Source organism: Cuculus canorus, chromosome 1, assembly GCF_017976375.1.
Source record: "Cuculus canorus isolate bCucCan1 chromosome 1, bCucCan1.pri, whole genome shotgun sequence".
Taxonomy (NCBI): domain Eukaryota; kingdom Metazoa; phylum Chordata; class Aves; order Cuculiformes; family Cuculidae; genus Cuculus; species Cuculus canorus.
The window spans coordinates 30746402-30876775 of record NC_071401.1 but is presented as its reverse complement, the minus strand read 5'-3'; the positions used below and the strand labels follow the sequence as shown (position 1 = coordinate 30876775).

Below are 130374 nucleotides of genomic sequence, written 5' to 3'. Positions count from 1 at the left end.
CAGGCATATTTTTCCATTTTTTCCAGGTATTTTTTTCTTATTTTCCCACAAATCAGTGAGATTCAGCCCAGCAGTCAAGGTCAAGATGAAAGGCAGAAGGACAGTGAGGACAGTAACACTAAGGCCTCTTTCTTTTCCCCAGCACACACGTTTATGCAGCAGCCGATCACAGCTGAAATAAAAGTCAGCCTCTCATGAACCCTGATTCTTCAGAGACATTGGCGAAATACCGTCAAAAGATATCACAAGAACTAAAACACTTAATGCTGCTAACGACCCCGGACTTGACAGAGATACCAGGGCACAGGATACAATTCCCTCTCCCTCATCCTCCTCAGGCAGTAAATTACTCATTGCTGTCTTTGTGTATGCCAGAGGAGCTTGCCTTTTGTCTCCTCCTCCCCTGCTATCCTTTCCTTTGCTCCAGATAGCAGTGTCTTTTTTCAGATGATCTAGCTGCTTATGTAATCTAATTAAATTTCTGAGTCGTTTTCTGCTGGTTTTCCCTTTCAAGACTACTGCTGCTCTTTCAGCACCTGAAAAAGGGGCTCCTGCCCAAAAGCTTATCTATTTTTTCTCAGTGGCAGCTGGCCTGATAAAAGATACCGCCTCCTTTTACAAACCACAGTGGAAAAAGAGCAACTTACATCTTTAGCAGTGGATTGAATGACGGGGAATATTTGGCTCCTTCTCCATAGTGTAATATGCAGCTAAAAACATCCAGTTAGTAGGTGTGCTTCAATTTGGTTTTATTTTGAAGAGAGTGACATCCTCATGGACTGATGGAAGTCCTGTGTTTTTATAGATGAGGCTTTTAACATAGTTTGAGGAGGCTTTTGTAGGCAGGTGCCTGCAGAGTCTCACAAGAAGCCTTTCTCATGCTAGTCGTGAATTATTGCGGTGTTACTCACTTCCATCTAATACTAGCATCTGGATATGACTGTGCTCAACTAATTATTTGTGTCTTGGATTAAAATGGCAAGTGACAACTGACACTTTGCCATTCTTTCTCTAAGTAAACAGTACATTTTCAGTCCATCATGGCAACTCCGACTGATCTCTATCAAAAGGGAGGAGAACCTGCCTGCAGCTAAGTCTTCTGCCAGGTAGACTCATTGGAAATAAATGAGAGGTGAGGCTGGAGGAAGAGAGGTGAGGCTGGGCTGTGGCGTAAGGGATGGCACGAATGTGCTCTTCTAACCTTTGTAAAGGGCTGTGAAAGTCTGTGATATTTTACATAATTTGCTGAATTTCCTAAAAATATATGTATCTTCTGGTAGAGGGAAACTGCAAAATTGGAGACAAAACTACTGAGCAAGACCTGGCACTACAGAAAGTCCTGGCAGAGCAGTCTGTGCCCAGTGCCCCCTTACCCAGTGTGTCTCCTGGCATGAAGGCTCCTGCACTGAGAGAGAGGATGAATGACAAGCCTGTGATCCACTTGTGTCTTCCCAAACCTGTCTGGAATTTAGGACTGAAACAGGAACTGTGACTCTGTAGACCCTCGAGTCACCAACCCAGATGGAAACTGTAGCTCTAACTGCTTTTGTTCTTTCCCCAGAGAGTTTCATAGAATCATAGAACCGTTTGAGTTGGAAGAGACCTTAAAGATCTTCTAGTGCCAAACCCCCTGTGATGGGCAGGGACACCTCCCACCAGACGAGGCTGCCCAAGGCCCCATCAACCTGGGCTTGAACACCTCCAGGGATGGGGTATCCACAATTTCCCTGGGCAACCTCTTTCAGAGCCTCACCACCCTCATCATGAAGAATTTCTTCCTAGCGTCTAACCTAAATCTTCCACCTTCCAATATAAAGCCATTCCCCCTCATCCTATCCCTATGTGTCCTTGTTAAAAATCCCTCCCCAGCTTTCCTGTAGGCCCCTTTCAGGTACTGAAAGGTTGCTATAAGGTCTCGCAGGAGCCTTCTCTTCTCCAGGCAGAACAACTCCAGCTCTCTCAGCCTGTCCTCATAGCAGAAGTGCTCCAGCCCTTGGATCATCTTCATGGCCCTCCTTTGGACTCATTCTAGAACTGGACACAGTAGTCCAGGTGCGGTCTCACAAGAGTGGAGTAGAGGGGTACAATCACCTCCTTTGACCTGCTGGCCACAGTTTCAGGGCAATAAAGAGTTGATCTTTAGGTACTAAGCCTTTTTACTTTTTTTGGGAGTTGACCTCAGAAAACCAGGCCATCAGCTTGACATTTTCAGGTGTTTTTATGCTATCTGACTCAGCCAGCCTTGCAGTCTCTGGCAATGTTTGGAGACTTTTGGATCTCAAGCCAAAATTTAGATCTAAGTTGTCAGTCTACTAAGCTAGAATTCTAGATCCTGAGACTGGCACTCGAAAGAGTTGAGCTTTGATCATCAATGCATCTTATTGAGTCTGATCTACTCACACATAACAGAAGATATCAGACTACATTAGATGCTTGAAGATACCCCAGAAAAAAGGCATCACTTTTTAGAATGCAATAACTTCTTCAGTTTAGCATCAATCCTTCCTGCACTCAGAAGAAATGTAGATGTTGTTGCCCTGCTGTTTACAGTATTCACAATTCTTCTTTTGCAGCTGAGTCCCTGAAAATCCTCTGCATCTTCCTTGGCTGTAGACCCACAGCTCTGTTCCCCTTGCTGTCTGGCTGCACTTCTCCAAACAGACAGAGAGGTCACTGCACAGCAACAAAAAGCATTTGTATCAGTGACACCAGTTCAGCCCGCCTTAGCCCCTGTTAGTGGAGATGTGTGAGGGTGCCCGGCTGCACTGCAACTAGCGGCTTTTCAGGAAAAACAGGACTGGAATTGCCAAGACAAGAACTTTGGACCAAGGTGCTGCACAAAGCCACAGCCACATTTTAGACTTAGTGACCTTACAAACATCTGTTTGACTAAAAGAAGTACGCTAGAAAGGCCTGGTCCTGTCTTGGGTCAGCTGCCATTCAGTGTTTTACCGATGTGCTGAACACTGGAGTTGAGGATGCATTCATTAAAGCTGCAGACAACATTAACTTGGGAAGGACCGTGAGTGCTTTGGAGATTGAGGTTAGAATTAAAAAATTATCTTAGTACATTGGGCAAAAGGGCTGAATCATTAAAAGGCACTGGGACAAACCCAATGGGTCAATGAGTCAAATTTACTAAAGGAGAATCCATCCACAGCTTTTAAACACAAAGATGCAACACAAGGTTCAGGGAAGCCCAGAGCCATGCGCTGCTAGAAGCTGGGGGGATGAGGGTAGTGGGGGTGGGGAGTGCTGCCTTACACTGCCCTTGGTCCTTAGCCCTTCCCTGAGTTTCTGCTGCTGGCAAATACCAGGGAATGCTGAGCAGATGCTGCACTAGAAGGATCCCAATTTGACTGTGTGTGGCTACTCTGATATCATGCTCTTGAGCACAAATCAGAAATGATCAGCTACAGACACAGGACAAAGAACTGGGCAGCAGTTCTGCAGGGAAGATCTCAGGTACTGGTGGATCCAAAGCTAAACTAGAATAATCTGTCTTGACTCTTTTAAGAAAAGCCTACACCATACTGGAATATAGACGTGGCAATGTTATATTTAAGATACTTTTACTGTCTTAAAGATGTGAGGGGCTGAGCTCTGTTCAGTGCTGCTAAGAGCTCTCCTGGAGCACTGAACACCAGCTTTGGCAATGGGCCTTGAAAAAAGGTATACACTAACTGGCAAGGGTTTAGAAGAGTGGTGGGAATGAGTAGAGGTCTAAAAAACATCCTCCAAGTAGACACAGAAATAATGATTTTGTTCCACCCAGAAAAGAAGGCTAGACATCACTAGACCTTTTTAGTTTCTTTCAGAGAAGAGAAGTAGTCTGTCTTCCATGTCTGCTTTGGCAAAGAAGACTGAGAATTGGTTTATTTTGCTGCAAGAGGGTTTTAGATTAGGGGTTTGAAATGGTTTCCAGTAGGGTCAGTAGAGAAGCAAGGAATAGGCCAGCTCCCTAGTTCTCTGTGCCTGCATTTTTTTGAGAATAGGCTAGAAACCTGCTCAGGGGAGATCAGAAAGCATGTTAGGTCCACCTCGAATGACACAGATAATAGCTGATCCCGCTCCACAACAGAGGGACAAACTGTCTCTGGGTACTTTCTAGCATATTCTGTGGCACTCAGTCATTCTTAGATGAACTTTGTGCTGTTATTTACACCTGTTCAGACTGGTTACACAATTAGGATAAAAATAATATCCTTTTATCCCTGTTCAGAATGGACAAGAGGTTTTGGAAAAGGGTTGTTGTCAGAGAGGAATGTGTTTGTTGTCCTGTATGGCAAGATGGGTCTGTATGGAAATTCCATGTGTGCAGAGGGAGAAACATTCAGGTTCTGCAGCGCTGAGACTTTAATCCTGCTGTGAGTCCCTACTTTATTCCTATTTAAATGCAACATGCTACAGTCCTTTGACTCAGATCAGAGATATGCTGCAGAAAGGGCTCCTTCCATGCCAAACCTAAGGGAGAGGTGAGAAGAGTTTTAACAACTTGTGCTTGTTGTGACTGTACTTTGCTTAATCCACAGGCAGTGAGCCTGGATCTCTCTGCAGCTATATCGGCTCTGACGGCAGAGTGGAAGATTTATAAATTCATCCACAAAAAAATGCATGCCTGGCTGGTTCAATTGCTTTTGCAAAGAATGAGGGTGGAATTTATCCTATTTTAGCTCCGCAGGAGAAAGGGTTCACCATTAGAACCCTTTGTTAAGTGGGCTGAATCTGACTTCTCATGGAGCAGCAGGGTTTGTGGCGTAAGGTGGAGGAAGTTGGGAGGACAGATGGTGATGAGTCAGGCAGGGGCAGTGTCCTCCCCAGCAAGAGCACAGTCCACAGTGCCCTAGAAGACCAGTGGAGTTGGACCAATGTCCTTAGTCAAGCCAGGGCTGGGATGAGCAAGACACAGGGCTAGGCTCAGCATGGCTGTCACCTAACACAAATGGGGAGCAAGGTAAGGGATGGCCTGAGCACAAATACGGCTGCTGAGCTGTGGGGAGAGAGGGTCCACTTTCACATCTCCATCCTGCACCACAGCTTCATTTACTGCAACTTGAGCCAAGGTTACAACTCCTATCTGCAGACACCCCTCTAAAGTTTAACATCTTTTTTTCTAAGGTGAACTAACCTCTCTGCTTGGTTTTTCTTCCCAAAGAGGTTACGGAAACTGCATCCTCAGTTAACTTAGTGATTCCCATAAGAATACTCAAAGAAGACTTTCCCCCACTAGACCTCTGTGTTTGCCCCCCAGACAGAAGCCTTTCTGCGTGTTTGGGTGCTGTTGACATATGAGATGCTCCACTAGATGGCAGATGGATGGAAGCAGGGCTCTACTCATCTTGGTAGGAGGCCAGAGCTTTTTCCACCGGTGTTGGTGTCATTCCCATATAACCTGAAATGCCCCAGGATCAGAAAAAGAATCACTTGAGCTTGGGCCTGTAACTGATGCAATCTGTGTGGGCTCCTGGCCAGTTGGACGCTACACAATTTTATCCAGATAATTAGCATCTCTATGTGATGAGCTTGGATCTATGGAGTTTTTAACCATTAGAGGGGCTAATCCTGCTCTGCTAAAATCACTCAGTTGCCATTTTTCAAAATAGCATTTCCTTCATGAATGTTTTGAAGTCTGAAATTGAGTTCTGCCATTTTAATCCATTGCTGTGTGCTTTTTAGTTCATTGTTATGCAGTGTGAGCTCTCATTCTTGTCAACAGAGAAATAATCATCAGAGCACGCAGCATGTTAATGGTGTTATTCCTACAATTCTGGCACTGGATTTGCCAGCAGGTAGTAAATAAGGATTGTGCTCACTTACATTTATAAAGCAAACTTTGCTGCAGATGCTAAAGGATAATGGCAGAAATAAAGGTGGCATTATAAGGAAATGGGTAAATCAAACTCTGAGCTTCCCAGTTGTGCAAAACATCGCTTTAAAATACTGTAGGGGAAAGTAGTCAACAGGACTAAAAGACTGCATTTTGGAAGGCAGCTTCATAAACAGCAGTTCTGTAATTTGAGTTCATAATCCTTGTCAGCCGCAAATACAAACCTGCTATTATTTTCAAAGATCTCAAGACAGATCTGTTATTTATTATTTTCTGATAAGGATTTTGTGTCTACTACATTCCTCCCTTCTCTGAAAATAAAAAAGACACCTGAGCGACAAAGAATATGCTGAGGGGTTAGGAGGTATTGCCCACCTTCTGAGTGATTCTGAATTACTCTGGTTTATATTGTGTTAGAAAGGTATGGCAGTACTGTAGAAGCCACCATGAAATGAGGAATTTTAATGGAAGGATGGTAGAAGAAGCTCTTTGCAAATTGGCCCTCACAAATGTGCTCTGAGAAAATAAGGTTTGATCTGTTTATCTATCTGTGAAATGGCTGATAATCTTAGGTAGTTTTAGATTAGGGTAGGAAAGGACTTTGAGAGGTCAATCAGCCAGTCTTCTTGCATCACAGGGATTAGTTAGACATGAACCACTCTGGGGACATGTTTGTCTACCTTGTTTTTCAGATCTCCTGATGATGGAGATTTCCATCCTCCTCTGCAGAACAAATATTTACTGAAAAAGGGGCTGGGGGCTCTGTCCTCCCATTCCCCTCTAAGTGTTGTAAATATAAGGTAGATGGTAACCTGTACTAAAGTGGATTTAGGGGTCTGTCTGATGCTCAGACCCCTACGGAGCTCAGCCTGCCTCATTCTACGTTGACACCTGGCTGCACAAATCCATATTTATCTGAAAAATTGCTGTATTAGTTGTCAGTGCTTTCACACAGTATGAACTAGGGTGTCCCTCACTGCCTGGTTCCTGCACTGGGCCAGTGGGCACATGGAAGTCTGCCTACAGGGCAGTGACACTGTAGGTAGAGAGGTGAAATGGGGGAACCAGTCCATCTCTGGTCTTTCTACCACGAAGTTTTACATATAAAAAACAGTTTAGCTAATAAACACAATTCAGAAGAGAGTTGCCTGAAGTGATAATAAAACTTCTGTGAAAGCATAAAAGCAGTCCTCAGTGCTGATCAGAAGGCTAAACTGTTAACAAAATTTTAAGAAAGAAATAGAGTAAAACCAGAAATCTCTGCCATGTATGTCTGTATACACACACACAGAGTAAATATTTATAAATAGGCATACACATTTTATATATAGCTACTGTATACCCAAATGTAAAATGCCAAGCACAGTTCTGACCTCCCGGTGTCAAAAGATAAAAGTAGTAAGAGTACCAAGAAGGGAGGCAAGGAGCAAAATAATCAACTAGAAAAGGACACACCAGCTTTAAAAAAGACATATCTGGGGGGACAGGTATCAGGGCCATCTGTGACGTTAACAGCGGCACTGAGAAAGTTAAAAAAGGTCACTTATTCACTGCCTCTGAGTATACAGGAACTATGGGAACATCAAGAAAATTATGAGGTAACCTGTTCAAAAGAGACAAAAGAAGGCTCTTTGTAACACCCCATGTATAGTTATAGAATCATAGAATGGCTTGGGTTGGAAGGGACCTTTTATACTGTGGAACTTACAGCTCGAGGATGCTGTGGATGCCAAAAGTTTAGATTATTGCAAAAGCAATTAGAAAGAGCCATGGAAAACTGGCTCAGGAAGAAACCCTTCCTCCAAGGCGACAGGAAATGTTACTTTGAAATGTTACACTGAAATGTTACCTTCCTCTGCATAAGTCTGTAGATTTTGTGGAATAAATGGTTTGGAAGAGATCTCCTGTATCCTTGAATTGCCTTTATTAACTCATTAATCACGTGCAGACTCGGGGAGGGACATTTCTAGGACAGAAGAGGGAGCAAGAAGGTTGCAAGGAGGCTAGAGAATCACCTCTGGTTATTTCTCTGTCCTGAAACAACCCTTGGCAAGCTGTGGGGCCATGCTGAGGTGAGGGAGGACTCCTGCCCCCTCTGTCTTACCAGCTCCCAGCTACGCTAATTGCATTAGCTGCCCTCCTGAGGATTTTTCCTGGACTAATTTTGCTGTCTCATAGTTCTGACCTGGTTTTGACATTTGAAAGAGCAAGTAAATCCCTCATGTGTCAGATGGTTTGGCTGCCATCAGCTTCCTTACTGTTTAATGGCTGTGCCCAAACACCCAGCTGAGGTGGTGTTGAATATCCCTGAGTAAGCGAAGGATTACGGAGGTACTGCCAGGTCAGGTTGCTTTGTTTCAGCCATGCCAAGAAATCACATACACTCTCTGCAGTCTTTTGGGCAGCCACAGGCCCCTCCACCTGTCTCGTTTTTGGGTTGTTCTGTAATGTGGCCTAACCCTCTACTTCTTTACCCGTGGCTCACCAAGCATTAAATGGCAGTAAATTTCCCATCTGGGACATCCTGACACATCTGCACACCTTGACCCACAAATATTTCACATGTGCGCAAGCAAGCAAAGTGTGCTGTGAGGTAGAAGAGACATATACGCACATCCAGAGTTGGGCATACATATTTCTCTGTTGTAAATGAAAACCACTGCGGCCACAATGCACACAGTGTTTACACTGGTTAAACTGGTTTTTACAGCTGCTCTTCTCTGCAACTGCATTGAGTGCATAACCCTCCTGTCTCAGATTCTCCATGCATGAAATGAGGCTGGTAATGTTTATCCACCTACTGTGAGGGTTGATAGAACAAATCATTATGACTCTAAGGGGATAGGAAATCAAGAAGAACTCCCATTGAAATAATTAATACATACAGGAGTGAGTGAACGCAGATAAAAGAAGGCGGCTCCGGGGCATACGCTCTTATAGCACACAGCATATGATTCTCCACTGAGAACAGCATGAATATGGAAACTATGCAACAGACACACTATGCTGAACATCATACATATGTAAATTATTCTGCTTGTCTTTTTTTTGGTGCATTTCCTCATCATTCACAAATGGTTTTGTGCTGAATATCTGAGAGAGAAGCTGAGGAGTTGGTTTTGGTTCCAGTGGGTGTTGCAGACACACAGTGAGAGCATGCAGGGTACAGCATTCTCGTGCTGCCCAGAGCTGTGGTTGGCCCCTAAATACCAGGACAGAAATTGGCCTCTGCTTTCAAACTTCTCTGTGGCAAGGCAAAGGAGGCAAGACCTAGCCAGGCACTTAAGAGCAATGCTGTAGAAATGTGGACAGTTTTTCTTTCTCTCTGTTAATCTGGGTTTATTATCTACTGCTTTGGATGTCTCTGCCAGCAGCCAGTGCTATTAAAAGACTTGGCTTTTATCCCAAGGCTGCACTCACATGCTTCATATAAGAAATACAGACAGGAAAAAAAGCAAATTTTCCATTGTTTCATTGAGCAGTTCTACCGCTGCTGAAGACAAAAGGCATTGTTTCAGTTTCTGCATGCAGTCCTGACTTACGAGCAAGCTGCTTCCCTGGGAGTCAGCTTTGCCAGAGGAACAACCTGGCTGCTTGTAGGTGCAGTGTCTCTGTACTAGTTGGAGTTTCACCCAAGCAGACAGAGACTCGGGAAATCAGTTTTTACTTGAAATTTTTTTTTTTTCATTTTATTAGGATTTCACTTGAAAAGTGCAAACACAAAAGCTGGATCTTCTGATTGTTGTGGCCCACTGAAAATTAAGGGCCAGGAAAATTCTTCTTCATAATTTTCTTGATTTTTTGCGATATTCTTCATTCCTGAAAACAGCCATGACAGATGGTAACTATATTGAGCAAGTGTGTTTAGTCGTTAATAGGTTCTCTTTTGATTTAATGCAGTTGTGACAGATGATTACATTTTTCCATAGGCAGGGAAACAAAACTATGGAAATGATGGATATTCAAGAAGGATAGTGAGCACCTGAGATCCTGCTATCACAAAATATTTCAGTGGTGCTGATGTAGGAGTCTGGTCTTCAGAGAGCTGCACAGTTTGCTTTCAGTGTGGCATTTGGTCTTACATAATGTTAACCCTGAAAGAGAAGTATGGAGAAAGGAGGAGTTTTGCACTGAGAGTTGGGAAATCCCATGTCCCAGGCCTGCTGGAGAAGTGCCACTTTCTAGGGACTTCACAGCTAAGCTTATAAACCTATATTTAGGAATCAAAGTAATTTTATTCTGATCCTCAGAGGAGGTAGAAGCTTCCTCTGATGCTCTTGACCATCAATCTGGGCTTCCATCTTTTGGTTTCGATCCCTTTATTCATAACATATACCTCTGGGCAGTAATGCTGACCACACAGAAGTACCCCGAAGACGCATTACTAACAGCCTAGAGGTGCAGCATATGAGATGAGAGCCCTTAAAAGCATCAACAGAGAAAGAGGAGTAGTACAAAGCATGTAAGAATTGAACCCTCTCACTCAAGCCAAGTTGCAGAGAGGTGAACAGCAGCAGGCACTGCTCCAGGCTCTTATCTGTGCAATTCCAATCATAATCAGAATGTCTAAGTCCTTTATCTGCCCTTTTACAACATGAACATGAAAGACCTACTAGCTTAAAAACTGTAGCTAGGAGTAGCTATGCATTTACCAGGAAGCAAAATGGGAGGAAAGACAGATTTGTGCTATCCCCCCAATACTTCAAGAATACAGTATCATCCATGTATCTGTCTCAAAGAATTAAAAATGATATTATTGTGCATACAACATTAACTACTGTTAGCTAATAAATTTTTTTATATGAAAAACACGAAAGCTACAGACTGCATATACTCCACATGTGGACTTCCATATGCAATTCAAGAACTGGTGATCAGATAACTTTAGTTTTTTAATGCAAATGTACTGCAAAATGCAGTAGAAATCTGAGAGGTACAGGCTGTTGAATATCTGTGTTCAGGTTTTGTCTGGTGTGTGATACCGTAGTAACATTAAGATGGCTGTAGTTGTTACATTTTTTAATAATGTAGTTGGCAAGACGAGATGTGATTTACAATGTGATGTTTTGTTTTCCATGCTCTGGCAAGTGACACCACGGCTTCATTTTGACTTCATTCAAACACAAATTCTCTTGTTAGCAGTATGTAGCATGAAGAAATGAAGCCAAACAATGAAGACTGCTAAATTTTAGGTACAATTCTTTCACGATTTCCCATTTGTTCTTCAACGCTTGCTCTGCAAGGAAGTGCGTTTGAGGATTTTAAAACTAAGAAAAATGATGTTCTGAATTACTACTGTGTATCAACACAGTTGGCATAATGTTTTAGCTGATGCACCATCATTATTGCCACTGTTATTACCAATTAACATGTTGAATGTCTTGAATGTCTTAAGGCACAGTAAGTTTGTATTCTGTACACAAGGTTTATGCTAACAAATGTTGGTGATTAATTTACAGTTGATGTAAAATACAGCACTGTATTACCAAAAATCATGATGCATTTGCCACAGGATTTCATGCATTCTCTACAAATTTATAAACAGCTTTAATTTGCAGTACTCTTCATAGTTTTCTTCTGATCACGCACACATTTTGTAGGTGCTGTGTTTTCTCTTTGTGGTGCTTGCAGACATGGATCCACTAATGCAATTACAGAAGTGGAAAGCAGAAAGCAGAAAGATTACTTTTTAAAACACCCATGCAGAGCGACCTCCCAGTAAGGTCATGCTGCTTGCACTGGCTCCTGTCTGTGGTCAGGAGAGGTCTCTGAGAGCCAGTTTTGGAACCTGGCACAAACTTGCTCTGTCACGCGCTACTCGGGAAAAGTTCAGACATTCAAATCTGGGCTCAAAACACAGGCAGTGAGAGCAGAGATGCAGTTCTGAGAGAGATTTGTTGTATATTTTTACCTGTCCCATAGAGCTTCAGTGCCCTTTTAAGAGCATGCCTTTTGAAGTTCATGTTTGGAAGCACCTCTTTAAGCACTAAGTAAGTTTGGGAGTGCAGTGGAGAGTATCTATATCTGCATATATGATGTTCAGTGTTGGCAAACATTTCTGTGTACATTTGAGAAGATTTTAAAATGGAGACATTCTGGAGCCAAGATAAACTCATGCATTCGTTCAAATAAAACCAGCCACTCTCTATCATCAACAGTTCAAAGCGACTACTGTTACACCTTGCCACCATTGACTCCTCACTCCAGTGGCTGCAGTCAACTGCAATCAAAAGAGCGAAGCCTTTATGAGCTCAGAGCAATGTTTGAACATACATCTCTGCATTTACAGTGCAGTATTTAACGTCAGTGTCATGGCATGTCTTTAGGTTTAATGTACGCTGAAGAGGATCATCTTGTCTATAAATTCAGCTGCACTTTTGCAGCAGCCTCTTCAGTGCTAGTACATGTGAAATATTTTAACACTACTGCGTCTAGCCTAATATTCGAAGATGTGAGGTTAGACCTTGCATTTAGGACAAGTAGTTGTTAGTATCCTGACAAAAATCTGGGGGACTTATTTTACTCTTTATTTTCATTCAAGACCTTTTTTCTCATTTTTGCCCGAGAACTTTACAAAATAACAATCGGCCTCCCACAAGTGCTCTCCAATATAAACAAAGCTCTGCCTTTCCAAGTGTTTTCACAGTACTATCCTCCCAAGGTTAAAAAAGATCAGCTAAAACTTGGAGTCAAACATAGGTCCATTTAATGAGCCTATCATTCATTAACATTTACATTGCCAGTTGTTTCAGTGCATTTGAAGTAAATAAAAGAGGGAAAATACAGGAGAAAGAAGTGAATGTCAATGAGAAGCTCTAGGACCTAATCCTATCAATACTGGTCAGCAAATGACAAATACCTCCAAACCTGGCAAATGAAACCCAGGCTTGCTGAAACTATTGGGACAGAACACTGGCTGAGAGGAAAAAATGCTGTGCCTTGTCTGAGCAGTTGTTTTCCAGAGAACAGATGTATTTTGCAGTGGATTTTGAAAAATCAAGAAGAAAAAAAGCTGTTCAGCTGAGCTTTCTGGGTAAACTGATTTTGACCAAGAATGTTATTTATGAAAATACAAAAATGCTTTCATTCTTTCTAATGCAAAACAGAAAAAAAAGAAATAAAAAAAAAGCTGTGGCATAGAGAGAATGGCTTTGATCTGATTTCTGATGGTATGAGAAGGGCTGCACTTGAGACAGCATGCCAAGTATTCTGCTCTTAATGCTGTCTTCCTGCAACACATAAAGGAAGATCTGAAGGTCTCCCTGCTGCTACAGCTCTGTCAGTTACTGCCGTTGGTAGGGGATCACAGCACAGAGCAGAGCTAATGCAGAGGCTACATAAGCTTCAGCTTCAGAGGGGGCTGGAGAACAAGTCTTATGAGGAGCGGCTGAGGGAACTGGGGTTGTTTAGCCTGGAGAAGAGGAGGCTGAGGAGAGACCTTATTGCTCTCTACAACTACCTGAAAGGAGGTTGTGGAGAGGTGGGATCTGGCCTCTTCTCCCAAGTGACAGGGAACAGGACAAGAGGGAATGGCCTCAAGCTCCACCAGGGGACGTTCAGCATGGACATCAGGACAAAAATTTACACGGAAAGGGTCATTGGGCACTGGCAGAGGCTGCCCAGGGAGGTGGTTGAGTCACCTTCCCTGGAGGTGTTTAAGGGATGGGTGGAAGAGGTGCTGAGGGGCATGGTTTAGGGAGTGTTAGGAATTGTTGGACTTGATGATCCAGTGGGTCCTTTCAAACCTAGTGATTCTATGATTCTATGATTCAGCAAATTCCTAGAACTATTTCTGGGCAGGCATCCAGAAACCAGTGTCTGGCTAAGCTGGGAGGGCTTTTCAGACACAGCTAATCTGATACCAGACAACTTTGAATTTAGATGTGTTAACATTTAGATTGAGAAGACTGACACCTAGCTCTGTCTTAATACGGTCAGAGGAGAGGGTAGCTCAGTTTGGGAGCTGCATCCTTCTGCAGTGGTGGCGCAGGCAGTAGTTAAATGAAGATGTTTTTTGCTGATTAGAGACTTGCTGAGCTAATTGAATAACCTCTTTTCAGATGAACCCAATGGAGCTTCAGGAGCCTGCACCTCAACGTGATTTTTCCCCACCTAGTCTTCAACCACACCATCTAAATGCCTGTATGATGTTCCTGCCAGTATAGACAGAATAAGATCATCTATATTGTACATTTCATTGCTCACTCACACCTCTCCCACTCCTTTTAGAAGCTGTATGTTTATTGATCAAAAGCCATCTTCTGGTGTTCCCCTACCCCTGGAGCTGCTTCTGGTCTCCAGGGTTTTAGAAATACAGTGCATGCTGTTTATAATCCCCAAAATTCAGTGTTACAATGGAGCCTGCAGTGACAATCAAGATCAGAAAAAGTGCTGTCATCTGCATGTTACTGAGATGCATTTGAAAAAAAAAAGGTTGTATTGCCTCTATAGTTAACACATTTTCATACACATATGCTTACATCCATTATAGAAGCCTTTCAGGTAGGGACTATAGATTAAGATATAAAAATAAAAAAGTAACAAAAGTAGTGGATGTATGTCTTTTGGAACTATATAAAATCCAGGATGTCAACTACAAAAGCTGGGCTATTTTCCCATAAAATTTACAGATATTACAAACCCCAAAATTTTAACTCCATCCAGGGGGAGTTACATTACCTATTGCTAAGTCCTGCTGCTCTCCAGGCAGCCTGAAAGGATGGCTGTGCTGGTCTCCTGAGGTGTGACTGCATGGCGCTGTGGCCTTTCAAGGTCCTTCATGCCCTCCTCCAAGAAATTCAGCTCAGCCTCCAGCCACTTTCCTTGGAACAATCCGGCTCTCAGACTGCTGAAAGTGTCAAGTGAAGTAGCTTTCAGCAGCAGCACTTTCCTTTGGAACAAGCTACCTAAATGCCTAAATCCTCATGTCAACTACTACAGAACTGGCAGCCTGTCTGTTTTCAAAAGATGCCTTATTCTTTTCACTTACAAAAATCCCTTGTCGTTTCAGACAGTCTATCCCCAGTAAAAGCTTCTGCACAATTTATGCGTGCCTGTTCCCCTCATGTCTCTTGTCTCAGTCTTCATTTGCACTACCTTCTCTTGTTCATCTATGTAACTCTTAATTGTTTCTTCATCTCTCTTCATCTCCCTGCCTTCCTGCTGGCTTTGCATTCAAAATGAAAAGCAGTAAAATTCATAGGCTGGTTCTTCGATTTTACAGGACTGGATTCCCCATGGCCTTAGATCTGAAACAAGGCCAGCCCATCCTCTGCATGAATTAGCTAGACTCTGCATTTTTAGCTGTACTGTAGGAGCCCATCCAAAGTCCTTAGATGAGGTTTTACAAGCTGGCAGCCTGCAGGCAGCAAGATGACTGTGTCTTGTTTGCAGTTGCAGCCCTCTGACCTTGAAGAAGGTTGGAAAAAGTTGTTAGCACACTGTGTGAAGTCCGTTGGTTAATGCCACCTCCTGCTCACAGCCCAGACAGGGGCCAGAGGTATTAGGATGTGGTGTCAAAGGCAGGATGCATACTGCAATCCCTCAAATGTTTTTACTGTGCCAGGTACTTGTGGCTAAGTCCTGTGAGAAGATGAGTCATTCTAATAGTTTGATGCTTTCAGAAAGGCTGAACTCACTGCAAGTCATGCACTCCTGCCACTTCTGTTACATTGGTGCTGGTGCCAATGTGAAGCCCATTCAGTTCCGTCAGCTGGCAAAAGACTAGGTTTTGATAGGTGCGTTCTGTAAGCTTAAGGAGTTGAATCTCCTTGTGAGTCAGATGAGAGCCATCACCGATGTGAGCAAAGCACCAGAACCGAGTCTAGGATCTAGGAGGGCAATGGAGCATGCTCCTTTGTGGGCAATGAGCTGCTACATCAGCACTGCCATGTTGCAGAACATCCCTACTGCAGCTGCAGGGCATATTGCTACACTCACTGGTGCTGCCATCTAAGGCACGAGTGCATCCAAAAGCAGCATCCACTGAACTCCATGCAGGGGAAGACTGTTACGGAAAACAGAAGGAGGTGTTTGAACACATCAGCTGTCATGTTTTCCCAGAATCCTAGTGTCATATCAATGCAATCTGTGCCTGTTCAGCCCTGAGACCACCACCACTTTCCCACTCTGTCAGGCTTTGTTACTGGAAGCGAGTGGAAATATGAGTTCCTACATGTGACTGCGGCTTTGCAGCATCAGCAAGAAACTGCACTTGAAAGCTCCTGAGTGACTTGCCCAAGACGTGTTTTTCATGACAGATTGACTACCATAAAGACAAAATCTTACAGCTGTTTTTCCCTGCTCCGCAGAATAATCCATCGTGCTCAAGGTTAAGAGCAATCAGCTCATCTTTGCCAAACACAGTGTTAGTTCTGGGATCCTGGTGTTGTCATGCTGTGAGTCAGCAGAAAGAAAGAAAGAAACCACTCCTTTGGAAAGCATCCTGTCTTTTCAAAACCTTTTATCTGAAAAAAAAAAAAAAAGAAAAATGATGTTACTCAAATGCTTCATTGTACAAAATTTTGTAAAGCACATTTTTTAATATAAGAAGAAGGAAATGGTATTCAAATACCGATAGGACAATCTGGGTTATCCAAAGCCAGGCTGTTGCAAACAGAAGAAAAGCAGATGAAAACTTGGGAAACAGGAAAGAGAATAGTGAGGCTTCTCTAGAATATAACAATACACAAAGTTTGAAATTTTCCTACATAGGCATTTCTGTGTTTTGCTCAATCTAAATCCTGTCCTGTGAAGGACACAGCTTGGGGTCACCTGCTGTTACATCTCACTCCATCAGCTTGTATGAGTCACATTTCTGCTATTGCAGAATTACTTCAACTGCAGCTCTGCTTTCAAAGCATTGTCAAGCACAAATATGTATTTCCCCAGGCAGATGCTTCCTACTATCCTTGGATATTGAGTACTGCCAAGGAAGGGATGTACTTAAAGTGGTAGAAAACACGCTGTATGTACCATGTTCTTTGGTGTCATACTGACCTCTTTGTCCTTCATTCAACATTGAATCATCTCCCATCATGGAAAAGGTCAGGTCCTATCTTACACCATGTGCTGCCTGGTTTTCAGTAGGGTGTAGAAACATGTTTGCTTTTCTTTATGTTACAGCTACTAGCATTCAAATTGGCATCATTTCTTCCAGCTGCTACTTGTTGAGCCGCAGTGCCATGTTGGACAAAAGCCTCTGTGAAGCAATTGTGACTGATCTTTATTTGGCAAGTGGTCAGAGGACAACAGCCTATTTCTCAGATCGCCTGTTGAGGTTAGAAAGTATTGCATAGCAGGGAAAAGCCTTCTGCAGTTCCTTCCTATTTGAGAATCTTGAACAGCTTTTCATTTGCTCTTTCAAATAAAATCAAATCCAACACCGTGACACACACAGGAATTATTATCTCTGTAGGAAGTCTCAGAAATGAAGAGAAAATCAATTTTCCAGGACCTGCTGGAAGATTGCAACACTTAGAGAAAATTTTGTCTGGATTACAGGTTCGCATTTACTAGAATTGCCTTGCTGGGAACTCATGCTGTATGCCTTTCTCGTCCACTCGAACCCCAGAACTGTCCTCAGTTCTTTCACCCTCCACACATTAAAAAAGCAAATAACGTGCTCCTTTTATATCCACAGAACTAGGTTATGATAAAGGCCTTCGGCTTTAGCCAGTGTCAGAAGCCGTATCTGCTTATCAAAAAATATTAACAAAAAGACAATGAAATAGCATTTACTGTTCTTCCAGCTTTTGCTTTCCTTTCTCCTTGAACTCTGCACAGCAGTCTGTTACTAAGTTAGATAAGAGGTGTTGTCATTGTATGACGTATGCTGCATGACACATGCTAGAAGCTGGAGCAGGAAATGTCACTGAATGACAGAAAAAAAAAGGGCTGGAAAGGTCCTTGAGAGTCCATCTCCGTGCTTGGGCTGGATCATCCAGACTGAAACTACTCCTGGGAAACAGCTGCTTAGTGGTTTTTAAAACCTTGTGATGACAAAGGCCTTGCAAGCTCCATAGTCAGTCTCAATGAGCACTGTCCATACCACTAGGAAGTCTGTTCTTATGTCCAACACAAGTGGTGGAGAACAGCTAATTCCTTTCCTCTGTATGGCCACTTTTCAGTACTCAAGATTATGTTATACTCAATCTTTTTGAAAATAAACAAGTCTACTTCTTTCAGTCTCCCTGCAGAACATGTTTTGCACCCCTAGTCTTAGTCTAACTCCTTTCTCTGGCCATTCTGAAACACATCACATGTAGATGGATGTCGTGCTCCAGCTGAGGCTTTGTACCTGACAAACACAATGGAAGGACTATTTAATATGTCTTATATTTTTACACACACTAATACCACATTGAGTGTTTATTTTTCCAACAAAGTCATCTGCTGTGTGACTGAGAGTCAGATTAACTCCTTCTCAGGAGGAAAGTGCAAACACCGAAGATAAGAAGGCTGTGCCAGCGAAGGGAGTGGTTGGCTTCATTTGCCAGACTTGCTTTCACCATGCAGCCAATGGGACATGAAAAGGCAAAGGAATTATGTGATTAATAAGTATGAAAGTTTCCAAGGGAAAAAGGAAACTCTTCAGTGGTTACAACTACTGACAAAACGATAAGGCAGTTTGAATAATGCCCCAAAACATCTGGGTCACTTCACTAACCATTCATTTAAGCAGCAGGACACTAGGCAAAACTGTCTTCAGCACTGGAGAGACCAGAAGAGAAATGATTTTTAACCATAGGTAGCAGTGGAAAGACTGAAACAAAAATCAATGCAGAAAAAGCAGGGTGCTCTGGTAGAATTGTTTGAGGGTGGCCCTCTTTCATTTAAAAAAAACAGAAAATGCATGTGGAAACTCAGGAGCAGTGAGGTTAGGGGTGTGGGAATCAATTAATGAAACCTTAGCCCTACACCGCCCAGCAGGAAAGAACTGGCTTTTGGACAAGACTGTGTAACCGGTAGCACACCTGTAGCACATGGACTGCTCAGAGACATGTGAAAAGAACCTGAGCACCAAAGTCAAATGCTGACATGGCACCGATGTCAGGCTCAAGGCAGCTGGCCAAAAGTAGTCTACTGGCTGTTGATAAAAGCATTACGTATCTTGCAGTATAAATCGGGTTGAAAAAGATACAAGAAAAGAGGTTATCCAGAGGACCCATCCAAAAAAAGTCATTAAAACTAACAAAATTTAGCTTGAATTCCTCTTTATTCAGAAGCACATGGTTGAGTGCTAGCAGGTACTTAAGAAATACAATTAGATGCAAGCTGTAATGTGTGAGCACGAACTGGTTTGCATCAAAGATAATAAAAACCAGCTGCCTGTGGAAGGAGCTGGCCAAATTCCAGGAACAATTTAAGGTCAAACTGGGACTAAAGTTCTTCCTAAAATGAGATAGAAATTTGAGAAGCTGGAAAACAGAAGTGGCTGTCCTGCAAAATCCCTCAGTGTTAAAATCAGCCCAAATGATCTCTGTGCAAAAATAAAGAGAGGAACTGCTCAAAGTTTACCCCAAATAAGATCCCCACACACACACTGTAGATATAAAACCTGGAAAGCATCAGTTACTAGGGGTTTCAGGAGGGGATGTGAACAAGAGTACCAGTCGGAGGTGTGAGGCTGTACTTACCTTCCGAGGGGCCCATCTGCAGAGACAACTGCAACACCACGATTGGAGTGTGAGGTCTGTGGGCTGCCCATTCCGTAACAACTGAAATGTAAAATTTCTAGGAGGTCTGCAATGGACTTGGATGGTTGTAGAGACCTGTTTTCACTGTCTCTGAAACATTTATAGCACACTGGGGTCCAGATTTTGGATTACTTATGTTTTATTGGCAGATTCATGTTAAGGCCATAGCTGGCTTCTTAATGAGAGCAGAATGGGAATTATTCCCTTCCTCCATCAGCCGGTAAGCTTAAAGTTTCTCAGCTGCCAGCCTGGCCCTGAGATTAGAGCAAGGGTGGCAATGCTGTAGGATGATTTGACCTTTCAGGGATAAGGCCACTTGCGAGGCAGCGGAGTGACAGCGGCAGCAGGGCTGCGCCGCCGGCAAATCCTACAAGCACACAGGGTTAGGTCCTGTCAGCATGGCTGGCAGAGTGCTTCTTCAATCAGAAATGGAAAGCACTGAGTTGCCAGAACAGGGTGCCTTTAGGGGCAGAGAAAAAGCTTATTTCAACTATCTCACAGCAAGCCCTGGCTTCTGAACCAACAGAACAGACTAGTTCTGGTTCTCTTCCAGGCTTTGTGGACTAGTCACAGCCGCTTACATAGCGCCCTGTTGGATAGCACCTGTGTTCCTTCTCTGGCTGGGCAGTGTTACGGTAGCCACAGCTGATGTACAGATTCCTGTACAGAGCACAGGAATCCTTCTGGGAGGGTGTTGGATATGCATTTACAAACCAATGTAAAGCTTACAGAGTGCATAATTTCAGCACTGACAATACAAAGAAACATAGTTAGAATCACACAAAACTGCATAACAAAAATTAAAAAGTCACCTGTGAAACTATTTTGCTGTATAAAAATATCCAACGAGGCATTTTAAAGAGCGAGGTAGCTATTTAAACCCACCCTGCCCCTTTAATTTCCTCCACAGAGCCGGTATACGGCTTCTGTATCAATTTAAGGAAGTTAAACCCAGATACTGTCTTTGTGTCGCTAGGCAGCAGAGGCAGCCATGCAACTGCATATGCAGGGATAAAATCAATGTCATTATGATTGGAGAAGAGGAGGCTCTGGAGAGACCTTTTAGCAGCCTTTTGGTACCTTAAGGGTGCCTACAAGAAAGTTGGGGAGGGACTTTTTACAAGGGCATCGTAGTGACAGGACGAGGGGGAATGGCTTTAAATTGGAAGGGGGAAGATTCAGATTAGACACTCGGAAGAAATTCTTCATGATGAGGGTGGTAGGCACTGGCACAGGTTGTCCAGGGAAGTTGTGGATACCACCTCCCTGGAAGTGTTCAAGGCCAAGCTGGATGGGGCCTTGGGCAGCCTGGTCTGGTGGGAGGTTGGAGCTGGATGATCTTTAAGGTCCCTTCTAACCCAAACCATTCTATGATTCCATGGTTCTATGATTCTACTTAAACTCACCCTGCCTCTTTCTGTTCCTCCACAGGAACAACTCCTGTAACAATTTAAGGAAGTTAAACCCAGATACTGCTGTTGTGTCGCCAGGCAGCAGAGGCGACTGTGCAACTGCATACCGAGGGACAGAAATCAATGTTGTTATGGTTAATGATGATGAGAAGCCCCGAGGGGTGACCTGTTCATCAACCAAGGAGCACTGAAATACCTGACATACCAGTGCCAGTCTCCTGGGGCAGGATTGCTACTGCGAAATATTAATAGCGCCCTGCCCTGCTAGTCAGAAGTTTCCCAAGGGAGACTTCTGACTAGAAGGACAAGGTGGTTAATTTTTTCCCTGGTTTATTACATGACCAATCAATAACCCCTACACCCCCCCCCCCCCCGCCTCAAATCAAACCAAACCCACCCTCAAGGCCGTGGCTCAGCAGGCCCTTAAAATCATAGGATCGCTTGTTTGGAAAAGACCTTTGAGATAGTACCTGTCTACTACTAAACCGTACCCCTGAGCACCTCATCTACCTATCTTTGAAGTACCTCCAGGGATGGTGACTCAACCACCTTCCTGGGCAGCTGTTCCAGTGCCCGATGACCCCTTCTGTGAAGAAATTTTTCCTAATGTCCAATCTAAACCTCCACTGGTACAGCTTGAGGCCATTCCCTCTCTTCCTATCACCTGTTACTTGGGAGAAGAGACCAACACCCACCCTGCCCATGGCAAGGGGGTTGGAACTAATGATCTTTAAGGTCTCTTCCAACCCAAACCACTCTATGATTCTATGCTACAACCTCCTTTCAGGTACACAGTGATAAGGTCTCCCCCTCAGCCTCCTCTTCTCCAGGCTACACAACCCCAGTTCCCTCAGCCTCTCCTCGTAAGACTTGTGCTCCAGCCCTTTCACCAGACTCATTTCCCTTCTCTGGACAAGCTCCAGGACCCCAATGTCTTTCTTGTACCGAGGGGCCCAAAACTGAACACAGTATTTGAGGTCTGGTCTTAGCAATGCAGAGCACAGGGGGAGAATCCCTTCCCTAGTCCTGCTGGCCACGCCGTTTCTGATACAAGCCAAGATGCCATTGCCCTTTTCGGCCACCTGGGCACACTGCTGGCTCATGTTCAGTCGGCTGTCACCCAACACCCCCAGGTCCTTCTCCTCCAGGCAGCTTTCCAGCCAAACTTCCCCAAGCCTGTAGCGCTGCATGCGGTTGTTGTGTCCCACGAGCAGGACCTTGTTGAATCTCGTCCTATTGCTCGTAGCCCACCGATCCAGCCTGTCCAGATCCCTCTGTAGACCCTCCCTACCCTCAAAGAGACCAACGCCCCCTCCCGTTCACCCTTCCCACACAGACAACGCCCCACACAGACAACGCCCCACACTCCCACCCCAGTCCCCGCCTCCTCAGGCGGCCCCGCCCTTTCCCCGCCCTTTCTTTTCCCGTCCCCGCTGACTGGCGCACGAGGCCCCGCCCCTCCCGCCCCATCAACGGCCGCCAGCGCTGAGAGGCGGGGCGCGACCCGAAGCCCCGCCCCCCTCCGCCCGCGCGCGAGCGCGCGCCCCCGCCCGGGATATATAGGGTGGTGTGGCCCCCGGGGAAACAGGGTGGCGGAGCGTGGGAGAGACACGAGGCGGCTGCAGCAGCGTCGGTGGTGAGTGGAGGAGAGGGTGGGAGGTCCTCTGTTGGCCGGCAGAGGCGGTGGAGGGGCTGGGTGCAAAGATGTGAGCTTCACCGCTGTCCCTGATGCACATCAGGGGGTTCCTGAGCTTTGCCCTCCACAGCTCTTCCCCTCGCGAGCTGCATCCTTTTGATATGCAGAGTAGTTTTTATTGCAAAAAGGGGAATAGTTTGATTTAAGCTAGAGTTTTCATCTAAGTAATTGGATTTTTTTGGAAGTTGGACAGAATGTCCTGTTGATTTTTTTTTTTTAATAGCATTTTTTTTTAATAGTGTCTTCCCAGGTACTGTTAAACTCTTTGTTCTCTTGGAAATAATCATAGCATAGTTCGGGTTGGAAGGGACCATAAAGATCATCTATTTCCAACCCCCGTGCTGTGGGTAGGAACATCTCCCACTAGATCAGGCTCCTCGAGGTCCCAACCAACCTAGCCCTGAACACCTCCAGGGATGGGACATCCACAACTTCCCTGGGCAACCTGTGCCAGTGCCTTGTCACCCTCATTGTGAAGAATATCTTCCTGATGTTGTATATAAGTCTTCCCTCTTCCAGTTTAAAGCCACCCCCCTTGTCCTATTGCTACAAACCTTTGTAAGAAGTCCCTCCCCAGCGTTCTTGTAGGCCTGCTTCAGGTATTGGAAGGTTGCTATAAGGTCTTCTCAGAGCCTTCTCTCCTCGATACTGAACAACCCCAATTCCCTCAGTCTGTCTTCATAGTGGAGGTGATCCAGCCCTCTGATGATCTTTGTGGCCCTTCTCTGGACCCCTTCCAACAGTTCCATATCCTTCTTATGTAGGGAATTCCAGAACTGGACACCTCCCACTAGATCAGGCTGTGCAAGGCCCCATCCAACCTGGCCTTGAACGCCTCCAAGGATGGGGCATCCACAGCTTCCCTGGGCAACCTGTGCCAGTGCCTCACCACTCTCATAGAGAAGGAATAATGTCTTGTGTGAAGTATGATCTGTGCTGAACATGTCTCTCATTCTCTAATTGCTTCTGTTTGCAGTGTTTTTCTATCTCAAATGCAAGGTTAAGCAGGGAGCTGGAGCAAACTCCTAATTAGCCAGAGATTTGACTGCTGTGGAGTTCACAATAGCATTAAAACTAGTCCTTGAAAAGTAATAGAATATGCAGAAGATTTCTTGCAGAATTTATACACGTTCATGTCAGTGGGAGATATATTCTGTAACTGCCTCTTGTCTCGTTGCACATGGTTGACGAAGATAACATCCTCGTGTTGCCCAGGCCTGCATTAAAAGGATACTTGCTTCTAAAACTCCAAACACCAGCATTTTTGGTATCTTTTCTCTTCCTTGTTTCCCCCTGCCCCTGATGCTCGCCACGGTAAGGTAGAGCCTGTGCTTCACTTTGTAGGTGGACTGTGCCAAAAGGGAGTGGGTTAGTGCTGTTGTTATTGCCCTTTAACAGGTGTTTGTGTCCTTATTGGTCCAGCTGTTTAAATAGACTGGCACTGCTGCTCCGGGAGGAGTTGGCCGAGGGGGCAGGGGGGGGCTTTCACTGGCTCCTATGCTTTGTGGGGCAGCTGGTATTTTGCGATAGCTGTGAACTTTAGGTCTGATTTTTAACTTCTTTTTGATGATGCTCCCACCTGGAGTACTGTGTCCAGTTCTGGAATCCCCAGCATAAGAAAGAGATGGAACTGTTGGAAAGTATCCAGAGGAGGGCCACAAAGGTCATCGGAGGGTTGGAGCACCTCTGCTACGAGTACAGGGTGAAAGAGATGGGGTTGTTCACTCTGGAGGAGAGAAGTCTCTGAGGAGACCTTCTAGCAGCCTTCCAGTACCTGAAGGGAGAAAAGGAAAGTTGGGGAGGTACTCCTTAGAAAGGCATGTAGTGATAGGACAAGGGAGAATAGCTTTAAATTGGAGGGGGAAGACTTAGATTAGACATTAGGAAGAAATTCTTCACGGTGAGGGTGGTGAGGGTCTGGAAGAGGTTGCCCAAGGAAGTTGTGGATGCCCCCTCCTGAAAAGCGTTCAAGGCCAGGTTGGATAGAGCCTTTACCAGCCTGGTTTTGTGGGACGTATCACTGCCCATGGCAGGGGAGTTGGACTAGGTGATCTTTAAGGTCCCTTCCAACCCAAACCATTGATTATGTGCTTCACTGCTTGAATAGGCAGTCTGAGCTGAGTGTCTGCAGTGTAATCCATGCAGGTAGAAAGTATTGCTTGGATAACTAGCTTATATGTGCATGCTTATGTTGCAGGTAATAACTTTAGCCCTAAAATCTCACATAGCATAAGCCTTCTGTAATGGTCAAGGGTCAAATCCATTTTAAGTAGTTAAAACTACTGCAAGCTGCAATATGCTGTGTGCCTAGTATGCTAGCAATGTTGTTAACCAATAAAGAATTTGGTATTGCTCAGCATGTGTTCTCTAACAGGGAAATAACAAAATATTTCTTCTAAGTGATGTATCCTTTTATGGAACCTGGACTTCTGATTTTATTTTAGTCATACTGACAGTTAAAAGCAGTAAAACTTCCTTCTGACTTTTGCAAAGTGTGTGGGTGAATCGCAGTATTCATTTACCCATTTAATTCATTATCATCTCAGTCATCTTGCATTGTTGTTCACCAATTATGAGTATTTTTGATAAGAATGATGTCTTTCTAGTAAAATTGGAGACATTAATTTATTCTATAATAAAGCCTGGACTCCACTTTAAAGTAGCTTGCCAGCTGAATTGACAGTGGAGTTCTTTTAAGGATATGCTTATTTTTATTGGTGTTGGAAAGAATTGGAGTGGGAAGCAAAACAAGAACTCTGAAAATGAGTCAACTGAAGCAAAAGGGCAAAATTGCTTGCTTGTGTGTTCTTTGGATTTTTTTTTTTTCTTGAGATAAGCTATGACACTCAGCTTTGATTTATTTTTTTTGTCTTTTGCTGCAAGTATGGGAACCTAGAAGGAAGGATACAAGGTAGAAATAAGTGGAAAGACTCAGATGGTTAATTTGACCTAAATAACTGGCAAGGAGACTAGTAAGCCTTCCAGAGGCACAAATCTTGATGGTGCAGTGTAAGGTCACCTTGGGATATATCATGGGAACAGTCTACTATAAAATTTCTGCTTTAGGGTATCCTAGTTATATAAAAACTTCAGCTAATATTAATCAGTGAGGAAACTGGAAACCGTATTTGGCTGTGCTTGCATCCTTCTGCCTTGCATCAGTGCCTCAGAATTACATAGAAAAAATGAGTAGCCTTTATTGCTTCAGCAGAGTGAAATACAAAAAACCCAAAAGTACAGATTTATTCTAGTTTTATCAATATGATGGTGTTTGATGGATGAAATTTTGTTTTAATGTTTTAAAGGGAAAAGTTATCTATTTTCTGTTTTGACAAGTTTCTCAAAAGTGAAGAATGTGTGTGGCTGCTGGTGCGGAAACAGAGCTTGACTCTGTCTCAATTAATTGTTTGCCATTAATCATGGCAGGATGGGAATGTGAGGAACTTGGAACTGGAAGTGGTGTCCCTCTGGCACAGTGCATAGCCATGTGGCTATGCTGCTTTCATATTGAAAAGCTGGCATAGTCTGTGCCTGCTGCTCCTGATCTTTACACAGCACCCTTTTTGGTAGTATAGTGGGTGCCCTTGCTTCCCTTTTCTTTGGTGGCATTTTGTTGTTTGTTTTGTGCATATAGTGTTCTTTGCAGTGGTCTAAAAAGCAAGATGGGTTTCTGTGGATGTGGTGGTCGCATACTTGAAGTTGTGTGCTTTGAGCTCCTAGGGTTTTTTACTGCATTGAGAATCAAGAGACTGAAGGCCCAGGTAACTCTTTATGAAGTAAAGATGATGAAAGGAAAACTAAGGTTGCAGTAACTACTTGGACGTTCTCAGTGACTGGAATGTCTGCTAAAGTCATTAGCACCCTGGATTACTGGCACTCGTAGAGGAAGTCACTGAAGAAGGTTGGCCTTTACAAAAGACAATGCTATGCAACTGGTTGTGTTATTTTCAAGCTGGGCAGAACAGGTCAATAAACAAAGTAACAGGGAATATAAGTGCCAAGTGAGATAATTTTGTGGAATAATTGTACTTTAAACTATTTGGCAAGAGATAACTGTAGGATCCAATGTTGAGGAGGATATTACAGAAAACAGGGAATGAAAAGTACATTATGAGGAAGGGGGAAAAAAATGAGCTATACTTGTAGCTCATTGTAAAATGAGCTTGGTTTGGGGAAGGACAGTCTTGTATTGGCTGGACTAGTCTGGTTTTGCAGTTTTTATCTTTGCTAAGATAACTGGATTACTTTGGCATCTTGCAAAGCCTATACCGTAGTTAATAATGATTTGTAGTCACTGTCAGATTCAGTTAATTGACTTACAAGTTCGAGCTGCCTTTTTCACTGTAAAAGGCCTTATGCACCTGGTTATACTATTTTCATGTAGCATTCACAAGAATGAATAATCTCAACATTGACAACAGAAAAAGGCCTTAATGGAAGCAAAATGTTGTTTGCACCCTTGTTTTCTGGAAAGGGTACCAGTTTATGTGAACGTTGAAACCAGGAGAAAAGGAACAGAAGTTCGGTTATGGCTATCTAAAGTTAAATTTGGTTGCAGGATATAGTCAAACTAAATCAGCTTGGTAAGAACCATTGGACACTATTCACTTCAGTGCTCCTTAAGGTCATGCCTGGGAGGCAACCTAGTTAACCTTTTGTGGTGAGGATAGAGATGGCCCAAATTCATAGCAGACATTGATTTGAACCCAGATGGCTTTGTGCAGTATTACTGACTTTCTTCTGACTGTGGAAGGTATTATGTTGTTATCCTCAATATCTTTGGAAGGCTCATCTGAAATGGACAAGGCACAAAGTTTTAATAAATGTTCGCATCAGTGACTTTATAACTGATGTACTTATAGAAGCATTAAATTGTCTTATTTCACAGAAGGAAGAATCAATAATGTCAGCCCTAAACTGGAAGCCCTTTATCTATGGAGGTTTAGCATCGATCACTGCAGAATGTGGTAAGCTTTTCTTTTAACTGTTCATGTGACTTCCTTTACTCAGATAATACCTTTTAAAATGAGCTTGGTTCCATGCTACCAGTAACACAGTAGTATGTGGTCGTCTACAGCCTAGGAGTTTTTTTTCTTTGATGCTGACTGAAGAGTTGCTCAGAACTTCATTATAATTTCAAACCACTTCTGTCTGCAAACTCTTATCCCATGTGACTTGTTTTTATACAATCTTTGCCTTTGCATTTTATTTGGTGTGTTGATCTGTTCTTAGATAGTAGTCATAAGAATACGCAGCGTGTTGGTTTTTTTTTGCTTGTGTAGACAAGTTAAGCTCTGAACATGGGAAGTTTTTCTCTTAGTTCTTCTGAGTAGCTATGTTGCAGTTTAAATTTGCTTTTCCTGAATATGAGTGGCTGATTAGATTTGAACACAAATTCAGTTGGTGTGCAACATGGAGTAACTGCTATAGTGAGGCAGTGCATCTGATGTTTTAGTGCCTCCTCTAAGAACAAATCAAAAATACCAACGTCCTTTTAAAGTCTTATCTGAAATGCCTGTACATGAGAATAAAGGAAATCTGGATTTTCATAGTAGCAGAACATAGGCTGGCATGTGGTGGGCATGCATGTGAAGTCTGTCTAAAAGTATATGTAAAACTACACTTAAAACTGCTCTTATTTTCCTTTTCTACCTCCTCTTGCAAGTCTTGTTTAAACTTGAGTTTGAAACCTCTTATTTGACTTGACTGGATGTGGCCAATAATGCCAAAAGCCTTGTGGGGAATATAAGCAACTCATAGAAGTCCTGCTTGTCCAGTAGACCTTGTTAGAACGTATGTAGTTAATCTTGAATCCTGTTAGTGTTTAGGTGAGCATTGAATGTTGAGGTGATCCTTTTCCTTAAGATGAGCCCTGGAGAAGTATGCTTTCTGAACCCTTTCATAAAGGGGGCATGGAGAGTATGAATTTGGCATGGCAGCAGGCTGCAGGAAGAAAGCAATAACAGAAATGGTTACTGCTGCTGTTACTTTTCAGATTGTAGGCCAGAATCTGTATAGCTGGTCCTACAGAATTTCTTTGCCTTCGTGAAATATTCTACCAACATCTTTGAAGAACACATATGCAAAGTCTGTACTTGGTTGTGATTGCAGAGTCCTGTTCAGTGTGGCTGTTTACAACCAAGCAATATAATGTCTGAAAACATAGTGAATCCAAAATGTAAACATAGTAAGTAGGCAGGGCCTCTGACAAGCTTTTAGAATAAAGTGACATAAAATTAACTACTTCCTTAAAAGAAAGTCTTGGTAAGAGACCTTTTTTCCTATGGGAGTATTTTTCTATATTTTGGTACATAATTTACTGTTTCTTATTGTGTTCTTTGTCTTTTGGTCAGGTAAGCACTTGATTAATTTTCTATCTGAATTTTCTTTAAGGTACTTTCCCTATTGATCTGACCAAAACACGTCTCCAGGTTCAAGGTCAAGTTAATGATGCCAGATATAAAGAGATCCGCTACCGTGGAATGGTGCATGCACTAGTTAGAATATGCAGAGAAGAAGGATTGAAAGCCTTATACTCTGGGTAAAATTAACTGTCTTGCAATAATGGTTTATGAACAGTATGTTTAAGTGTAAGCCCATAGTGTGTAAGTTTTTGGTTTTTAGTATTACAAGGTATTTCCTTAATCTGGAAGTTGAAAGCCCAGTCTTAGACTGCTTCAGTCTTTGCAGTCTGCAATAACAGTTCACGTGTTAAAAAAAGCCTACTTGGAAAAAAGCTCAGCATAAAGTTTTTTTTTCTATAAAATGTTGTTGTTTGTTCCATCTCGGGGGAGTGAGGGGAGGGCAGAAATAGATTAACCTTCGTGTGTAAGTGGGCATGATTTTATTTAAAACGTGCAAGATGGTGGGGGAAAGACGTAAGCTGCAGGTCACTTACATGCCAGTTTCTTTATAGATCACAAATTGAGGCATGCTCTATTAGTCATCTTTCCACAGCTCATTCATGTTCTTGCAGGCGTTAGTTAAACAACCAAACACACAACTCAAACCTTGTTTTCTTTATAGTGAGTTTAAGTTGTTGATTTAAATGAACAGATTTTTCTATGTAGATATCTTGTGTTCAGTCTCTGCTGCTCTGAAAAGTATCTACTAATCAGTCTTTCAATATTGACCATAATCACTGCCTATTTTTACAGGATTGCACCGGCAATGCTACGGCAGGCTTCATATGGAACTATAAAAATAGGCACTTACCAGAGTTTAAAGAGAGTGTTTGTTGAGCATCCAGAAGGTGAGTGGGTTTTTACAATTCAATTGAACTGATTTGCTTGAAACTGGCTGGCTGTTTCCATTTGGAATCTTACTGCAGCAGTTTGAACAAGCTTATTAGGTAGATGTTGTATACTAATTACAATTAAGTGACTCAGCAAGGAAAACTTGTCAGAGCAGTGAGTAGTTTTTAAGGCTTTTTTTTTCTCCTGTGATGGGCATTCTCTGGTAAAAGGAGGCTGGTATAGTCCTGCCCTGCTGCATTTTAAGCTTTGTAAATCTGCAGCTAAACTTTTTCTTTGTTTGTGGAATAGATGAAACCCTGATGATAAATGTTCTATGTGGCATTCTTTCTGGAGTAATCTCATCATCTATTGCCAACCCTACAGATGTTTTAAAGGTAATTATGTGTTATGTGGAGTTTGTCCTTAGTGTTTGTCCTCTCAGTGAGTAAGTGCTGAATCTCCTGAGGAATGTAGGATTTGTTTTGTAACCCATTTATTCTCATCTCTTGCCTTTTTAAAAATTGGTAACATCTGGAATTAAGGGCACAAAAGTAGGCTTGTCCCCATGTGCTGGAATACAAGCTAGTGGGGAAGAAGACCACTGACTAAACCGGGAAGCTTTAGCTGGAACTTGGGAAAACAGAAGAGTTTATGGCCTTTGGGAGAAGAGGCAGGGAAATCAGGAGGACTACAAATGTGATGTGGGGTTATGCAGGGAGAAAATTAGAAGGGCCAAAGTCCAACTAGAACTTAATCTGGCTACTCGGGTAAAGGCCGATTAAAAAACCATTTCTATAAATATATTGGCAGCAAAAGGAAGGTTAAGGAGAATCTCTCGCCTTTAGTGGATGCTGAGGGAAATGTATTGACAAAGGGTGAGGGAAAGGCTGATGTACTTAATGCCTTCTTCACCTCAGTCTATAATAGTCAGACTAGTTGTCCTCTGGGTACCCAGCCCCCTGAGATGGAAGACAGGGACTGGGAGCGGAGTGGAGCCCCGTTATCTGAGAGGAGATGGTTAGCGACCTGCTATGCTATTTAGACATGCACAAGTCTATGGGGCCAGTTGAGATCCACCTGAGAGTACTGAAGGAACTGGATGAAGTGCTCACCAAGCTACTTTCCATTATCAGCAGTGGGGGAGGTCCTGCTTGACTGGAGATTAGCGAATGTGATGCCTATCTACAAGAAGGGCTGGAAGGAGGGTCCAGGTACTGGACCTTGGTGCTGGGGAAGATTATGGAACAGATAATCTTGAGCGCCATCAACTGGCACTTCAGGATAACCAGGAGATCAGGCTCAGTCAGTATGAGTTAATGGAAGGCAGGTTTTGCCCGACTATCCTGATCTCCTTCTTTGACAAGGTGACTCATGTAGTGGATGAGGGAAAGCTTTTACTTTAGTAAAGCCTTTGACACTATTTCCCACTGCATTCTACTAGAGAAGGTGGTGACTCATGGCTTAGGTGTACTTTTTGCTGGGTAAAAACTGTCTGGGTGACTAGGCCCAAAGAACTGTGGTGGATGAAGTTAAATCTAGCTGTTGGTTGGTCACAAGCGGTATTCCTCAGGGCTTAGTCTTAGGGTTAGTCTTGTTTGATATCTTTATTAATGATCTGCATGAAGGGATCAAGTGGTCTCTAAGCTTGCTGGTGACATCTAGTTGAGCAGGAGTGTAGATCTGCTAAAGTGGAGGAAGTCCCTGCAGAGGCATCTGGACAGGCTGGATCGATAGGCTGATGCCAACGTTATAGGGGTTCAACAACGCTGAGTGCTGGGTCCTGCACTTTGGTCACAACAACCCCATGCAATGCTACAGCCTTTAAGAGTGGCTGGAGAGCCATGTAGTGGAAAAGAACTTGGAGGTGCTGGATGACAGCTGGCTTAATGTGAGCCAGCAGAGTGTCTGGGTGGCCAAGGCGGCCAGCAGCATGCTGGCTTGTATCAGAAATGGTGTGGCCAACAGGAGCAAGGAAGTCATCGCCCTCCTGTACTCTGCGCTGGTGAGGCCACACTCTGAATCCTGTGTTCAGTTTTGTACCCCATACTGCAAAGAAGATATTGGGATGCTGGAGTGCACACAAAAGGCAATGAAGCTGGTGAAGAGTCTGGAACACAAATCTTATGAGGGATGGCTGAGGGAACTGAGGGTGTTTAATTTGGAGAAAAGGAGACTGAGGGGAGGAGACCTTATTGCCCTCTGCAAGTACCTGAAAGGAGGTTGTAGGAAGGTGGGTGTTGGTTTCTTCTCCCAGGAAACAAGTGATGGGAGGAGAAGAAATGACCTCAGGCTGAGCCAGGGGAGGTTTAGGTTGGAGGTTAGGGAAAAATTCTTCACTAGAAGGGTTACTGGGCACCGGGACAGGCTGCCCAGGGAGATGGTTTATTTCTCCATCCCTAGAGGTATTTAAAAGATGGGTAGATGTGATGCTTAAGAAAATGGTTCAGTGGTGGACTTGGCAGTGTTAGGTTTGTGGCTGGACTCAATGATCTTAAAGGTCGCTTCAAACCTGAATGTTTCTGGATTTCTGATTTTATGAATTCTTGGAACCTCCTTCTGATCCATACTAATTATTTGGAAATATGTACCTGGAAACTGTTGGATGGGGAGGTAACTGGACCCATATAGCTTTTCCTGGGGATGGGGAGGGAATAAGATGGCTTGTTTTTAACTTTAATGCTGTAGTGTTTGTGTGGAAGCTGTGCTGCAAATTTCATCTCTACTTCTTGGTAACACTATTACACTATGATGTTTCTAGAGCTCAAAAAGGGGTAAGATCAATTCAGAGGCAAGAATTTCAATCAGCGCTAGTTGTACAGTATGATTCCTTACTGCTGTAGAGGCTGCAATCCAGTGTTTCAGCATCAGTCACTGAAAGTGAATTGGTGAAAAAAATTGCCTCTAAATCTGTTAGGATAATGATAGTCAATGACCTCTTTTTCCAGTTACCATTAAGGATTAATGGTACTTATTTTACAAACTTGTAGCATGTGACTTCTATGTCTGCCTCTAATGAAAAACTTTAAAAGACTTCATGGTTTTGTAAAGCTACTAAAAACTTAATCCCTCAGAGGGCTAGTGAGATTATGTAGAGGCATTTAAAACATGAGCTTTATTTCAAGTGTGACTTCAGTTAGTTATTTCCCAAAATTATGTCCATGTACCAACTTGCTTGTCACCAAACTTGTATTTGGTAGTTACCATGGCAGGTTCCCAAGGATGTTCTTGGAAATCCACAAGTTTGAAGACCATGATTCTCACTTAGCTGAAACCTTAATCTCTTTAACCTTTCATTTTAACATGTTCCTGTGAGAACACCATAAAGGCCATCCTACAGAACCCATCTGTCAGTCTCATCTAAATGGAGTCACATACAAGTACAGAAATAGAAGTGATTTAATGCATTTCAGAACTACACCACATACTTGTTCAAAATTAGCAGCTGCATTCGGATAGCTAAGGCACTTCAAAAGATTGCATCATGGTTATAATAATGTCAGCTATTAATTTGTAGTTAAAGAGAAGTTGACTTTACTACTTGAAAGACCGTTACTTAGTGTCAATAAAACTGTGTTAAACTGTTATTGGCTGTATGTTTGAAAACTATTTTCCAATTTTATCTTCAAATGAACCTCAGATCAGAATGCAAGCACAAGGTAGTGTGATTCAAGGAGGAATGATGGGCAACTTCTTACAGATCTACCAAAATGAAGGCACTAAAGGATTATGGAAGGCAAGTTTTTCAACTGTATCCTACACTTTAAGTACACTTCTTGCTCAATTGTATTTCATGTACTTCTACAGTATTCTTAGCTAAAATATGGAGAAGTCAGTAGCTAATATGTAATTTGTCGTGACTGCTTCACTGCTGGTGTCTTGGTGCATTGACAAAGGGCTACAGTCAGTCTTGTGTTCAAAGATTTGCCACTTCTGTGAAGGGGGGACAAATGGAGGCTTAAATTCATGTGATGGCTCCAGGATTAGTTCCACAACTCCTTGAGTTGCTTCTCTATCCGTGTGCTTGTCTTCAAAACATACACTAAAGAATATTTAAAAGTAAAGGTGCTAATGAATGTCCCCTCTAGCTCATCAGTTCTTGTACTCTGTCTTGTAAATTGTCTGTTATGTCAATTATGCTTGGTAACTGAATAATGACTTATGACCAAGAATGGACAATAGTTATGAAACAGCTGGAAAAAATGTTTTTCTGTTAGTGTGCTTTTCTTGGCAAAGCTTCTTGAGCTCTGCTTTCTTGCTTCATCTTCCTTACCTTGTCGGTTTTTCAGTTAACAGCAAGGGGAGCTGGTATCACCTGGTTACTGAGGTCTTAATTCTTAGATGGGTCAAGCTGATGATAAGCAGAGGTGGAGAGGCAAAAATATACCGAAGTTGGCTTTTATTGTGGGAAAGTTCATTTGAATATGCATTTTTGCAGCACGTGCATCTAAGACTTTTACTCATTAGCTATATTTGAATTAACAATGTTCTTAACATGTTTGTGGCATGTTGCTTTGTTCCAATTGCTAGGCTTTTCTGATGGTGCACAAAGGTTTAATCTTAAACTTCAGCAATGTCTATTCTTTTGCCAGGGAGTATCATTGACAGCACAAAGAGCTGCTGTTGTTGTTGGAGTGGAACTGCCAGTGTACGACCTTACCAAGAAGCACATAATTATGTCTGGACTTATGGGAGATACAGTATATACTCACTTCCTGTAAGTTTTGTATAACTGTTTGCGTAGATCATGGCTGGTTAGTTCTCGTTACAGAGGATTAATCTTTTGATTTTTGTCATTGGTCTAGATGTAAATATACTTCTGATGTTTTTATAGTTTTTAATGCAACAGCATCTCCAGTGGTAGCACATAGCATCCAAGCTCATTTTACCTAGTATTTGAATTTAATTTTCTTTTGATTATGGAACTTTGTTTTGTGGATGGTCTGAATAATTCAGCTTTGCAAATTGAGGTTAGAGTAAAATTCCAGTAAAATATTTGCTATTCTCAGAGGAACAAACATCTGTTCAAATATACCGAAACTGTACATAAGGACTGTATAGCAAATCTTCAAAATGCTCTGAAGGCCAGCCACATCCTGGACTGCACTAAAAACTGCGGTCAGCAGGTTGAGGGAGGTGATTCTCCCCTTCTATTCTGCTCTTGTGAGACCACACCTGGAGTATTGTGTCCAGTTTTGGAATTTCCAGCATAAGAAGGATATGGAACTGTTGGAATGGGTACAGAGGAGGGCCACATACATCATCAGAGGGCTGGAGCACCTCCCATATGAGGACAGGCTGAGAGAATTGAGGTTGTCAGCCTGGAGAAGAGAAGGCTCTGAGGAGACCTTGTTGCAACCTTCCAGTACCTGAAGGGGGCTTAAAGGAAAGCTGGGGAAGGGACTGTTTGCAAAGGTTTATAGTGATAGGATGAGTGGGAATGGCTTTAAACTGGAAGGGGGAAGATTTATATAAAACATTAGGAAGAAATTCTTCATGATGAGTGTGGTGAGGCACTGGCACAGGTTGCCCAGGGAAGTTGAGGATGCTCCATCCCTGGAGGTGTTCAGGGCCAGATTGGACAAGATCTTGAGGTGCCTGGTCTAGTGGGAGGTGTCCCTGCCCATGGCAAGGGGGATTGGAACTGGATGATCTGATGTAATTTTTAACTAAAAGCATTAAGCACTCATTGTTACTGCATGTGTGTTCTGGGGATGGGGAATTCTTGTGCATCTTTCAATGTGTTAAGTCAAATTTCATTAAACCTTTCTTTTATTAGCTCAAGTTTTACCTGTGGGTTGGCTGGAGCCCTTGCATCCAACCCAATTGATGTTGTGCGAACACGCATGATGAATCAGAAAAGCCAGCAATATGGAGGACACTCGAACTACAAGGGTACTTTGGATTGCTTGTTACAAGTAAGTAATTCGTGTCAACATAAGTAGAAACTGGTGCAGGCAATGACTTTGGTGTAGAAGTTGAAATTGTCCCAGGTTTCACTAGAAATTAATCCAAGTAACTGGGATATGCTTTTCGCCGCTGTGCTCAAAAGGACTGCAAATAATGCACTTGGTATGAAAATTATCTCCTGTCTTGACAGAAAGGCAGGAAGGAAGTTAATATCAACTGCAGGCACTTGCTTCCTTTTGGTGATTGGAAGGGGAGACTAAGTGTATCAACAGCACTGACTCTTACTTAACTTCCTACCAATAGCCTAGCGTTGTATAAAGTTATAATTTCAAAGGTCATTTCTTGAACAATGTCATCTGGGGCAGATGGTTTTCTCTGCTGCTTAGTGCATAATGGAAAACCTAGTACAGCTGAAGGCAATGTCAGTCTCTGATTTTCACCGTTTTGGCTTGGTTTCTTCAATTGCTGAATTTGAGTATGAGGTGGGAGCATGATGGTCTTCTACAGAGAAGAGTAGATAAGAAGCCATTGGTATCTGAACCGTGGACTGGACAGTTGAGTCTGTATCAGTCCAAGTCACTGTACAGTGTATGCTTCAGGCATTACTAATATTAGCTCTGTCTAGTGAAACGATTCCTTGTCCCACCCTATAACTGACTTAAGTCGAGATTACAACACTAAGCCATCCCCTTCAGTAGTACAGAATCTTGTAAGCCGGGATGCTGTCTAGACTTCTCGCTAATGAAGAATTACATAAGTGTGTGTTCTTGCTGTGTTTTTTTTTTTTCTCCAGACATGGAAGAATGAAGGCTTTTTTGCTTTATATAAAGGATTTTGGCCAAACTGGTTAAGACTTGGTCCTTGGAATATCATTGTATCCTTTCAAAGGTGTGCAAAACTAAGGTAGCCATACAGCAGTAAGTATTAACAGACAGTTTCAGAATGCTCTTTGTGGAAACTCAGCATAAATATTCCTCTTCAATGAATAGAACACCATGCAGTTGACTTTTCTTAGTCAGCTGGCTGTTGTCAGATTCGGTTATAGTCAGTAAAGTGTTATACAGAGTCTGTCTTAGAATGCAGTCTTGTAAAATACTATTCTGTTCCTTCTTCAGTATCATACCTGTCCTCTTTCTTAGTTTGAGAAGATTGACAGGATGAGCTAGGAACGGAGGCAGTTTCTAGAACTGGGGAAACTGTTGGCAGTTAGCCATGAAATCTTTTTGTTTATCCTAGTCTCACACAACTTTGTTTTTGTCTCAAGAGGCAACTGATCAGAGCCCTGGGAAGCAGATTGGTAGTAATGTTTTTTTTCACCTTGAGGAAACCTACTTTAGGCTGTCAAAGCTAAGTGAGTAAAGACTCCTGAGGGATTTTGTAGTAGTCTCCTGCTTCCACAGTCCTGTGTTTAAGATTCTGAGGAATAAGGGTGGGAAAATAATTGGCATCTCTGGTCCTGAAGAGGGTTTCATTGTTCTGCCTAGGGCTGCATAACAAAAAATAGCCAGCCAGCAATATTGCATAGGAGGGAATAGAGTGGAACAAAATGTCATATAGGTGCAGCTGCCCTTCTAGTAGTGAAGTGACCATTTTACACTGAATGGGATATAGTTTTCCTTAATTGCCTACTCCAGTTCTTCCTGACGTATGAACAGCTGAAGAAATTAGACTTCTGACATGATGAACTGTCTACTGAATTCTGTAATGTACTGTTTGAGCTTAGAGCAGCTTGTAAGTTATCTTGAGTATTTGTTCTTTATTGTTTGAGGTGCTGGCCCAAGGAAGAGGTCATAACAAGACTGTTGGGAATGAGAACTGGGAAGTGATTTCAAAGCAGACTGGCTCCTATACAATGGCTTGCTCGTGCAGTTTTGTGGAAGATGTGCACTATTTCCTAGATTGAAACAAATATGGGGGAACACCTTCTGTCACTGTTTTAAGTGGTCTTGAATGTGAGGATATGTAAAGCAATTTTATGCTTTTGGGACTTGGATGCAAAGGTGTAAGAAGTAAAGAATCTTTCTCTAAAGGAAGATGGGTAGAAAGAAAGAGCTGGGCTTTTCCTGTTTTAAAAAGTGTACAAAATTTGACTGCAGTAGTTTGTTTCTAACTGGAAGTGTCACAAGACCTCTTTGCAGGCATTCAATTCAGCAAAATACCTTCTGCAATATGAAATAGACTGCTGCTTTTAGAGATTTCCTGTGCTCTGAGTCCTTAGATGTCTGCATAACTTGCAGGAATAATCCAGCTTTCATATGACAGTGTGGTTGCTACAATTAGCAGTTTTGTGTAGCCTGAAGAAAGCTTCATTTTTCCCCAGTGTAACATTCTTGGTTTTCAGCATGAGTGATTCTTCAACGTATTCATATGTAAATTACAATTGGGAATGAAGTTCAAATGAGTCCACGCTCATCTGCCTGTCCTGCAGAGAAACTTCTGATGCTTCTTCCATTCTTGGGAAGAACTATTTGTAATGGTGACTGGCTGTTATGCAAATTTTACACTGAGCAGTTCAGGCTGTGTCGTGTGGGTGCCTGTCTAAAGAGACCCAAGCCCTCCGAAGGCAATTCTGCTGTGAAGGCTGTTCTCCTTGTCAGAGGACAAACCCAGAGCTACTGAGCACTTTTGTACAGCAAAGAGGCCCACACTGCTGTTATGTATAGAAATCAACCACAACTTCCTTAAAGCATTACTTTTGGGGTTAAAATATATCAAAACCTCAGGGCCATAGTAGCTTGTGTCCAAGCTCTTAAAAATGTTGCTGTTAATTCCAATAAGGGAAACATGTGAGATGTGAGTCATACTGTGCTCCTGTGCTCAGGGTAGCAAAGCAGGATGCATAGCCTTGGGTTTCTGTGGCGTTGTGTTAATCTCTCAAACACCTTTGATTAATCATACATTCCACTTAAACTTCACTGACTTCAAAATTACTATAATCACTTAATTACTGTTTTTTTTTTTTGAATTCAGAAATGGATTTTCAAATGCACAAGGCACTTTCCTAACGCACAATGTTTTTTTCTATGTCTATATGGATATGCTTATGTGCTGTTTTTCCTTACAGCTGTTTCTATGCTTTAATAGAAATGTTTGTAAATATTTTTGTACACAATGTAAACTATGCATATGTTTAAAGTTTTTTAAAGCTTATTAAAAGTTTAAAACCTCTCTAATGACTCTGAAGGATTTTGTTTCCTATTCTAACTGCAGCCTTGTTAAAAGTCCTTAGTTAAGCATAAGTATCCAGGCACAGGCTAGCTAAAAGTTCTTCTATCATTATTCAAGTTAGTCCCACATTTTAGTTCTAAAATTGCAATCTATACATAATCATAGACTTGAAATAGTTTAGGTTGGAAGGGACCTTAAAGATTGTCCAGTTTGAACCCCCCCTGTGCTGGGCAGGGACACCTCCCACTACATCAGGCTGCCCAAGGCCTCATCCAACCTGGCTGTGAACACCTCCAGGGATGGGGCAGCCACACCTTCCCTGGGCAACCTGTGCCAGTGCCTCACCACCCTCGTGAAGAAATTCCTTCTTATGTCTAGTCTAAATCTGTCCCTCTCCAGTTTATACCCATTGTTCCTAGTCCTATTATTACAAGCCTTTAACAGTCTCTCCCCAGCTTTCTTGTAGTCCCTTCATGTACTGGAAGGTCACTATAAGCTGTCCCTGGAGCCTTCTCCAGGCTGAAGAACCCCTACTCTCTCGGCTCTCCACAACTACCTGAAAGGAGGTTGTAGAGAGGAGGGTGCTGGCCTCTTCTCCCAAGTGACAGGGGACAGGACAAGAGGGAATGGCCTCAAGCTCCACCAGGGGAGGTTCAGGCTGCACATCAGGGAAAAAAAGAATTCACAGAAAGTGTTATCAGGCACTGGCAGAGGCTGCCCCGGGAGGTGGTTGAGTCACCATCCCTGGGTGTTTAAAAGAGAGGTAGATGAGGTGGTCAGGCATATGGTTTAGTGGTAGATAGGAATGGTTGGACTGGATAATCCAAGAGATCTTTTTCAACCTGGCGATTCTATGATTCCTTCCTTCACCTTCTTGCCCCCTGGATGCTGCTGGCTCACGTTCTGCCGTGGTCACCCAACCCCCAGGTCCTTCTCCGGGCAGCTTTCCAGCCACTCTAAGGGTCGTTCATTATCTCAGTCGTTCCTCCCGCTTTACCACGTTGCAGCTGACGTTCCATCTCACCATTTACAAACCACCACCTCATAACCAACCCTTTCTCTTCCCGCTCCCCCCGCGGGATCCCGTCGGTGTGGCCGCCGCAGCTCGCTCCTCCCGGCCGCCAGGGGGCGCCCTCCCACCCTGCTCAGCGCCCTCGCCGCCCACTTCCGTCTCCGCGGCAACGCCACTGCCACGCGACGGGCGCCCCCCGGAAGCGCCACTGCCACGCGACGCGCGTCCCTCCCGGAAGCGCCGCCGCTCGCGGTCGTTCCGCCTCAGCATGGCCGAGCCGCCGGCGCCGCCCGCCGAGCTCCGCGATCGCCTCAGCCTGTGGGACCGCCGCCAGCAGCCCGCCGCGCCTCTCAGCGACCGACAGACCGACTCGGTGCTGGAGCTGAAGGCGGCGGCCGAGAACCTGCCGGTGCCGCCCGAGGTGAGGCCCAGGAGAGGCGCCGCGATGCCAGGGTGACAGGCGGGCCGGGGCCTGCGGGGCTAGGGGAACTCATGGCAGGCGTTGGAACCTGGGGGGTCTTTAAGGACCTTTTCGTCTCGTTCTGTGATTGGAGAGCCACCCAGTGGAAAAGGACCTGGGGGTGCTGTGTGGCAGCCGGCTGAGAGTAAGCCTGGGTGGCCAAAAAGGCATTCTGGCTTGTGTCAGTAACAGTGTGGCCAGCAGGAGTCGGGGGGGGACGACATCCCCCTGTACTCGGCACTGGTGAGGCCGCACCCCAAATCCTGTGTTCAGTTTTGGGCCCCTCACTTCAAGATAGACATTGAGGTGCTGGAGCGTGTCCAGAGAAGGGCAACGAAACTGGTGAAGGCGCTAGAAAACAAGTCTTATGAGACATGACTGTGGAAACTGGAGTTGTTTAGTCTAGAGAAAAGAAGGCTGAGGGGAGATCTTAGAACTCTCCAAAACTACCAGAAAAGAGGTTGTAGTGAGGAGGGTGTTGGTATCTTCTCCCAAGTAGCAAGAGATAGGACAAGAGGAAATGGCCTCAAGTTGAGCCAGGAGAGGTTTAGATTTGATATCAGGAAATATTACGTTACCAAAAGGGCTGTCGAGTGCTGGAACAGGCTGCCCAGGGAAGTGGTTCAGTCCCCATTCCTGGAGGTATTTAAAAGACGTGTAGATGTGGCACTTAGGGATGTAATTTAGTGGTGGATTTGGCAGTGTTAGGTTTGTGGTTGGTCTTGACCATCTTAACATCTTTTTCCACCTACACGGTTCTGTGATCCTGTGATTCTGATTCCTGAGGTGCCTCCTGCCATCGAGCTGCATCCTTGCCCTGTCTTGCAGGTGATGGTGGTAGCTTTCCTCTTAAAATCCATAGGGCTTTCCCTGCCTGCCCTTACTACTTCCCTGCCTTCATCAAAGTTTGTCCTTCTAAAACTGAGAGCTTTAATCCTGGAGTTATGTGGGTTTGGTCCTCTTAGGTTGATCCTGATCAATTCGTAGCTGCTGGCACCAGTGTTCTTTCCTGGTGCCACTTCCAGAGGCTTCAGTGAGCCATAGAAAACCAGAAATAGTGGTTAGTGATTTGTTGGTACTATGGAAGACGTGGTCAAGATGAATATTTGTGAATGCTTCCTTGTCTACAAAGGGAAGGGGAACAAAATGTTTGCGTTCCTTAACTGCACTTTTTGTGAGAGGTTTTATATTTGAACAGAATCATGGCACAAGATATAATGCCGTAAAATCAACAACGCTGGTGCTCAGCAAGTGTCTGAAAGGTTGAAATAACAAAGGGGAGGGGGCAAAGCAGTCCCTTCTTGAAATGCACCTATTTAATTTCATACTTCCTGGTTTCTTTTTTGTGTAACCTGTATGCAGCTGTTCTAAAGTAAATACTGGCAGGCATCCAAAGTGATTGTAGAAGGATATGCTGCTGTCAGAGGGTGTTCTTAAGGGTCTAAAACAGTGTTGCAACAAGACAGGTGCTGTATTTGCTAGTCAGGAGGATGGAGATGCCAAGACATTGAGGGCGTCAGCTCATCTTGTTTCCTGCTGAAGTGGATTGGGACAAGAACTCCTCATGGGTTCTGAAAAAACAGGCTCTGGTGGACTGATCTTTTCCTCAGCAGTCATGAGAGAAACCCTGGCTCCCCAGCCAGGGTCCTGCCTGTTTTGGAGGACAGGGAACAGAGATACATGGAATTTGAACAAATAGGTCAATCTATGTTTTCTCGTATATCTAAAATAATGACGGTTCTTTCTTTGTCAGACTAATATTACCAGACATTGAACATTCACTAAGTGAGTAATTTTCTAGAGGGATACCATTTTTTTAAGTAGCTTTTTCTAGTTTTATGTTACTGATGTTCTTCGGAATAGAAAACATACTGTACCTGTCAAATGAATTAAAAATGGTATTATGCTAATGAAGAGTGTGTGTGTATATATATATATATATATATGGCCTCCTATATTCATTTTCTTGAATGACTTTCCATACAATCTAATTAATAGTCCCTAATCATATTTAAATACAATTTCTCTCAAGTTACTTTTTTCCATACTTTTTCTTGCTTAAAAAAATAATTGTGGCTGATAATTCCCATTCAGCAGAAACGATCCCTTGTCTTCTAAAGAAGCCTTTTTTTTTTTAGCTTGACTTCTTCATTTAAAAGGATTTGAATATGAAGCACTGTTTCCTGCATAAAATCTGGCAGTGTTAAGTCTTGAATTTTCTCTAAATATCTGGCAAAAAAAATCTGGCAATTCCTGTGTGGTGGTGTTGCCATGTGGAGTAGACAGTAGTGGCATTTATTTCCACTATTGAGTGTGTTCTGAATTCTTATGTTCAGTGATAACTTTTCTAGTGCATTTCTCTTGGTGTAGAACAAGTTAAATTGGAAATTAAAGTATATCTCATCAGTATGTCAGGTACATTCAGTTTCTGTTCTTCCACGAATATGTACTTATATAAAATGCCATATATGATTTTCTGACTTTAACTAAAAAAAAAACCCAATTTTTCAGGTGTTTCTGAATATATAGATGTGGTAGTTCTTGTGTATTGTTATATTGCTGGATAAAATGTCCATTGCATTAGTTTCTTCAAAAGTAAGTGCTCGTAATTTTCTCATTGATGCCTTGGATTGTGTAATTGTACTTGAGCTGAATACACTTATTAAGTTCTCTAACTAAAGTTTTGTGGTTTTTTGTGAGCAGCTTCCAATTGAAGATTTATGCAGCCTAACATCCCAGTCACTAACTGTTACACTGACGGCTGCAGTGCCAGAGTCCACAGAGGATGTCCTCTTGAAAGGATTTGCTGTTCTGGGGATGGAGGATGAAAGAATTGAAACCGCGCAGCAGGTAAGTGTTGAATAACCTCCAGGTTGCGGGAATCTTCTTCAGAGAATTCTCTGAGTTTCTGTCTCTCTTGCCCAGCTTTTGGTGGGCTTGTTAATTTTTTTGGGTCTATTTTCAAGATGTTTGAAGAAAGTTTGGGGGAGGAAGTTGTTGAAGTTGTAGCTTTTAAGTGACAGATACTTCTTGCGTTTTGAGTGGAGTCTTCCATGAGAGTAAGGCTCTGTTTCACTGAGGTGGTGTTGCTTATAATATAGAAGAATGTTGTGCCTCCTCCTCCATTTTCTAACGTGACAGCCTTGTTCTTGTGCAAATAAAAATAGATGAAATTTGGTCTTCCCCATTTTAATTTAGTAGAGGAATAACATTAGAAGGAATCTGCAGTGAGGAATTTTAGTTTGTTTTCTTGATTAATAATTAAATTCTGAAACATCTCTAACAAAAGCTCATGTTCATTTCAAAGATATGATTTCTTTTTTTTTAATTGATTGCTTGTGGTATCTGTGTTGTTCACACCATAAAATCTCTTCTAGTTCTTCTCCTGGTTTGCTCAGGTACAAACACAGATGGATCAAGATGAAGGTGCCAAGTATAGGTACGTGTTCTTCCTCGGTTCTTTTCACTAGCAATTTAAACCTTGAGAGACTTCATCTTGTCCACACAATGTTAGTACGTGTTTGCATCCCACAGGTGGGGAATGTATTGGAACAGGTGAAGTTTTACAGGGCAGTGTGCCCAAGTCCCATCCTTCAGTGCTATTTCCCTTGTGGCAGAGCAGTTAAAAGGGATACAACTTTCCTTCTGAACTGCCCAGTATATTAAGATACATTGAAATTCATTTTGGCTTATAGGCAGGGCGGTAGACAAAGGCAGTCTAAGAGCTTTCATATGCCATTTCAACTGCCGTTGCTGTTGAAATACAGCCTCACCCTCAGAGGATGCCATAAGCATGTGTGGCTTGCAGTCATCTTTGCTATCACGGTTTGGTTTGTCAGTGACTGTGGCTGTGACTCTGTATCTGCATTCCCTGCATTCCTTGACACTCTGCTCAACTCCAGTTTTGAGACTTGGCATTCTCACCTATTTTTGTCTAACTGACTTTTCTGTCAGACTCAGAAGACCCCCTTCCCACTGACTCCTCAAGAGTCTGAAGTACAGCTGAATAGCTTAGCTTTAGGGAAACTGGCCCGTGTTTTGAAACTTTACGAATTTGCCCTTGGCCACAAAGAGATAGATACTGCTGTATTCCCATCTTCTGTTTTTCTCTGCCTTTATTTGGTCTGCCTCTTCCTCTCTTGCCTCTGACATGTAAGGATGGGATGGTTCTTAAAAGCAGAAGTTTAGGCATATCTCAGGCCCATGATCTAATGACCTAAAAAGAGTATCACCCTTGCACTTTGTCAGTTGACGTGTTCCTAATAGCGCACACGGCTACCGAGGTGTGCCATGGATGCAGAATGGCGTGTATGGTGGGTAATACGTAGTTGTTTGCAGGAGACCAGAAAAGCAGGTTCTTTGCCTGTTGTACGCTAAGGGGTTGCATATGACTACAGAGAACTGCAATTTTACTTGCTGCTATGGATGTGGTAGAGTTCAGAAGTTTTAGCTGGCATCCAGGAATAATTAATGTTAAATGATGTTTTAGTACAGCTGAATGCTTGACATATATTTAGTGATCATTCAGAGTTTGTATCTGCAACGAGCATTAGACACACTTTGTGATTTTAGATAGTAAATCTATTTCATTTAAGCCTCTCTCAATCCTCACTGTAAGTTTTGAATCCTCTGGATAATTTCAGGTACTTTAGGAGAGTAAAAGTAGTTTCAAAATAGAAGCTGAAAATTGTATAGAAGAGACCCAAATTGACGCCCTTATTGGAAGCAAAGCAGATAGAATTTGGCTGCTAGCAGCAGCCTGTGGTAGTCACTATGTCTGTGTTACCCGTTTAGACAGTGTTTGTGTGCTCTAAATGAGCTGTGGTGCATGTTGCTGCTGTTCCTTGCTTTAAGGAACATTCAGAAAATGGAATTACTGCTATTCCAAACACTATAGCTCTGTTATTTCTGCTTACTGTGTACTTTTAAGTGATGCAAGTGGTCTTTTATTGCTAGAGAAGGAGAGGTAGTCGTAATGTCCCTGCAGGCAGCTGAACTTGCAAATACAGAAAGCGAAATTTTACTTCTATTATCTGTCAATTCTCTTTTTTCTAGACAGATGAGGGATTACTTGTCTGGGTTTCAGGAACAGTGTGATGCTATCTTGAACGATGTGAATAGTGCCCTTCAGCACCTGGAGTCACTGCAAAAACAGTATCTTTTTGTGTCCACAAAGACAGGAACGCTGCATGAGGCCTGTGAACAACTTTTGAAAGAGCAGGTAATCTTTGATAGAAAGATTACTGGAAACTTCTCAGGTACCATAAACAAAAGTTTCTTTCTTAGACTGGGAAAACTTGTGAGCGGTGGTGACAATTCCCCCATTTGCTTGGGACCTCATTCTTGATGTGTTTCACCTATGGCCAGCATGTCAGCCTCTGTGCAGTAAAATGTTCATTCTGTGTTGGTATGCACTTTAATCAAGAAGGATGGCTAGCTGAGGGAATCTTTTGTAACTTATGCCTGACAGTGAAAACTTACATTGAGATTAATAATTCATATCACTTACAGAGCTATTTTGAGCTGGTTATTGCAAGAAAGATTTTTTTGAATTTGAAAGCTTATTTCCCAGATAATTTACTTTCTCCTCACGAACTGCTCCAATAGTGATCCCATAAACATGCCTTTTTAGTGTGACTTTGTAAGGGAGAACTTTTAAAGGCTCAAGTCCTGAAATACCTGATTTCTACAGTTCTGTTTAATACAAATAGCTGTGTTATCATCAGTATACAGTAGAAGCTGTGGAATGCTGAGAAACCTGTAGATTATATGTTTTTAAATACACTACTGGGAGTAATGTGTCTTTCTCTGGTAAGAGAGCGCACGCTGTATTCTTTATCTCTTGTTGTACTTATGTAGTTCTAAGTTATCTATATTGAGTTAGCACAGGTGTGTGCTGAGAGCTGAAAGGGAGCCTGAAATTATGTATTTATATATAAATATATATATTTATTTGCTAGATTGCTGATTTTCTTTTATTTATTGTTTTTCAATAGTCAGAACTTGTTGACCTGGCTGAAAACATACAGCAGAAACTTTCTTATTTTAATGAGCTGGAAAACATCAACACAGTAAGTATTTTTTCATTGTTAGTAGTCTTAGAAGATGGAACCGATGTACCAGTCATGTGAGCTTTGTCACCAACACTAACTTATTTGGGTTTCTTACAATGATGCTTTGTCTTGTTTTTCAAAGAAATTGAATTCCCCGACACTGTCTGTGAACAGTGAAGGATTCATTCCCATGCTCGCTAAGCTTGATGATTGTATTGCATATATTTCATCGCATGTAAGTAACTCTGTATTGCTTTTAGTTAAATTTTAATAGTTTTACAACTATGTATTCATACTGGTTTTGTGTGGGTTTTATTCCTGTAAAATGTTCTGTCTGGCAGATGCAGTAAGAAAGCAAAGATGACTGTATATAAACCTAAGAAATTTTAATGAAATGTATATAATATTCTGCTTAATTTTTATACAATGCTGCATTTAGTTTGTACAAACTAGCATTTCTAGCTAGTAAAAGAGTATATTGAGTTTTGATGAGTTTTCAACTCTCTTATTGTTTGTATTTAGAATAGATTATTTATTTCTTTCAGCCAAATTTTAAAGACTGTCCTGTATATTTGATGAAGTTTAAACAATGCCTTTCTAAAGCTATGCACCTTATCAAGACGTACACTGTGAATACCTTACAGAACCTCACAAGCCAGTTAATGAAAAGGGTAAGGTGAAACAGTAACTGGTAACTCAAGCTGTGCTGAAATGTCTGTTGTAACACTATACAATTTTCTGCTCTTTTTTTTTTTTAAATTCTTTTGAGGGTGGGAGGTGTCAGCAGTTTTGTGTGAAAGTAAGTCAGTCCTATACTACTGTGTTTGTTTAAATTGGTCAAGTTTCAGCTGAATCTGACAAGAGATCCTGATCCAAAAGATTTTTAAATAATAATTAAAAAATGCAAGAAGTTGAAGAAGATGAAGTAGGTGAATTGAGTAGGTGAACAGTAATCTGTGAAGGCCAGGAAGCATGCTTTCCTGACCCAGTTTGTGCGCTGTAGCTTGGATCAGCCGCAGCAGGCGCTGCTATCTGTGTTGCCAGATGGGGGGGGGTACACAAGAGAAATATGGGTAATGTGGGTGTCTGCTTTGGAGATGAGTTGTTAGAGACATAGAGGGTTTGCATGGAATACTTGAAGAATAACTGTAGGGACTGGGAATTGTAGGATGAAACCTGCTGAAGTGCAAAAACTCTTGAGTGTGTTGCTGTGGCTCTTCTAGTATTGTATTCCAGTAAGTATTTTTGGGTGCTCTTGGTCATCTAAATATTTATTTCTGATAAGTCTGAACTGCTTTGTGTAGCTGCAAAATAACCATGACAGGTTCCTACTGCTTTTGGCAATATTGTTTTGTTAGTTTTAAAATGTTCGTGATGTTAGACAGTCACATGGAATAGTTAAGTGCTTTACTCCTGCTCACTCTGTTGGAATTTAGGCGTTAAAGTGAGTAAGGAGGTTTTTTTTGTCTCATTAGAACATTAATAATCTTGCGCTGCAGTATTTTGGCAGAGGAGAAAAGAGAGAGGAGTATCTCTTTCTACCCACTTTCTTTCTTCCTTTCTTTCTCCAATCAATTGTTGCCTTGTGCTCAAACTTGGTGACATGAGGGATAACCAGTGAAATTGAAAGATACTGGAATTGAGAACTGATAGATGAAAAGAAAGGGGTTTTAGGCAACCATCATGGAAACTTGCTAAAGGATACTTCTGGAGTGAAGATCTGGGTTAAGAAGGGTTGAACATTTTTCACGTTTGGTACAAAATTACTTTTTGTTTAAAGAAGAAATCATAGTTTGGTTTGGTGCCAATGGATTGCCATGACCAAGCTGAATTCAAGCAGAGCTAAGCATAATAATAAGCATTCTGATAATAAGCATGTCTACAGAAAGGAGTGAAACCTCATTTCTGAATTTGAGTTGCTGTTTAGCAGTTTTAATTCAGGAGGGAAACCTCTTTTAGGAGTCAACTGACTTCCTCCTTCCTATCTACATGGGAGTTTTGTGAATGCTTTTACATATTTCTCTGAAACATCTGCTGTCTGCTTCTGCTAGAAGTGCAGTACTGAACCAGTGATCTTTAGTTGTGATCAAGTGTTGAGATTTCCTGTTGCAACACGAGATCTTATCAGGACTGGAAAGGGACTGATGGGTTCTAGATGGTATTTGTTACTCCTCACATATGAACCTTTGGGGACTTTGTGTTTGTAGAAGGATGATCAGGTTGCCCACAAGGATGGAAGCAGTAGATGGGAAAAGTGGAAGAGTTTTGGTGTCCCCACCATATATCAAGGGAAGGCCACCTGCTTCTCTCACTTAGTAGGGATAAGGGGAAGAAAGCCTGGCAGCTAAATTGGATCTCCGCTCTGCTTTGCAACTGCTAGGATTTGACTGAGATCAAGCTGTCTGCCCAGCTGAGGAGCCACCTGGGGACTGCCTCCAAACTTGACATTCCAGTTGAAGCTTGAATGTGAGCTGGAACTCAGCTTCTCCTCCCTGGGACTGGCAGGCCAAAGGGAAATTTTGTTTCACTTTAGTACTACAAATCAAAGAGCAATAGAAAATTTTTGTCTCTAATGGAGGATGCTGTAATTACTGAAAATGTTACTTTTGCTGTAGAGAGTGTTGGTTGAAACTTCTGTTATGGACTTGTTCTTCTATCTGACTTTATTTGAGTTCCAAAACAAGCATGCTTTTCTAGTTGGAAAGCAGAGAAGAGCTCTTCCACTGGCAGTATAAATGTAACTAACAGCCTGTTTTAGAGCCTAATTATTTCAGCCATTAAATACTAGAAGCCAAATATAGTTATTTTCCTTTTTAACCAATTACTCATCTCTTCTTTCAGGATCCTTCAGCTGTGCCAAATTCTGACAATGCCTTTACGCTGTTCTATGTAAAATTCAGAGCAGCTGCTCCCAAAGTCAGAGTAAGTAGACTGCTCACTAACTGTTTAAAAGAAAACTATAAAAATGAGGGTTCATTAGTAGTGTGAATGCAAGGATTGCATATTGTGCAAGCGTGAATGTCCAGAGATTGCGTATTGTGTCTGTGGAAAAATACTGCAAGCTATTTTAATTATTAGGAAAAGTAATTTACTCATAATACTTTTTTTCTTTTTATTGAGTAGACTCTTATTGAACAAGTGGAGCAAAGATCTGAAAAAATGCCAGAGTGAGTGTGTTTACATAATTTATTTTCAACAATTTTAAGTTTTGAAAATATTTACTCTTTTTTTTTAATACTTTTTATCACATTATTCATTTAAATGAAAGTTTTAAATTTTGAAATTGCGTACACCTAGAAGAGACTATTAGGTCGAATTTTATGTTTACCAGAAAATGAGCTTCAGGATGCAGTTACTGTTTTGATTTCTTGGCTAGGTATCAACAAGTTCTCAATGAAATCCATCAATGTTACCTTGACCAGAGGGAGCTCTTGCTTGGTCCAAGTATCGCTAGCACTGTTACAGAATTAACCAGTCAGAACAACAGAGACCACTGTGCTCTGGTAGGTAAAATAGTGATGTGTTGTGAGGTTTTTGTTATGTTTTAATCTCCCCTCTCCCAATTAAAACATACCTATTTCATTCAGTTGTTTACATGCAGAATTGTCACTTCTGTTTGTGGTTTTGAATAATTAAAATTTTATTCATGTTTTCAAGTAATGCATTTTTTTGTAGAAGATCCTTCTATAAAAACTCTGCTCTGCTACAAACCTCACAGAGGTGTATTTGCAAAAACATTATATGTGGTTACTTAAATTTCATCAGAAATTAAAGGGACAGAAGTTGCACAGTGAGGCTGTATTTCACTACTAACATCTTTTCAGTCCTTAGTTTTATTGTTGATCTTAATTTTGAAATTCACAAAGCTTCGATTTAATCTTAGCTGTAGTAATGATACAATATATAATATAATGGTATAATATATAATATTATCTGTAATACCTCCTGTGGTACTGATGCAAGGAAAGTAGTTGAGTAATCGAGTATTTGTATTTCTGTGAATACAGGTACGAAGTGGTTGTGCCTTTATGGTCCATGTATGCCAGGATGAACACCAGCTTTTCAATGAGTTCTTCACAAAACCAACACCGAAACTGGAGTAGGTGGTACATGCTGGTTTTGTTTTACTGCATGTTGTATTTACTATGCTCTGATACAGCAGACAGTGTTATGTGGCAAATAGAGTTGTATTGAAGTGCTGGTAAGAACTAGCAAGAAAAAACACGTTAATCACTTTATGTGTTGGAATTTGATGTTCTTTTGTTTGTGTGGGGTTTTTTTTGTTATCTTCAAGTGAAGCCAGTAGTTTACATTCTCCATAAATAATCTGAGTAATATAAATGCTCTGTAGATGGTCTGAAAGAGATAAAGACAAACAGTTGCTTTAGAAATAGCTGTAGAAATGCTACAGCTCTCAGCTGTTTTTGTACTGCCTCTATTCCAAGGATTTGTACAGTCGGTTGCAGAAGTACATTTCATTTACTTCAGTGTAAAATTAAGCTGATGAACTCCAGACTTTTTTTTTCCGTCAGGGATTTAGAGTTAGTTAGCTGCCCTTACTGTCAAGAAATATTTGCATGTGCCTGTATGTGGGCTGAACAGAAGACAGCGTATTGGACACCTGACAGAGCAGTGTCTATATCTGTTCTCCTACATCTAGAAGAGAGATAGGTGGTTATCTTCACATGGTAATTGCATGATAAAAATATTGTAAGTTTTATACAACAGACCAGTAATATTAGAGCACTTGAGTAGATTATTTCCCTTCTCGAGTTTGTTCGTATCTTTTTATAATGATGTTTAATCTTGAAATTTGTGCAGGTCATGTTTGTATTCCTATGAATGTAACCTGGACACTGGTTTTGAGTGTTGTACTGTCTTAGAATCAAGTGCAGCTTGAATTGAAAAAATTTAACCTGGAAAAAATACTCTCCATGACTTTCCTCGCCCTCTAGAGCTAAAGGGTAACCATAAATGTATAAAGCTTCACTAGAAATAAGCCGTAGTGCAGGACTAGTAGCAGTCTTTATCTTTTCTGAGAAACTGAAGTCTTGTGTAGGACATGCGCAGGATTTGAGGTGACCAACTTAATTAGCTTAAGAATCAGTTTAGCCATCTTAGTCCAGATCCTGAAGTAAACATCCCTAATTGAAATCAGTGTGCAATCTATCCAGATGGAAGTTTTGTCACTATTGCTCTTCACACCAAGAATGGGAACAGCCTTCTGATCATTTTTGAATCTTGATCGAAAGTAGTTACCTCTTTTGTAAGAACTTGCTTCCCTTTTTTGCCTATATCTAAATAAAATATTTTGAGGAAAGTGTTTCAAATATCTGCTGTGTTATTAGGTTTTTCTTAGCTGCATAATAACTAACAATTCAGAAAAAAATTGAAGCTGAGATGCTCTGAAGACATAATAGCTGTCTATGTACCAATAAAAGAGTTTCCCAAAAATCTAGCAAAGAGTAGAGATCTGAGGGTGAGTTTTGCATTAAAGACTGTTGAAACTTTCTCCTTTGTTTCTGCTTTTAACGTGGAGAGTTGCTGGTTTATCAGCTTTTAAAGCTATAGAGTACAACTGGAGAGAGATATTTAACATTTAATTAAATATTAAATTCTGTGAGCATTCTTTTGTGAGCATTTTTTGTCCACACTGAAAGGAACTGAAGTATCGTTCTCCTGTTGTCAGACATTGTTCATGAATTAGAAAAAGGGATACACTGCAATAAACTCAGCAGCCGCACTGCGCTGTAAATACTTGAATATTCTTAGTGTTTATATTCTGAGTCTAACTGGGAAATTACTTGATTTTTCAGCTACTGGCAACAGCATTGTTAATTAAAATGTGATTAGTAAAGGGAGCACAGAGAATGGCAGAAATATCTAGAAGGCATGCTGCTGGTATCTTAAGCAAGATATGCATCACTGTGATCAGGAAAGAAAAAAACAAACCAGAAGTGGGATTTATGGTGTTCTATGGTGCACTGATACTGTACCTTCAGTTGTATTTGCAAGTGTGCCCTGCAGTATTGGAATTTGCTGCCACGCTTCTCCTTCTGTGTTCCTCTTGGTGTGCTCCTGGTTCTAATGAACTATTGACTTCTTGGAACCAGATGAGTTTTTTCTCAAGGGGAATTCGGGGTATAATTTTGAGCTCAGCAGGAGCATTTCTTTACACAGAAGCAGGGTAAACCACTTTGTAGTATCTTCTCTTTGTGCCAGGTTGAGTTGTTGGTTGCTTTTTTTGTTTATTTTTTATTTTACAATTAATTTAAAACTGTACTATTATTTTAAGCAATTGGCATCCTATATCTCTTAAAAGACTTTGTGGAAAATCAGGGTTTCTGTTTTAAATGATATTTTCTTAAGTCTTCTATGATACCAGTGTTGCATCATTTTCTCACCCTCCTTTTAAAAATCTCTGCCATAAAATAATCTGTATTTGTAATAAAATTTTATTTTGGTATGGTGGCATCCTAGAAGCGTTTTACTTTTTTTTGCTTTTTCTTCATAGCGAACTCTTGGAGAAGTTGTGTCTATCATTGTATGATGTCCTGAGGCCAATGATCATCCATGTCATTCACTTAGAGACACTTTCTGAACTCTGCGGGATTCTCAAAAATGAGATGCTTGAAGATCATGTACAGAACAATGGTAACTTATAGATGGAATTTGATTGGTTTTAACTGTTTTCTTAATGGATAAAATTATTAAATTGCTAGGCAAAAAAAATCCTTAAATTTTTTTTTCTTTCTAATGAGTCTTAAACATGCCAAAGGTGAGGTAAGGTTAATTTTTTAAAAAAATGTAACTTTTCATTTATAATAGAAGGGTCTGTATTTGTGGGTTTGTGTATGTCTTCATTTAAATTAATATACTGGTGTTAGAGCTGTATTTTCACTAGATGGAACAGACGCAAGCAAGCATCCATCCATTGTGTTTATGTACACCAGGATTGATTCAAATGAATTTGTCTAATTAATTAATGGCTTTGCTTGGCAAAAATGTATCAATGCAATGCTAATGCATCGACTGTGTGGAGCTTTCTGCACACATGATGATAAAACAAAGGAACGCAAACCTGATTTTTTTCATTCTCCTTGGTATAGTGTTTCCCAGACAAAAAATTGCAACTTCAGCAGGGAAGTCATAAAATCTTAGAATCCCTAGGTTGGAAAAGACTTTTGAGATCATCAACTCAACTGGACATGTCCGCTACTGAAGTATATCCCTAACCACCTCATCTACCTGTCTTTTACACACCTCCAGGGATGGTGTCTCAACTACCTCTCAACCACTGGGCAGCCTGGTCCAGTGCTTGATAACCCTTTCTGTGAAAAAATTTTTCCTAATGTCCATAGCTGATAGAGATTTTTTGATTTTATAAGTGTTCAGAGTGCATAGTCACATAGAAGTGAGGTGACCATCAGAAAAAAATCTGGTATCTCATTTTCTTGGCAAAACCAATGTGTAATGGAGTCATTTCACGGTCTTAATTTTGCACCAAGCAAGAAACAGAAATCATGCTTGGTAGCTGACATATAACACAGCGTAGTTCTTTGTCTCTGGAACTGTACTAGTATCATGAAGAATTGCTCATTTTCCTGGAAGTAGAATTTTAACGCTGTTGGCAATGAGATAAAAATTGGTAACATAATCCTTCAGCTGTTCTTAAGAAGTTACTTTCTACTACTTAAACTCAGGCTGATATAATAGTTCTTAATTTTGACGTGAGCTGTTTTGGATCATCTGCTCTGGTGGGTAGGTAGGTGAATTAGCTTGTCAGCTCCCAGCAGTCACACTGCAGGCATCTGCTATGATAGAACCAAAGCACGTTGGTTTGATGTCCAAGCAGAAATGCCACTAGATGTGCCCAGATCTCAAATAATTAGAACGCTTAATTCTAACATGGTGTCTGATGTTATCAGTGTGAGATTGCATTTTCACAATCTAATGAAAATTTGGGGAGCTGAAGCAATTGCAGCGTGGCAGTAATTCCTTGTTTGTCACAAATTTGTCTTCATGCCACTGTTCCCAAAATAACATGACTTCATCTGCAGCAAGCCAGCTTCCTGATGTTTCTAAGTGCAGTACTTCAAACTTTTGTGTCTATAAGCTTGTTGTGTAATTAAATTAACAAATTTGTGCCTTTTTTTGCCTTTGGCAGCTGAACAACTGGGTGCATTTGCAGCTGGTGTCAAGCAGATGTTAGAAGATGTACAAGAGCGTCTTGTCTATAGGACACACATTTACATTCAGACTGATATCACAGGGTACAAGCCTGCTCCAGGTGATCTTGCATATCCTGACAAGTTGGAAATGATGGAGGTATAGCATCAGCTTTTTTATTGTTCTTGACTGAATTTATATGCAGCATATACAGTTGTGCATTATAGTGCCTTGCAGGTGGAGTTTTCCAGTTCTAGGGTGTGTTTAGTATTACTGACGCTATCAAATTGCCACCTGTTGATTAAATTATTACTCTAAACTAGATGTCAGAGAATGCTTTAGGTCTAACTCATTAAAACTGGCAATAATTCTCACGAGTTAACAGTTTATACTTTGAGTTTCTAAATTTTCTCTTTTAACAGTACATTTTTATTTACTTTTGTAACTAGTAGGTTTTACCTGGTGTATTTTCTAGTTGAGCTGGAGTTGATGAGAAACCTTAGACAGACACAGTTAGCTGCAAGTTTGTTTTTGGTACTATTGATCAAGTAGTGTTTGTTATGCGTGTTATGCGTGTGTGTATCAGTAAAAAGTTGACTAAGAATGTCAGTTCAGACATGGACTGGCAAGATCCAGATTTTATTGCTCTCTCTTGCTTTCCATCTGTCTAGCAGAGTAGCTGGTGATGCTTAGAAGATTGTAGGACTTTGCAGCTGACCAGTTGGTAGAGAAGCTGTTGTTTGTCAGAGCATTACTCATATAAAATGTAGCTTTTTAGCTCTCTCTCTTTATATATATATATATTTTGCTGTGGGCTAGAAAAAGTTAACAGTGTATAACGTTACATTATTGTGTTCAATTCTTGCTTGTAAATAGACAAACACTGAGAAATTTCTTAGTACTGAACTGTAATCTTGTTATAATCTTGTCTTTATACATAGCTAAAGCTTTTACTATGTTACAGATTAGGTTTTGGTGATTATAAGAGGCATACATAAATTTTTGAGAAGGATTTACAAATCCTGAAGCCATTGAGTTTGTAGGATACTTGCCCTTTTTACTGAAAATTTAAGGACTAATTAAGGACTTTTGAAGAAAAAGCAAAAATAGTAATTGAGAAGCTCACCAGATAAACTGTAGCTAAATGGGATCCCTCCTTTCAGAACAACTAGTGATCAGAAGTTTTATCAGTGTAACTGTTAGGAGTGCAGGTTTGTTTTTTTTCTGCTAAAATTTTGTGAATAGAACTCAGTGAAAAAAGTGATTGTGAGAACTTCTTAATATGAGCTGTAACTTGTGTAGGTAAGCAGTGGAAATACTTAGTCTACACAAGGCCTTGTTTTCTAACCAGGGTCCTATAGCTGTTCAGTTAGGAAGAAGAAGAAAGTGAGTTTTAGAGCTCATTCTAAATAGAGAAATTATGCTGCTCTTCCTGTGTCCTCATAAGACATGAATTTTGTCTGGTTTGAGATTAATTTGGCTACTTGATTGCTTTTAAAGCTCAAAACCTTGCTATTTAGAGAGACCTTATGTCTGAGTAAATGAATTATTAAAATGTTAAAAGCACAGGGCAGAAATATTTCTTCTGCTGTTCTGCTCAAATATTAATGCAGTTCTTTGCCCATTCTTACTGCTTCCTGTTTCTTTGGAGCAGACCAAGTAGCAAAAAAGGTTGGTGTGTGGAAATGTTGACTGGTGTTAGTGGAAAGCTTGTTGTTGACCTTACACAGAATAGTGGGTACTTTGGGGCCATCTGCACATGTCATGCATAGGAATAAAGCCATCACACAAATCTGTATGAAACCCAAGTGAGTGTTGAATTGATTTCCCCTATTTTGAGCTTCTCTTTCTGGAGGCTTCGCTGGTTATTATGTAGAGGTCAGTAAAAGCAGGCAAAATGGAAAGAAAAGTGCTTTACACAGATCCGTGTAATACTGGTGAATCTTAAGTTAATATTGAAATGTTTCTGCTACTGTTTTGGAATCAGCTGTCTTTATTTGTTTTAAGGTCTCTGAAACACTGTAGAGCTGTGTGTAACCAACTCCTTTTGTGATTTAGTGTACTTTTCTCTATCGTAATCAAAGCAGTGTAATGCTGCTTAAAGTAAGAAGAAAAAAATAAAATTTTGGGGCATATCTTTCTCTGCAGCAAATTGCACAGAGTTTAAAAGAGGAGCAGAAGAAGCTGCCATCTGAAGCTTCATTTTCAGATGTCCGGCTAGAAGATCCTGAGTCCTGCGGCTTAACTAAATCTGGTATGAAATATATCTCATGTTATCAAGCTAATGCATAAAGCTCACTGAGAGTGAGCATTAACTTGAACCATCAGTAAGAAATTTGCACGTGTCTTAAAGGGTTATTTCCTGAGAAATTCATAACAGAGTTTGAGAGGTGAACTTTATGTCAGGATTCTTAATAACTTTTTTGTTCTTGTTATTGCAAGAGAAACAACTTGATCTTGTTCTTTCGGTGGTATTTCTTTGTGCTTCCAGTGCAATCCATTATAGAATCATAGAATAGTTTGGATTGGAAGGGACCTTAAAGATCATCCAGTTCCAAACCCTCTGGCGTGGGCAGGGACACCTCCCACCAGACCAGGCTGCCCAAGGCCCTATCCAGCCTGGCCTTGGACACCTCCAGGGATGGGGCATCCACAACTTCCCTGGGCAACCTGTGCCAGAGCCTTACCACTCTCATGGTGAAGGAATTCTTCCTAATGTCTAGTCTAGATCTTCCCCTTTCTGGTTTATACCCATTGCCCCTAGTCCTATCACTACAAGCCATTTTGTAAAGTCCCTCCCCAGCTTTCTTGTAGCCCCTTCAGGTACTGTAAGGTCACTATATGATCTCCTCTGAGCCTTCTCTTCTCCAGGCTGAAGAAGCCCAACTCTCTCAGCCTGTCCTCGTATGGGAGGTGCTCCAACCCTCTGATCATCTTTGTAGCCCTCCTCTGGAACCGTTCCAACAGCTCCATGTCCTTCTTACGTTGAGGATTCCAGAACTGGACACAGTACTCCAGATGAGGTCTCACAAGAGAGGAACAGAGGGGCAGAATTGCCTCCCTCACCCTGCTGGCCATGCTTCTGTTGATGCAGCCCAGGATATGATCGGCCTTTCCATGTTGTAGCTGACAGCATCTCTTGTACTTCGTATAAACCAAGCTTCTATATTATCTACTGGAAAGTAGTCCTCCCATCAAGATGTATACTTAAGGATGCTTCTGTTTGTTAGCTGTGCTAAGATGAGAAGGGTAATTTGGTATGTCAGGAGTGTCTCTTAAACGAATGCTTTGAGCATCTAGGAGTGTCCCTGTGTGTGCCTTTACCTGTAAAGGTAACATCTTCCATTCAATGTGTTTCCACTTACTGAAACCAGTTAGTAATTTTAGCTCTTTACAATAATTTAGAACATAGCGACCCCAGTGTCTGTAAATTACAGTGAACTGGAAGCAAATTCCATGAAGTGTCTCTCTTTTGATGCCAGTCATTTGAGTGTTACAACCCTTTAAATTTTTGTCTTAAAAGCCATGAAGAATTTCTCTCTTTATTTTATCATTGTATAGAATAGGACAGTGTTATTTTTCCCAGCAGCAGTTTTCTCAGCTCTTTGTTAGTTGTTTTTTATATTCCTTTAGATTACCTCGTAGTTTCTTGCTTTTGGCTTGCACGGCCTGCAAAGGTCTTTCTGGCTGTTTCTAGCTGGACTCCACAAATCCCACTGGGAGTGCAGTTCATCTTGCTTCAAGCCAGGTGTGTGACATTTGCAAGTCCTCTAAATTCTGCCTGCATTTAGGAGATGGAAGTAACTGATATGATGTCATTTGAAGATAAGTGTCTGAGATAATTTGGATTATTTGCCCTTTGGAGGTGCCTCTCCCCCATTTCAGCACCTGCAGGAATAGCTGAAGCGAATAATAAATAGCCTGGGAACTCAAACTGACAACAGGCCTTCTAGTCCTTGTGACATAAAATTATTGTTGCAAAAGGTAAAAAGGTATTGCTGAGTTATTTTAAGACAATTTCTACACTGATCATATAAACACATCAGGTGTTCATTCCATTTCTTAAAAATGATTTTACTTTTTTTTAAATGGTTGCTAATTGGAATGAGAGTTCTGATGCTGTTGACTCAGCAGTTTCCCAGGGTTTAAGGACAAAATGAAAATAATACAAGACCTCTGCCTGTCAGGTGTAGTGAAAATCCATTTTGAGCATACAAAATTATTACAAAGGTTACCCAGGAGGAGCACTTTTTATGTCTATGAGCTCCTTATGACAAAATTGGTTTAGCATTTTTGCAGTTATTAATGTGATGCTTAAACCCTACGCTTTCTGCAGTTGTTTAATCTATATAGGATTATCCCCTGCAGAAAGAATACATGCAGAAGTAAAATTGTTGGAATGTTGGTAAAATTGATGGAATTTTGGTTTCTGAGCATCTTCTGTAGTTCCATGATCACTAGCCAATTTTTTTTTCTTTTTTCTTTTATGCTTTTTTTCCGATTAATTGTTTGATTGTTGCAGCTGTTGAGCTAAGTGTGGAGGGGGATGTCATTAGAGACCCGCCTGTAAAACCAACTCATTAAAAAATGCTGAGCTGGATTGTTCCTGAAAATGAATTCATGTCTTTCACAGACGTGCTCTATACACATCAGAAATCTAATACTGACCTGCTCAGAGGGGAAAAAAACAGCAACCTAACCTCTTTGGGTGCAATAAAACATGTCTTATTACTGTGGAGTCAGTATAAAGTGCTGTCAATACTGCAGTCCCCTTCAACTGATAGGACAGATAGGCAAGTTTTTCATTTGTACATTTTACTTTTAAACAGGTTCAGCAGAATCCCTTAATCCAAGGCACCAGCCCACGATTTCACCAGCAGATCTGCATGGAATGTGGTATCCTACCGTCAGAAGGACTCTAGTGTGTCTCTCCAAACTGTACAGATGTATAGATGTATGCAAAAGTTTCTTCATCTAATTTTTTAAAGTGAAGTTATGAAGCATGTAGCAACATATTTTTACATTTTAATGTAAATTAGGAATGGACAGTTACTGGCCTCTATTATCTCTCAATCTTTTTGCTGCTATCTTTACATACAACAAATGAACTGACAAATTTAGGTCATCATTTCCAAGACAATTGTTTTATTTGTAGAATTAGAAATAAGGCATTTATTTGTGCATCTGTTGCTTTTGCTGTTACAGAAATACTTCAGTGTCTGAAGCTCAAGATATTTATTGCACCAAAGCTGAGGAGTGAATAGGACAAGAAAGAATAGAAAGTTCTCTGTTGATTGTAGAGAGTGATCTTATTGCTGATATTACTGGGTGAATGTGTTCCCTGTTATGCGCTTTGCAGGGTATCAGGCAAGGTGATGTTTCTGGTCTTAAACATGGTGACTCTACTACTTCTGCATTTTGGAAATATTCCCAGATCTCCTTTTGTAGCACATCTTTTCGCTTTCCAAAATGTAGGTGATATTTCCAAAGTTTAAAACAGTAGGACTCTTTATGTTTAGCAGAAGCGAAAGCAGTATTTATTTCACAAGTATTTTGAGACTTGCCCTTTAGAGCCTGACTTTTGTCTGTCACCTAATAGCATAAAAAGCTTGTAAGTCTCTGAGAAACACAATGCAAGTGTTTTTGCTTTTCTGTATGTGTTGTATCTTTATTAGACATATTTAATGCATTTCAAAAACCTTTGATAGGCATTACGTGAAGCTGCTACCAAGATGCCATTTGTTTAAAAAGAGTCAGGAAAATATTAATACTTTATTACTTAATATATCAATCTCATTGAAGATAAATGAGTATTTGCCCTTCTTTTCAGTGAGACCTTTGGAGAAGGGGTCATTTTTGCATTGCTTGCAAGGTTCAGTTATGGTATTACGTGCACAGTGATTCATTGTTTTTTTCACTGAGGTATTCTAGCAGAACTGCCTTGCCTGCACCCTGTAGATAGAAGAAATGAATGAAGTGATGCTGGTGAGTCTTGGGGCAGTCAGGGCTGTTATGTACTGTGTTGGAGAGCTTGTGGAGGTGAGCTGTGCTCCTGCAGTGGCTCAGCCATATGATGTAGTTGCTGCAGCTCAATGACTTAGTCCATGTCAGCTGGACCATGGCAGCTGTCATGTTTGTTTACTTATCTGGTGCAAACGTGAGGTAATTTGAGTTTGCTTGAGGTTAAGATCACTCAAATGATCTTGTGTCTATTGCAAATATAAACTGCACAGATTGAGAGTTACCCTGACACATGAAGTGTCTAGTCAGGTTACCCGGTAAGCATCATTCATGCTGTTAGCTGTGAATCACGTGGTGTCACTGACCATGTTACTACCCTGGTGCAAATTCCAAGCCAGGTGAATGTGGCATTCTTGAGTGTGTACCTCTATCCAGTTTAAGTAAGTGCCGTAGCAAACTTATTTATAAGAATGCTCCATCCTGGTTTACTGCATTTAGATGACAGGTTTCTAGTGAACTACTCTAGGATTTTGTGTTTGTAAGCACTTCCTTCACAACCTACAGCTCTCAAATTCTGCTTAAGCTTTGCTAACACTTTTTTTTTGGTCTGATTTCCTCTTCTCTGCAGAGGGCAGTGTTTCAGGGATTATCGCAAGAGGCCTTATCTGCTTGCATCCACTCACTGCTGGGAGCTGCTGATTCCATCAGCAAAAACAAGGTCAGATTTCCCTCCCCATCCCCGTGTATACCTAAAGCCATGTTGCAGTTATTCATAGTTCTGTTGAAATCTTGGTGAAAATCATGTTGCTCTGCCCCCAGAGACCTAATGGATTTGGCAGCTTTTAGTTACGGTTAACGTATTGTAAAGCAAAGATAATGATTCACATGCTAGCCTGTCTGAAAAGGTGAAATACAAATTGTAGCAATCGTGTTTACTGGCCGCCCTAACCCACTTGACTGAATTCACGTGATATCTGAAGAAAAATTTCTGCTAGAATTCTCTGCTCCCTATATTGGTTTTCACTACCTGTTACTCTTTTTGCTTTTTCTCTGCCTCCATTGTTTGAATTTTCAAAAATCTTTCTAAGCGTTAAATTCACTAGGAAGATTTGTTAACTATTCGCTGCTCAGAATTGTATTATCAAAAGGTTTGATCCGATGTGTTGCTCAGAATTTATTGCAGTTTCATCAAGTCATTTTACCTTTAAGTATTACTTTGGGTAGTTGGACTCAACCTCCTTTCTTCCTACCACAGCTCCTTTAATAAAAATACTGTAGTAATTGGCTAGTTCCTAACAGCCAGAAAGTGTATCAAAGAAAAAAAAGAGGAAAATCTTAGTAGGCTGAAATTGTTGGATTAGTAAAAGCAGTAAATGTTTAGTAACGAAAAAAGCTTTACTTGCTGTTAGAAATGAAGAGCTGTTTTGAAGAATTTCTTTTGGATATTCTTTGAAAAATGTCTGTTAAATATGGTATCTTTAAAAGGAAATTCAAACCATGTTTCCTTCTATCAGCAGAAAACTATTCTGTATGTAATTGATTCAGAGTTCTACAGTTAAGGATCCATTCCAGCACTGTATATTGAGTCAGAATTGACTTGATGTATTGCAGAGAATTAAACTCATCCTGCAGTGAACCCTGGAAGGGTTGGCCCAGGACTAGGATCTGTATCGCTTTGTTATTGACATGTTAATTTAACATTATCTGGTGAAATCATGCATGCAAGAATAAAAAAGATAAAAACTCAGAAAACCCTTCCACCACTTATTTTTAGTAAGCATTTCTATTTGTTAAAACTGCAGATCTAAATCAAATTTCTGTTTTTTACTGTTTTACTTAACATTATATCAAGGCAAGTTCTCTTCCAGATTGCAAAAGCATATTAGAATTCTTGAGTCCTCCTCCATTTACCTCAATGAGCCATGAACTTCAAGGATAAAAAGCAGCATGCAGTATAAAGCACACAGCTAAAATAACAAGCGGTCTAAAACTGATCATCTCAGTGGTGTGAACTTGGCCTTGTTCTATTCTCTGTATCTTTGCTGTACTGTTTAGAAATTAACTGAGCTTTGTATTTAATGATGTGCGAAAAATGCCCGCTAAGACCTTTGCACAAGAGTACAATTAATCAAGGTTATTACAGAAACACGAACTGTTTGGCTTTTTTTTTTCAATCACCATAATGATTAAAAAAACTTCAGAACACTGTGTGTTTCAACTGTAAATGATGTGAATTACATGAAATAATTCATGGCCCTTATGAAGACTAAGTTTCTGTCTTTCAAATGATGGTTACCTGTACTTAATGTGGAGATTTATTAATATGGCTGTGTAGTCTGTTCTATTAAGAAATGTGAATAAACTCTGCTTCTGCAGAGCAGTGTGTTAGGAACAGTATGGAAGTGGGATTTGTGTATCCCAGAGTGTAGTTAATGGCACTACAGGCTAATGGAAAAAGCTTGTTAGTAAGATTATTAGTATTAATTTTGTCATAGGAAGTAACTAATAGAAGTAGAGGTGTTGAATCTTACTCTTAATTTAATTGATTTTTTTTTTTTTTCACATGTGATGCGTGTTCTTTCTCTTGTGCTGTAGACCCAAGTTGATGGACAGCTTTTCTTAATAAAACACCTTTTGATTCTTCGTGAACAAATTGCTCCTTTCCACACTGATTTCACCATTAAGGAAATTTCCCTGGACCTTAAGAAAACTAGAGGTACTAAACAGTTGCTGGCAACAGAATGGGGTGGAATTGTCCCCCCTGAGTGTGCTGAAGAAAGTTCTGGGTTTATTTTATGTTCACTTGCAATGACTTGTATGCTTGTGCTGATCTCTTGCTTTGTTCTTATCTTCTCTGAAAAAAAAATGAAACCGTTCTTTTATTAAGGGTAATTCAGCATGTATCTAACTTTCTTTGTTTTTGTATGAAATGCATTTGACTGCTTCTTCCTGCTGACCTAACTTATTTATCCACTCCTTTTGAAGAACAGCTATGTTATCTACATTTCTTTTTCACACAGGGGTCTTTCCCCTTCTCTGAGCCTCTAAAATAAGTTCTTTCATTACTACCATTTAGTAGGTGAACTTAAAAATACATAGTTGACTTGCCCAGAAGGAATTAAGATTTCCTACACCTTTCTGTGCAGTTTTGTTTAGGAAAGGGTTTCTTCTGTTGCAACTTTTATAAGCAATATTGTTGAATAGTTTTATGTAGCAACTATATCTGTTATACAAAGGGATAATAGAGAGTAGTGGCCCTGGTCATGATTTTTTAAATTGTATTATGGTTCCTTTGTAAAATGCAGAAGAAACCCTCTCAATATAAAAGTGAACAGTCATGTACTTGTTAAGGTTATAAAGATAATGGGAAAAATAATTGGAAGCATGTCAAGTTTCACATCTTCTCTATTCCAGAAGAGAAAGCCTGCCATCTAATGTACTGTTTCTTTCCTGCCACCTAATGTGCTGCTGTTTTAACTCTGAAGCAAACAGTTCTTACGCTAACAATTTCACCTGTTGCACTTGAACATCAATGAAACCTCCTGCCTGTTGAGTAGTTTCTAGTTGACTGGAGGTTAAAGGGCAAATACATCCTTTTGGTGTCTTGTCCTGGCTGACACACAAGTTTGTTCTCCGTCTTAATTCAATTGAATAAATTTTTGTGCCAGCCAGTGCTTTGCAGGTGGTAGCGGTAAGTAATTTTATTTATATTGGGGGTTGTTGTTGGTGTTTAAAAAATGTGCATTGTGCTTAATTCTTAATATGGTTTAGCATAGGCCAGTAGGGCTTTTATGTTTGAGATGAGTTGTAGAAGAAAAATAACATGGCTAATAGGAATTTTACTGTGTTCTGGCCAAGCTTTCTGCTTGAATATAGATTTAAGATTTAGCTTGGGCTATATAGATAAAGGAACACTGCTTAAGGTGAAAATCGTGCTTCTGGCAATTTTTTTTAAAGTACTATAATGCTAAGGTTCGTGTAACCGAAGTATACAGTGGGGAGAGGTGACGTTCACACTGACTAGCTCACAGGCTTCTAATCAAGATCTTGGGCTCTTTTTGGAATCAGCAAAGTTTCTGGGAAATAATTCAGAGCATGAAATGAGTCTTTCTCTGCAGTCTTCTTTAACCGTGTTGGAGTGCAGATTCTTAATTCAGGACCTCCATGCCTATGTATCTGGTATTACCTCTTTGTTTAATTCCTTTGACAGTGCTTCTTTAATCCTTATGTCTTGTTACCCTCCCATTGTTTTATACACCAAGAAGGGCACAGAATTACTTTTGAAATGGGAAAAAAAAAAAAGCGCAGATGGATGTGTGGGATGATAAATGAATGACATTTGGACAGTAAACTATACTGAAACCATACTGATAATTTTCTATCTCTCAATTTGAATACATTTCAGGTTGACAACATCCTGTTAACACTACAGGAATAATTTCAGTACCTTGTTATTAACAGACGTTGTTGCTTTTCCTGCTCGTGAATTCAGAGACTATAAACATGAATGTATATCAAACTTGATGTTTTATTGTCTAGTCCTAAATAAATAATGAAGCACAGAGGAAGAGAGTGCCGATTCTAAGTAATTCCATGCAACTGTACTTGGTTTTCCCAGGCAACACGGGCTAAGTCCTGCATATTCTTTCTTATCTGCTTAGCTGCATAGTAAAAGTCTTTCACTTGTAGATGCAATTACAGAAGGAAAAGAGCTCACACACTGTGCATGCTGGTAGCACTGCAGCTGGTGTCAGTCATTTGTTAGCTTCATGTTATCTGTTTAGACTGTGCAACTGTCAGGTTTACCATAGATCCAATTAAAAAATAGTGGATCAAGCTTTGTGTGCTTTTGTGCATGTGCACTTCGTCCATCCACACCTAGTGGTATTGGAATCTGTGTTATAGTCCTAATCATTCTAGGCCATTTATTTATGCATAATGAATGATTGAAGTTTTTAATTCCTGGAGCTGAATCCCATTGACTTACAGCTTGAGTGACTTTCTGATCCACAGATGCAGCATTTAAAATCCTGAATCCTAAGGCAGTTTCAAGATTTTTTAGACTAAACAGCAACAACGCCTTGATACAATTCTTACTGGAGGTAATACGGAGTCTTACTGCATTAAGAAAAACTGCATCATTTAAGCGGGTGGTGATCTCTGGCAAATAAAAAGGAGAGAATTGTTGTCTTCTGTTCAAGGGTACTCCAGAAATCAGAGAACATTATATCGACTCTAAGAAAGATGTAGATCGTCATCTGAAATCAGCTTGTGAGCAGTTTATTCAGCAGCAAACCAAACAGTTCATAGAACAGCTGGAGGAGTTCATGACAAAGGTACAAATATGTTGTATGTTCATTAACTTAATTGAAATACTGGTAGGAGAAGGGAATTAGCATTTAAGTTTGGTATAGAAGAAGCTGCTTGTTCTGTCTAGTTAGCTGAAGGTGATGGCATTTCCTATTATAAGGCTGTGTTTCCCTTTAAGTTCTGATAAAAATTATCCAGGCATTTTTTGAGACTAATGAATTAAAGGAACATGATATAGTTTGTTTTTGAAAGCTACCCTTCCCTTATGCTTTTCGAGCAAGAACCTTTAATGTTTTATTGAGTTGAAACAGGTCTGTGAAAGTTGGCAGGAGCTTTTCTGTTTGCAGGAAAACCCTTATCCAGTGTTAACAGAATTTGTAAGCCTTCAAAACCAAAGTCAGGTTACGTGTGTTCTTGAGGCAGGTATGACCGTGAAGTTTGTTAAGTTTATTTTCAGCATATTTTATACCTGTGAGGTTCTGTCCGAGCAAGACTTTATTCGCAAGTCCTGTTTGTGACAGAAGCCTTATCATAACACTTGATCAGAAAAAGCAGACATGGTGGAGGACAGGAACAAGAAAAGATGTCTTGTTACCATACGCTTTTCTAGAACCTGCTCTAGAGCTCCGAGTTTCTAGGCATCTTGAGAACACCATGCATGCAGGACCTATTGCTTCTGGAAAATGAAAAGAGATGTGGATCTTTGTATACTGAGTATAAGTGATTTTACAGCATGACATCCCAGAAACTGGGTCAATAACACTGCATGGGAATGACAGATATCTCAGCTGCTTTTCTTTTGAGAATTTAGAAGATTACAGTATTAAATTTACTGATAAATGCCATGCTGGAATGAGGGGCCAGTGACATGCGTAAAGTACAGATGGGTAACCAGTAAGATTGGTAGATCTCCAAGTGATCCCAGTGATGCGTTGGGAATCTATGGAGTTTGACTAACCTGCTTAAGTATAAATGTCTTTTGAGGTTTCTTTGTATTCTCAGGTGCCTAAGTGTCTTTGTAAATTTAATCGTATTTTGGATTTTACTTTCAAGAAGTGATCATGATTCTAATTTTTAATTGCATTTATGTCAAGCTGCTTCCCCTGTGTGTCATTAAGTCACTGCATAGAAGAGAGAGAGCAGGGGAGAGTGTGCACACTGCAGTATCTAAGAGACTTCTACAATTGTTACTTGGTCACTTGTTGTGAATTTGACTGAAAGAAACGTAATTTTGTTCGTTGCATTTGTTTTAGGTGGCTGCTTTAAAAACAATGGCCACTCAAGGAGGTCCCAAATACAGCCTTTCGCAGCAACCTTGGGCGCAGCCAGGTATTTGCTTTGTTTTATAGTTATTTTACCTCTGAGGTGCTTGTAGGCTAGTAAGACCACTGATCATCTACGACATTGGTACATCTTCTGTAAACTTCCTATCAAATGAAGAAGACAACCCTTTCCATTCACTGTTTTTGGTGGAACTATATAAGCTGCATAGTATGGGGCTCAAGACGTCAGAATGTCATTTGTCTTTGTGCGTGACCTCTAAAACATAGCAATCTCAAAAGCTGGCCAGGTTGATTTGGACTGTGGGATTGTAATTGATTTCGAAAAATTCTAAATACCTAAGAACTGTCTATCTTTTCCTTGAAAGTACTGGCTTCCATTTTTACCTGTGTAAAAAAAAAACTTCACAAACTTCAGACTATGCATTTAATTGGCACAGCAGATGAATTACTTGACTATTTCTTAAGCTATGACTGTTCTTGCATGAAAGCAGTATTTCCACAACTGCGTACAGAATGTTCTTAAGGAATTATTTGACTACATTAAGATAAAGCTTTTGCTTTTGTAGAAAGAAATGAATCTGCATTAAAGCTTTTATTGTCTGTACATTTGGTACCTACTTTCTTTTCAGTTTTCTTGTCACTGGTGTGAAAATGGAATCCAGCTTGCTTTCCCTTTTCTTAAGAATTCGAATGTCAGTGCTTCGTTGGAACATTTGGAGTAGTTTAGATATTTCTGGGGTATTTTTGTATTCACGTTACAAAGTTGTGCTTCTAGATGACACTGAGAAATCTGATTATTGCAGTTAATATATTGGAACCTTCTCTTGCATCATGTTCTTAAAATGCAAAGCCAGCCATGTTCATTCATAATTCAGTGCTGCTCAAGGGCTAACTTGAGCTTCTACTTAGCATCTCCTGCTTCTTCAGGAGTATTTTTAATGTTTGTTTGGAGATAATTATGTGTGTAGAGGCAGATCTAAGCAGAGCTTCTGCTGTTTCTTGTTATTTGTTTGGAAAGCAGGAGTAGGTAGAAAATTCAGATATGGTAGAAACTGATGAAAAGTATTAACATAGTATTTTAACTTTGGTAATTTAAACCTATGAATGGAGTTTCCCCTGCCCTTTAAGCAAAGATCTGTAGAGCCATTAAAATACCTAGCAATAAGGGGAGAAGGTCTTGTCTGAGAGAGGGTTCCTGTCTGATTGATTCAAAATCCAGATAGTTGTGCAGCCTTTTTTCTTACAGATGTGGCCTGTGGTCAGTAGAGAGAATTTGTTCTGTTCTCTTTACTAGCACTGTTTATCCTACAGTGGTTTCCTTTCAAAGTGAGTTTTCTAGTGGTAAGCATATGTAGAATTTTGTTGTTGTTGCAAGGCTGCAACTTCAGGAACCTTGGGAGGATGTGGTCACTTGCAGAAATAGGTTGGATGCATTTTCTGCAGGGAAGGAGGGGCTGAGGTCTTGAGTAGATCCAAAAATAAAATGTTTGGTCTCACATGTTGTAGTCTTTCCCTTTCACTCAACCCTGTGGTTATGATCAGCACCGATAAAGAGGAGGTGATCCTCCAGAGTGTAGATTTCAACTAGCAGACCGCTGTCTTAGCCTATTAAGCATGTTTCGTTTTACTTTCAGCAAAGATCAACGATCTGGTCTCCTCCACTTATAAGACAATAAAAACAAAGTTGCCGTCAACGTTACGAAGCATGTCCTTATACTTGTCCAATAAAGATACCGAATTAATTTTATTTAAGCCTGTTAAGGTGAGTATTGCTAGATGTACTTCTGCATGTTGTCCTGTGGGTGTTGGGCCTTCCTTTAGCCAAAGATATTAAACGCATTTTGTGGGATTGTTCACCTTTTATTTCTCTCTGTGTATGGTTATATGTATAATAAATCTATATAAATGTATGTATGCTTATATGTAAGTGTATTTATACAGACCCACATTACATACATGTATCTGTAGAGTTATTCTAGGCTAGCGGTCCAGTGAGGAAACATGTGACAAATACCATGCACATGGAACAATGAACAGACAGTTACAGTCACTCTGGTGTCTCTGATCTGAGAAGTTTGTTGAAAAGACACATGAAATAGTTAAAAAAAAAACCCCAAACTAATCTAATGATGTGTTTTATAATATGTTGAGCTTGAAAAAAAGAAAACAGCTGTCCTACTCTGCGTTGTACTCAGCCTACATAACACACACGTTACAGGAGGCAACTTTTTCTTTCATTCTACACATCTCCCACTTGGCATCATACGAGCTACTATAAAGAAAATTACTATATTATAAAGAAAGTTACTATAAAGAAAAGTACAGCTTGATCTGTTATGCATGGGCAGATGCTCTGGAGACAGAGAGGATGCTATAGATTCAGTTGGGGACTCATCGTAAACCCACCAGAAAGAACCAAGTTTGAGTTTTAAGCTTCCAGTTTAAGTCTGTAGGACTCAGTGTTTCAGCTTAGCATGTCTTTGCTGTAGTTTTATCTGACAGCCAGCATGGGTTCCTTGTGTCTGTTTTGCGGCTTGTTTTGGAAGGAGAGCTCTTAAAGCTCAACTGCTTTTCCCTACCTGGTCACTTCAGTAATTATTCCATGTGTGTTGCGCTTATTCTGACTCATGTTTGAGGTCAGTGCTGTGTTTTTTTTAAAGTGAGTTTTTTCTTCTTTCTTTTTTTTAAAAGAATAACATTCAGCAAATGTTCCAGAAACTCCATGCTTTGTTAAAGGAGGAATTCAATGATGAAGATCTCCAGATCATAGCTTGTCCTTCAATGGAACAGGTAATGTATTGAAGCTTTCTTTTTTATTAGTTGCTTTTTCGTGTGACCTGTTTCTGTAAACATTAATTTTTCATTTTTAGTATTTTCAGTGTTCAGAATCCTTACTTCTTTTTTTATTGTCCCCCTTAATCCTGGGTGGATTAAACTCAAGGCTTTATCTGAACTCTAGGCTCTCAGCTAAAAGGGGATTTTGTTTGGGTTTTTTTATGAATATCTGATAGAGGTTTTGAAACTGCAGGTGGTGATTGATGTTGCTGAGGATTGAGTTGTACAACGTCATTGCAGAGTCTTGCCATTTTTGGGTGTTGTCTTTTTAGAGAGATATCAAAGCTAGTGAATACACTTTAAAAAAAGCCCATGTTGTGAAGGCAATCTTGCTTTTTACAAATAGAAAACCCAGCAACTTTTCATTTAGGAAGCATGAGGAAGGATTGTAAGGATTCATTTGAAGTAAATTACATTGAGAAAATGTGCAGATCTTTATGGAAATGTAACCCTACATAATAAGGTCTTTAGTCTCAGAGATGATTTGGATTAAGGATTCTCTATATTAGGATGCTCTGACAGAAACCAAGTAGGTTTTGAAAAACCTCACTTTGACCTTAGTGGTCCAGGGATGAGTTATGATTGTCTAGTTTATGGATTAGAGGACATTGCCTGCAGTGAATGTGGCCACAGGGATGTGTGGTAAGTATTGTGAAGCTTAGAGTGGGAAGATGCACTAGAAGGAGATGGGGGTGTCCTTGAGGAGATGGCTTCCTCTAGTTGTTAATCCTTAGCATCACATCTCCTACCAATTAAAGCGTATGGGAAATCATATCATAATCTGTGGGAAACGAGTATTGCAAAGGATCCCAAATGTGTTTCAGATATCCAAGATCGATGTTAACATTTTTTGCCAGTGAGCAAATTTTTTTGGGAATTCCTTGACAATGCAGGAAGTCATTTTAAAAACTTTGACACAGTAGGTGGTGACTACTCTGAAATGACTGCTCAGCACAGTCAACAGCCCCTGAAAGGAGCCTACAGGAAAGCTGGGAAGGGACTGTTCATAAAGGCTTGTAGTAATAGGATTAAGGGCAATGGGTATAAACTGGAGAGGGGCAGATTTAGACTAGACATTAGGAAGAATTTCTTCACCATGAGAGTGGTGAGGCTCTGGCACAGGTTGCCCAGGGAAGCTGTGGCTGCCCCATCCCTGGAGGTGTTCAAGGCCAGGTTGGATGGGGCCTCATCTAGTGGGAGGTGCCCCTGCTCATGGCAGGGGGATTGGAACTGGATGATCTTTAAGGTTCCTTCCAACCCAAACCATTCTATGAATTTAAAAAGATTGTGAGTAGGCATTTGACTGGATATTCTGGCCAGTCGTTTTGTAGCTGATTCATCTCTATTTGCTTCCAAGGAGCAAATATGAGACGTTGATTCTGAAACTACTGTCTAATGTAGGCTTTCCTTTCATTTTTCAGGTAAACTTACTTTTATCCATGTCCAAGTAGCCCAACAGTGAGGCTGCTTGAAATAAGCTTCGGCTGAATACCAGCAGTGAAGGGAATGCAAAGACATCTGCTTGAAGTGAATGAAGGATCCCACTGTGCAGTCCAGTCTGCATCAAAACTATCCAGAGGCTGCTTAACCCTGTTTAAGGAAAAAAAAAAAGGAAAGAAAAACTCCAGTTTGTTAAAGGTCTTCCTGTTCATTAGCTTGAGAAGTGGGGAGAGAAAACAAAACAAAAAAACCACTTGCTGATCACTCTTACGGAAACTGAGTTACTGCCTTACCCAAATGGTTTTTTTAATGTAAAAACTTTTCTTGCTTTTGTTAAATAAGCTGATGTGTGCAATAAAAAGCCACACTTACAAAGACACGCTGGAAATAAAGTGCAGGGAATCAAGTGGGAGCGGTAATAGGTATTTGCAAGGCTCGGAGATGAGTGCATTGGTATATAACAATATGACTTAAGCAGGCATGCTCCAATTTTTTTTTCTTTAGCTTCCCTGAAAATCCTGGTAATCCACCACGTGCTTGAAGATAATTCAGTGATTCTTAGTTGGGAGAACTTCATTTCCTGCACATGAGACATTTCTTGAAGCACTGTATGTGCTGTTTTTCTTACACTGTTGTGTTTGGGAGCTGTGAGGTCTGACATGCAAAGTTTCATGCTCTAACCTTACTCCATGTAGAGAATCTCAGTTCCTTGGGATTTGCAATGGAAAGCTGTGCAATATAATTTCTCTCATTTCTAGGATAACTGCGTATTTTCAGATGCTTTACTGCAAAGCTTAGCATTGAGGTTCTCAGGTGCTTAGTTTTAGGTTAGAGTTACTTTTTGGCCTTACCCAAGATCCTATGGTATCGTGCATCATTTAAAGTGGGGACTAGGGCTTGGACTTGTACAGCCATCCTACACTGGAGTAAGTGCTAATAGGGGGGTGTGAGGGTGCCAGAAACCGAATGCGCAGGCCTGTCAAATCAGCATAGTAAACAGGGGTTGAGTACTTGGTAACTGCTAAACAATGTACAGTATTCAGTATGCACTAATTGGTCACTTTTTTTGGAAACCTGAATGCTAAACGCTTGGTCATTAATTCAGTGAAACACTACAAGCAGCTTTAGAGGGTCTTGGTGTGCAAGTCTTTGTTCTGCAGCACTGCAAAAGAAAAATGTGGTGACTTACGTGGCAGAATTGTAACTTATTTATAAAACCTGTTCTGTACTTCTAAATATGTAGAAACTTCCATGCACATTGGTGGTGTTTTGATTTAATAATTTTCCTGTTATAAATCACATAGCTGGAAACTAAGATGGTAGGATGTAAAGCAGCTACCATGACAAGTGTTGCACCAGTGGTGCTGAGGTACTTAAATGGTACTCGAAAGACATGGTAAGACTCCTTAAAAAATTAACTAAAGGAATTAACAAGGAAGAAAACTTGCTCTTTCTTTTCCCTTTTGTAGAAATACAGGCTGTAAAATAATGTCCAATAGACTGTAATATATGTATATTTGTTTTTTATAAAGTTTTACAGAAGGACTGCATGGTTGCTGTACAGTTATGACTGAATTACTACAGATATTGTACAGAAAAGACATGAAGGGTAAACCATTGCAGTAGTCACTCTTGTGCTTGGGATCTTTTTCTCTCTTAGAATACCCAGACAGCTCTAGGACAGCTGGCTGAAAGATTAGAAGAGCAATCAGTTTATACAGCCTGTTTGCTAAACGAACATTTGTTTAAACATGTACAGTTTCAGATATTTACGTTTACAAATAGTGTAAATACTTTCAAAAGATTAATTTAAGATGCTTTATATTATCTGAGTAGAAACTTGCTGTTTTTAATTTTTTAAAATAAAAATGTTGCCTCCTATTTTGGTCCAAAAGTAAAGCTTTATTCTGTAATCTGAGGCTCATCTGTCAAGATAACTGTAATACAGAGACAATAAACATCCTGTAAGCACAAGCAGTGCACTGCTAAGAAGAGTTGTTCTTTTTTAGCAGTAAGAGGATTTGCTTTATTTGGCACAGATGTATACCTGAGTGCTGAATGTACAGCTTATTGTTAAAGTAATGTCTCTTTATGGTTATAATAAAGGTAACTTTGTATTTTCTTTACTGACAAATGATCTCATGTGACTAAATGGTCTCTTTGCTTGCAGTTTTGTTAGAGGGGGAAGAAGCCACAAGTGTAACACACATTTTAACTCATTGTCTTTTACTAAGAGAAAACTTGGGAGCTGGTGACAGAAATTGCAAAGTATTAGTGTATTTGATAGCTGTTGTTGCCTGGTTTCTCACAGACTCACCTACCCATAGTCCCTCGTTACCACACACTGTTCTTCTGGCCCTTGGTATTGTAGAAGCCCATAAACCAGAGCCTTGTGGCTCGTCCCCTCTAATGTCAACGTGAAGCTCCTCTTTGCCCTCTGGCTTTGACAGTGTGATGTGAATGAACTAACCTAAGGAACACCACTCCCTTTACTGTGGAAAGCAGCTTCCGTCTGCCTGATGTGAAGCAATGATGTATGACTGTTGCTTCCTAGGGACTTGGAGCCTCCTTAAAGACATTTGGCCCTTCGGAAGGGGCTGGAGAAAAAGCCTTACGAAAGGCAACTGAGTGAACTAGGGTTTTAGCCTGGAGAAAAGGAGGCTGAGGGAAGACCTTATCACTGCCTACAACTACCTGAAAGGAGGTTGTAGCGAGGTGGGTGTTGGTCTCTTCTCACAGGTAACAAGTGACAGAACGAGAAGAAATGGCCTCAAGTTGTGCCAGGGGAGGTCCAGATTGGACATTAGGAAAAATTCCCTAAAATTTCCACTGGCAGAGGCTGACCAGGGGTGTGGTTGAGTCCCCATCCCTGGAGGTGTTTAAAAGACAGGTAGATGAGGTGCTCAGGGATATGGTTTAGTAGTGGGCAGGTACAGTTGGACTCAATGATCTCAAATGTCTTTTCCAACCAAATGATTCTATGTGTCAATGATTGTATCTTAGAAGTTAAGGGAATTTCAAAGTGGCTGGCAAGGCATTCACGCTTCCTTTTGTACAACAGTGTTGCTCACAGCATAGTTTATGCTGTGCTGGGTGTTTTCCAAGCAAACCCAACAGTCCTTTCCTCAAACTTTGCATGTTTGGTGTTGGCAAAGTGATGTGGGTAGGAAAAGCGGGGGGAAAAGCCTCTACTGCTGAAGCAGCTGATGTGGCAGATCCAGCCCTGTGTCAACAAACGCTGCTTTCTCCTGCCCTCGTGCATTTTTGTCTTCATTGAATAAACCAAGCCAATACTGTGCAGCAGATCAGATCTTTGATATAAAACCCTATGAATAGAACAGAAAAAGAATCAGTTGGCCCCTTTTATTGGTGGCCAACCATGCCACCAAGCCATGGGACTTACCATCTACCATCAGCTGGAGCCCTGACACCAACAGGTCCCTCATCTTCCCTCTGTTGGTTTACCCTTGGTCCCTGTACCCAAGCTGCTGTTCATCATCCCCTCTCCACCAGCATGGAGGTGTCTGGTGGAGAGCCAAAGGGGGCTCATCGGTCACACTTCGTACAAGTTCCGAAAGTCCAACTGTCAGAAGGAAGCCATCTCCTTCAAAATACAGCACATTTGGTGTAGAACCCCATTGATCATATGCCAATCCATCAAGTGCTTTCAAATGAGACGAGCTTGGTGTTACAAGGACTTGATGTACAGGAAGATAGCTTGAAAAATGGAGCTTTATTTTCATCACAAAGTTACTGTTATCACCTTGATGGATGAAAAGTTGATCAGAAACACTGATCTAACTGCTTACTGTGAGTCTTAATATCTTCATTTTAGTATTTCATGCAGATAGAAAGTGATTAAACACAAAGAATGATATCACTGAGAGAGGGGTTGCCAAAAGTATTGCACCATTGTCTGTATTTTGGACAGCAGGCTCCTGAGCTGAATCTTTAGACTGAAGAAAGAGCTCCTCTTCATTTTCTGGCCACTTCAGTAGGTGACGTCTCTGAGTGTTTCAGCTGCAACAGAGCCCATGCAGAGCGAAAGGTGTTAATGCTGAACTCCACGAAGGGAAGCTGAGTGGGACTGCATCCCTTGTAACCCAACATTTTATGTTTACCCATGTAGTGTGTCCAGAGTGCCCTTTCCCTCCATCCCAATGAAGGATGCTCCCCTTTGGAGGCGATCCTCTTCCAGCACATATACAAGGGGAACGAAGAGCTAAATTCACAGCCCTATCCTCCTTTGGTGGGAGAGGACTGCCCAGAGGTAGTGGGGCAAGGAAGAGCAGGTGCAAGTTCTTTATTATTCCGCATACTGACCTTGGGTTGTTGCCACCTTCCTGAAGAGCTACTCCAAATGTCTGTTCCCATTAGCAATACGTTTGTGGCCATGTATAAACTACATAACATTTGATTTTGCCTGCACCAGCGAAGACAGCTTGAATCCTTCACCCTGAGGACACAGCCCCTAACCAAGCACGAGCTCCTGATGACGTGGGACTTGTGTTTCAGAGCTGACTGGTTGTGTTTGCATCCTGTGGAGGACAGGAAAGCATACCAGTAGGCTGGGACAGTCACACTGGCACTGAGCACGGCTGAGCTCCAGCAAAATCATGTCCACCTCCAGGGAAGGTGGGAAACCTGAGTAACAACAAATAGCAAAGGATTTTGGTGCTTCCCTCCCCAGATGCCTATTTCACGTTAAGTAAAATGCTGTTTAGATAAAATCAGGAGCTTTGTATTTGTATTGACATTTAATATAAATGTTTTGAAAAGAAATAGTGTTTCAGAATGAATTTGTGAGTGCTCTTTCTTGGCCTTTACAACAGCATTTCAGTCTTATCTAAATGCTTTTCAGAAAGGGAATTTCATTAAGATTCACACAAGCAGGAAATTTGCTTTTGAATCAAATGGTGATTTTTCCACCTAAGAATTTGTGACCAGTCCCAGCAGCCGCCCCAAGATTATCTCCACCTGGCAATTTCCCTGCTGCTGCTCCCCAAGCAGGTGGTAAGGCAGGAGGTGGCCAGGCAGGGCCACCACAGAAAGTGCTCACCTTGAGCTGGGACCCCACGCTGGAACAGATGCAATTGCTGCAGCTGGCAAATGATAAATCAAATTGATCCTGAGCCAGGATTTTAATGGTGATGGACTGGAAAGGAGGGCTGTGTGGTGGCTGAAGTCATGCCACTTTCTGCCCAGTTGAAGCAGATCTCAGTACAAGGGCCCAGGTGGTCCTGGGGATAAATGCAAAGCTGGATGAATCCAGAACCAACAACTTCTTGGACCCAACTGCCATCTTTTGTCTGCAGTTGGACCAAATTTTTTATTTTTCCTGTTCAAGAGTCACTGTCACGACTTGATGCATCAGGTCAGGGATTGATTTTTGGTAATAATTTTTGTCCTGCAATAAAAACACTCTACAGAAGTTGAGTTGGCTGGCCTCTGGGACAGCAGCGAGTCCCAGAAGGGCAAGAAAATCCCTGGGTGGAGCATGGGCTTTGTGTGCATGCACATTCCCCTCTTCCTATTGCACATCTACATTTTCCGAATCTCCCTGGACATGGTAATTTATTTTGGTCTCGTAGCCTTTATGCTAAAACAGGTCCCCTATGCATGCGTGTGTGGCCATGTGTGTGTGGGAAATAGCATTGTCAAACTGCAAAGGTGAGAGAAGCGCAGCATGTGGGGGAAAACAACTCATACATACAGTGTACAGATACGAATCAATACTCTACGTCTTGCGACAGCCTGGGTCGGCGGCGCTGGGCACTGGAGCATCCCCACAGCTGTAGCATGCAAGGAGTTTTTATCATTCATGGATGTATTACATTGAGTTTTTTGTGGCTAAGTGTGAAGAAGTTGATTCCCACTGGGTTGTGAGAGCAGCTCAGCCACCCCCAACACTACCTCGTGCTGCAGCGCAGAAAAAGCAGCAAAAGAAAAAAAACTGGGACAAAAAATTACCTAACTTTGCAGCTGTGATATGCTGCATTACTAGCCAAAGACAAGCCTGAACTGGTTTTTATGTGAGACAGATGACCTACCCACAGGCTGTTGGTTTTCTGTTTTCCTCCCATCAAAGCTATTGTATCCTTTTTAGAAATATCAGAGTGGTCACTCAGCATTGCCATTAATTTATGGCTGTTGGGAGAGGCAGGGATGGTCATAGAATCATAGAATCACTAGGATGGAAAAGACCTCTTAGATCATTGAGTCCAACTATTCCTATCTGCCACTAAACCATGTCCCTGAGAACCTCATCTACCTGTATTTTAAACACCTCCAGGGATGGTGACTCAACCACCTCCCTGGGCAGCCTCTGACAGTGCCTGATGACTCTTTCTGTGAAATTTTTTTTCCCGATGTCCAGTCTGACCCTCCCCTGGCGCAGCCTGAGGACGTTCCCCCTTGTCCTGTCCTCTGTCACTTGGGAGAAGAGGCCAGCTCCCTCCTCTCTACAACCTCCTTTCAGGCAGTTGTAAAGAGCAACAAGGTCTCCCCTCAGCCTCCTCTTCTCCAGGCTAAACAACCCCAGCTCTCTCAGCCGCTCCTCATAAGACTTGTTCTCCAGCCCCTCACGAGCTTTGTTGCTCTTCTCTGGACACGCTCCAGAGCCTCAACATCCTTCTTGTAGTGAGGGGCCCAGAACTGAACACAGTATTCAAGGTGCAGTCTCACCAGTGCCGAGTACAGAGGGAGAATAACCTCCCTGGACCTGCTGGTCACACCGTTTCTCATACGAGTCAAGATGCCATTGGCCTTCTTGGCCACCTGGGCACACTGCTGGCTCATGTTCAGTCGGCTGTCAGTCAACACCCCCAGGTCCTTCTCTTCCGTGCAGCTCTCCAGCCACTCTTCCCCCAGTCTGTAGCACTGCATAGGGTTGTTGTGCCCCAAGTGCAGGACCCGGCATTTGGCCTTGTTAAACCTCATCCCATTGGCCTCAGCCCATTGATCCAGCCTGTTCACATCCCTTTGCAGAGCCTCCCTACCCTGCATCAGATTGACATTTCCTCCGAGCTTAATGCCGTCTGCAAAATTGCTAAGGGTGCACTCAATGCCTTCGTCCAGGTCATTGATAAAGATATTGAACAGTAGTGGACCCAGCAATGAGCCCTGGGAGACACCACTGGTGGTAGCAGCCTGCCCCAGACTGATGGCAAGGTGGTGTGTGGCTGACGCTGACGGAGCGTATGGCCCATCGGTGCTGCTAGGGATCATCCCAGTGCTGCGCTGTGAAAGCCTATCTGCTGCGTGATAGGTGAAAGATTGGTGTGTCTGCAGGAGAATGGTAGGACTGCAGGAGTCTGATGGCAGTGTTATTGCAAAAGCTCTTTAAAATGATTTCTAAAAGCCAATTAGACATTGAAGATGTCCATTAATTAGTCTCAACACAGGGAGGACTGGTAAAATTGAAATGGGATTTACTGGTTACCCTAGTTCCAAGCTTACTGAAGGGAACTTTTGGAGACTGAGGGTGAGGAGTCAGAAATTAGTATTTGATGGCTAAAAGGCCAGCAGTTGTCACTAAAGCCACCAGTCACCTCATATTACAACTTAGACTTCAAGAAAAAAGGTCATCTAAGTCATTCTCTAGTCAAGAGCACTCACTGGATCTGAGAAAAAACCCATGGCCACGTATTCAGCCTTGGCCAAGATCCTTACACCAGGATCTCTGGATAGAGGTCACTGGCAATTGAGATGGGGCTATCTCCAATTGCCCTCACGCTGTGAATGCTGTCTGCACCCAGCACCTTGGCACACAGCGTGAAAAACCATCACTGTGGTGGGCTGCAGCACAGCCCTCCCTCCTTTTCATGTACTTTCACTGGAAAAAAAACCAACAACAACAACAAAAAAAAAACAAAACAAAAAAAACTGGAACAGAAAAACGAAGATGTTTTCAGCATATCTTACAGCCCTGGGGTGCCACCGTGGTGGGTTTGGGCCAAGTTGAGACCCAGCATCACCTCTGACCCTGCATTTACCAGAGGTGGCCTTCAGGGTGGAAGCAGACCCCGTGGCTGTGGCTCCCAAAGGCAGCCCTGATCCCCAGATACGTGCTGTTCTACAGGATGATGTAGGTGAACAGGGCTTCCTCGGTGAATGTGATGAGGATGACCATGTTGCCCGATTGTAGCTGAGAAACAGGTAAGGGAAGATAAGCCCACAGAAAGCCCACAGCAAGCATGCTTTGGGAGAAAACCATCATGGGACCATGTCTGGAGGGACATGACCCAAGCCTCCTCCACCCTTCAGACAGCCAACCCCAAGGCAACTAGCTCTATAGAACTCGTGGTCTTGCAAAAGTGGCATGAGTTGCAAAGCCAGCCCAGGAAGCTGAGGAGGGTCATGGTGACCTGCCCTGAAGAAGAGCATTCCCATGGCTGCCTCTCCCCTGTCAAGCAACATAGCTACTAGATATTAAACACGACCACTTCCATCTAGGAGCAGGACAAAACCATCTGTCCATCAGGATAACATCATCTTACAGGCTCAGGAGAACAGCAGCACCAAGCAGGTGAGAGGCAGGTAGGGGACCCACGAGGGAGCACTGAGGGGATGCTTACCTTGGACACAGGGGACAGGGATGCTCTGCCCCAGACCTTCCTCCCCCTGCAATAGTACCAACCCAGAGCACTGGCAAGCCAGACTCTCACATTTTGCGCTTTCCACCTAGCCTTGGCGGTTTTTTTTTGTTTGCTTACTTTTTAATTAAAACCTTTTAAATACCTGAAAAAAATTATCCTTCAAATTCTGTGTCTTCACATTCCATGTACAAAGCTCAGCTCTTCTTATTTTATGTTATTAGCTGCTCTCTGATGATACAATTTGCCAAGAGCCCTCTTTCCATTAGACACACAAATAATTTATCCTGCAACTTACTGACAAGAGAAATAGAAACATTCCTTCTCTAAGGGCTTAGCTCCAAGCACTACAAGGGAGCTGTGTTTAATGCTTTCTAACAGGAATAAGGAGAATTACTCCAGAACAGAGAACAGCTTGGAGAGGGGGGAAGCAGGGAAATCTTTCTGTTGCCTTTTAACATCATTGTTAAAAGCAGCTGCTAATTCTCAAGTGCAGAAAGGGGCTATGCTTGTGTTTTGTCTGTTGTGGAGACTTGAGGGACTCGTCCACAGCAGCTCCCAGGTGGAGGCATTTAATACACATGAAGTGTCTTACTCAGCCCTAACTGCAGCACTAGTTTATAACCTGAAGATGCACATTTTGGCTCTGCAGGATGGCTAAGAATTACTTCCTGGTGTAAGGGATGGAGTGGGAAAAAAAGCAACAAACCGACAATAATGTTCCTGCTTTCATTTTTCAGGCTTTTTATGAGGCTAAAAAGACAGACAGTCCCAGGCAGGAGGATTTGCTACCTCTATATAATGCACTTCTATCTCAAAAATAAAAAAGCCAACAAATTCACTGATTGTGTGATAAATCACAGGTAATTTTCTTGCACGCCTGCAGTAACTGCAATGCCATCTGTTTTGGGAAGGGAGAATCAGTGGAGGAAGGAGAGAAGCCGTGCTAGAGGTGGTTGAGCTGGCATGAGGGTCTCATCCAGCCCCTGGCTGATGGAGCAGACCCCCACTCTCTGCTTCTCCTCTCTGGATCTCTGGAGACAACAGGCCTTGGGGAGCTGCTTCTCGTGGTAGCTGGGGTGGAAGAAACATCCCATCCTTTGTTGGACACAGTGGTGACGTCCCTATTGATGAATTCAAGGCTGCCTGGACTCTGTAAAGCTTTTGCCTGTGCTGTTAAGTTGTTGTACTGGGGCTTGGCTTGGAACCAGGAGCACTACCTCTAGTGATTCCTAGCTGAGGAGCCTGGATCTGACCTCACTAGACAATCTGCACAGGGCAACCTGTTCTAGAGCATAAGAGATATGAATGGTATGGGAGTGAGTAGAGGAGGGTCTGAGTATTCAGTGTGGGTCAGGATCACTGGCTTGGGGAGAGATCACTCATTTGTGGATCACAGCCTTCAAGCTGCATAGGATGCTCCATAAGTAAAATCCTTTATACACGTTCACTATCCCAGTAAAAACCCAGGGACATTAGATTCAGCTTTCCACCTCAGTCATGAACATCTAATTAGTTCTTCAAAGAAAAACAAGCTGGGTATATCCCATAAACTTAGTGCACCCACTGAAAATCGTTCTCATGTTCTGCTGAATCAGATTCTTCTCCATATCTTGAAGGAGATACCTGAATGTGCTTCACTGGACACACAGGACTCACGGGTTATCAGCAGACACACTATGCAGCTCTCTACAATCCCTGCCTGAAAAGCAACAAGAAGAGATCCAACAACCCCCTTCCCTTCCCTTCCCTTCCCTTCCCTTCCCTTCCCTTCCCTTCCCTTCCCTTCCCTTCCCTTCCCTTCCCTTCCCTTCCCTTCCCTTCCCTTCCCTTCCCTTCCCTTCCCTTCCCTTCCCTTCCCTTCCCTTCCCTTCCCTTCCCTTCCCTTCCCTTCCCTTCCCTTCCCTTCCCTTCCCTTCCCTTCCCTTCCCTTCCCTTCCCTTCCCTTCCCTTCCCTTCCCTTCCCTTCCCTTCCCTTCCCTTCCCTTCCCTTCCCTTCCCTTCCCTCTCTAGGTAAAAACTCATGATATTTTAATATCTTAAAAAATATCTTAGGATCATCAGACAGGCAGGCCACTTAACACAAGATGGGAACCAGTTAATTATTACCTTTTGCAATTGTAGTGGTAGAGGATTAAAACTTGTTCATCAGTGTAGTTGGATAATAGTGCAATTTATTAGCCTGACTTTTGAATGAAGAGCTGGACATAAAATTAAATTAAGAAGTACCAAGCCAGCAGTTTAGAGATACTGCCAGTAATTGGGAGGAAATTAGAAGGAGTTAGCCAATGGATGAACTCAGTAGGTGATATTTGGGGTACTGACCATGAGACACCCCTAAAGTCCCTCTTGGGGCATGTGCAGAAGGTGCAAGGAACAAGTTGCCATTTATTATAATTACATGTAAATATGTGATTACATGCATGAATAAAGTATGGGTTTGTGTAACTTGGTGTATAAATGATGGTGACAAAGCCCTTGAAATGTGCTTGATTTCAGAAAACAAAAATTTTCCAAGCACCCAAGGTTTGCACAAACCTGAATAAACAATGTCCCTCTTGATGATGTAGTTATTGGGTTACTGCACACTGAGTAAAGGATCCATATTTTGGACAAGTACGCAACAGCATCGGTTTTGAGTTTTACCTTCTCCTGATTTAGCTTCATACATTTAGAGCCAAGCAATCAAGGCTGGCTCCAGCAGGCAGGAGGACAGGTTTCTTCCCTCTCCTGACTGTCTTAAGCACCCTGGGAAGAGTGGGAAGTGGTCAGGACATGTCTGCAACACCCCAGGTTGCACTGTTCTGGTCTGCTCTTCTCCTTGGAGTTTCCCCCTCACGTTGTAGAGGCTGGAGTCAAAAGGAGAGTTCCGAGTACCACCATTTTTGACTCAGACATTAACTGAAGAACAAAGTTGGTGTGAAAATGTTGCATTTAAGGAAAAAAGAGCAAGATGGCATTCTGTGGAAACTCCACCTCTGGACTCTGTCTGCTAGGGTGTATCCTTTTTCTCCCTGCCCCATAACCAGAGAGAGGCTTTCCACTTGGATCACTGCTTTGGCTGGAGGAAACGTGTCCTTCTCACCTTCACAGCAGTGTCACTGGGACACGTGTATAAAGAGGGGGAGACTGCAGATGGCACCAGCATAGGCATGGAGCGTCCAGGAACAGATCCACACCTACTCATGACAAAGCTGCTGGAAAGCAGTGAGGCAGAAATGGCCTTGGGAGTCATGGTGGACACCAAGTTGACCAGGAGACAGCAAAGTACTCTTGCCCAAAGGTGATTGCCAGTGGTACCCTGGCCTGCAGTGGGGCATTGCAAGCAGCCTGAGGGAGGTGATCCTTCTGTGCTGGTGAGGCCATGCCTGCAGCGCTCTGCCCAGGTCTCGGCTCTCCAGTATGAGGTGACATGGACATACTGGGGACAGCCCTCAGTGCTCCTCCCTGCTCCACGTCCTGTGCAACCACTGGTGTCAGAATGCAATGCTTTATTGCCCCAGCACTGTGCCAGAAACAGCCTCTGTTGCAGCACAGAACTGCACTGGGGAGAGTCAGTCTCTTGCCCAGCAGCACTGCCCAGCACCAGGACCTCCCTTGGCAGCCTTGCTTGGGGTCTCTGGGTACTGTCCTGGACCCCAGCAGCATGTCCCACACAAGCCTTCTCTGGCCATAGTGGGATGAGCCAGCTGAACCACTGCCACCACTCCAGGTGAGCTCCTCCCAGGGATGGGGGACACAGTGGCACAACCAGTCTCCACAGCAGCCTCCTTTCTCAGGCCCAGTGCTGTCTGCTTTGCAGGTTCAAGCCTGACTCTGTGCAGCGGTGCACGCCCATCCCAGCATCACCCAGGCCTTTCTTCTGCCAGCGCATGCAGGTGACCCACGGCCATGTGATGAAGAAGAAGGACCTCTTCCTCTTCAGGGATGCCTTGGCCATTGCTAAACCCGGTAGGACACGCGGAACCCAGCTGCCTTTCCTCCCCAGACCTGGCCTTGGCATCAGGGCAGGGACAGCCAGGGAGCAGCCGCTGGCTTCCAGCACCTGGTGTTGGATGCACCCATGGGTGCTGGTGCTCCCATGGCTGTGGGCACCTCTTGAGCAGGAAGAGCCAGCAGAGCTGCTTTGCCCAGATGTGACCAGTCAGCACCAGCCCAGCTCCATCCCCCGCACTGCCACTGCTTTCCACTTGACTGCCAGGCAGCTTGGAAGTGCTGGAAGGAGAGGGAAAAGGAGACTTGGATTTCACACAACTCTTTTCTGCCCCTTCCCTCTGCACAGGCCACCAGCAGGAGTGGAGGGAGCTGAAGTTACCCATCAGCCTTCCACCAAGCTCCTGCTGAAGCAGCTGAGTGGCCGCAAAACGGTGAGTGTCCTTACTGTCCCCATTCTGCCCCCAGACGCTGCTCCCGCCCTGTATCAGACGCATTGCTTCTCATCCTCTGCCCTTTTCCCTTGCCCAGGTGACGATGCTATGCGCCAGGAGCCTGGAGAGGCTCGCTGAGGACCAGACAAAGGTAAGGGTCATGTGGGGTGCAATCTTGGCTGTCCCCACCTCTCACACTTGGCCAGGGGCTGATGCAGCTCACCGAGGGCTCTTTCAGAGGGGCTGCTCAGTAAGTGTAGCGTATTTCTTGCAGGCTGGTCTTGAGCAGCTGCCACCTCTTGTGGCAGCGAAGGCAGCGAAAGCAGTGAAGGTGGACTTGGCCTCTTGGCTGGTGAGTCTGAAGAAGACAGTGGCAGGACAGTCCTTCTCTTCTGTTGCAGGAGGGCACTGGTACTGCACTGGGACTGCTGCTGCGCTTCCCACAGAGCACATCATTCCTCATCACTCTATGGCGGGAGAGAGCTGAGCCCCAGCACCTCTTGTTCCCAAATGATGCCTTTCCCATGTGCTTGCTTTGGCAGGACATCACTGAGAGAGTCCAGGAGTGCTTCCCTGGTGCTTCCCAGCCAAGCAACTGTCCTTCTCTGTCCCCTGCAGGACCTGATGACTCTTTTGCATGAGCACAGGCCATCCACAGAGGGGATCTTCTAGCTGTCGGCCAGCAAGCGTGACTCCTGGGAGCTCAGGGAGGCCCTTGACAACAGAGTTGAGGTCCACCTGGAAAGCCAGTCACCTGCACTTTATCATCAAACAGGTCCTGGTTTTCTGATCGTTAAGCTTATGTTTCTTAGAGGGCAGAAACTCTGCCCTTTGGAGCAATTTTTATTCCACTGTCAGAGAAGTGGTACTATCTTACTTTCTCCCTCCACACCTGCAGGAGTATCAAACCACCTTCCCAGAACATTTTTCTAGAACCTGTGGGCCTTTTCTGGAAGGTGTCTTGCCAGAGAGCTGACAAATCCTCCACTGCCTGGCTCTAAAGGATGCAACAAGAAATTACCTGGATTGGAGAGGAGAGAGAAAGGTGCTTAGTGTGACCCCATGGCTCCAACGTGCAGTGCTGGACAGGGATGAGGAACCCTTCATTGAAGTGGTTTACTTTCTCCTCTGAATTAATTTCACCCTCATCTTCAGAGCGAAAGTGATGGTCGCCTGACTCCTTTTGCCTACAAATAACAGCAGCAACTCTCCAGCTTCTTCCCCCAGACAAGGATACCCCCAGCAGAAAGAAGTGCCCCTCATTTTTGTCCTTCTTCCACCAACCCCCCCATGAGGCACTGATGCAAGGTGCTACTGTCTGGGGTAAAAAAACACCACCAAAGAAGTTCCTGTCATCGTAATTCCTGGTTCCTCTTGCTAACTGGCCAGCTGGGTCTCACTTTGCTCAGGTGGAAGTCAGTTGCAATCCCAGCATCCTCACTCTCTCCTCCCATGGACAACAGCTCTTCATCTGATTCCAGACTTGGACTCCTCTGGGCAAGCTCAACAGGGTTACATGTGACTTTTGGCAAGGAAGAGCACCCAGTTAGCTCCTATTTGTTCAAAGTGGCATCTCACAGCTTTGTTTGCAGAGAGATTTTCTTAGAGAAATGCTTCACCATCCATTGCTTCCTCTCTGTCTCCTCTCCTGGCATCCCAGGACCTCAACACGCCTCTTTGTGCCAGGTGCCAGCTTCAGCAGGAGAAAGGGCCACCATAAGCCTATCTGTCTCTCACTGGTCTCATACAGTCTGGTGGACCAGACAGATGTATATCCCAGTAAATGGCATCACCCCTGCATCTATTTGTGCAAGGGGAGAGGTTGATGTATTGGTTAAGCACAATGCAATCTATTCTCAGAAATGCCAACTGATCTCCAGTGGCGCCCTGAGAGCTTGGAAAACTGCATTTTTTAGTCTTCTTGGGACCTGACACTTCAAATTTGAGAGGGAAGGCTGCTAAGTTAGCCTAAACATTGTCCCATGCTTTTGAAATATTCATAAATAATCTGAAAATAGCAGTGAGAAGGGAGAGGCGAAATTTACTGATGATATTCAGAGTGATTGAGGCAAAGGGATGACTGCGAAGAGTTGCAGAAAGACCCTCATGGCACTGAATAAAAGGGTAATAAAATCACAGATGAAGTCTGATGTAGGTAAATGTAAAGTGATGTGCATGGGAAAAGACAATCCTAGCTTTATGTATGAAATAATGGGCTCTGAGCTGGCTATTTCCACTTGGGAGTGAAATCTTCAGGTTATAATAGATAGCTCTATGCAAATGTCAGCTCAATACTTGATTGCAATCAAAAAAAGCAAACAGAAAGCTAGGAATTATTAGGAAAGGTAGAGAGAGCAAAACAGAAGAAATCATTATGCCGCTGTATAAATCCATGGGCTCCCATCTCTTGAATACTATTGTGCAGTCCTGATTCACCAATCTCAGATATGATACAGAAGAAATGGAAAAGTTACAGAGGAAGGCAATTGAAGATGATCAAAGGCATTAAAGGACCTCCATTCAGGGAATGACTGAATAGATTAAGACTTTTTATCTTGGAAGAAAAAAAGACTGAAGAAGAAATATGATTGAGTTTTGTGATGGGAAGAGTGGCGTGACTGGAGAAACAGCTGTTCACATTTTTCAGTGCTCTTCAAAGGAATGGAATGATCATCAAAGCAAACTATCAAGTGGCAAGTTCAAAATAAACAAATGAGATTTTGAACTGTGACACTCCTTGCCATAGGGTACAGTAGATCTTTAATGCTTGAGTTGGTTCAACAGGTTGTAAACTAATCTATGGAAGAAGAATCCATCAATGGCTGTATAAATGCAGAGGTGGTGTCTACAGTTCAGGAGGTTCCCGAGTCACAGACCACTAGGGGAATGGAAAGTATTCTGGGAAGTATAAACAAATGTTTGCTCTGTTTTTGTATTGCTTCCTGAGCATCTGCTGGCTTTTATCCAGGGCAGAATGCTGGGCCAGGCGCGCTTTGGGGCTGACCCTTTGCAGTCAATCCCAAGTTCTGCATTTCACGTCAGGCTATTTATCCCACTAAGGCAAAGCAACTTAAATGTAGGCAAAGATGTCTGCTGATGCTGCTGTCACTGTTTCTGACACAGTCCCTTACATCACAGAGGTAGAGCTGGTTGGTGGCATACCGGCCTGAACACACCAGCTGCAATTTTCAGATTAAAACCACTTCCAGCAGGACCCACAGACAGGTGTATCCCTTTTTCCTTTAGGCCCCAAAGTAAAAGCCTTTGTAGGCCAGCCACATCAGAGCACCATGGACCACTTCTCATAGGGCACCCCTACTGTGGAAGACAAAGCCATGACCTCTGTAGCTGCTGATGGGAGCCCTGAAGCAGACCTTAGTGACCCAGGCAAAGCACCAAGCCACCTGAGTGCTGACTATCCCCTGTGAGCACGCTGACATATAGCAAAAGGCACACGCTGCAGAAGCCAGGCTCACACCATCTCTTCCCATTGCCACGTCTGTGACCTGAGGACGCCTATCCAGTCCACTGTCTCCTGCATAGACAAGCCTTCTCTGCAGACCCTCAGCTGATGGCCAAGTTGTTCTGAAACATGGCACACCATGCTACATGCAGACCTCTAATGCACATCTTGCCATGTTGGAGAAATGTGTCCTGGCAGTGGCTGTGTCTCAGAACAAGGACGTTTTATGGCAGTCAGTTCACCTTCCCCCAGCCTGACCTGGATCATCTTGCTTTTTATTGTTCTAAGACACCACTGAAAGAGAGAGGCTCCTGTTCCGCTTGTGATGCGTGGTTATGAATGATGGGAAAGCAAAAAAAAAACCCTGAATGGTCAGTTCAAATCTGAGTGATTCACTCAGTTTCCCCCATGTAAATTAAAAAAAAGCCATTTGGATGCTCTAATGACACAATATATAACTGTCTTTTCTGGCTGAAAACTCACCACCTTAATGACAGGGACATTTGTGTCTCTGTGCACTTAAGATTGCCTTAAAAGCCATGCCTTGGCTTTTTACCAGCTGATGGATACAAACTAGGAGCCTCACTTTGTGCCTCCTTTCCAGCTAGAAATGAGAATGAGAGATAGTAGCTATTACAAGGTAATCACACCCCAGGGGGAAATTCCTGAGCTCAAGTATCTCTGTTCCCCAGATCAGGTTAATCTCCTTGTGCTCTGCTAGCCCTCGGCAAAGATTGTCAAACCAAGCTGGCTTGCCATTCTCAGCATTTAGGAGCCTGCCCTATTTCTGGAGGCTGCTGCATGGACCAAGCAGCCTCATGTTGACATTGCATGCTCGGTAATGTGGAGGGAAGGCTTATTTTCTGAAAACCTACCATTTTCAGCCATAAAACCTAATAAAAAGTAAATGTAAGGCCAAATTCTATTGTTATTGACACTTGTGCTATTTTGCAGCAGCTCTGGAGGCGTCATAGTGATGTAAGTTGAAGCAGGAGGACAATCAGATATCTGTCTAGTCAATTGATCTGCAAGAGAAGGAGCACAAAACCTTCTACTACACACACTGAAGTAAATAATCTGATAGTGACTATTTTTTGGGGAAAAAAAATGACCCACATTTCTTGTCCCTAGGTTTCCATTAGGAAGGAGTCCCTGTTGTGTTTGTCTCTATAGGACAGAGAGGAAGACAACAGTACAGTGTGAACTGATAGTACAGGATGAACTGCAAATGGACAATGGGCAGGAGAACCCAGCTCTTAGCCGCAACCTGGGGAAAACAGGTGGGTTCCTTTTCTTCTTCTCTCCTGTTGTGTCTGCCCTTCTCACCCATTCCTCCTCCTTGGGTCTCCACATCTGTCACTGGCTGGGGATCCTGTCACTCTTAGGGTGCTCTCTGGCACCATAGCTGAGCAGATGAGCAAACTCTAACCCAGTTCCCCACACGTGGGCTGGTCCTGTCTCGCTGGTGCTGGAGGGAGTTTTTAGCCACAGAAAGGCAGAGCCCTGGCGCTTGAAGGCCTCACAAGGCTTCTGGTGCAGCATCACTGTCTTAGGCTCCTCATTCCCGCAATGGCCTCGTTTTAATGTATTTGCACTGAATAATACATATTTCTTGTGAAGAAAGGCAAGTATTTCTGTGCAGGGGAAACTTGGCAGCTCTGAATACTGAGCAGCTATTTCCTCAAAGCAGTAGGATTCAACCTGGTAATAAACCTATTAGCATTAAAAGGAACTGTCTGAACGTCAAGCCAAGTTCGATAAATAAGCACTAACACATTTAGAAATAGCTTAGAAAGGGGAATTAAAAGTTTTGCTGCTAATTATATTTCTTATTTTAGATTTTCTGTCAATTCTATCTCTTCCATTCAGATGAGACAACCATTTGCTGCCAAGATGAAGGAAATGAGATGGCCTGAAAGCTGAGGGTGAGCAAAACTCACATAACAGAGAACTAACGTGGACCTCAGTTCTTCTCGCAAGCCTCTGGAAGTTCCCTAAGGATGGGGTCAGCAGATCATTTGGTCAAGAACCCTCCAACCTTCTATTACGGTGTGTCCCAGATCCTCTTATACCTCTTGATCCCACCACAGTTGGGAAACACCAGGGGATGATGCAGCTTTTTGTGGGCCATAGCTTCTTCTCTGACTGCAAAGTATCAGAGTAGTGATGAGGAACCCCGAGAATCTGTGTGTGAATTTGGCTTCTTAAAAATCATGTCATAGGATGATGTTTTATGGGGCAGCAACCTATATATTGTACTGCAAGACTTGGCCCTTGCCTCAGAGCTGGGGAAATCACTGCCAGAGGAATGTCATTTGGGTTGGATACCTGCGGTAGCAGCAGGGAGGGCTGTGTCTGGCCATAAGAGGATAAGGAAGGAAAGGATTGGCTCATCTTGTGAGCCGAAGCAATGCAGTGTGCTCTTCAGGAGGTGGGTGAGCAGAAGCAGGGAGTACAGCTTGCTGGAGGTGCATTTTATAAGCGCATTCAGAAATCAGTGCCAGTTTTAACAACCAACTCTACTTCTCCAGACTCAACCACCTCCAGTGCTGCCTGAATGGAAGCAGCTTACCCACGTCTGGTGCTTTGATGCAGTAATGACATATAACTGATACTGATGGCAAAGGCTAATCCGCTCTGCCCTGTAATGTCCCCAGTCAAATCATGCAATATTCTGTTATTGAAAAAACTCATTTTTGCCCCTTCAGTGGTAATCAGTGTATCCCCTGAAGCAAAAGGCTTGATAGCCCATGTAATTTGCAACCAAGCTAAGTGTAACTGCAGATGTTAATCCTATTTATACAAACGCCTGACAAGCAATGTAGGGATGGAGGGATGGGCTGTAAAGCGGTGGAAAGTTCAGTGCAGGGTTTTTAGAAATTCTTCTGCAGATTTCAAGCAATTGCACCCCAGTGATGGATGGCCGGGAGGTTTGGGGCAAGCAGACGGAGGTAGCACAGGCAGTGTCTGCACTTGTGCCCCACAGTTTGCCTGGTATCTGTTCTGGGAAATGCTGGACCAGACCTCACTGTGGGGCATGTCCCCTGCTCCATGCTGCCACTCTCTTCCTATACAAATGTGTGCCAAAGCTTGTTGTGAAAATAAATAACTTAAAAAAAAAAAGAAGAAAAAAAGCAAGTATTTCTTTCTGCCCTTTCCCCTTTTGTCCCAAGACTGAGCACTTTTTATCAGAAACAGAAAGGAAATGCTTTGCAGTCCTAGATTTTTCTTTCACATCCTGATTCCTCTGAGGACTGCAGATATCTAGACAGAAGAAGAAAAGAGGAGTTACCTTCTCTGCACTGTTTTATCACAAGACTTTCAATGAATGACCAGGAGCGCTGCCTTGCTGAGCCTGTCTTCTCTGCTCTCTGGAATTAGCCACTCTTCACTTCACTGTTTTCCTTTTGCAATTTGCTAAATTTCTTCTCTAAGTTTTGCTTCTAATTTATATCAACCTCCCCTTTCAATGTCCCTCCCTCTCTTTTCCTAGCTTTCTTCCAGTGCTTCCTCTCTCCTAATCCCAGTTCTTGTTTTCCTGTCTTCCCTGAGGTCTGTCCACCTTAGTTTTTCGTTCATACCCCCATTGCTATCGATATTTTTCCCTTCTCTAATCTCATATTTCTTGTCCTCTTTGACCTCCCCAATTCCCAGTTTTTCTTCTTTCATCAGCTTTCCCAACTGCTTTTTTTGTCCAAACCACCAGTTTTTCTTGCCTCCTGCAGTCCCTGACATCTCATGCCCACCCTGCTCAGATGTGGCAGAACTGAAACCCACTGAAACTGATGAGGAAGGCCACAGGAGGAAGGTCTAAGGGATAAGGTTGGTGCTCCTAGGCATCCACTTCGTCCTTTCCTAGAAGCTTGACTGAGAATGGCACCTCTGGAAAATATAGTTATGGACCACACTGAGTTTGTTGTGCTTTGTTTTCCTGCTGTTCATCTCTAGGGATATCTTCCACTTGGGCAAGAACTAAGAGCCCACACTTATGGGTGCACACCAGTGCATCTCTGCCTGGTTACACTGAGTCTTGTTTGCCTTTTAAAGCAAGGCATATTTCTACAGCTGCAGAAGACCTGACTGTGGCCAAGAGTCCCCGCTCGCTGGGTTTTAGCTGCAGAGTCTAAGGACAGCAGGGAGGATGGGCTGGCAGTGAGTGTTAATATAGATGGAAAAGAGCTGACAAGCATTTGGGCACTTTTTCTGCTTTCTTTCAGACCTGAGAAAGAGTTGATAAAGCCAAGAACATTTTCCACCCCACCTGTATACTACAATTTGTCTAATAATAATGTATTTAATTTGCCTACAAAATTCACTCTTCTGGGCAATTTACAGCTGTAAAGCTTGCTGTTTTCTATTCCTGGCTTCTTTTTGAAGGCCAGGTCGTGCTGCTTATATCAGTGGATGCACCAGACACGTTACAGCCAAGTAAGCACTGCTGTAGGAGTCTTCACATTGTGGTTTTTTAGACTCGATCCTCCATGCGCTTAAATTGATTTTACACTGATGGCACTCCTGGGACGCCCAGGCAGCTGCTTCAGGTTTTTGCCAGTTTAAGTCAGATTAGGATCAAGCCCAGGAGCTTGTGTGCCTTGCAACAGCCTACATGTCGCTGTGACTTTTACCTCAATGACCTCCTATCTGGGTTTCCAGAGGACAAAGAATAAGACTGGGATCTCTAACTGGGATGCATGCAGAACAGACTGCTAGCTATGGGAATGGGCAAGCAAACCCAGATGAAAATAGGCAAAACTGTTTTAGGATCTGGTTGTGATACACAGGCCAGCAAGTAGCATTTTGTCCTTTAGGCATCCCTGAGACTGTGTGCTGAGGATGGTCAGTCAAAAAAAGATGTATTAAAACCAGAACATCAATGCCACTCACCTTGGTCTTCTGGGGGCTTAATGCTGCTCCTGCCACCCACAGCCTCTGAGCTCTTCCTCTAGTCTTCTATTACTGAAACAGCCTAAATGTCATGTCTTAGTTATAGAGTGATTTTAGTGGATAGAAGGGTGGGAGAGGGAGGGGGATTAAATTTACTGCCTCAGTGACTTCAGATCTGAAATAAATCTCCAATTCAATGATAGATCAATAACACCAAGATTGGGTTTAAATTATTAACAAACTACGAGAAACGAGATAATTATTCTGAGTCACAGCTCTCTAATGCACTGCACATTTTTTTTCCTGAGACATCTGCATTGAAGCACAACCTGCTTATCTCTTGGCAGAAAAACTGTAGCCAAGAAGTGAATGCTTTTTGTTTTGCTAGCTAAGCATTTCATAAACCCTCGTGGGCTGACACAGCCCAGTGACAAAGTTGTGCTTCTCTCACAGAGAAACTCTTAGGCCAGGATCCCCTAAAACTTTTCAGTATCTAATGTGACCCTGGAAATTAATGCAATTAATTTGGATCACATTTGTGAATGGTTCAGAAGGCCCTCAAATGTCCTTCTGAAATTGGATGGCTGGAGATGGAGAAATTGCATTAGCCTGAAAGGAAACTTTGGCCTTGAAAAGTAACCTTGGGTTGCTGGTGGCAGCTTGGAGGGTCAACCTCAGGACTGCAGGAGACAGGGAAGGAGCAGATTTCAAGTATTGTTGGTAGCCTGCAGTGACAGCAACACAGAAGCACTTGTGAACTTCAAGTGAAGTTCACTTCACTACCTCTCTTTGGGCAGTAAGAGAAAGAATTCATCACTCCAAGGAGGCCTATTAAAATCAAGAAGCTGAAAACTTAAGTATTCCTCCACTCTGGGTCACGACCACCTATGTTGACTGAAACAAACTACGCTGATGCAGCATGCGCTGCAGGTGTTGAGCACTGCTAGGCATCCTCCTACCTCCGGAAGAGTCATCTCTCAGCTCCAGCATCATGGGTTAGGGCAGTGATGGAGAGCAAGTCTGGCTTCAAGGGGCAGGTCACTGCAAAACTGGCTCTTCCCTTCACCTTGACACAATGGGCTGTGGTCATATGGGTTCAGAGCACTCTTGATGATTCTCATCAGCTCTTGGGCTGTCAGGTGAGGTGCTGAGTTTTACCCTGGCTTACCAGGAGGGTACCTTAATAGGAGAGGAACAGAACTCTTGATGTTGGGAACAAGAGGCATTTATCCCTGTCAATGTGCTTCAACCGAAACAAAATTTCTGCTGAATAAGGCCTTCCTTGTAATTAGTATTTTATTTTTTTTTGTAAACTAATGCCAAAAAAGTACACTTTAAGAAAGAAATCTGCAGTTCTGAGTACTTGGGATGTTGGACAGGACTGTTTTACTTACCATGGTCCCTGGCAGCCAGGTACTTGTCTAAATAGTTCCACTATGTCTCAGTCATCTTGTCCTTGACAGTGAGCCTTCTGCTATGGCAGGAGATGAGAAGGCCCTCTACATGCCATCTGCAAAGAGGCAACACTGAGTACGATCCTCGGAGGTGGTTCATGGCCACGCAAGTTTTCCCAGCTGTTTCCAGTGATTCTTGGTGGCATTATTTTTGGCAGGGAGCACTAGTGATCTTACATGATTTCTGGCTCAAAAGATGTCAAAGTTAGGTTTTGTAGTGTTCAGAAGGGAGAGATGTACTCTCAAAGCGAAGGGCAGCAGAGTGCAGAGGGGTAACTGGGGCTTTCCAGACCCCCTTCCACTCTTTATGTCCAAATGTCTGGCAGGGTATGAAATCATTCTCAGCCTATGACATGGAGTTATCAAGGTGTCCAGCTGCTTCTGTCTGTGTAATACAGGGAGAATTTTTTGATTGCAGCTGTGATATACTAATTTAAAGATGCCCATGGCCTTGGAAAATGAAAAAAGGCATGAAAAAAAAAAGAGGCTGAAGACACTGTAGTTAGAGTTTGACTTGATCTGATTCAAGGGACGGAGTGAAGGGTTTTTGATTTGTTTTTTTTGTTTGTCTTCATTAGTAATTCACCCGAGCCTTTACACATGACTACTTTTTTATTAGTTGCCTATGAATTTGAAAGGATTCTGGACACAGTGCACACAAATTAATGTATCTGTGGATGCAAACCTTTAAGGAATAGGGGCAGCAGCAATGTTCTGGTGCCTCCATCGCGTATTTACTCTCTCTGCTCTCTCTCTCTCTGAGGTAGCAAAATGCCATCATCTTCACCTTACACATGAGGAGCAAAACCCAGTAAAGGGCTGTGTGCAGGTTAACTGGGACTGGTATTAAACCCAAATGTCACAGGAGTTGCTGGGACTGGGGTGCTGGTGGGCAACTCGGGCTGCTCCATGGGTCAAGCTGGTGTTTGCTCCAGGACGTGATGTGCTCAGACCAAGCAACTTGCCTGTGAAGAGTCTGGATTCAGCCCCAGCAATGTGCAGGCAGCAGGTTGCATGATGTATTCACTTAAAGAAATTTTAAGACATCACTGTGAGGAACTGGGCTGTTAGGTCTCCTCCAGCTTCCACAGTGGCCGCTCCACACCTTGCAGGAAGGCACAAATCTCTCAGGCAGGTTGGAAATTAATTTTTCTTGCATTTGTGTAGTGACTTTCTGCTAGCCTGGAAACCACAAGACTTGATTTCCCTTGATACTGCAAACTCAGACCACAACATTTTCATAATTTGGGGAAGAAATAGAGCCTATGCTCTTTCTCAGGCTGCAAGTTATGAATTTATAACCCTGTAATAAAAAAACCCCACCTTGCTGCATGTTCACATATCACTATAACAGCCTTCTCTTAAACAGGTGCTTATACCCATTTTCTTTGGTGTCGAGTGTATGTGGCAACGTCTTTAAGGAAAAAATCAAAAAATCCTTTGGATATTCATATGAGGAATGTTATCAATGAATAGAGTGCCATTTAAAGTACACTGCGGAAGACTGTGGTCTTTATTTGTCTCTTGAACAGGAGCTGCTATTCAATTTCTTTTCTCTCTCCTTCTCTCTGTGTGCAAGGAAAATTAGGTATGTATGTCTAATGTTCATATCCCAGGAATGAGCAACATCTTCAGCCACTGTAAATCCATGTTGCTGCAGCAGCATTGGTGGTGTGAAAGGTGGCATTATACTGATTTACCCTGGCTGGGGAATGGGACCTCCCTTTCCTCTCCAGCTGGAAAATAAAAATCACACGTTGCAGCTGCTTTGAGAGATGCTGCATTGGATTTATCTGTCTAACAGCAACAAAGAAAAATTAAAAAAATAAAAACTCTGCAGAGACTGGCAGCATTCCTTTTAATACAGCAAATGTTGAGGGGCCAAAAGACAACCCCTCGGACAGACATAACTTCCAGTTTATTGACAGCAGGGGGACAGCAGCGGCTGTCAGGCTGTGGCTGTCTCAGGCATACTGTAAATTTCCAGTTGTTAGGTGTTCCTGCTGCTCACCTGCTGATGGCATAAATACAGCCTAACGTGACTGAATTATATAGAAAACTGTTACCAATTACTCTCCTTACTTGGATTCCTTCAGCTTAGAGCCAATGGGCTGAGTTGATGGGGAATCTGTCATTGGTGCTGGAGGAGAAAGAAAAAGCTTTCTTTAAAAAAAAATAATCCTTTTTGTGTGTGTGTGTGTGTGGAGAAGAGTGGGGTTTTTTTTTTCCTTACCTTGTGATTTCTTGCCATTTCATTATTTTGTATTTCAGATAAAACCTTCCCACCTTAACGAGGAACATTTTTCCCCATCGGTTTTAGTGGTATAATAAATTGTGGGAGAGCGAAGAGAAAGCTCCTAAAAAATGAACTGTAAAAGAGTTGCTAGTGACTGAGGGTGGGATTTGCAGAGGAAGAAGCAAGAGTTACAAGCTAATTTGCTTTGCCTTTCCACTGAGGTTTCATCTGTAAGCATCTTGTGTCTCTTTGGGAGGGCATATTCCCAAGTGTGTTTCACCTTCACTTCACCTTCAACAGGGTGAAGGGGACTGGGTCTGCCCCACTATGGCATGATGCTACAAGAATAGGGAGGAAACCAGGAATTTTGACCCAAACACCTTATACAGGCAGATGAGGTGAAATGAGAGGTTTTGCCAGAGCAGCATCTTTCTCCTCCAGGTTTGTCTTAGTTCAGTGGCCACAGGAAGCACACAGAACACAGCAAACCTGGGGTCTGTTGCAGACCCCATCTACTCGGTTAATTGTACATCTCAGCTCAAATGCACTGTCAGATAAACCACTGCTTATGCAACTGACCTCAGTGCCAGCATCTCAAATGGCGTTATTTCCAGAAAAATTAGAGATGACAGAAGGAGACCTGTAGGGCATGCAGAGGTCTGGGAAAGAACTCGGACAGGGAAGTATTTGGAGAGGGCAGTAGGGTGATAGAGAAAGTGGCGGAAAAGAAAATGTGGAAGAGTAAGAGACATGGAAAAAGAGAGGCATGGCTGTCACAAGGAGACAGGAAAAGAACTGAAATGAAGGTTACCATTCAGATTACATAAGACAGTCATATAAAAGAAAAAAAAAAAAGAAAAGCAATTTTAAAAGGTCAAAAAAGCTCCGCAAATCTGTGTTCTGTCCAAATTCTTGAAGACATTAACTGTTCACTCTGGGTCCCTAATGAAGCACTCCCATATTCGATTTTTCGTGATAAATCTACTTGTGTCTAAATACCAGCCATCTCCTGAAACAGACTGAAAGAAACTTCATACTTCATCTGAATTTTAAATTGTGATGTGGAAATCCGACAAGTGATTGCCTGGGATAGCACTGAGTGAGGTTTCTGAATGCATTTTCTTCCAGTCACTTGTGACTGTTTCAGATCCTCAGCCTCCTGCAGGAACAGATTCATCCTCAAGGATGCATCTCACGCGTATGTCTGCTAAGAATACTTGATTTCCACATGGAAAGCTCTTAAAAAATAAACCTTACATGTGCAAACAGTCAATTTTTCTTATTCCTGGGAGCTGGCAAATTTGCATTGAGAAAAATGCAAAAGTGAGAACAAAACACTTCTGTTGCCTCCCAAGGAGGACCAATACATGAATTCTCTAGGAAAAAGGTAACCCTTTGCTTCAAGGGTTAACCTGGGTTTTTCACAGCAGCTGTGTATTTCTGGTTGTGCTAAAGCAGGCTGTGAAAAGGCTGCTTCCTATAGCAGGTGGAATGCGTGCTCATAGCAGATTCAAACTGAAAAAAATGTAAGAAGTGCAATCTTTCATCCAAAAACATGATTTATAGGATAATGCCAAGTTGTCCCCCTTAGATCCCAGTTTGGGATCCAGTCTCTGTTGTAGAAAGGTGCACTCTCTCTGTGTTGGGAGCCAGGCAGTTGCCGTTCCCCACAGCTGCTGTGTGGTTTGCTTCAAGCGGCTTTCGAGGGGGTTAGTTCTCACCCACCCACAGGAAACAGCTGTGACCCTGTCCTGGGTACAATCACAAGCCACATCCTGGCTTACAGACAGAAGAGATGGGCTGCGTCAGCACAGGCAGACAGATCTGAAATGGGACAAGTTCTCACCACCCTTAAAAAAGTGGGTTTTCTTCCCTGTAGTTTAGAGAGTTTTCCTTTCCACGCATTAACTACATTTTTGCCCTTGCTATCTGCCTCCAGACATTGGCTGGATTGTTTGATGAGCTGTAAAATATTGTTAAAACCAGGATATATAAAAAAAAAGATAAGCATAGGTTGAGATATCTAATAAGACACATCATTGTCTAATATTAATTTGCTGTTATTTACATGCAACAGAGCGGCTTTGCTCCAGAACAAACTAAACCACAGTGTTTCAACTTTGAACATCTTGAAAAGTCAGAAGTGCCACCTAAAATGGATATGTGGGTTTTATGTTTACACTCTGCCTTGGCTTCACTCTGCTTTTGTTTAAATAAGTTATTGGTAAAATCCCATTTTTTCCAGCTGGGGCACTTAGACTAATACCTTGCATTAGTGACGAGCTCTCTGACAAACTCCATGGTTGGTGTTTAGCTCTGGGTGCTGGTGCTCCTCTCTGTGCTCTCACAGCTGGATATCTTTGCCCAAAACATAATGCAAACCAGCTGAGTGGTGCACACAACTGCAGCTCATGCTGGCAGACAGGGAAGGGCAGGCACACATTGCTCCTCAAAATTCATCACCATTTTAGGTGCCAGTGTATGGTACTCACATTTACCATGTGCAAACAGAAACATAGAAAAGATCAAGGGTAGCTGTCTGAATTCTCTCTCCTTCCCACTAACAGATTGCTGAAAAATACCTGTTAATAGCTTATCTTTCCTTGAAATTTCTTCAGAGGTCTTCCAGCACACTTTTTTGTTGGTTTTGCTCAACTTCGTGGGAAGTGATGAGGAGGCTTCTTCAGTCTCTGCATCCCAGATAATCTCTGTGCTGCTTTTCCTAGTCATTGCTTTGTTGAAGAGAGCAAGATTAGTCTGCTTAATATGATCCCATATTCTCTGCTTATTGAAGGCTTCTTTAGAAGCTGTGTATGTCTTTTCCAGCCTTTTCATATTTTCCACTGTGAGAGCGGCATTGGAATCTGATGAACCAGTCCCAGAGGGAAATATTTTTTGGTTGGAACTGGTTACTGCCAAAACTTGACAGCTTGCATCCATTAAACATATCTGCAATGCATTAAGGAGATGAGAATCTTCAGCAACAGGCAAAGTCAATTCATCATTCTGGTAACAAAGGAAGGAAGAAAAGAGAAATCCCATTAGTCATTTACTCTTGACGGGCATATTGATTGATGTAGTTAAAATGTTCACACTAAGATAACCTTATTAGATTGAAAATCACTTTCTTTTCCAGAGGATCTACTAGGCTCCAATTCAACAAAGCACTTAAACAAATACCTGATACTAAGGGCATGCCCGAGTCCCATTGGTGGGATTTTCTTAAACAGTTTCCACCTAATACTTAAATGCTAAATATTAAGATAGCTAAAAAAATCTCATAATGTCTCTCTGTGCTTGGATATGCTCAAAGTTATGCAACAAAATACCTCATATAGTAACATGCAATGGTACCCTTGTCCTCATGAAGGCTGTAGTAAAGATTGCATCTGTGATTTCATTACTAACCCAGTTTGCTTTGGCTGTAAAACACTGAAATTTGCTGTGTGCAGGCTGGGACAAAGTGCTCTTTTTGTATTCATTACTAGTACTCAGACAAATTATTTTGGACATTTTATGCTATGTGCTGATGAAGAAAAAAAATGTACAGTGTAATCTATTGAATCTGTTTAATTGGACTTGCTGTTGGCCACTCAACCATGCCAATTAAATAAAGACAAACAATAGCAGCTCTCAAAGGACTTACAGTGAATAAACCCAGGGTAAATGCCATATGATTTTTATTATTTCATTATTCTGTATAGTTGTGTGTTTGAAACATAAACTAGCCATAAAAAGCAACTTGCCCTCCTGTTTGCAGTGTCTGGTTAATTTTGTCTGCATCATCCCTTCGTCCATGATGGGATGGACGAAGCCTGTTTAATGTCAAAAGAGAAAGGAGAGAAAAATAATAAGGTTAGTTTGGCAGAACTGGTTCTTTGCAACATCCACTTCTACGCGCTCCTCCTTCCCTGTTCCAGTCAGGCATGATGCTCCTCTGCTCCAGCTGACTGCAGACAGATATTTCCAGGTGTTTTTCTGGTGCAGGAGGCCCAAGAATTTCCAGTGCCCTGGGTGTGAACTTTGGGTCGCTCATGGATCACCTCCAGACTATGCAGCCCTCTCCATCCATGTGGGCAGAGTGGCCTCTGCCAGCTGTGGATGCCCATGCACACACATGCACGCAGGCACTGTGGATATGTGAGGAATCACTCAGGACAAGCTCCTCACCCCTCAGCTGGTATTCTCCGGTGGGACAATTTCTGACAATAGGATAGGCAAATGTCAAGCAGGAACAGCACTGTCCATGTTGAAGACACTGAGTAGGTGAGGTCCCAGTCAGCGCTGGTTTTGTGGTACTCTGGCAATGGTCATCTGAAATGATTTATTGTGCACTAAAGACCACAGAATCATAGAATGTTTGGAGTTGGAAGGGACCTTAAAGATCATCCAGTTCCAGCCCCCTGCCATGGGCAGGGACACCTCCCACCAGACGAGGCCCCATCCAACCTGGCCTTGAATACCTCCAGGGATGGGGCATCCACAACTTCCCTGGGCAACCTGTGCCAGTGTCTCACCACTCTCATAGTGAAGAAATTCCTCCTTATGTCTAGTCTAAATCTTTCCCTCTCCAATTTATACCCGTTGCCCCTAGTCCTGTCACTACAAGCCTTTGTAAACAGTCCCTCTCCAGCTTTCTTGTAGCCCCTTCAGGTACTGGAAGGTCACTATAAAGTCTCCTCAGAGCCTTCTTTTCTTCAGGCTGGACAACCCCAAATCTCTCAGCTTGTCCTCGTATGCGAGATGCTCCAGCCCTGCTGGTCTGAGACCTGCTGGTTAGTGCGTTTTAACCCATGAAGGTAACTTAATTTAGTTTCTTGATACATGTGCCTGGCAGAATTAACTCAAATGCTACAGAGAAGAATATGTGTAGGGTATAGATACTTTTGCCTTTGTTAATAGAACTTCTAAATCTGATTAAAAGAAATCACTGAGCTGGTCTGGCAAAAGCCACATTCCCTGACTCTGTGTTGATTCATATTAAAGACTATCTTTATTTCTTATCTTATCCTTCTTTCAGGATTTTTTTTTTTTCAGTTCTCTGGAACTTTCCTTCTGATCCAGGACTTCTGAAAACCAATACCAATGGCCCAGAGAGATCCCAAAGTTTTCCCTTTTACTACTATTCGGTTTAGGTTAGCTGTCTGCTTCTGATTTGAAAGCATCTAGGTTTATCAGTGACATTCTAACTCTGTGTCCTTCATTTCTGGGACAAAAAGTATCTCATTGTCATACAATCTAATTACATCACTTAATTGTCATCTCCCTAGAGAATTAGCTTTGGAAAAGTCTGTAATTTCTGTCTTTCATGAAAAATTCTATAATTTCTCTTGTAAGAAATTAATGTTAAGGTTTCTTTCCTTCTTCATCATCTTTTAAAGCATCTCTGATGTCATTGACCCTACTAATCATTGTACTGCTGTCCTTTTGCTTCGTGTGCCAAGTTTTATTGGTCATGGACCTTTAGAACAAGCCAGATTGGAAGGTGCCTCTGGAGGTCATCTGGTCCAGGCCCCTCCTCAAAGCAAGTCAACTAGACCAGGGGCCTCAAGTCTTGCCCAGTCGTATTTTAAATATCTCCAAAGTCTGCGATCCTACAGCCTTTCTGACTCCAGTATTTAATATCCTTCATGCTGAAAATATTTTTGCTAATATTTAATTGGGATTTCTAGTGCTCCAGTGCATGCTTGTTGCCTCTTCTCCTACAGCCACACAGCTCTGAGAAGACTCTGATTGTCTTCTCTTCACCCTCCCATTTGGCAGCTATACACAGGAATGAGATGTCCCTGAGCCTTTTCTCCTTCAGGCTGAACAGTCTCAGTGCTCTCAACCTCCTCTTATGCACATGGGCTCCAGCCTCTACATGTCTTGGTGACCCTTTGCTCCAGTACATCCACGTTTCTGGTACTGGGAGTCCCAAAACGTACACAGCAGTCCAGAGGTATCTCACCAGTGCCAGGCAGAAGGTAATAATCATGTCCCTCCACTGATTTTTGGAAGCCAGGTCTTACTCAGCCATTTTGGTTGCTGCTTCCTCCAACCCAGTGTCACCTTCGTCTCTCCACTCTAATGCCCTGTAATTGCCACTTTCCTTGGATTGTACGATATGGACCCGGGCAAGGTCAGAGGCTGCTCTGTGGCAAGTCACTTTGACAATGTCTTCATGGCATGTCCTAGCCCCGTGTCTGTGTATGGTGCTTCTCTTCACCTCCAGCCAGGTGCCATGTTTCGCGTAGGTAAGTCCCTGTGCACCATCACTCTGAATCTGTGCTCATACTGTATCTGCCAAGCTGAGCTTTCATGATCATTGGAACAGTCCTACTGAGTAATATGATTTTCAGTAGGTTTTAGAGGACCCTCTCTTGGCACGTGGCACAGCAAAGCTGCCCAACCAACAGATCAGCAGTTTCCCTGCAATTTGAAGAAATGCAGTACTTAAATGTTTGTGTTGAACTTTTCCAGGAAAGAGAAGAGGATCAAATGGAGCGTTTTATTGAATTCTAAATAGGATTTTTTTGTTGTCTGTATGCTTGCTTTCATCAAAAGAAATGTTTGAAACAAAAAGCCTATGGCAAATTAGAGAGATGAATTGGCACATTTTGAAAGTGCCAAAATTAAAGATATCTGCTTTGGAAGTTCACCTCCCCCTCTCCATCACAAGCCATTCTGGGATTTTGATATTAAACGATCACATTTTTCACTTGACCTGATATGTATTTTTATTACAAAGCCCATCATCTTTTGCAAAATGCAAATGAAAATTTTGCTAATCTGGCCAGATAGGATCGCCACACAAAGAAGAGTGCTCTTGCTTTTGTAAGCTTACAGTTTGCCGGAATTGGTATTAAAAGAAAAATCAGTCACATCAAAATGACAGGCTTAAAAATCTGATAGATAATGGTAAGCTGCCCATTACAATGTCACAGGAGATTGTCCACAAAGTGTTCACAAACACATCTGCAGCACAACGATGCATCTTCTCCAAAGCCATATCTGTCCCTGACATCAGAGCTTGCCATAAAAAGCAAGTGAATTCAACACAACATTTATTGGCTATTTCCTCTGTGAAGCTTTACTTTCTCTATAGCTTTTCTGTTCTCATAATAATATGCTGAAATCTAGTCAGAGTATTTGAATCTTAGGGAAACAAAACACAGCTGAAGTAGCTGGAAGGCAAATGGCTCAGGAGGCAATTTCCTCTTATTCATCAGGAGACAAAGGCAGGGTGATGACTGTGTTTGTGTTAATAATAGTGGAATTGCCTCTCCATGCCATTACCCCCATATTTCTTTGGTTCTTGTTGTCATGCCCCATCTTGCAACCCCCCAGTTCTCTACTTGCAGCTACAGCCGGGCTGGATGTGTCCATGGGAAGTCATGGCAGGACCTCCTGCCATCTGTCCTGGTTTTGGCTGGGATAGAGTTAATTTTCTTCCTAGTAGCTGTTACAGTGCTAAGTTTTGGATTTCATATGAGAGTAATGTTGATAACACACCGATGTTTTAGTTGTTGCTAAGTAGCATTTATATTATGCCAAGAACTGTTCAGCTTCCCAGGCTCTGTCAGCAAGGAGGTGCATAAGAAGCTGGGAAGGGGCAAAGCCAGGACAGTTGACCCAAGCTGGCCAAAGATATATTCTGTCCCATATAACATCATGCTCAGCATATAAACTGGGGAGTCTTCTGGGGAGGGAGGGCGGTCACTGCTTGGGGACAGGCTAGGCATCAGTCACTGAGTGATGAATGATTGTTTTGTGCATCACTTGTTTTGTGTATTCCTTTATTATTTTTATTTTTATCATAATCATCACCATCTCGCTCTTTTGCTATCCTATTAAACTGTCTTTATCTCAACCCACGAGGCTCTGATTTTTTCACTCTCCTCCCCATCCCCAGTGGGGCATTAGGCTGGGGTTAAGCCATGGCACATCCCTGTGCCAGGGTACTGCCCTGAGCTTGGTGAGGCTGGAAACCTGAGCTGCTGGGACCCACATGGGTACTCCCATCACAGCTACCTGCTTCATTCAAACCCTTATTTTCCTTACTCTGAGCTGTCCTACCATTCCCCATTAAATATAAAACAGAATTCACCATTCCTATTACTGTGGCTTTTGTGCCCCCAGTCAGGTGCAAGGATAGCCAGGAAAATATTGGCTGGATTGGAGATGGTGCCTTACTCCCAGGATCGACCGAAGGGAGATAGTATTATTTGCGTGGCTATAACTCCCCAGGCAGTGCAGAAGGCAGAGGGTGCAGTGCCATCAAATAAGGATTAAACTCCGCGCTGTTCCATAAAATGTCAACTAAATTAATTCTGGTTGTAAGCTCCCTGCACATATCCCAGAAGGTAGAGGAGTGCTATGTACACAATGATAGAGAGACTTTCATACACAGACACTGCAGTTTAGTCAGCCTCTGCTTTTCTTTGCTGTTTTCAAGGTATTTGTCCTTGTATGGGGAATCATTCCCTCTAAGCAATGCCTACTTGATCTATAGGATTTGTAATCTCCTACTCTATAGTCCACTGCAATGCAAGTCTTCTGACGGTGTCTCTGTTTTGCTTAGATGTGACTTTGTGGCAGGACTTTACAATGCAGTATGTGATCTTAGGAGTTTTCAGACCCACAGCCCGGGAGGGACTGAAGCCCACAGTGAAGCACTCTCATCATGGTAGCCACACCATTTTGTTGTAGTGGAGAGATCTGTTCACATCATGGGTGCTGCGATGTGCAGACCTACAGCTTAATTCTATCTACCAAGGATAGGTTGGGCTGGTGTGAGTCTACACTTCCTTAAATGGAAAAGAAGCAGCTATATATGTAAATATATGCACATACACATGCATATAGGTTTATATGTATCTATTTACAGATCCAAGGAGAGTAGGAGACTATTTGCTTAATAGTGTGTACATTATATATTGACTATGATTATTATTATACACATTGTATGATTTTTTATGTGTAAGATAATATTAAATATATTTTTAAAAGCATTTATAGGCTTTAATTGCAGAACAAACCCATTAAAACCAAGCAGGATATTTCCTGTATTTCTGCCTTTGCAGCTGTTTCTAGACTAGATCTTCAAATTCTGAGTTATAACCATTGCACTTTTAGAGAAAATGATCTCCTAAAATAACTCTGTTTCTGAACTTCACACTTTCAAAGACATCTGGAGAGCAATTGGTCACTGTAAATCACACAGAAACCTCTTCAGTGGTCTCTGGTTGTGCAGCCCTTGTGCCTGTTGCATCTCACCAGTCCCATAAGCACCAGCAGAGCCAGTAACAGTTGTCTCAGCAGTGTCCTTCAGTTTGCAGCACTGCATCTGAAAGCCTGGATCTCACCGTTGTGGCAAATATTGTCTCTGGCCGAGGGGCTGCCTACCTCTCTGTGGCCGTTAACAGGCATGCAGGAAAATACAGCAAACATGCATTGATCCAGAGTCTGGTGAATCCACTCAGCCTCAAGGTCATAGAGACTATGCTATCTGCAGGTCTATGAATGAGAACCAGCTGCCTCTGCTTGCAGCAACTAATACCTGCAAATTAAGAGTTAAAAACATTTATTGTGGTAAATCAGAAAAGAATTATAACTTCTCTTCCCTTGCATTTGTAATACATAAACGTAAGCAGCAATCCCGCTTAGGAGGAGGAAGTAGATCAGACTATCAAGTTTTACCACTGGGATTTTAAAGTAAACCTGATTTTAGCAGTCCCCACTGTCTGGGCTGTAGAGCAGATAGCACACACCCTCTACTCACAGCTACAGTCCATGAATATTCTTCAGAAAGCATGGCTTTTCAACAGGATAGCAATTACACAGCACAGTAAAACAATGCAGCTCAAGCGGTGAATCGTGGTTATTAGAGTGTGCTCCGGGATTTGTGTTGTGGGGATGAGAAGTAAACTGAAGTAAGATCATCTGAAAACACAGAAATCTCCGATTAATGTTACCAATGTTTCTGGTTCTTCTCTGCTCTGGAAGTGCAAAGGACTTGTCCAACAGCACTGCTGGAGATTTACTGTGTTTGGCTCTGGGTAATACAGAGCTGAAGTTACAGCCAGCTGTGGTTTTGATTTCTAACACTGCAGTGAACTGCTGGTAAAAACATTTTGTGATCATTTTGGCAGGAGCTGATCCTCTCACCCACGCAAAGGTCTCTCGGCAGAAGAGTCCATCCTGCTTCACACCCAGCAGTGCAAGAAGTAAGCTCAGTACCACTGCCTTTCCCTCTACCCTCCACAGAAGCCAAATATTTTAGCAGAGATCAGAGCAGCATTTCTTACAGGTGGTAAATAATGCTTACCTGATCCATTAGCCCCTAAAGACAGAACTAAAGGTTGCAGTCACGATGCACCCAGTGAAATGTTAGTGGTGTAAATTTGCAGCAATACTGAGTAACTACCATTACTGTAGATTTGGAGCAGCATACATCACAAAATCACAGAGTCACACTGAGAAAGAGGTAAGAAGCTTTCTGATGTCTTTTCTGTCTTTTCCTTCCCCTGAAGGAATAAACTCTACTTCTGCTGTTTAACTGAAACTCTCTTTTATGCAATTCTAGCTAAAGTATGCATATAGAAATAAAAATATTATGGTAAATCTTAAGAAAAATACATATATTGATGGACATGTCTATTTAAACTACAAATTCTGACAGAAATTTATGACAGCGTAATCTGAAAAAGGTAAAAAGATAAATTCATGTGAACATTGTTTATGAGAATGAAGCCAAGAGCCTTGACCCTGCTGAGGTATGGTCCTACCAAATGTCCTATTAAGCACCCAAATGTACGCTATCCACAGACACCTTGGCAACAGGTTTCCTGCAAAGCTGCGCTGTCCCCATGTGCCATTTGGAGGGCTCACCAACCTCAGTTTTTCTTTTTTTCCCCCTTCTTTTCTATTTCATTAAGGTATGTTACAGTGCTGTCTGGCCTACAGTTGCTCCTACATTCCAGAGAAATCTGATTTCAGAGAGGGTTGAGGGGGGCTGGAAGAGGAGGTTGACTCTGTATCGCTCCCCTCTCCCATCACCCACTCTTGTGTTACCATCTTTGCCTGCTGCAGGGAAGATAAAACCCCTCTGGACACCCTGTAGCTTCCTCCTCCTCTCTCCATGCAGGGGTTTGGTTTTCATCTCCCAGGCAAAAAGGGAAAGGAGAGCAACAAAAATGGCAACAACAGGCGAACAGGGAGGAAATGGTAAAGTAGCATCTGACAGCCACAGAAGGGCTTCAAGAAGCTTCCCACCCCACCTAAAACACCAGACAGGCATTTGAGGACAGGCTTACCACTCTCCAGGACAGCAGGAGGAGAATCCACCCCTCCAGGCAGAGCCGTGCTTGTGGGGAGGTGCCCAGGATACCCTCTTGGTCCTCAGTGGTCCTGAGAGTTGGTGGACTTCTTGTTTTCTCCTTGGCTCGTTGTTCCCCCATTCTGTCCAGCCACTGGTGTTATGGTTCCCAGGTCTGTAGCAACAGTGCAGGCAGGGAGATGGGAGCTTCTGCCAGCTTACAACCCTCCCTGGAAATTTCAGCAGGGCTATGGGGGGCCAGCAGCCCCAGGAGAGATGGAGGGGACAGGAGATGCGTGAGACCATGTCCAGAGAGGTTGGGGCTGCCTGGCTTGCTAGAAGTGGGATGCCAACCAGCAAGTTTATCGCAGTAGAAGGTCAGCATCATTTAAGACATCTTGCTCCAGGCAAGCCCTGAGAGGAGACAGGGGAATTGGTCTTTTGTGTTTCTCCATAAGGAGAGCCTGGGCACCTCACAGCTGGACCCATCCATCCCAGTCATGATTGACGGTTTCCATCCAAGAGCTCCGTCACTGTTTTTTCTTTCTGCTCTGTCCTGCATCCTGAGCACTCTGACATGAGCTGCCCCCATGGTCCCAGCGCACCATCCTCTTTGAAATGTCTTCTCCAGCTGCTGGTGTTGGGGGGTGGAGTGAATTAGTGACCCCTACTGTCCTCAAAAAGGGTTCTTCAGCACTTTGGGGTTTGGGTCTTTTGCATATATGCCTTTTTCACCCCTGATTCAGATGTGAAATAAGGTTGCTTCCTATTCCGGCAGCCAAGTGTCTGAGCTGAAAGGACTTGGGGTCCTGGGGAAGCTGCAAAGGCCAATGACTCAGGCAAAGACTGCTTCTTCTTTTCATTCAGAGATTTCTTGAAAGGAAAGCCTTAAGGTTTAAAGGAACCACTTGCTAAAGTCAGCCGTGAGATGTCCTGGTGTCAGCAGGAAGTTTGTAGCCTTGTCTCTGCTGTCTCCAGCTGTGTTTTTCCTTTTGTAGCCAGTTCCTTTGAATCCTTCCATTAGATTCTGAGGGATATTTTTCACCATCGAGGACTGTGCTCGCAGTGAGCCTGCTGGATGACCTTACAAAACGCACAGAGAGGAATTTTCCTTGTACTCAGCAGTGCCTTGGTGATATGGTTTTTTGTTGTTGTTGTTTTTTTTTGTGTTGTTTGTTTGTTTATTTTATAGGGAACACATGACAATAGGCGAAAGTTAAAACCAGCTGGTGGCCAGTCACAAGTGGTGTTCCCCAGGGCTCCGTACTGGGGCCAGTTCTGTTTAGTATCTTTATCAATGACATGGTAGAGGGAATCAAGCACACCCTCGGTAAGTTTGTAGATGATACTAAGTTGGATGGGACTGTTGATCTTCCCAAGGGTTGGCAGACTCCACAGAGGGATCTGGACAGGCTGGATCAATGGCCGCGGCCAACCGCATGAGTTTCAACAAGGTCAAGTGTTGGATCCTGTATTTGGGTCACAACAAAGCCAAAGTACAGGCTTAGCGAGAAGTGGCTGGAGAGCTGCCTGGAGGAGAATGACCCTGGGGGTGTTGATTGATAGTCTGCTGAATATGAGTCCAGGTGTGTCCAGGTGGCCAAGAAGGCCAACAGTATCCTGGCCTGCATCAGAATTATTGTGGCCAGCAGGTCCAGGGAAGTGATCACCCGTTGTACTTGGCACTGGTGAGGCTGCAGCTTAAATACTGTGTTCAGTTTTGAGCTCCTCACTACAAGAAGGACACTGAGATGCTGGAGTGTGTCCAAGAAGGGCAAAAAAGCTGGTGAAGGGTTTAGAGCACAGACCTTAAGAAGAGCAGCTGAGGGATCTGGGGTCATTTAGTCTGGAGAAAAGGAAACTGAGGGGAGACTTTCTCTCTCTCTACAATGACCTAAAAGGAAGTTGTAGAGAGGTGGAGGTTAGTCTCTTCTGCCTGGTGGCTACTGACAGGACAAGGGGAAATGGCCTCCATCCCTGGAGATGTATAGAAGAAAAGTAGGTGTCATACTTGGGGACACGGCCTAGTGGCGGACTTAACACGGCTGGATCAATGTTTGGACTCAGTGATCTTAAAGGTCTTTTCCAACTCAAACCATTCTGTGATTCTGTGAAGCCAAACAAAACATGACAAGGTCAGTGGGCACACAGCTGGGTTGCCTGTAGAACCCTTCAGCTCAGTGCTGCAGCTTGGTTTTCCTCTTTTGCTGGACCAATGGTAAAAATTGAAGAAAATGTCAGTAGGTTTGACCTTTACATGTGGTCTGAGAAGTTAAAATTGATAAACGGACAGCTGGAGGGCTGGTGGGGCTGCTTGAGCTTTCCTCCTCCTGGCTCCTGCTGCATAGAGTGGGGAGAAACTGTCAGATGATGGTCAAAGACATGATATTTGGGGCTAGGGACTCACCCCCTCTCCTGGACAGCTGTGATTTAGATTTTCACCTTGTGTCCTCAGAATTTCCCTATGGGTACCCAGATGTGGGCACTGGCTCATGCAATGGGGGCTGGGGCTTGTCTTCCCATTGCAAAACAGTGAGTGCTTTTGTGGAAGTAGGAGGCATTCCCTAATATACGGTAATTTAAATCAAAATAATGTATTGTACAGTACATACCTCTAATACACTATAAATATTATAATTGACTTGAATTTCTCACTAGGAAAAAGTCAATTCCTGCATGGCAGGGCAGCCAGAGGAGAGAATGCTTTAGTCTGCTCAGCAAACAAGGACCTATTTTTAATCTGAAGGCCCTCTGTTAGTTCTTACCTATTCAATATAAAAGCAGATTTACTACACATACAACTTAATCCCCCTTCTATATTTGCACAGAGATCCCAGAGCATGTGTACGAACAGTTTTTGAGATAAGAAGGGGAAGGCCTTGGGAGTCAAATTCATTATATTTGCGTGAAGTATTTAATGCTAAACATAAATATTGAGAGGACTGAATTCCCTTGCACTTGCAGACTCCCTTCTTGTGCTCCTGACGATTTTTGCTTTACATCCAATTATTAAGCACATGGTTGTAAGTGAATGAAAAAAAATTACAGGAAGCCTTTGTAGTAAAGACACTTGGCAAGCTTCATCTGCATAGGCATTCATCTGGTTCTTGCATCTAAACCAGGGCAAAACGGGAAGGCAAAAAACCAGGTAGGATCTCTCCAGCACGTCATCTACATCACCTTGCTGTATCGAACTTTAGAAGCAAATCTTGACCAGCGCTAATAAGCAAGAACATTCTGTGGCCAGTCATTCAGGCAGATGGCTTATGGGTACGGGGGAGGAAGAAATCAGAAGAAACGTGCTACTTAACTAGTGCAGACTGAGAGAATGAGTTTGAACCCAAAATTTGAGTCTGATTCAATCAGACAGACAAATGAACAAGAGCATTTTTATTAGCATGCTACATAAGAAAATTAAGGAACCATTCTCTCTTAATAACATTTTTGAAACCATTAACCAGTCACATTATGCTGGTGACAGCTCTTTCCCATGCTTTTGAGTGGTTCTCCCTGCCCTACAATTTTTCTCCTATGAGCAGAAAGCTGTAGTGCTGATTGCAAAGGGCAGATACCTAATTATACGGCTTGTTATAGTAGAGTCTGGCAAATAAAAAGTCTGCAGTTCATATAATGTAGAGAACGATGAAGCATCTCAAATCACTAATGTAATTCAAAATGGCATCTACTGGAATTTTTACTTCTTTCCCCTATTAAGTCCATGGGAAAGACTTTTTGCAGCAAGATTTGGAAGGCTTTGCATTTCTTTTTCTTGACTTATGCTGAAACTAAACTAAATGTTTTCCTGAAATCTTTATCCTGTTGGTCTGTCAGTCAAGTCCACAATGCGCTTCATGCAAACCTATCAGGGTGTTCTATGATCCAATGTGTGATAGATGTCTTGAAGGAAGACAATGTTTGACAACACCTCAGAGGCTTGAGCTCCTGCTGTGCTCAGGCACATCCCACCAAGTTTCTGGGACACATTGTCCTTTCGCTACCCTTGGTGCACGCTCGTGGCTGATCACTGTCTCAGGCTCATTGTCCTCAGGTGTAGCTAACAGGGAATGACCTTGGGAAGGAACAGAAGCTGGGCTGTTTCCCGTCAGTACATACCTCCGTCCCTGTTAACAGTCTGCTTTATAGTTGCACTTAAACCAGATATATTGTTCAGACTAAAACAAGGGGAAAGAGAGAGAGAAAAGAAAGCATCCAACAGTAAAGATGTGAAGTGAGGGGAAACAGGTACTTCTTTCTGTGTTGCTGAAGGCTTTGTAAAGATAACAAGCCATTAAGCTTTATGACCAAGATCTCACGGTAGTACTGGTTTGGGTTTTTATGTTGCTGTTGTCTGGCACAAGCTCTGGACTACTTTTGACCCCTCTCCTCCCCTACTGCATTTTCCTCCCTTCCCCCTCTGCATTTCTGTGAGATATTGGGTCCTTTGAATAAATTGTCCCTATTCATTTCTCATGGGTTTGTTGTCAAGTCCAGTGCCTTTCTCGTAAGGACAGTCCCTCAGGCTGAGTTAACCTCATTTGGTGATGGTGTAAAGCACAGCTGGGCTTGTCTCTTTTCAGTGGATGTTTCTAGAAATTTTCTGTGCTGGTACTCACTTGGCTGATGAGCAGTGTGTCTTTATGGTTGGAAATACCTGACTCCAGTGTTCCTGTTACATGACACATGGTATGCATGAAAATAAAACTTTGCACTTCTCCATGATTTCAGACTGGACAAAAATACAAGGGGAGGAGATGTTTCTAATTCAAGACTCTTCAATTTTCACAAGAAAAAATATAGATCCTCCAACCATCCTTCGTTTTCACACCCTCTTTCAGGACTATTATGTCTTAGACTCATTTTAGACTTTGTCCAAAATCCAGAAGAGACACAACACATAATCAGCAAATTAACACTTGCCAGACCCAGGGGTATCAGATTCAAAAGGAAAAAAATGAAGAAAAATAAGAAGGAAGAAGAACTGGTACATTCTTGGTACTGGATGAAGGGAATTAGACTTTAATGCAATGTGCAAAGGAGTAACAGACCAACTTATGTTAGAAAGATGTGGCAGCAGAACCCACTTAAATATTGGAAATTTTGGTCCTTGTAAGTTTTGTAGGAAACCCAAGACAGTCTCCCAGAAGAGGAATAATGTTATCTTGATGTTGCTAATGAGCTGGTGGCTGTCGGATTCTGAAGCAACTGCAGATAATATAAAGAATCAAAGGAAATCAAAGATGAGAAGAAATCTGTAAGTAGAGAGACAATGACAAAATTATGCTTCAAGGATTCTGTTTCTCCTTGACATAACACGTCAAAAGCTGGAAATATCCAGGCATGGGCTGTAAACAGCTTTGACAATCTGATTGATGTGGGCATTAACTGAAGTTACAACATAAAATATATGATCTTGCAAGTGCTTATTTTATCCCATGAAAGTGATTACCATGAGCACTTTGCACAGTGACATGTATGTGAACTTGTACCTGTAGTTTCTCAGGCGTGCTACAAAGAGATGTCAGTATAATGAAAAGCCACTATCTCTATCATTTATTTTATATGTATATGGAAGCGACAAGGCAGTTAAAATAAGTATCTTTTAAATAAACTCCATAGTCAGACCAGATTTCAATTCTACTCACATTACCCACATCTGTCTTTCTTTTACTTGTGAAGTTTTTCAGTGATTCAATCCTTGGGAAAAAAAAGAAAAAAGTTGTGTGATGTAATTTGGAGGAAATGCTGCTTCAGATTTCTGTAAGGTTTGCACTTCCAGTGCTATGTATTTTTCCTCCCTAAGAACACAGGTGTCCCACAGAAGGGTGCAATTTCACTAACATTCACCTAAATCTCAGAATCAGTTTCTTCAGTAGGCCTCCCACGAGATCTGCACCTCAGCCCCATCCATCTCCCAGGTATGTCTGTGCTTTGGTGGCAATTGTGAATCAAAAAAGATGTGTTTAACCACAGGGTGAGCAATTTCTGGTCTCATGTATGATTATTGCATCTGAATTTTTGCCTTTAAACAGTACTGCCTGGAGCTTCCTCAAAAAGGAAAACCTGAGGGTTATGTGGAGGTGTAAATGGAGGTGCTTGGAGGTGGTTTTTGAGGGCTCAACATTTAGTGGGGTGAGGCTGGTGCAAAGAGAAAGAAAATGAAATAGTGGCAGGTAAAGGAATTGATAGGACTGTAAAGGTTTCTAATAATCCCTCTGGCCAGAGGAACTGGAGGTAGATAGCTGTCTAGTCATTTGCTTTTCTCTTCTGAGGTAGAGTTGCATGAAGTAAGTGCTCCACAGTGTGATCTTTTACTTCTTATATAACAAGGAAACATATTCTGGCAAGGAAATCCCAGAGCAAAAGTAAATATGGCAAAACAAAGACAATAATTAGGCAGACCACTCATTATGTGTAAGACAACATCCACTGTCATCAGATAGAAAGTATTTTTCTGTCTCTAAGAGGTGTGAAGGAAATTTGATCTCTAAAATGATGGAGAACCAAGATGTCAAATAAAAAGGATCCTACCTTTTATTTTTTAAACTATCTTTATTTTTAGCAAATTTTATGATCATTGAAGGTTTGGGGTTAGCAAGGCTAGACCCTGTCTATGAGACTGTAGAGTACAGCAGATAAAGTCTTTGATCAATCAGGCAAAGCAGATAAAGATGCACTGAAAAAAGTTGCCCCACAAGCCACAGAAGTATCTTTCTTTCTGTCATTCATCAGTTCTTGGAATGAGAATTGTAGAATTTTATCAGCATTGAGGTGGAAGGTGAGGGAGATATAGGCTGATAACATGTACCTCGTCTGTAAGCTTATGACAGGCTTTGGTTCAGTCATTTCAGATGAGGCTTCCCAGGTCACTGGAGTGCACATTTCTGCCTCAAAAAGGCTGTATCGGGATGCTGTCTTCTTATTAATGTCAGGTAGAAATCTTTGCTGGAAATAAGAGGACAGCCTCCAGGTACCTTGTTAGACATAGAGACATGACAATCACAGCAGCAAATAATACAAAGTATTTCATGGCTCAGAAAAGACTTCGCTGTCTCATGAAAAAAGGGTTTGCAGAGATTTTGCAGCCAGGACAACTATTCTTTTCTATGAGGTTCAAATTTGTGATTAAACATGCAAGCAGAGACACAGTTAGAGGAGCAGTTATGCAGCTTTCCCCAAGCTACGGAGTGATCACAATTTGGCTTTAGAGAGGAACTATTGACCTGCTATTGTTTTTCTATTATATGTATGGGAAGCAGTGTCCTTGTCGATTGTCCATTCAGCAGTGAGCACCATAGCACTTGGTCTGTGATAACCTGCAAAGCACTGATGAGTATGAACAATAAATCATTTTCCTGATACTCTGTCTGTGCATGAAGTGACTTTGGTAAGATAGGAAAAGAGTAACATCAGCACAATGTGTAACCTTTGTGTTTATATCATGCAAAATAGTGTTTCAGTTAATGGGGTGACTGCCACACATTGGCATATTATCCACGTATTATCCAGGTCACTTATGGTTTCTATCACAATGGTCAGGTTACATACTATGCAAAATATTTTAATGGGCACCATGTATTTCCACCACCTCATCCCTGCTCACAGCTGCAAAGAGGTGAACTGTCTTCTCCCCAAACAGCAGAGGCTTAGTTTTGCTTCTTGCACAGTTGGCTCTGCTCAGACCAGGAGTGATGCCTAGTGGTGTCCGAGATGACTGGCAGCTGGCGCAAGGCAACACTTTGGCTCTGATGACTTATGTTGTGGGAGACACCTTACAGATGAGCACTTACACTGTAAATCAGTGATCCAAAGCTTATGTATAGGTAAGTGAGCCTGTTGGACAGTACACACGTTATGGTGTTCTGCACTCCACGGCCATCATATCACAAACCTTGTACAAGGGGTCATTGCCGTTGCTTGAGTGTGGTGGAGAACAGCTTGTTTAAAAGGGTCACTGGAGGGGAACCAAGGACAGGTGCAAGCTAGTAGCACACACCTAATGTGCAGCTGCATGGTCACAGAGACTCACACTTGGCTCCAGGAGTAAGGTTACCTCCTATACTTTTGCCATCTGTTGTGGTAGCAATCTGGCTGCTGGGTCTCCCTCATCCCATCACACCTCACCACACCTAAGCTTTTTTCTCAGACTTTGTTCACTGAGTCACTGACGCTAAAGCAATGTAACTGTCTTCAGGGAATTTGTCCCTTGACCTAGCTGTGATCTGTGCTTTGACTTTGTAATATATACACTTTCTCTCTTTCTGGATGGTTAAGAGAGAAAGTGCTACACCAAGTAAGGAACAACAATAGTAATAAAAAGTAGCGTAATATTTTTTAAAGCCAAATAACTCTGTATTTACTCTTGCTGAGATACACCTTACTATGAAGCTTATGCCTGTGATGAGACTGTTCATTTGAGCGTGGCAAAGCAGCAGGGACATCATAATTAATAATGCTTAGCAGGAAACAAATTATTGTGCTTGGTGTAAGAAGGGGGAAAACTGTTCTCTATTATTTTTTTAAGAGTTAATTGGTAGTAGGCGAAGATTTGCTGTGTTGAGCCAGCAGGTGCTGCTTTATGACTACATTAATGTTAATGATATCCTCTGAACACATATGAAGACAGTTTAACCTATTTCTTTCTCATTGCCTTTCTCTGTGTGTCTGTTCTGGTTCTAGTTACATTTTGAGTGCCACCACAGAGCACTTGGACAGACAATGACCTCAAATCTGCACAGATGTTTGCAGGCAGTTTTGTAAGACCAGGTAACTTTTATAACCTCCAAACACCCTGGGGCAGACTTGGCAGACTAAATGTTGAGGGAAATGGGTAACAAGGGCTGTGTCTCTGGCATAAAATCGTTCCTAGGGGTAGTATAACATTTCTAAAATTGCCCATTTAACTGTTCCTAGGTGTGCTTAACAGTAGTACCTGGGACCTAACTGTTTATTCTCTTCTTTTATCACTGAAACCTCTCTTCTTCTGGCATACAGTTAAAGCAGCACTCTGGCAGCAATTTAAACCCTTAGATGAACAGGTGCTAAAATTGTCTTCCTCTAAACAAAGCATGCTGTGGCTCATCAAAGCATAGTACATGCTACAAAAAGTAAACCAGTGGCTCCACAGAGCTTCAAATGGTCTCATTTCAGTGTTTGAAGTTTACTTGTTAGCCTGTATTCCCCTTTTCTCCCTGTACATTTGCATACCTAGTTTGGCAAACTTAGCACAAAGCTTCAGACATCTTCCATGCTATTTATATTTTCAATAAGATATTTGTTTTGCACAATGTCTAGGACATTGCATCATGTCCTGGACAGACTGGAGAAGTGGGCCTCTAAGCACCTCGTGAGGTTCAACAAGGCCAAGTGTAAGGTCCTGCACCTGAGTTGGGACAATCCCCATTTTCAGTACATGATGGGGGATGATGTGCTTGAGAGCAGCCCTGCAGAGAAGGACTTGGGGGTGCTGGTCGATGAGAAGCTCGACATGAGTCGGCAATGTGTGCTTGCAGCCCAGAAGGTCAACAATACCCTGGGATGCATCAAAAGCAGCGTGGCCAGCAGGTCGAGGGAAGTGATTTTGCCCCTCTATTCCTCTCTTGTGAGACCTCATCCGGAATACTGTGTCCACTTCTGGAATCTGCAACATAAGAAGAATATGGAGCTGTTGGAACGGGTCCAGAGGAGGGCTACAAAGATGATCGGAGGGCTGGAGCACCTTCCCTACGAGGACAGGCTGAGAGAGTTGGGCTTGTTCAGCCTGGAGAAGAGAAGGCTCAGAGGAGATAGTATAGTGACCTTACAGTACCTGAAGGGGGCCAACAGGAAAGCTGGAGAGGGTTTTTTCACAAAGGTTTATAGTGATAGGATGAGGGGGAATGGGTTTTAACTGGAAGGGGGAAGATTTGTATAAAACATTAGGAAGAAATTCTTCATGATGAGGGTGGTGAGTCACAGGCGCAGGTTGCCCAGGGAAGTTATGGATGGCCCTTCTCTGAAAGTGTTCAAGGCCAGATTGGACAAGATCTTGAGGAGCCTGGTCTAGTGGGAAGTGTCCCTGCCCATGGCAAGGGGGATTGGAACTGGATGATCTGTTGTAATTATTAACAAAAAATTACAGGACCAGGGGGAAAGGGTACAAATTGGAGAGGGGCAGATTTAGACGAGACATAAGGAGGAATTTCTTCACTATGAGAGTGGTGAGGCACTGGCACAGGTTGCCCAGGGAAGTTGTGGCTGCCCCATCCCTGGAGGTGTTCAAGGCCAGGTTGGATGGGGCCTTGGGTAGCCTGATCCAGTGGAATGTCTCTGCCCATGGCAGGGGGTTGGAACTGGGTTATCTTTAAGGTCCCTTCCAAACCTAACTATTCTATGATTCTACACCCAGTCAAAATCTGAGTAGTAGGTAAAAATGCTGTGAAAGGACAGTCCTCGGAGCTGGGTGTGTAACTCTCAAAACTTGTGTGACAAAAATACCGTTACTGAAACCCAATCGGTAGAGGGTATTTCTGAAAGCCAAACCTGATTTTTTAATAAGATTCCCAGATGGGTCCTGTGCCCCATTAGAAATCTGCCCATGCAGATCTAGTGATAACAACATGGGAGAATAAATCTTGCAAGTCTATAAAGACCAAGAGTGTTGTACGCAGCAGTGTTTGCCCATTAGGGCAATTCCAAATAAGCTATTTCATAATTTCTTGAAGGATGAAACATTGGTATTTGGTGTATGTAATTTTAGAGAGACAGGCCAGAAGTATGAAGCAGCAAGAGGTGGTACATGGAGTTGAGTAGAAATTGGTTAATGAGGAAGGGAGGGAAGAGGCTGTATAAAATCATAAGAAGGAGAGTGGAGCCCTACATATTCGTATTTTTTTGGAAATGGAATGTCTCTGATGAAATGCTGTTTTGTGAGCTATAGGAATAGGAGAAAGAAACCAGAAGGAGCAGTGACTGGGGAAGACAAAGTAGAAGAGGTGCTGATGTAGCTGGGCTGTTGTGAAGAGCTACTAGGAAACCCTGTCCATTCCACAGATCCAAACTGAGTTTTTTGGTGTCTTCAGGTTTCTTGGTAGTCACCTGTGAAATTCATAGAGAGTACAGCTATCTCCTTGAAACTTATGTGTCTCCCTATAGCATGACTTTCTGTATAGAAGAATCATTTATTATCGCTATGGCATATACATCCTCTTTAATTCAAATCGTGCAGATGTTACTGGTCCTACTGGTGACACATATAGAGATCAATGCACTTGTATATAATCAAATTTTCTCAGTTAATCTCTTTTAAAATGTAAGAAAATGCACAAGCACAACCACATCTCAATTGCTAAATTGGCTGTAAACTCAGTCAAGAGACTGGAAATACCTGAGCTTGCCAGTATTTCTAAATGAGATGCACCTTTCTTCCCTGGTAGGTTTCCACCATGCTTTGCCATCTAATCATCTGGGTCAGCATCCAAATGGATTTCATACATAGTTTTCATGATCCTTCTATAATATTTTTTGTAGCATAACATATAGCAAATCCTAACATCACACTCATTTTTTAAGATCTTAACTTCTTCTTCTTTACAGCTTTTAAAATAAAATGAAATGTTTAGAGTGCAGTTCAAGAGATCCTTATTAAAACAGGAGCTAGTCAGATAATGACTTAAATTGGTGCTACGTGGCCATCACATGTTATTTGATAAGCATTCCATTATAATTATGAAGTGGCTAATAGACAATTAATATACAGAATTACACACTTAGCTAATTAGATGATTTTATTTTTTTGTTGTTAGATTGAAATGTACAGGACCCCATAAATCACTATTAGAGATTGTTTAATAAGCCTGAACCCTCAATTTTCTTCCTGTCAATCAAGAATGGAGCTGCTGACTTTTCCTCTCACCCAGTGAGACTTGTCATGTAGAAGAACCACTGTGTTTAAAAGGACTTGGAAAGCCCTTAACTCCCAAACATCACACCAATTCTCAGGAGTCTGTGCTTGAGTCCATGCTCTCACAATCTGCTTGTGGAGACTGTCAGCTCCTGCACTTGCACATGAAAGGGGACACTCCTTATTGTTCTCCCTACCCCCATATCTTTTGCAGTTTCTTGCTTGATGCCTGTGAGGGACCAGGATTTTGCACATGGCCAAATGTTTTGAAACCCCAGGGAAGAGAGTGCTTATTTTCCACACAAGTGTTTCAGTCTGCCAAGCTGATCCTATTTAGTCATCCCAGGCCATGCAGCAGCCGTGAGCTTGGCAGCACCTTCCCTTGCAGAGTGGAAGCCAAGCTGAGCTGCAGCACTCTGCTGGGTGTGAGGCTCTACTTTAACCTTAACCACCTAATAGAAGAGGTTAACCACTGCAGACTCTTCTGCAAGTCAGTGCAGGGAGCGACAGCTGCATCTTTAGTCGGTGGCACAGTGAGTCCATCAATACTGTGGGCCAGGGAGAGTTCACCTCCAAACTGTATACACCTGCTTTGAGGTCTCTCTATGTGCCTAAAGGACAGTGAGGTGTTTAAGCTCTTCTGCAGTCAGCAGAGACCTAATCAGTGCAATAATGAGGGCTGGAGCATCACTCGGCTGATGAGCCACCAAAGTCTCAAGTCTGGTGCCTATTGCTGCTAAGGGTCTGTGGGTATTAAAGATCAGGGCCAGCAGATTGGCCACAGCCTGGTGGCAGGCTTGCCTCCCAGAGTGGCTCCTGCAGTCCACATGGGATACCTCACAGTCACACACAGCACGTTGGGGTAGCTGCACTCCTCCAATTTGTCCCAGCACAGGGGAAGACCAAAGAGTTTCTTTGGATGCAATGCCAGCTCTGCACCTCCATCACCCTTGGTGAGCGTACATTTGCCCTCTCAACAAAAACAAGTGCACCTGCAATTATTGCTGCCAGTTCTTACTCAACAATAAATACCTAATGGGCTTTTCCAGCAACACAGAGTGTGCTGTAAAGTTTGGGCAGACAGAAGCAGAAGACTCATAGAGTAATTGGGCTGTGAGTGTTTTGTTGGCAAGGCTCATGAACAGTATATCACATAGACATGACACAAAGGAATAGTGCTGACAGGGAGCAGCTTAGAGTTGACCAAGACATTGTACATGGTTGTGATATTTTTTTTTAAATATTCACAGCTGAAATAGAATGAAAGCAAGCTGGGAATGAGCTAAGATGGAACACCAAAAAGCATGACACCTCTGTAAGATGTCTCTTACTGGCAAAAGTCAAATGTTTTGTTTCAGCTTGTAAACAATATGTGTATTACAATTGTGGGGATAAATAAGAATGGCATGTTGGCTTCATGTTCAAAGCATTTTACAAGTAAAAGTCGTTTTCTCTTGACAGTTTGTATCAGGAAGTCAGCATCCAAAAATCACTGAGGACCTCATGAAATGGGGTATGAGAACAGATGACCTGTCCTGTGTCTAAAACGACATTCGGATCAGAAGCCAGGTATAAAAGCAAGTATTTCTGCTTCTCAGCTGATGCAACCATCCTGGATGGTGTTGACATGAGCATGCAGAGCGGTGTTTTGCACAGCATGGCACGTATGAGGGTTACACTGTGGCGCACTGTCAGCAGCACTGTGACGCTCTCCCTGAAAGGACAATTAGTCTGAATGTGTGGTGATATAGATCTGTCCCTCAAGCCATTTCTCTGTCTGAAAATAACCTGCTCTGGAGGTTTTCATAACTAATTTTTACACTGCCAGCCAAGTGCACTCACCTCTTCCTGGGCAGAAGACAGTGTTGAGGTACCACCACCTCTCCTCTCAGACACTTCACTGCCTCAAAACCTGAGAAAACATAATTTGTACTCCCTATCCAGTTACTCAGGTCAGGAGATGATTCAAGATCCCTCAAATACGCAAGATTCTTTTTAATGACTCAGTGGGATTTGCATCCAGGCTTAATGCCCTGGAGAAGAGTAGATGAGTGCAGTGAGACCAACCTGTGCTGACATGAACAAAGTCTGGTGTTTCAGAAGCACAAATGTAATTAGAGTGGCTGAAAATGGCAGTGAATGCCTTTGGTTTTTTTAAATAAAGATTCAGGAGTAGAACAGACTTATAACAAGAGAGAAAATAGAGAATATATTCCAAGCTCAAAGTAATATTATGCTTTTACTGAAAAAGACACTGATTATTCTGACTGTCCAAAAACAAAGGAAGGAAAGGATTCAGATTTACTCTAGGTAGATGCCACCATTCCTAATGGGAAGGAGGATAGGATGGGGTCTCCACAGTCCTTCCTGCAAGATCTTCATAGCAGCAGTTCAGACCTTGCTCTTCCATTTCCATCCCATCACTGGATGGTGACCTCTTGCAGCCCAGTATGGAGCTGAGTTTCCAAATTGAGGAATAATGTATATGTGTGTAGGACCATTCACTCTCTCCCATTGGATCCTTTCCAAAACCAGATAATCTCAGAGAAGGACAGCAAGGCCAGCTGAACAGCCTAGTGTAAAGTGTGCAGGTAGGATGTGGCAAATGGCTTTGATTCCAATTAATATGTAATTCTTTGTATACTTTAACAGCTTCTCCTGGAGATATTGAGAAACTGAAGCTGTGGACAAAGCACTCAGTTGGGAAGCAAATTCAAACCCTTCTTACAGAGCAGGGGTCACTTATCTCTTGGCAGGAAGGGGAGCACACTCAGCATTATTTTTGCCTTTGTAATCTTGTGAATGATGTCTCAGTCCTTTTGAGAGTCCGGCTCAGAATCAGTGTAGCAGCTAAAAAAAATCTGCAGTGAGCTGTTGCAGCATTTCCAATTTTGATGTACGTCTCTGTGTATGCGTGTGCACATCTGATGATATTCACTAAATTTGATCCAAATATATTAGTATTTGAAAGTGTAATTTTCAGCAAATATATTCTTCTTGCCAAAAGAACTTCATCCAGGTTTAAGGAAAATATTGTAGAAACAAAAGCAAAGTTACACTGCTAACTTAGTTCTTAATGGCTCTGGATTAAGCAGACTTTGTCCTTCTGCACTTATCTCTAATAACAGTTTCCAGTTGGCTTTTAGACCCTAAAATGTTCATCAAAGGTCAGTTGCAGTGGTTCATAGCTTCAGTTCTTCAGAATTCAAACTGACCATTTCAGTCACCTCTTCTGAAAACTGCTGAACCTGGGTAGCACCCTTAAATTTCCATCTAATGGAAGGCCTAGCATAGGCACCTTATGGTAAAATCTTTTTCTTCCTCTTTTGAAGACATTTTCCTGCTTTCCTTTGCAAGATCCTGGAGTTCAAATAGAGGAGAATGCTCCCTGGGGAGTCACCATAGTAACCCGTGATTTTTTTTTGTTGTCTGAAATTAAACATAAGCAATGGAGAAATCACAGAGAAGAATTCTACACCTGAGTTTATCATCTTTACATAACACCAAAGCTGACCTGTACCTTGAACTTCCTAAAGAAATAACACTCACCTTGAGACTGATGTTAAGTTGGTAATTTTCACTGGAAATTAACTGCTGTATTTATTATTCAAGAACCTTGATTAGAAAAAAAAGAAATCCACATCTGAAAGATGTGGCAAATAACAAAGAGAATGAGATCATTAGAAATCATAGATGTAAAGACGTGGAAGTTGGAATAGCTGCTATAATGCAAATAATATCTAAACTTGCAATGCATGAATTCCCTGCATATTTTCTTCTTAATAAGGTTCAGTGAGAGTCTGCTCTTATCCTTACAGTCAAAGAACAGCTCCAAACCCACATCGTCCTTGGAAAATAACTTCAAGTCTCATAGTGCATACAAGGAAGTGATTTTTGAAGGTATTGATATTAGTTCAGCAATCTAAATATTCAGAATAAACCCAAAACTTCTTTTAAGAGGGTGTGATAAAGAATCCACCCAAACTGCTTTCAGTTATGAACATCAAAAGCAGATCAGGAAGTCCAAGTTCAGGAAAGGGCATGAGAGCTGAGCTACCAAAAAGGTCATTTCCATGAGAAATATCTCAGAGCCACTGGAAAAAATCAAAGATGGTCCTTGGAGGCCAGTGGGGAAGAAATGCAGATGGGAATTGTGTGAGAAGGGTCCGCGGGACCTCTCAACCTTTGGGGGAGGGGACAGGGGCTGGTTCTAGGGTGAGGTCATCAGTCATGCTTGCATCACGGTAGGTCCTCTCTGTGCTCTGTTGTGCACCCCATCCCCTGCTACCTCGGCAACAGCAGGACCTCACACAGAACTGCTTGGCATGGGAAGGAGAGGGAAGACCACCGGCCCTGGGGAGCAGGTGAGCTCGTGCTGGGGCATAATTTAGCGCTGCCGAATTATCCAACCTGGCTTGATTTCATGTGGCTTACCCCCATCTGGCTGCCCACGCCAGCTGCCCAGCATTTCCAAGGATTATTTAGTTCAGAGATGGGGGAGAAATGATACAGGATGTGGGGGAAGTTGCAGTGTCTCTCTGAAGCCGGGGTCGATGTCTCCTCTGCAGTGTAAAAGAGCTGACAGTGATGCTGTCAAGTTTAATTGTCCCCAAGATAATGTCCTTCAATACTGTATATATTAGATGTTTCTGTTTATCTTGAAAACATGCCATATAAAACTGCAAATATATGTGACTTTAACAACTCCAGCTGCCTTCCCATGATACACAGCAACAAGAGGGTTTGGGCTTATGAAGCTGGATGTTTTCTGCTTCTCATCTTGTTACTTAGGGTTTAGTTCCCTCTGTGACTGATTTACCTCCCTGTCTTGAGGTTGATGATGGAAACACTGGGACTGGAACACCCCGAGGGGATTGGATGGTTTGGAAAGGCTGTGAGGGAGAGGGTGCAAGAGAAGGAGCAATACATGGCCCTGAGCATGGCATAAGTGGAAACAGAAACCTCCAAAACAGAGAGTTTTGGGGGAAATCCCTTTTAATAGAGAAGTATATTCTAAAAATGCAAGTCTAATGTAAATAAACCAGATGGTGATGTGGAGTTAGCCCTGAAAGTCAGAAGGAGATCCTATTGCAATAAAACATAGTGTTACTGCAAACATACCTGTATTGCAGTTGCCCTCTTCTTCATTAAAGGATTTAGATTTTGAATGTGATCCCTAATTCTCTGAGATTTTGGAGAAGCTTGGGAAGGAGGCAAAGGAAGCATGTATAGATGTTGGCTCTCAGAAGTAACCCGGAGAACCCCCAAACTGCAGTGCTCCATGCTGGAGATGGCAGGGAAAGAGGAACAGCAGGTTTTGGAAAAGAGAGGATGAAAACAGGACAGAAGATGCACAATGTGATAGCGAAGCTGGAGGGTATGAGGAGCTTGTGCATGGTTGTAACCTTGTGCCTAATGCTCTGGTCAGAGACATAGGGGGAAAAATCATAAAGATAAAGCTCTTCTCACTCACAGAAAGGCAGAATTGGGCTTAATAAAGAACAGGAGTGCAGCAGAGGGTCCTCAGGGCAGGAGAGAAGTAGACTTGAGTGAAATTTGGCAGCCAACTTTTTTTTTTTTCTCTTTTTTTTTTTTCAACTAGGAAAAGATATATTTGTGCTGTGTTTCTGGTGCACAGTAACCTTAGGAATTACAATGAATTGGTTACAAAAAATAATTCAACTTCAGTTCACAGGACTTCTTTTTGAAAATAACACAAATTTACTTTAGTAGATCACAAATTTTACTTTAGTAAAATCTGCAGAAAATAAGATTTTCTTTCTTATGAAATATTTTTTTGTGTGTGGTTTTTCTTTTGTTCCTGTGAGAAGACTTAAATCCTTCATTTGCCCAGGTTTACTTAGGACTAGATTTAAGCGGCAACATTTTAGGCAGCGAGAAGGAGGGAATAGTGTTGAACAGATAAATCCGAAGCTTCTGTGATTAAAATGAGAAGCATCGGAGATGCAGGCCAGCAGCATGGATTTTAAAGATGGGTTTTCTGGTAATGTGAAAAAGAGGCAGACAGACTGCGGGAAAGAGATGAACAATCACTATTGCAAGGCTGAAAAAGCAAGAAAAATAATGGAGCTTTCAAAAGATAAAAAGAAAAGAGTGACTGGGGAGAAACGAGAAGGAAAGATGGAGAATTGCTTATGTGTTGTGACAGGTTTTGGACCACGGTGATGAGAACTTGTTAGAAAAACATGCAAAGATCAATAGAGGTCTCCTGGTCCTGATGTTCTAGGACTGTGATTTGGATTTTTAATTATTTGTGTGAATTGTATAATTTGCTACTCTTCCTGCGGATTTTAAAATTAAAAGGCACAACTGCCCCTACATTTTTATGGTGTCTCATTAACACAGGCTACTGATCATCAATGAGAAAAAGCTGCTCTTGAGGTCAGTATTTCACTGTCATCCTTTAAAAATGTTTTCTTTTGAAAAATTGGTTTCGGCCTCACAACAATTTTTCATTTGTTTGCCTGTCACTCAGTTGAAATGAGATATTCTGAGGTACAAGATACTCCTACCTGCTTACATGTTTGTAAAAATGAGGTAAAGATATAAAAATGGTGAGTCCAGGTTTTTATACCAAAGCATGGGGTTCTGCCATATTGCTGCTTCATGTACCAATGCCAGATTTCTCAGCTTCTATAAATTATGTTTCTGGTTTATTTCTTGCCTTCCAGAGTCAGAGGGGCCACATGGTCCACTATGAGAACCAACTTATTTGCTTATTCCTGTTGTTCAATGGACTTTAATTCTGACCTTGAATTTTGGCAGTAATTCTGTTCATTTGTGTTCCCTGTTCTCTCAGTCCTGATCAAGCTTCTCCAGCTCCACTGTGTCACCTACTCTGCCAGTGGACAGTGGTCTCTTAGCAGAAGTCCTGCAAGAAGTCTTCACACAAATTGTGTCCTCCTCAATTTACTAAAGAAAGGCCATGGCTGCTTTTGATCCGACGAAACAGAACATGGAGCATATACAGCCTAAGATAGACTACGTTATCCCACTAATGAAGCTGCGGGATGACATGTTTGTCTCTGTTGATGGTAAGTGGATGAATGAGATCTACTGCCAGCCACCCTTTGTTTCCCATCAGAAACTCTTTAGCAAGAAGGCTCAGAATGAGTGGAGCATCTTGGAGGAGAACAGAGTGCTCTGGGAGGAAAACCATATCCTCTGGATTGAGAATAGAATGCTCCGGGAAGAAATCAGAGCTCTACAATATCTCCAGTCACAGAATAAAGCTGTTCAGGTTGTTGATGCCATTCAGCAAAGCCTCCGGAAAGAAAATAAGCCATTCCCATTCTTCCAAGAGATGAGTATAGGCTTCCAGACCAGTTCAGGCAACAAAGCTCTCAAGGAAGCCCAGGAAGATCACAGAGTCTTAGAGAATATCCAACAGGAGCATAAAACAGTCCCCATCATCTGGGAAGACAAAAAAGCCACCATAGTCCGTGAAGAGAACAAAGATGCCAGCTTGGATCTCCAGAAGGACACTAACACCATCACAGATGTGGAAGAAAGCAACTCTGGCCCAATGCCCCAGAGGGAACATGGAGCTAAAAAGAAGAACACCTCTACAAGCCAGAATAAGATTCAGTGTGCCCCAAGCATGCAGAAAGATAGTGAAATCCTTCAGACTATCCAGGACTTACACAAACTCCTCCACATCTATGCAAAAGAGAACTATCTCCTTGAGAAGAATGAGGATTGCCACATCCTCTACCATGTGCACAGATCCTTCCAAAAAGAATACAATAAATTGAAGATGCAGCTGAATGCTGTGAAAAACACTGTGTCAGGCATTACAGCTCAAATGGAAATGTTGGAAACAGAACTCATTGCCATCACTTCCCCAATGAAGGACAAAGTTGGCAACTAAGCATCAGCTTGGAGAGAAGTGGAGCTTAGTCCTAAGACTTGCTAGTTCAATCTCCTTGAAAGCTTCTCTCCTTGTTTCAGGAAATTTAATAAAACTCCAGTAGAACCTGAAGACATCTGGGGAAAATTGTGTTATTCTGAAACTTCCTCACATTACTTAGATGTATTTCACCTTCTGATTATACAGTGTGGGTGACTGTCATTGTCACAGAATCATAGAATGTCCTGAGTTGGAAGGGACCCACAAGGGTTACCAAGTATAACTCCTTTCCCTACACAGGACAAACCCAACATGCATACCATGTGTCTGATGGCATTCTCCAAATGCTTCTTGAATATTGTCAGGTTTGGTGCCATGACTACTTCCCTTGGGAGCCTGTTCCAGTGCTCTACCACCCTCTGAGTGAAGAACCTTTTCTTACTACCCAACCTGAACCTCCCCTCACACATATTTCTGCCATTTCCTTGGGTTCTATCATTGGTTGCCAGAGAAAAGAGATCAGCACCTGCTCCTCCTTTTTCCCTCGTGAGGAAGCAGTAAACTGTGATGAGGTCTCCCCTCAGTCTCTTCTTCTCCACGTCAAACAGAGCAAATGACCTTAGCGGGTTCTCATACAGCTTCCCCTGCAAGCCCTTCACCAACTTTGTGGTCTTCCCCTCGACACTCCCCAGCAGCATTATGTGCTTTTTATACTGAGGTGCCCCAAACTGCACACAGTACTCAAGGTGCGGCTGCACTAGTGCAGAGCAGAGTGGGACAGTAATTTGCCTAGTGTCAGGAAATCATGTTTTTCAGCATTTTTTTTTTCAAGTTTCTGAAAATAAGGCCTAGATTTTTTCAAAAGACAATTCATACTTTTTATACTTAATTTGAAGTATCCTATTTTGGCTATACTTTTCAGAGGGATGAGTCCTTCCTGAAAATGAGGATATGAACTGTGAGCTGAATTTGAATCCCTGGTGGTCCCTTTCTATCTTATGGCTGGCCAAGTCCAATGGCTGAACTGTGTCTCCTGCCATTCACCAGCCTTCCCTCACTCACATAGAGTAAGCAGTGAATCATAGAAAATGTAGCCTCCCAGAGGAGGAAGGCCCTTGAAAGACAATGGGGCACAGAAAAACACACATATATATATATGTGCCATATATATACATTCTTGCTGTTTCCTTTTCCCAGTCCCACATTCCCTCTTAAACCATTGCCTCTTTCCCTTGTTTAAAGCTCTTCCTCTGAAGAAAATGAATCTCTTGCCTCAGAGTATAACAGAACATAAAGCAAACATTGCCCACCAGAACAGCACATCCCCTTCTGCCTTGGTTATTTGTAAATTACCTTAAGCATTTTGTACTTTAATTAGGCTTAATTCTTCTCAAATTGCCTTATTTTGGTACACTTGAGTAGTATAATTGATTTCAAGTTAGATTATTATTTGCTGATAAATAGCACTTTTAGGATGCAGTGTATATAGGAAAGACTGTTTATTGTCCTATTTATAGCTCACTGCTAAAAGAAAATCCATGTAGACTCTGGTGGATTTTTTGGACCAGTTCTTCTTGGTGGGCAGGAATTTTGTCTTTGTCTGCAAATTATCACATGTAGTTGTGGAGCTGATAGCTCTCTAGCCTGGAGGAGCATTGATATTTCCAGTTGTATGACAGGGCAAGGGAAAGGGCAGTATCCTGCCACTGTGCAGCAGAAGCCTCTTGGGCAGCTTTGTGAGTCTTTCTGAAATCTTCCATTGGATTTGGACACCAGAAAGCAGGACCACGTGTTCCACAACAACTTACTGTTACATGCTGAGGACTGGACTGGGGTAAGCATGCTGTGGGTCTAAGCCCCGATTCCCTCACCAGCCCCACTCCATCACCTGGTGGGTCTCCATTGGCCTGTGAGAGGTGGACAAGAAGACTACAGTAAGAAATGTGGGTCCCAACTTATAGTCCAAAGATATATTGACAGTCCTCTGCTACAAAGTGCTGATGAATACAGGAGAATCTCTTCTCCGAGACATCATGGTATGGCCATGGGAATGAATGGAGCAAGCAGAAGGGCCACATCTCCTGCACAGAGCAATGAAGTCCCTCTTAATTCTTTGAATGGTCAGATAAAGCAGCTCTGTAGCAAGCAAGTTACCAAAACCAGCACTTTCATGGCCTTTCCACTGCTTAAGCTGGTACCTGAATGTGTATCTGCTCAAGCTCTGAATCGACACACCAGTCTCAAGTGATCTGCTGACACAGGAGATGGAGAGCCTGTTGATATGCTCATGTTTAAAAATCGGATGTAGTCTCAGTTGTGTGGCCAGAGTGTTTGGAAACACATTTTCCTCTGTCTTGGACATCCCTGGTGCAGTGCAATTTGTCACAGTCTTTCAGACAGAATATGTGAGTTTGTAGGTAATCTAACAAGACAGGCACAAGGAAACATTTGCAGAGCAAAGATAGGACTATTATTGTAAAGAAAATCAAGGTTATGGTGGAGTTTATCTCCTGCAACAACATGCAAGAAGCAGGTTGTCACTGTAGCTTATAAGTGTCTCAGTGATTTGGCGCCAAATTACCCAAAGGACGAATTATCTTTCACCTTGTATTTCACTCAGACAACGCCAAGCCGAGTACTAGTAATGACTGTTTATTTCAGAGGTTTAAAGTAAAGGCATTTTCTTTGCTGTTAGGGCTTCAAGGTGCTGAGACAAATCTCCTCTCATGATTGAAGGTAAAGGGCTGCTCTTAGTGTGCAAGGAGGGCTGCATGTTTAAGGACCAGGCTAGAAGAAGGGGAACAATGTCTGTTGACAGGAGGATATGCTGACAGCAAGTTACTCCTCCTTAATGATGGGATTAC

General features: G+C 42.4%; 3 protein-coding genes and 1 pseudogene across 6 annotated transcripts; 3 read left to right on the top strand and 1 right to left on the bottom strand.

Moving 5' to 3' along the window:
* Positions 1-22466: 22466 nt before the first annotated feature.
* SLC25A30 (solute carrier family 25 member 30) lies at positions 22467-38936 on the top strand. Of its 2 annotated transcripts, none has more exons than XM_054055861.1 (10): positions 22467-22572; positions 27521-27599; positions 29026-29173; positions 29790-29884; positions 30177-30262; positions 33505-33604; positions 34461-34581; positions 35644-35782; positions 36568-36648; positions 37409-38936. In XM_054055861.1, exons 2-10 carry the CDS (start codon positions 27536-27538, stop codon positions 37448-37450), a joined length of 876 nt encoding a protein of 291 aa, XP_053911836.1. In that variant the 5' UTR covers positions 22467-22572; positions 27521-27535; the 3' UTR covers positions 37451-38936. The 2 variants fall into 2 exon arrangements, with proteins under 2 accessions (XP_053911836.1, XP_053911832.1); XM_054055857.1 differs by having other exon boundaries at positions 22472-22572; positions 33505-33600; positions 34457-34581.
* Positions 38937-40154: 1218 nt separating this feature from the next.
* On the top strand, positions 40155-73612 carry COG3 (component of oligomeric golgi complex 3). Of its 3 annotated transcripts, XM_054081418.1 has the most exons (23): positions 40155-40375; positions 43118-43264; positions 43792-43853; positions 45470-45635; positions 46411-46485; positions 46610-46702; positions 47013-47138; positions 49309-49389; positions 49591-49634; positions 49844-49970; positions 50475-50566; positions 52982-53121; positions 54635-54795; positions 56785-56890; positions 59466-59590; positions 61226-61315; positions 63193-63313; positions 65611-65699; positions 65799-65933; positions 67161-67236; positions 68825-68952; positions 69882-69980; positions 71447-73612. In XM_054081418.1, the coding sequence occupies exons 1-23, from the start codon at positions 40223-40225 to the stop codon at positions 71474-71476; spliced, it is 2466 nt and encodes an 821-aa protein (XP_053937393.1). In that variant the 5' UTR covers positions 40155-40222; the 3' UTR covers positions 71477-73612. The 3 variants fall into 3 exon arrangements, with proteins under 3 accessions (XP_053937393.1, XP_053937399.1, XP_053937408.1); XM_054081424.1 differs by lacking the exon at positions 47013-47138; XM_054081433.1 differs by lacking the exons at positions 40155-40375; positions 43118-43264 and having other exon boundaries at positions 43796-43853; positions 45474-45635; positions 71447-73611.
* Positions 73613-75342: 1730 nt separating this feature from the next.
* On the bottom strand, positions 75343-99410 carry LOC128850940 (uncharacterized; annotated as a pseudogene).
* A 24470-nt stretch (positions 99411-123880) lies between these two features.
* Positions 123881-128556, top strand: CBY2 (chibby family member 2). The gene is made up of 2 exons (XM_009557763.2): positions 123881-124004; positions 126461-128556. Exon 2 carries the CDS (start codon positions 126587-126589, stop codon positions 127529-127531), a length of 945 nt encoding a protein of 314 aa, XP_009556058.2. The 5' UTR covers positions 123881-124004; positions 126461-126586; the 3' UTR covers positions 127532-128556.
* The last annotated feature ends 1818 nt before the right edge of the window (positions 128557-130374 follow it).

Bases quoted from the DNA above. Each gene is read 5' to 3' on its own strand.
- SLC25A30 (XM_054055861.1), top strand. From the start codon at position 27,536: ATGTCAGCCCTAAACTGGAAGCCCTTTATCTATGGAGGTTTAGCATCG. The intron at 29,174-29,789 runs GTAAAATTAACT...CTATTTTTACAG, and splicing joins TTGAAAGCCTTATACTCTGG to GATTGCACCGGCAATGCTAC. The intron at 36,649-37,408 runs GTATCCTTTCAA...TGCCTACTCCAG, and splicing joins TTGGTCCTTGGAATATCATT to TTCTTCCTGACGTATGAACA.
- COG3 (XM_054081418.1), top strand. From the start codon at position 40,223: ATGGCCGAGCCGCCGGCGCCGCCCGCCGAGCTCCGCGATCGCCTCAGC. The intron at 43,854-45,469 runs GTACGTGTTCTT...TCTTTTTTCTAG, and splicing joins GATGAAGGTGCCAAGTATAG to ACAGATGAGGGATTACTTGT. The intron at 59,591-61,225 runs GTATGCAAAAGT...TCTTCTCTGCAG, and splicing joins AACTGTACAGATGTATAGAT to AGGGCAGTGTTTCAGGGATT.
- CBY2 (XM_009557763.2), top strand. From the start codon at position 126,587: ATGGCTGCTTTTGATCCGACGAAACAGAACATGGAGCATATACAGCCT.